At 46.8% G+C, this 144179-nt stretch overlaps 3 protein-coding genes across 23 annotated transcripts in view; 1 reads left to right on the plus strand and 2 right to left on the minus strand.

The window, feature by feature from the left end:
• Nucleotides 1–1204: 1204 nt before the first annotated feature.
• LOC118516267 (carbonic anhydrase-related protein 10) lies at nucleotides 1205–58673 on the minus strand. Of its 12 annotated transcripts, none has more exons than XM_036062121.1 (9): nucleotides 58533–58673; nucleotides 51388–51930; nucleotides 33438–33485; nucleotides 18447–18583; nucleotides 14473–14664; nucleotides 7897–8059; nucleotides 7597–7751; nucleotides 5645–5785; nucleotides 1205–5405 (listed from the first exon to the last, which is right to left on the minus strand). In XM_036062121.1, exons 2-9 carry the CDS (start codon nucleotides 51446–51448, stop codon nucleotides 5277–5279), a joined length of 1026 nt encoding a protein of 341 aa, XP_035918014.1. In that variant the 5' UTR covers nucleotides 51449–51930; nucleotides 58533–58673; the 3' UTR covers nucleotides 1205–5276. The 12 variants fall into 12 exon arrangements, with proteins under 12 accessions (XP_035918014.1, XP_035918016.1, XP_035918009.1 ...); XM_036062123.1 differs by having other exon boundaries at nucleotides 58509–58651; XM_036062116.1 differs by having other exon boundaries at nucleotides 58505–58651.
• Nucleotides 58674–130197: 71524 nt separating this feature from the next.
• The window catches only part of LOC118507915, a 16464-nt gene continuing 2482 nt past the window's right edge, over nucleotides 130198–144179 (minus strand). The window contains exons 1-7 of one of the 8 annotated variants that reach the window (XM_036047346.1): nucleotides 138621–138741; nucleotides 136167–136457; nucleotides 133488–133677; nucleotides 132555–132825; nucleotides 131762–132474; nucleotides 131251–131701; nucleotides 130222–131180 (exon numbers count right to left, since the gene is read on the minus strand). In XM_036047346.1, coding sequence (XP_035903239.1) covers nucleotides 130840–131180; nucleotides 131251–131701; nucleotides 131762–132474; nucleotides 132555–132825; nucleotides 133488–133571 — 1860 coding nt within the window. In that variant the 5' untranslated portion in view covers nucleotides 133572–133677; nucleotides 136167–136457; nucleotides 138621–138741 and the 3' untranslated portion in view covers nucleotides 130222–130839. Of the gene's footprint in view, nucleotides 131181–131250; nucleotides 131702–131761; nucleotides 132475–132554; nucleotides 132826–133487; nucleotides 133678–134174; nucleotides 134283–136045; nucleotides 136458–138335; nucleotides 138356–138609; nucleotides 138742–144179 lie in introns of those variants that run through there. The other 7 variants (XM_036047511.1, XM_036047684.1, XM_036047258.1 and 4 more) reach the window with 7 other exon arrangements.
• LOC118507815 overlaps nucleotides 141436–144179 on the plus strand; it is a 6856-nt gene continuing 4112 nt past the window's right edge. The window contains exons 1-3 of one of the 3 annotated variants that reach the window (XM_036047120.1): nucleotides 141436–141564; nucleotides 142475–142795; nucleotides 142870–144179. The exon at nucleotides 142870–144179 is cut by the window's right edge and continues 164 nt beyond it. In XM_036047120.1, coding sequence (XP_035903013.1) covers nucleotides 142607–142795; nucleotides 142870–144179 — 1499 coding nt within the window. In that variant the 5' untranslated portion in view covers nucleotides 141436–141564; nucleotides 142475–142606. Of the gene's footprint in view, nucleotides 141565–142208; nucleotides 142796–142869 lie in introns of those variants that run through there. The other 2 variants (XM_036047024.1, XM_036046931.1) reach the window with 2 other exon arrangements.

Genomic DNA, 144179 nt, shown 5'->3' on the forward strand with positions numbered 1-144179 from the left:
GGGTAAGAAGCAATAAAGAGCGACACACACCATAGCACACCCAGGCACACTAACAGAGGGCAAACGATGTTCTCGTGGTTGGGGATGGGGGATTTTTTGCTTTTGGTAGAGTAATGATTTATTCGGTATAGTTTTGGATGGGTTTTGCCAGCATAATGATGATCTAGTGTGTCTCGGGAAACATGCTTTTTTAAACGCTGATCATGCGACACAGCATGCGAGATTCAAGTGCTTATACCCCTGGGTTTAAAATCCGGCTCAGTTCACCTCGAGCAAGCAATTGGCAGTTTTAGAATTTTTGTTTGTAGAAATTGGATCAATCAAGGCATTGGCCATTAGTAAAACACCTGAAAGTATGCAATTTTTCTCCTTCTGATAAATGACTCTTCTCGTCTCGTTTTTACCCTAAATCCATGTGGGTACACTTCTCTTTTTTTCTTATTCAAGACACGTGAGGAGTTGAGAAGATCATGGTGACATGGCCATATCTGGACGACAAGCTCTAGGCCTCAAGCCAAAATGTGTTGTTAGTCACTCCCATCAGGATGTCTAGCCCAATAAAGCGCTTAGCTAACTCTAGGTTCATTATGCTTCTCCTCACTTAGCAAGCTCTAAGATTTCAGTTCAGGACGCTTGCGAGGACTACTGGACGTATCAGTGTGCCAGAGTCTTCTAGCATCTCATGAGCTTGTGGAGATGGTATTCGGCACGACCTGACTCAGCTATATATTTTTATTTATTTTCGCTACTTACGTTGTTAGCTAAGCATAGTACCAAGAGGTAGCACAACTCGTTGATCGCTGACCGGTCAACTAATACCCTGCTTCCCGGGGTTTCACCTTATCGTGGTCAGAGCCTTCCGGCAAGGTAGGGACTTCGTCGCATTGACCCTCGATCCAATCCAATCCCGTTGGGTTAAATATCGATCCTTTACACTTGATCGATCGCCGTATGATTGCAAGAATCCTCTGGAAATTTAACAAAAAAAAATTAGCTATAAAGCAGAACGGCCAGCTGTAAAGCATATTAACAAATTCTCACCTATAATTCGAAACGTTCGTCCCTTAAAGCAGCATTGAGGTCTTTTAAGCAGACGGGCCCTCTAAACACTCCTGCTGAAGGCAGGGATTTTTTTGTTAATCCTTTTAGGGTGTTTTTAATTTAAATTTCTTTCCTGTGTTTTTTTTTCTTTGAAACTCAAAGCTTTGTTTTTTGGAGTATTCCGCTGACACCGCAGCGACCGCACGGATACTTGCTTGTATTTTCTCTTGTATCATGCTCGTAACCCGCTTGAAATCATTTGGTGGCGGGTTCACCTCACTTGCTTGCGGCTTTTACAATCATTTTCTTCTATTCTCTCTTACATCAGGCCCCCCCGCTAGGTGATTTCTGTTTCTATGTAGTAAACCTGAATGTTTCTTTTTGCTTGCTTCTGTTTGTTTGTTTGTTTTTGGAGTAGGATGCGTGTTGTGTGTTCGCTATGCGTTCAGTTTTTTAAGGGGTTGTGTTTGTTAAAGTACAATTCGTTTTTTTTGAGGGTGGTTAATACCAGGAGTAAGTGTGTGTTTCGATTACGCATTTGTTACCTGGGGGGGAGTATTAAAGGGGTTTTCCTTTTTTTTGCTTAAGATTTGCCCACTATCGTTACTCTTCGTTCTCTTTCCCAGCAGTTGTGGGCAGGCTATATAAAGCTGTATGTTTGTGTGTGTGTGTTCGATGCAGCAGCCAAAACATGTTCCGTCTCTAGACGGGTCTCTGCTAGACCACTACGCGCGCTCTAGTGTAGATGGCCGGGCTAGTGGTTTGAAACAGAAGCATTTATTTATATTAACGGAGCATTCGTTCTCGTGTTTGCTTCGCTTGTCTCGCGCACATTCTTGGAAGATTTTACCGAACCGATTTGATGCCCCTTTGGTTAGGAAAAGCTCTTCAGTTTGTTTCCCTCTGGAAGCACTCGTGGATACGTAGGTAGGAAACGTATGTCAACATGGAACAATATTAAAATGTGAACAAACCCCTGTTTGAACGGAGACATAGAGCTGTTAGAGGGTCACTTAGAAGAATGTTTCAAATGGATAGTGGAATATTGCAAGCTCGTTATTGCAATTTGCAATCATATAAGAGAATGTTGCAATCATTTTTGCTTTCTTGTGCGCAATTTTCTGTGTGAGTCTTTTATTCAATTCTGTTAAAGAGACATTTTGCTATAAAAATATGCAACCACACTCTTCGAATCTTTTCCTGCGAGCTATTGCAACAAAGAAGTAGTAATCTGTTACTGTTTCAAAATGTTATAAGATACAGTTTTAAAAGAGAAAACTGGAATGGTTGGAAGGCGATTATGAGTAAGAAAATTAAATTCTCCTGCTTTCAATCGATAAGCTTGACAGACGCCTTTTCCAAATATTCACCCCTAGCTGCCTGTACGATTCCCTTTTATGATTGCAAAGGCTTCAAATAAAGGCTTGCAATACAGCCACTTGCCATTCGAAATCATTCCCACCGTGTACGAGTTACCAGTTGTCAATTATATGGATGGAAACCCTCTCACCAAACACAATCCGCCTTATTGTATGCAAATCCGCATTACGTTTCAAATCAATACGACGCACCTGGTCTTTTTAAGCACTTTGCAATTTTTAACAGTAATTCGCGGTGCTGCTTTTCTTCAGGCAAACAAAATTAACAATTAATCTAGAAGACAATGCCTTCAACTCTTTACAAAATTAAATAAAATGATTACTTAAAATATTCTTATCTCGCTTCCCCTTTTTTAAACGAGCCGCCACCCGGCAGCGACAGAGAATTCGTTGGACACGTCGGCAGCCCACCCGAGCTGCTAGACTCTTCAGGGGTAGTAATACTGCTTCATGGTAATGAATATTGATCGCTTCTCTAGTGATCGTTAGCAGCGGCTGCAGTAGCAATTAGTAGGAGTAGTAGTAGTAGTAGTAGTAGTAGCTGTGGTTATTGAATCCTCCCTCACCTCGGGCGCTTTGCTTTTCCCCCCTCTTTTTTTTTATTTGGAGCGCCAGGATACAAATGTGGAGAAACCAGTTGGAACATAGTAAGAGTAATCGGGGAACAGGGTTTTTGCTTTCCTTCTAGAGTATATATACATGCAGAATTGACAGTGGGTAACCCAAGGTAGTATGTGGGGCCTGTATCGAGTAGTATGTCTAGTTGCCGGCCATGCTTGTATTATTGTTCCATTATGTTGGGTCTCTACTGCTGCGTTCGCTCTGGGTGGGAGGGTGGGGGTGGAGGGTTGTTTGTCCCTCCAGTGTTCCCACGTGGTGCGCACCTTGGCATTTATTTATATAATTGCTAATCGTTTTGTGCCTATCGTTCACTTGCCGTTTTTTGTTGCTCTCTTTATATACATACACACACACACGCGGACACAAACAAATTAATTGGAGCGCTTTTCAAACAGCACAATTCAACTAACTCCAACTCAACTAACCGCTCTGCGGTTTGTTTTTTTGACAACTTTGAGCGCATCCGCTTCAATTGACAGTTTGACAGTACGTCAATCGACGGTACGCTGGGCCTTTGAAGGGGGGGAATGGGGGAAAAAGGTCGAAGGAGTTGGTAGTGGATTTTGTTGACTGCTGTTTATGCGGTTGTGTGTGTGTGTGTGCGTTGGAGTAGAAATAGTTAAATACTGATTGCATAGTATAAGTAGTCTCATTTTAAGCGTTGTATTCTTGTGGCTTTCTTGTTGTTGGTTAGTACGTGTTGTGGGAAAAGTACGTAAGGCTTGTTTGTATTGAATCCCGGCCTCGCGTTTGTTAAGAAAGCATAAAAAAACAAACTAAAAATCGGAATCGGCTTGTGCTTTATTTGCTTGGCGAACGAACCCCTTCTAAACGGTTATGCAATCTGCACCACACAGACAGTGCAAGCGATAGTTGTAAGCACACACTCACAGAAAATCTTATTTCTTTATTCCAAACTCTTATTTTTTGGAAGAAAAAAAAAACTGTGCTCTTTCTTCTTCACGCTCGGCCTCGACCCCCCAAACATCTTCCTCTTTTTTCCGTTTTGCTCATAATTATTGTCCACTGCAAAAGAGGCATCATCCCCTTCACTCTTTCCGTTCGCGTTTGTTTTTTGTTTTAAGGTTTGGGGGTTTTCTTCTTTTACCTGCTTGAGTCATCGCCAAGTACTCCTCCTCGAAAAAGGCGTGAAAAACATTTTTCTCCTCCATCTTTATCGAGCTGTTTCCCCCTCTTTCTCTCTTTCTATTGCTCTCTGCGGCATCAGCTTCGATCTGTTAGTAGAACTCGGATAGGATGTTTGGTTTTCTTTTCCGCCAATCTTCATGCTAGTGTTCGCTATCGTTTTATATATATCCTTCCAATATCCAATCGAGACATGTGTGGATGTTTTGTAATGCTTAGTTTTGTTGTTTGCTATAACAGTACATTAATGATTGAGTTCCTAGTGAGTGTTAATTACTGGTGTGTATGTGCGTGTGTGTGTGTGTGCGGGTGCGCTTCTCTTCACATTCGCCATGGATTCGCTATGGATTATGGTTTTGGCATCCCCATCGCCGTAGACACGCTCATAAGAATTAATTTATTAGTTTACAATAACGGCTGCTTTCGAAGCAATTAGCAAGACCATGTGGGAATACCATGTGCGTTAGTTTTTTTTTTCATAACTTATGCGCGCACACACACACACATCAACGCACACCGCTGTATGTTTCGCCTCTGTGGAAGATACACTTACTAGCTGCTGTTTATGATGAGTCAAATTATGTTATTCTAATTTGTTTTCTTGTCGCGCTATTCAAGTAGGCATTTACTATACTCATATGCATTTTGTATGTGTGTATATATATAGTTATAAGTATATGCGTTTGTTTTGGTTGGTTGGTTTGTTGTATATATAGGCAATGGTTCAAATTTTGTCTTTTGCAAATCCGTTTGCCGAATTAATAAGTCCGCTTAATGCTCCGTTTGTCCCCCCGGCCCATGTTCGCCCTAGCTGTTTGGAAGTGTAGGTGAAGAGGAGCAGTAGTACAAACAAGTGGAATGATGGGAAGGGAGTAGTAGGATTACCTATACGTACGTACGTGTTTGGAGCGGAAGAAAAGCCCGGAGCCCATCACGACCGCCGGCACTTCAGTCTACCGCAACCATCATCCCGACGATGCCGGGACCCACCGTGACGACGGACTGCTGCTGTCGCTGGTGCTGATGGTGTGGTCGGGATGGTACGGTGGCTGCTAGTGTTGATGCACGTAACGGCGCACCCTGGTGCCACTATGGAAGCGAATGAAACACGCTCTCGATGTCGGGAAGCCCTCGTTCGCGGCCACGGGCCGATATCTCGGACGTCCATCGGTTCGCCTTGTAGTACATGTCTTTGTACATCGTTGGGCAGCTTTGCGTCTGCAATCATTTACCGAGAGGAAAGCAAGCCAAAAAAAAAACAGAAATGGAGAGAAAAGTGTGTGAGTGAGTGAGGGAAAAAACTTGTTCGGGATGTGAGTGATGGATAATCTGGCTAAGGATTAATCTCCACCGGGGGGGTTTTTTTTATGTTGTTGCTGCTGCTAGAAATCTAGAAAATGATTAAATGAGGGGGGGGAAAGGTGGGAGGGGAGGGAGACGAGTGTCTTCGCGCTCACCTTGCTTACGCCCGTGTTGGCAAAGTCGATGTTGGTCCGCACGGTACGGTGATGCAATGCCTGGAGCGGCCGAGCATTATTGCCCAGCGGTGCTTTGGGCGTTTGTTCCGAGCCCTGCATCAACTTTCGCAGCGCGTACAGCTGTAAGGTGTCGGGATATATGAGAGAGAGAGAGAGAGAGAATGAGTGTGAGAGTGAGCGAAGGCGAAAGGCAAAGGTATACAGTTGGTGAAATTATTATAAGCGTATTGATTGATTTCTATTTTTATGTCTGCACTTGTTTGGCCCTACACAGAATTGGTTGAGTAATAACAGCCGAATGTCAGCTCTCGACAATATACGTTGGTGAGCGCTTGAGAGTGTCAGTATGGGTCGTCAGGGACCTCTGTGCAAGAAGTAAGGAGGTTCTGGAATATCTGTGCAAAGTCCGTAATAAAACCGTAGAATAGATGATAAGACAACGAAGTTGTATAAACTGCTGCCGCTGTTGCTGTTGATGATGATGATGTTGATGATGATGATGTTGATGATGATGATGTTGATGATGATGATGATGATGATCGTGCCGTTATGGAACGTTTAGGAAGAGGATGCTAACACACTCACTTTGGAGTTGGTGAACATCTCCTCCACCCTTCTTGTTCCATCAAAATCTAACAGTTTCACAATCCATAGATTTGTTTTCTTGTGGATTGAAATCCGATAACTCTTCAGGGACACAGCCCAGAAGCAGCAGGGACACTGGCAAGCACAGTTGGTGAAATTATTATAAGCGTATTGATTGCTTTTTATTGGCTAATCCCCTCAATTTTAATATCTGCACTTGCTTGGCCCTTCACAGGATTGGTTGAGTAATAACAGCCGAATGTCAGCTCTCGGCAATATACTTTGGTGAGCGCTTGAGAGTGGGTCGTCAGGGACCTCTGTGCAAGAAGAAGGGAGGTTCTGGAATATCTGTGCAAAGTCCGTAATAAAACCGTAGAATAGATGATAAGACAACGAAGTTGTATAAACTGCTGCTGCTGTTGCTGTTGCTGTTGATGATGATGATGATGATGATGATGATGTTGATGATGATTGTGCCGTTATGGAACGTTAAGGAAGAGGATGCTAACACACTCACTTTGGAGTTGGTGAACATCTCCTCCACCCTTCTTGTTCCATCAAAATCTAACAGTTTCACAATCCATAGATTTGTTTTCTTGTGGGTTGAAATCCGATAACTCTTCAGGGACACAGCCCAGAAGCCGTTGCAGGAGGTTCGGGAATATCTGAATCAAATTCTGGTCTAGTCTTCTGAAGGACCCAACAACTCTTGCTGTTGATTGCGTTACTGTTGTTGTTCTTGTTGTCTCCACGCTTGTGGCTGCTTAGTCTTGGGGCGTGGGAACTCCTCAGAACCTTTGAGCGTGCTTTGTTTGCTGCATTCAGATTTCATATTGTATGATTGAAGTCCCTATCGAGAACAAGCCATAAGCTGTTTCGTTCGGATTTAAATAAGCTATCTTCTTAAGGACCCTGCCCTGAAGTTGGGTGGTTCGGGAATATCTGAACCACGTCCTGCTGCTAGTCTAATCTTCTAATAAGTTCTCGGGCCGTTAGGCCAGAGTTGAAACTGCCTCAAATCTCTTCACTCTTTTATTGTATTCGTTTGCGTTTAAACGCCGTTAGTAGATTTCACAGTCTGAGAGTTTGTGATGCTCTGATTCAAATCCGTCTTATAGTCTTCGTACTTCTCAATGTCTTTAAGCTGGTTAAAGTTTGATACAAACGTTGGAACGTTAAGATATCCCCATTCGTGCTGGGCACCTCAACGAAAGTCCACACCACGGTAGAGAAAGTATTTTGTGGGTGCGATACGCTTATACAAATTTCACTCACTGTACTCCCCGACAGTAAAGGCAACCTGTTTGGCGCCCTTTTGTTACCGGGAGCGCGCGCACATCACTTACCTCCTGCTTGGTGATGTAGATGGGCTTATTGAGGATAATCCAAACCGTGCTTTCCCAGCAGCCGGGATGTGTGGTCGAACCCTCGTACGTCATGTACTGTTCCGTGTTCGGCAGCAGCGAACGCAACGAGATATGCCGGATGGGCGTGGAAGATCCTGTGTTGCCGAGAAGCAGCAAAACCGTCCCGTGTGACCCCCAAGACAAAAGACGCCATATTATAGTAGCCGGAAGTAGCCGTTTTCGTTGGGGGGAGGGTTCGAATGGTTTGGTGGTATTAAAGCCTCCCACCGGCGCGCTTACCTTTGTACAGGACTTTATTGAAGGCGCTGGTAATTATCCGCAGCTCCGGATTAGGCGTATCGCCAATCTGCAGCATTAGCGAAATGCCGACGATGCCCTGGGCCTTGTGCTGTGCCTCGGACATGTTGTGGTACAGCTCCTTGTTGAAACCGTACAGCTGAATCTATGGACGGGGACGGACCAGGTGTGGTGTGTGTGTGTCCGTACCGAACCGTCGCCACACAATCAATTTCGCCGACGGCCGAGCATGATGAAGAGAGGAAGATAAGAAAAATGTAAAATGAAAACAGCTGCATCGGCAGAGTTTCGGAAGTTGGTTGTATATACACACACACACACACACGCATACGTGGTCTTTTGTGTGTTACGCCCGTTGGCAGAAACATAGAGCGAAACTGAGATGTTGGGGTTGGGGAGAAAAAAGCCGTGTACAATTTTTCGAAATCTTTAATCGCTGGAATATTGTTGGAAGTTACAGTTTCAGATAGCAAGAAATAGTTCAATGCTTTGGGTCTTCCGTTACAACCCTTTAGTTCGTACGCTCTCCCAGTCGCTTCACGCTTATTTTTTGGGTCTTTATGGCAAGAAACTTTTCTCCCTGTTTTTCCACTATTATTTTGTCGCCCCATGTGCCGAGTTCGCGCGCGCCCTTAATAACCCCCGTATCGCTCGGGCTTATCCTTCGTCTTCGTCCCTTTTATTTCGGAATCTTCTTTGTTCGTCTCGTAACTGACAGGCAGTCGCAAACCTTGCTACATTTGGCAACGTTGTCCTCTAACCTTTAAAGGGTGTCGTAACCCTTTTTATTTGCGTGTTGTCTGTTTGTCGACGTAATGACGCGGCATGTAGTCCGTACAGCAACTTCTTGAAAGACTGCTTTGCCCATTTCGGGCAACCTAACTGACCCGATCCCGGGTTATGCCTTCTGGATCGCCAACTTAACCCGATCGATGTTTCTATAGGGAATTGTATCAATCAGTGCCGTATCAACCTTCTTCCGAGAAGACCTATTTCGTCAGGATTGTAAGTTTCATAGCTGAGGTATGAATCTTCCTGATCGTCTGCCCTTTCTATAGGAAATTGTATCATACAGTGCCGTATCAACCTTCTTCCGAGAAGACCTATTTCGTCAGGATTGTATGTTTCATAGCTGAGGTATGAATGTTCCTGATCGTCTGCCCTTTCTATAGGAAATTGTATCATACAGTGCCGTATCAACCTTCTTCCGAGAAGACCTATTTCGTCAGGATTGTAAGTTTCATAGCTGAGGTATGAATCTTCCTGATCGTCTGCCCTTTCTATAGGGAATTGTATCATACAGTGCCGTATCAACCTTCTTCCGAGAAGAACTATTTCATCTGGATTGTAAGTTTCATAGCTGAGGTATGAATCTTCCTGATCGTCTGCCCTTTCTATAGGGAATTGTATCATACAGTGCCGTATCAACCTTCTTCCGAGAAGACCTATTTCGTCAGGATTGTAAGTTTCATAGCTGAGGTATGAATCTTCCTGATCGTCTGCCCTTTCTATAGGAAATTGTATCATACAGTGCCGTATCAACCTTCTTCCGAGAAGACCTATTTCGTCTGGATTGTAAGTTTCATAGCTGAGGTATGAATCTTCCTGATCGTCTGCCCTTTCTATAGGGAATTGTATCATACAGTGCCGTATCAACATTCTTCCGAGACGACCTATTTCATCTGGATTGTAAGTTTCATAGCTGAGGTATGAATCTTCCTGATCGTCTGCCCTTTCTATAGGGAATTGTATCATACAGTGCCGTATCAACCTTCTTCCGAGAAGAACTATTTCATCTGGATTGTAAGTTTCATAGCTGAGGTATGAATCTTCCTGATCGTCTGCCCTTTCTATAGGGAATTGTATCATACAGTGCCGTATCAACATTCTTCCGAGACGACCTATTTCATCTGGATTGTAAGTTTCATAGCTGAGGTATGAATCTTCCTGATCGTCTGCCCTTTCTATAGGGAATTGTATCATACAGTGCCGTATCAACCTTCTTCCGAGAAGAACTATTTCATCTGGATTGTAAGTTTCATAGCTGAGGTATGAATCTTCCTGATCGTCTGCCCTTTCTATAGGGAATTGTATCAATCAGTGCCGTATCAACCTTCTTCCGAGAAGAACTATTTCATCTGGATTGTAAGTTTCATAGCTGAGGTATGAATCTTCCTGATCGTCTGCCCTTTCTCTCTTGCTTTGGGCCTTGAATCCTTGGCCAGGTTAACGCTTGACTTGAAGTTGACTTCACCTCGCCTTGTGTCTTGTGATATTGTTTACTTGATTCACTCTAGGAAGGGATCACGAATGGTTGTTTCGATTTAGAGAGACAATAAGTCTTCCGAGTTAACATTCGTTTCAGGGGCAATAATGAGAGCCCACTTTCGATATCTGCTCGGTACCTGGTTCCTGGTGTACCCTCTCTACGTATCGTGGCAGTATGCATTAGCTTCGAGGATCGCTCTGCTATTACCCGAAATTGACTTGTAACGCTCAAAATTAGTGTTTTGGCTGATTCTCTTGCCTTGCCTACAGTATCTGTAGGAACTGTGCTACACTATTTACACTAGTTTGGTAGAAAATATTCACCCAAACGCCCTTCCGCTCCAATGTCGGAGACCTTCTCCCTGGTGGCTTGGATTTTATTCAGAGCCTTCTCAACTCTCCTTCTCAAACTTCTCATCAGTCGGCTGTAAGGTTGGAAGGAGAGATTGCATAAGTGTGGGGAGGTCTTGAGCGGAAAAAAATCAACGTTAGCGAACGATAAAAAGCCACCGATAAGCGGGAAGTCATAATCGTTAAAACTGTTTCAGCCCCCAATCCCACCCCCCCCTTGCTTTCTCCACCACATACTCTTAGCTTCCCCATCTTTTTTATCGCCAACACACGGAAGTTGAAAATGGGCAAAATGGCGGTTTGAACGGTTCCGCGTGAACGTGTCCGAACGACATACCAAACCTTTCTGTGGGGGAAGGGTGGGGTAGGTTACCGTTGTTATTGCGGGGGGAAAATGGCCGTTTTAGAAAAGAAAAAAATCCCGTTCGCTGCAACATTTGTAGGGTTCTTCGGCTCTAAAAAATTCTTTTTCGAATATCCCGAACAACGCTAACTGCTGATTGATTATCTGATGGTCTCCATTGGCCGTCTGAGTTTTTTTTTATTTGCTGCGTCTCACCCCAGAGCCTGATATAACCATTCCAACTTCCTGTTGCCCACCTTTTTCTGCACCCCATTGCGACCCCCGGTTTACTCATCACTTCTTCCGCCATTTTGTAATCACTATCGACATCAGAGTGGATGACTAGCTTTGCGCTAAATTACACACTATTAACACAAGACCTCAGACGTCGAGCTGGTCTAGAGGCCTCTCACTATGCTTGTCCTTTTCTGGCAACCGAGTACCGAGAGTCAGACGTCATCGTGGCTGTTGTTTTTTTTTTTTTGCGCGACTTCCGGTCATTCTGGTCGTCGTAAAAAGAGCCTCATTTTTGAACGATTTCTGTCCCGACGGCTTATTTAAATCAGAAAAAAACTTAAAAACGGAGACCTACACCACCTCATTGCCTTTGTTAACAAGCGCTCCTTTCTCTCTCTCTCTCTCTTTAGAGCATGGGAAATTTTAAACGGTTTTTTCCTCCTGTTCTGGAGTTGTTGTTCGATTTTTCTTAACCACCGGGTCGGGAAGCGATGCGAGAATCGTAAAGCGAGCGTTCGCGAATGGTTTTATGCAAAGGCAGCTGCTGTGCTGCTGTGTACGGGAAGAGGCATTTTTATGGCAGCCAGGTAGCTCCTAAGTAAGACCTTTTGGTTGCTTGGCTGGATGGTCACATGGATGACATGGCGCAAGGCGTCGCTTCTGTAATAGACCATTTTGTGCGAGACATTCGGGTGTGTTGGGGAGTTAATAGTTGGCAGACATATGGTGTGTGGGGTAACAATTTGAGCTCTCACACTTAGGCAGGTCCCGCCATCCCGCCGGTATTATGGGGGTGAGCAAATGGAAGCATCAGCCCGATGTGTTGTGCCACGTGTGTGTGTGAAAGTAAAATAAAAACAGCTAGAGCAAAAACAAATATCACGATATGTGAATAACGTGTGTGTGTGAGAGAGAGAGCGGGTTGTTAGATGCAACACGCGACACTCACTATCCTCGGCTTCACACACATACACCGGAAGTGGCAACCGGAAACGTGCGAACGTGAAACTTATTTACATAACGAGTTTACGAGGGCCCTGCCCGGAACCCAGACAAGATCAAATTGGGTGAGATTGGACTCCCCTAGAAGCGGTGGTGTTCTCCCTCTTCTGTTTTTGAAAAGAGGGTAGAGGACGGTTTGCGGGGTGGAAAACGAGCAGAAGGAAAACCTTTCCTACCGGTTACGTGTTCATACTAGGTAAGCTAGGTGGGGGGGGGGGGGGAAGGAAGACAAGAAATCTCTGGCTTTTAAAGTTGGTGCTTAAATTCTATTTGTTTCTGCTGCTTTGCAGTCGTGTACTTGTAAATGTGTGTGTGTGTGTGCACGTGAGGTTTTTTTTTGTTTCATCCTCGTCGCGAAAAATGTGTGCCACGAGCGTAAAACTGCATCCATGTGCTGCTAACACACACACTTCAACCTTACGAACGCCATTCCGGAGGGCATGTCCTCGGGCAACGCGAACGTCTACAAAGGGCCGTAGATGACACAGGCAGATAATGAAGCTGAAGGGACGGTACGGGGGATGTAGGGCGAGGAGGCGGACACACATGCAGGGTACATACACCTTCAAGATGAAAAGGGAGCTCGTGCGTTACGAGAGATGTGCATGTTCGGTAGAGTTTCTTGGAGCTCTTCCCGTTGCGATCTCGAAGTCACTTTCGTCCTCCTGATGGAGAATGCTGGGAGCATTGCTAATTATGAGAAAAGGGCCGTTTGTTGTGCAGCAGTTCTTCTATCACTCCGGAAGACCCGATGAGTGAAAGTCTTCAAGGTAGTTGAAAGAATTGCGGTGAGGCTCGTTCGAGAGCCTTGTACATTTACGATAACATTATTCCCCTATATGCGAGCGTTTATTGTAGGCACCTGGGTAGATCCACATGTCAGCAATTAAATGCACTCTGACCAATGAGCTCCACTGATGAGCTCAATCCGTACCGGATCATCCTGTTTAATTCAGCGCCGTTCTAATCGTCAACTCGTCGGCTACTCACATCAAATTCTGGTTGATGATGTGTGGCACCTGAGACCTGCCGATCTCTTGCCAGATTCTTAGGTCTCAGATTTTGTATGAAGCCGTAGTCGTGTACGTCACGCGTTCTTCGTGATTTTATCATTGCAAGTAGCGATGTTCTAAGTGGAGACATCCTCCGTTACTTTGGGCGTTTAAAAGTGTTACTTTGACACTCGGTAGCCAGATGATTCATTCTGAAGTCTAAAGTCGAGACTTCTTCCGCTTATATTGGCGCGTACTGAGTGGCGTTCCAAGATAGCTTCACGTACAGCACACTGTTGTACATCTCCATGCACTTCAAAGTGGGTAAAAAAGTGGCCTCAATTCGCCCCTTGGGCCAACAATTCCGCCGATGGTTGTTTCCTGCTACCACGGCTAAATCTCCTACACTGATCGGCCGCACTGGTGGCGAACCACGACAACTACCGTTTCATGTTGTACCGTGGATGAACCTTTCGTGATACTTCCGAATTATGAGATCGGTTTCGTAATCTCGTCGAGAAAGGATGATCGCCCCATTCTCAGTATCCCGCGTGGTTTTCCAAGGTCTTCGAAGGTCGAATTCTTTAGAGATCGATGTGTTTATTCGGCTTTAAAAAATTAGTCCAATTTCTAACTGACTTAGGACTTTTCTTCCGGTGCTGGCACATCCCCTGCCCAAGCACTAACGTTCCAAATTATCTGCCCCAATTAACGTTTAAAAATTTCAATTAAAAAAGGGTTTTTTTTCGGGCATTTGCTAAGGCTAAGTAGCGATGTTCTAAGTTGAGACATTTACCGCTACTTTTAGTAGCGAAGTTCTGAGTCGAGACATTTTTCGCTACTTTATTCAACCCCAGGTTTAGGATCGATTGGATTGATGGTACCATATCCTCCATGCGCGCACAAATTTTGTAGCTGACTTCACACCTTAGAAAGATATGGAGAAGCAGACGTTACACAACAAGGTTATGAAGTATATTCCTTACAATGTAGCTGTTCGATAGCGTCTCATTATGCGCGCGCGCGCTACCCGGGGGAACGCGGTCCGGCTCCGGATGGGATTCGATACCCCACATTACACTCTCTTATGAGAGCGCCGTATATGTAAACGACCGTTGCGCCGCTACAGTCTCGGCTACCGGACCGCGTCAGAAGGTTCGATGTTAAAGTGCCAAGTTAAATGCGGAACCGCCAGGTGGTAGCAGCAGCAAACCGGTTTCTCGGTTCGCTATTACTTGCCAAGTGATTTAAACTTATAATACTTTTTAAAACTCCTAATATTAATGGCATCATATTACAGACGTCGTGTTTTATCACCTTAAATCACCTTAAGACACAGCACCTGCAAACCGTTTGACCACTTACCTCACCGGGAAAACTGTACCCGTGGATGTGATGCTCCGAGCCCTGATTGTTGTCCGTACCGTAGTGGAAGTAGATTTCCTCAAACTGGTACCGGTAGGCGAGCGGACCGCTGGAAATATTTACATGCTGTTTGGTGTCCTTCTCCACCCGGAAGACCAACGATTGGCCGGTGTTGTGCAACGTGCCCGATATCTAGAAGTGAGAGAACAGGGTTCTTGTGGTGATTAAGTGCAACAAAAAAGGGAAAAAGGAAAAACAAACGATGATAAACTAAATCTCTGCGGGAAAATCGTGGGAACCATAATCGGTTTATACCGTCGATTGTGAAGCGAGAGAGAGAGAGAGGTCTACCGCCGGGTAAGCGCTTCAGCCTCAATCTCGGAACCGGAGTTTTGTGGGACATAAAATAATAAACGCGACACAAACACGTGAAGAGGTGTGTGTGTGTGTGTCGAAACACCTTCAGACACCGTGTCAGAAAGGGAGACAACTCTCCGGCCAGATGCCAGATGGTTTCATCAAGCTAAAAGTTTTCAATCCGCTCGATCCCCCTGACATAGCCGCCACAACCGATACAGATGCGAACGGTGCATGCAAAAAGAGTGGCGGTGTGACGTGAAGGAGTGGGGGGGGGGGGGGGGGGTTTGAAAGCAAATGGTGTCGAAGAGGGGAGGACCCTTTTTATGGCGGTTGCTTTTATCCGAATGACTGCTCATTTTCAGGTTGTTATGAATTTCATTTCATTGCTGAAATTTTATTATCATTGAATGCTGTTTTCATTCACCGGCATTTACACCCTTACCGCATCCCTTTTAACGCGCCCCCCCTCTCCCTGGTTTTCGTTTTTGCCTCTGCTTATTGTCACCGGCGTCGCTTTAGACATCCTGCTTCAAGCTGTACCCGAGTTTCAACCGAAGACGCTGACGGAGCGAACGAGCAACCGAACCGAATGATGACGACTTTTACACTTTTTTTCCCCTGCTTTGCTGTTGGGCTTTTCCCTTGCAAAGGAGGAGAGCCGTAATGGTGCGGAACACAGATTTCGTGCCAATTTTGCGTTCCTGGCACGCGATGATGTGTGCCTTTGCTCTTTACTGCAGACACCAATGATATATTCCTGCTGCTGCTGCTGCTGTATCGAAAGGCGTATTAATGCAGTTTACTACTGGTGCCATTTTTCTTGTCTCCACTTCAGCTGGGTGTATTGTGGCACGGTCACGCATGAAGGGTGGGAAGAAGGGTACGACATGAACTAGAAACACACCCAAGTAGACAGTATTCAAAACGGTTGGTGTAAGTACAGCAGGAAAAAAAATCCCCGCCTTACCTTGACGGTGTCCTTGACAGAATTTAGACCGACGAGAGCTGCTAGTCAATCTCGTCGTGCTGCCCTTAAGGGAAATAGTCGGTTGATTCAGTTTTTTTTTGTGAGGAAGGTTTGTTTTGGCGTTTTTTTGTCGCCTCTTCTCTACAACTTAATCTTCAAATCTATTTCCTTTTGGACAAAAAAAATGAAAAGGAGTTTTCAATCCAACGCTACACTGCGTCCAGCTTCTATGGAGCAGGTTGAAGGTCGGCGAAGATTTTGTTCTCCTACCCATCGGGTTGATGTGTTATCGTGATTAAAATTTAATGTTCTAAGATGCATCTTTATTTCGTTTTCTCACAATAAATTATGTTTTGCACTCGCAGAAATGGTTACTGGTCTGGTGGGATATACGGTAGCGGTACAGGGTCTTCCCACGGAAGGACCCAAGTTCGAAGCTTGTTTCGAAACCTTTTTTTTCCCTATCTCCCTTTCCCTAACTAACCATAAACTAAGAAATTTTTGGTATAAATAAAGCTGTCTTCCCCAACCAACGAGAGAGTTGGTTCTGGGCTGAGACTCTCAAGAGCTTTGAGAGTCCCCCTACACAAGGTAAGGCCTCAAAGGCTCCAACGAGCCAGTAAGGGATGTTCCTTCTGAATATCTAGAGTCGCCTGGCCGACTCAACGCCGATGAGCTTCGAGTGTCCCCCTACCAAAGGTAAGGCCTCGATGTCTCCAACAATCCAGTAAGGAAGATTCTCCTCTAGAATCTTCACGATTGCCTGGACAATCGATAAAGGGAAGAAATGGTTCGCTCAGCAAGTTGCTGTTCGTCACTCTTGTCGAAACCCAAATGAACCACGTAAGTACGGCGCGACTCAAATCGAATATGCGCAAAGCCCCGTCGAAAAAGACCGACCAACCCCGCGTATTACAGACTTATTTGCTTACCGAGTGATGATAATCTAACCAATGCTCTGAGTTCATCCCCGAGGCATTGTCTGATGTAGCTGAGTTTTACTCTAAGATTGAGTGATCCTCTTACTCGCGATGACGCGATAACTAAGGAGGCAGTATATAATACGGGTATGGAGGGCTCGATTGGGCAAAAGCTCCCTGATGGCCACCTGTCTAAGTTTGCGAAACAATAGGAGTTAAATACATCCGAAGAATTGGAAAAAACATGTCGATGACACCATGTCCGACATAAGGTCCTAAGTTAGAGTCCACAACACTCTCGAACGTGTTTGACAGGAAGGATATTTACAGGGACTTGTTACTCCACAATTCGCAAGTTCTTTAAGATATTATAAGTGGCTCTATAGCGTTCGGACGCAGTGTATTCCAACTACGTCCTTTTCTCTACACCCAGTCTTCAGAACACTTCAATGTGACGGGTGAAGACAACCAAAAACACAACTCCTAACCAAAAAAAAAAAAAAATAGGAGCAGAAACGCGCGCGTCTCACAAAATACATAATCAAATTTACGCGACTCCCCTAACAACCCTAACGCGCCCTTAGCCCAACACACAGTGGTGCGTTCTGGAAGTTTTTTACCCTACCTTCGCAGTGCTCCTCTTCCTGTCAGCAGTTGAACTTGCACAAAGGTACGCAAACGATGCCAATGCGTTCCCAAATCTGGTGGTTGCTTCCTTTAATCTGGGAGTGGGAAATTGGGGTCGCTCGCTTCATGGTTTCTGTGCAACTTCCCATCAAGGGGTAAGAATATGTGTTGCGTAGAGCGGGTGAACCTTAACGATGGAAGAGAGATTTGAAGGTGTGTGGCGGCGACACAGACAAAAAAAAATTCCACATCCGGAGGAGGATGTGATTCTACGCGCTCGCTGGGGTGTGTGATTCAATATTCCTCAATCGATTTTAAGGAACTTGGGCGAACAGTGAAGCAACGGCGCTTGACAGAAGGGCTCAAGCAGGTAAACGAGATAACTGGCTGTGTGTACTGGGTTCGCTTCCAATGCCGAAAGTGCCCATGATAAGAGACAGCTGGTCCCTTCCATCCTCCCGGAGGGGGTAGTGTGGTAGCAGTCTATCTTGACTTCCACTTTCGTCACCAATATCCTCTCCCGAACAGCTAGCCGGGACCTGTGTAAGCCTTACCGGGACATGTGTGCGACGAGTTTTTTTGCTGGTTTTTTTTTCCATTGCTGCGTGGGAAAGTTCGTCAATGAGCCGCACCGGGTGCGTTATCCTAGTGCTGGTAAGTCCTTTAACCACAAACGCCAGCGATGGCGATAAACGATGGAAATGGGATTTTCGGTACAGGGTATCATCGGTGTTGTTGGTGTATCTTACCCAATCTCTTCTAGGAGGGGGCACAAAGAAAAAGTGGAAGACAGCAAGGATATCCTTTCCGCAAAGGTGAAGTCCACAGACAGAGGCCTACGCCACACACACACACACAACTTCCTTTTGTGCGTAGTCACCCCTAGCTTGGAGTATCTTGCTGCATCGTCATCCGTCCTTACCACCGGTTGGGGTGTTTGGGATGCCATTTATCGCTGGGGAGTCTTTTTATTTTTGTAGTTGTCTCCCGCTGTTCTTTCTCTCCATCCAACAGGTGGGTTTTGTGGCGGGGGCCTTGCCTTTAACGCTTTACAAATTTTACCCATTTCTCTCTCACTCTCTTTCTCTTTGCCCACTTACCTTGTGCTTGTCGATGTGTAGTGATCGAAGGTATGGATCAAATAGTAGCTTCTCCGGTTCCACGTTAATCGGTGACTGGCGACGCCCTTTGTTGCACATGTTCCACTGCGGGTTGATTAGTCCCCAAAAGGCGGGTCCTGCGAAGAAGAAGGAGATTGGACGTAGAACGTTAAAAAATGCCGTGGGATGTTTGAAGATAAGTTTTAAGGGGGGGATCGTCGCTTATGGCCTGCTCTTTTCTTTTTTCTTCTTTCTTCTTTATCCGATGCTTCCGCCTTGGCACTACAACTTCAAGAACTCTTTGCAAAAAAAAAAAACGCTTTTAATTTCCTCGGTCTACGTTCGAGGAGACCGAGGACTTGGCCAGTCATAAGTTGCAGCTATGTTTTTGCTTGATGATAAATTCTGCCATGTATCCAACAGAGTCGTATGCATCCAACAGATCCACCATATTCGGTCTGTTCCGGCTCTCAGGTCCTGGGGGCCGAGGCGATAGCGTTTCAACTACCTGCCAGTCAGAAGGTCTGCCCAAAAACCAACTTACACGATCTCTACCGGTTGATACAGCCCTGTATGATATAATTTCATATAGGAATAGTGCCGTCGTCGATCGGGAAGGCAGTGACGGGAAACTCGGGCACTTTCCAGTACCAGTATTGTACCGATTCACGTACTGACTTCACTACAATACTGGTACTAGCTCGAGATGGGGAAAGCAGTCTTTCGAGGAGTTGTTGAACGCTTCTTTGTCTTTTCTTCAAGATGCGTCGTCCATTTTTACAAGAAATGTTCGTATCATTCAACAGATCTACCTTTCGATCTGTTCCGGCCCTCTGGTCCTGGGGGTCGAGGCAATTGTGTTGGCAAATGATGCAAGGTTTTCATTACCTGCCAATCAGGAAGTTTGCCCAAAATCACTTCTTCGATCCCCACCGGTTGATACAGCCCTATATGATACAATTTCATATAGGAATAGGCCCTCATCTCGGGCACCTTCCACACTGACTGCACTACTATACTGGTACGGGCTCGAAATGAGGAAAGTAGTCTTTCGAGGAGTAGTTGTACGCCTACGATGCTTTCAGATAGAATCCAGCTTCCTGGGCTTGAGCAATGCCGTCTAAATTCCTGTACCGAGTACAGCGGCTCGAGATGGGGAAAGCAGTCTTTCGAGGAGTTGTTGAACGCTTCTTTGTCTTTTCTTCAAGATGCGTCGTCCATTTTTACAAGAAATGTCCGTATCATCCAACAGATCCACCATTTGATCTGTTCCGGCCCTCTGGTCCTGGGGGTCGAGGCAATTGTGTTGGCAAATGATGCAAGGTTTTCATTACCTGCCAATCAGAAAGTCTGCCCAAAACTACTTACACGATCTCTACCGGTTGATACAGCCCTGTATGATACAATTTCATATAGGAATAGTATCGTCGTCGATCGGGAAGGCAGTGACGGGAAACTCGGACACTTTCCAGTACCAGTATTGTACCGATTCACGTACTGACTTCACTACAATACTGGTACACTATCTCGAGATGGGGAAAGCAGTCTTTCGAGGAGTTGTTGAACGCTTCGTTGTCTATTCTAAAAGATGCGTCGGCCATTTTTACAAGAAATGTCCGTATCATCCAACAGATCCACCATTTGATCTGTTCCGGCCCTCTGGTCCTGGGGGTCGAGGCAATTGTGTTGGCAAATGATGCAAGGTTTTCATTACCTGCCAATCAGAAAGTCTGCCCAAAACTACTTACACGATCTCTACCGGTTGATACAGCCCTGTATGATACAATTTCATATAGGAATAGTGCCGTCGTCGATCGGGAAGGCAGTGACGGGAAACTCGGGCACTTTCCAGTACCAGTATTGTACCGATTCACGTACTGACTTCACTACAATACTGGTACTAGCTCGAGATGGGGAAAGCAGTCTTTCGAGGAGTTGTTGAACGCTTCTTTGTCGTCGTCCATTTTTACAAGAAATGTCCGCATCATTCAACAGATCTACCTTTCGATCTGTTCCGGCCCTCTGGTCCTGGGGGTCGAGGCAATTGTGTTGGCAAATGATGCAAGGTTTTCAACTATCTGACAGTCAGGAAGGCTGCCCAAAATCACTTCTTCGATCCCCGCCGGTTGATACAGCCCTATATGATACAATTTCATATAGGAATAGGCCGTCATCTCGGGCACCTTCCACACTGACTGCACTACTATACTGGTACGGGCACGAAATGCGGAAAGCAGTCTTTCGAGGAGTTGTTGAACGCTTCTTTGTCTTTTCTTCAAGATGCGTCGTCCATTTTTACAAGAAATGTTCGTATCATTCAACAGATCTACCTTTCGATCTGTTCCGGCCCTCTGGTCCTGGGGGTCGAGGCAATTGTGTTGGCAAATGATGCAAGGTTTTCATTACCTGCCAATCAGGAAGTTTGCCCAAAATCACTTCTTCGATCCCCACCGGTTGATACAGCCCTATATGATACAATTTCATATAGGAATAGGCCCTCATCTCGGGCACCTTCCACACTGACTGCACTACTATACTGGTACGGGCTCGAAATGAGGAAAGTAGTCTTTCGAGGAGTAGTTGTACGCCTACGATGCTTTCAGATAGAATCCAGCTTCCTGGGCTTGAGCAATGCCGTCTAAATTCCTGTACCGAGTACAGCGGCTCGAGATGGGGAAAGCAGTCTTTCGAGGAGTTGTTGAACGCTTCTTTGTCTTTTCTTCAAGATGCGTCGTCCATTTTTACAAGAAATGTCCGTATCATCCAACAGATCCACCATTTGATCTGTTCCGGCCCTCTGGTCCTGGGGGTCGAGGCAATTGTGTTGGCAAATGATGCAAGGTTTTCATTACCTGCCAATCAGAAAGTCTGCCCAAAACTACTTACACGATCTCTACCGGTTGATACAGCCCTGTATGATACAATTTCATATAGGATTAGGCCGTCATCGATAGGGAAGGCAGTGACGGGGAACTCGGGCACTTTCCAGTACCAGTATTGTACCGATTCACGTACTGACTTCACTACAATACTGGTACTAGCTCGAGATGGGGAAAGCAGTCTTTCGAGGAGTTGTTGAACGCTTCTTTGTCTTTTCTTCAAGATGCGTCGTCCATTTTTACAAGAAATGTCCGCATCATTCAACAGATCTACCTTTCGATCTGTTCAGGCCCTCAGGTCCTGGGGGTCGAGGCAATTGCGTTGGCAAATGATGCAAGGTTTTCATTACCTGCCAATCAGAAAGTCTGCCCAAAACTACTTACACGATCTCTACCGGTTGATACAGCCCTGTATGATACAATTTCATATAGGAATAGTGTCGTCGTTGATCGGGAAGGCAGTGACGGGAAACTCGGGCACTTTCCAGTACCAGTATTGTACCGATTCACGTACTGACTTCACTACAATACTGGTACTAGCTCGAGATGGGGAAAGCAGTCTTTCGAGGAGTTGTTGAACGCTTCTTTGTCTTTTCTTCAAGATGCGTCGTCCATTTTTACAAGAAATGTCCGTATCATCCAACAGATCCACCATTTGATCTGTTCCGGCCCTCTGGTCCTGGGGGTCGAGGCAATTGTGTTGGCAAATGATGCAAGGTTTTCATTACCTGCCAATCAGGAAGTTTGCCCAAAATCACTTCTTCGATCCCCACCGGTTGATACAGCCCTATATGATACAATTTCATATAGGAATAGGCCCTCATCTCGGGCACCTTCCACACTGACTGCACTACTATACTGGTACGGGCTCGAAATGAGGAAAGTAGTCTTTCGAGGAGTAGTTGTACGCCTACGATGCTTTCAGATAGAATCCAGCTTCCTGGGCTTGAGCAATGCCGTCTAAATTCCTGTACCGAGTACAGCGGCTCGTGATGGGGAAAGCAGTCTTTCGAGGAGTTGTTGAACGCTTCTTTGTCTTTTCTTCAAGATGCGTCGTCCATTTTTACAAGAAATGTCCGCATCATTCAACAGATCTACCTTTCGATCTGTGCCGACCCTCTGGTCCTGGGGGTCGAGGCAATTGTGTTGGCAAATGATGCAAGGTTTTCATTACCTGCCAATCAGGAAGTTTGCCCAAAATCACTTCTTCGATCCCCACCGGTTGATACAGCCCTATATGATACAATTTCATATAGGAATAGGCCCTCATCTCGGGCACCTTCCACACTGACTGCACTACTATACTGGTACGGGCTCGAAATGAGGAAAGTAGTCTTTCGAGGAGTAGTTGTACGCCTACGATGCTTTCAGATAGAATCCAGCTTCCTGGGCTTGAGCAATGCCGTCTAAATTCCTGTACCGAGTACAGCGGCTCGAGATGGGGAAAGCAGTCTTTCGAGGAGTTGTTGAACGCTTCTTTGTCTTTTCTTCAAGATGCGTCGTCCATTTTTACAAGAAATGTCCGTATCATCCAACAGATCCACCATTTGATCTGTTCCGGCCCTCTGGTCCTGGGGGTCGAGGCAATTGTGTTGGCAAATGATGCAAGGTTTTCATTACCTGCCAATCAGAAAGTCTGCCCAAAACTACTTACACGATCTCTACCGGTTGATACAGCCCTGTATGATACAATTTCATATAGGAATAGTGTCGTCGTCGATCGGGAAGGCAGTGACGGGAAACTCGGACACTTTCCAGTACCAGTATTGTACCGATTCACGTACTGACTTCACTACAATACTGGTACTAGCTCGAGATGGGGAAAGCAGTCTTTCGAGGAGTTGTTGAACGCTTCTTTGTCTTTTCTTCAAGATGCGTCGTCCATTTTTACAAGAAATGTTCGTATCATTCAACAGATCTACCTTTCGATCTGTTCCGGCCCTCTGGTCCTGGGGGTCGAGGCAATTGTGTTGGCAAATGATGCAAGGTTTTCATTACCTGCCAATCAGGAAGTTTGCCCAAAATCACTTCTTCGATCCCCACCGGTTGATACAGCCCTATATGATACAATTTCATATAGGAATAGGCCCTCATCTCGGGCACCTTCCACACTGACTGCACTACTATACTGGTACGGGCTCGAAATGAGGAAAGTAGTCTTTCGAGGAGTAGTTGTACGCCTACGATGCTTTCAGATAGAATCCAGCTTCCTGGGCTTGAGCAATGCCGTCTAAATTCCTGTACCGAGTACAGCGGCTCGAGATGGGGAAAGCAGTCTTTCGAGGAGTTGTTGAACGCTTCTTTGTCTTTTCTTCAAGATGCGTCGTCCATTTTTACATGAAATGTCCGCATCATTCAACAGATCTACCTTTCGATCTGTTCCGGCCCTCAGGTCCTGGGGGTCGAGGCAATTGCGTTGGCAACTGATGCAAGGTTTTCAACTATCTGACAGTCAGGAAGGCTGCCCAAAATCACTTCTTCGATCCCCGCCGGTTGATACAGCCCTATATGATACAATTTCATATAGGAATAGGCCCTCATCTCGGGCACCTTCCACACTGACTGCACTACTATACTGGTACGGGCTCGAAATGAGGAAAGTAGTCTTTCGAGGAGTAGTTGTACGCCTACGATGCTTTCAGATAGAATCCAGCTTCCTGGGCTTGAGCAATGCCGTCTAAATTCCTGTACCGAGTACAGCGGCTCGAGATGGGGAAAGCAGTCTTTCGAGGAGTTGTTGAACGCTTCTTTGTCTTTTCTTCAAGATGCGTCGTCCATTTTTACAAGAAATGTCCGTATCATCCAACAGATCCACCATTTGATCTGTTCCGGCCCTCTGGTCCTGGGGGTCGAGGCAATTGTGTTGGCAAATGATGCAAGGTTTTCATTACCTGCCAATCAGAAAGTCTGCCCAAAACTACTTACACGATCTCTACCGGTTGATACAGCCCTGTATGATACAATTTCATATAGGAATAGTGTCGTCGTCGATCGGGAAGGCAGTGACGGGAAACTCGGACACTTTCCAGTACCAGTATTGTACCGATTCACGTACTGACTTCACTACAATACTGGTACACTATCTCGAGATGGGGAAAGCAGTCTTTCGAGGAGTTGTTGAACGCTTCGTTGTCTATTCTAAAAGATGCGTCGGCCATTTTTACATGAAATGTCCGTATCATCCAACAGATCCACCATTTGATCTGTTCCGGCCCTCTGGTCCTGGGGGTCGAGGCAATTGTGTTGGCAAATGATGCAAGGTTTTCATTACCTGCCAATCAGAAAGTCTGCCCAAAACTACTTACACGATCTCTACCGGTTGATACAGCCCTGTATGATACAATTTCATATAGGAATAGTGCCGTCGTCGATCGGGAAGGCAGTGACGGGAAACTCGGACACTTTCCAGTACCAGTATTGTACCGATTCACGTACTGACTTCACTACAATACTGGTACTAGCTCGAGATGGGGAAAGCAGTCTTTCGAGGAGTTGTTGAACGCTTCTTTGTCGTCGTCCATTTTTACAAGAAATGTCCGCATCATTCAACAGATCTACCTTTCGATCTGTTCCGGCCCTCTGGTCCTGGGGGTCGAGGCAATTGTGTTGGCAAATGATGCAAGGTTTTCAACTATCTGACAGTCAGGAAGGCTGCCCAAAACTACTTCCACGATCTCTACCGGTTGATACAGCCCTGTATGATATAATTTCATATAGGAATAGTGCCGTCGTCGATCGGGAAGGCAGTGACGGGAAACTCGGGCACTTTCCAGTACCAGTATTGTACCGATTCACGTACTGACTTCACTACAATACTGGTACTAGCTCGAGATGGGGAAAGCAGTCTTTCGAGGAGTTGTTGAACGCTTCTTTGTCTTTTCTTCAAGATGCGTCGTCCATTTTTACAAGAAATGTTCGTATCATTCAACAGATCTACCTTTCGATCTGTTCCGGCCCTCTGGTCCTGGGGGTCGAGGCAATTGTGTTGGCAAATGATGCAAGGTTTTCATTACCTGCCAATCAGGAAGTTTGCCCAAAATCACTTCTTCGATCCCCACCGGTTGATACAGCCCTATATGATACAATTTCATATAGGAATAGGCCCTCATCTCGGGCACCTTCCACACTGACTGCACTACTATACTGGTACGGGCTCGAAATGAGGAAAGTAGTCTTTCGAGGAGTAGTTGTACGCCTACGATGCTTTCAGATAGAATCCAGCTTCCTGGGCTTGAGCAATGCCGTCTAAATTCCTGTACCGAGTACAGCGGCTCGAGATGGGGAAAGCAGTCTTTCGAGGAGTTGTTGAACGCTTCTTTGTCTTTTCTTCAAGATGCGTCGTCCATTTTTACAAGAAATGTCCGTATCATCCAACAGATCCACCATTTGATCTGTTCCGGCCCTCTGGTCCTGGGGGTCGAGGCAATTGTGTTGGCAAATGATGCAAGGTTTTCATTACCTGCCAATCAGAAAGTCTGCCCAAAACTACTTACACGATCTCTACCGGTTGATACAGCCCTGTATGATACAATTTCATATAGGAATAGTGTCGTCGTCGATCGGGAAGGCAGTGACGGGAAACTCGGACACTTTCCAGTACCAGTATTGTACCGATTCACGTACTGACTTCACTACAATACTGGTACACTATCTCGAGATGGGGAAAGCAGTCTTTCGAGGAGTTGTTGAACGCTTCGTTGTCTATTCTAAAAGATGCGTCGGCCATTTTTACAAGAAATGTCCGTATCATCCAACAGATCCACCATTTGATCTGTTCCGGCCCTCTGGTCCTGGGGGTCGAGGCAATTGTGTTGGCAAATGATGCAAGGTTTTCATTACCTGCCAATCAGAAAGTCTGCCCAAAACTACTTACACGATCTCTACCGGTTGATACAGCCCTGTATGATACAATTTCATATAGGAATAGTGCCGTCGTCGATCGGGAAGGCAGTGACGGGAAACTCGGGCACTTTCCAGTACCAGTATTGTACCGATTCACGTACTGACTTCACTACAATACTGGTACTAGCTCGAGATGGGGAAAGCAGTCTTTCGAGGAGTTGTTGAACGCTTCTTTGTCGTCGTCCATTTTTACAAGAAATGTCCGCATCATTCAACAGATCTACCTTTCGATCTGTTCCGGCCCTCTGGTCCTGGGGGTCGAGGCAATTGTGTTGGCAAATGATGCAAGGTTTTCAACTATCTGACAGTCAGGAAGGCTGCCCAAAATCACTTCTTCGATCCCCGCCGGTTGATACAGCCCTGTATGATACAATTTCATATAGGAATAGGCCGTCATCTCGGGCACCTTCCACACTGACTGCACTACTATACTGGTACGGGCACGAAATACGGAAAGCAGTCTTTCGAGGAGTTGTTGAACGCTTCTTTGTCTTTTCTTCAAGATGCGTCGTCCATTTTTACAAGAAATGTCCGCATCATTCAACAGATTTACCTTTCGATCTGTTCCGGCTCTCAGGTCATGGGGCCGAGGCGATAGCGTTTCAACTACCTGCCAGTCAGAAGGTCTGCCCAAAAACCAACTTACACGATCTCTACCGGTTGATACAGCCCTGTATGATACAATTTCATATAGGATTAGGCCGTCATCGATAGGGAAGGCAGTGACGGGGAACTCGGGCACTTTCCAGTACCAGTATTGTACCGATTCACGTACTGACTTCACTACAATACTGGTACACTATCTCGAGATGGGGAAAGCAGTTTTTCGAGGAGTTGTTGAACGCTTCGTTGTCTATTCTAAAAGATGCGTCGGCCATTTTTACATGAAATGTCCGTATCATCCAACAGATCCACCATTTGATCTGTTCCGGCCCTCTGGTCCTGGGGGTCGAGGCAATTGTGTTGGCAAATGATGCAAGGTTTTCATTACCTGCCAATCAGAAAGTCTGCCCAAAACTACTTCCACGATCTCCACCGGTTGATACAGCCCTGTATGATACAATTTCATATAGGATTAGGCCGTCATTGATCGGGAAGGCAGTGACGGGAAAAAGAAACTCGGGCACTTATGTAGGTCTTTTCGACAAGATTCGTCGATCAGACAGGTTCTTCACTGGTGGCCACTGATTTTGGACGATGTCTGGAAGCCTTTTTGTCTTGTTGAGGTTCTTTATGACAATGGCAAAAGAATCTATCTTCCTGGGCTTTTCTGCACTGCTTCATGAGTTTGCACATTACTTGAATGGATAAAAAACGTCCTTCATTTGCAATGTTGTCCATTTGCCGTTAATAATTTCCACTGATCGTCGTTGATTCGGGGAAACCACTTTGGTTGCACGAAATTGGTACAGCTTCATGGGTTTTTCTGCACTGCTTCATGGCTTTGCACGTTAGTCGAAGGTCTCTAGAATTTGTGGACCGGCAACTTCGGTCATATCTTCCTGACTGACGAATGCGTTTCATACGAACTATCAAAAGGGAGGCTGTTACGAGATCTGCCTTTGTGGTTTGTGATCACCCTTAACCAGAGCAGGCGAGGGTGAAGCTACACATGTACACATATACACAGATTCATCTTCACAGAATTCATCGGAGGGAAAAGTTTACACGAGCAGAATAATTTGCCGCGTAGAAATACGCTCAGAGGTGCCCTTCAAGCGCGCTTAGTACCTTCCAATCCAATCGATAAACATTTAACGAGATCATCACCTCGTAACCTGTGGCCTGCCGCCTTCTGGAGCCTCGAACTTCCGGTCCCTCTCTCTCAGCCCGTCAATCGATTCGCAAACAAATCCATTTTCCTTCCTAATAGCTCTCTCCCACAAAGAAAACGGATGATAGAGGAAACGCGCCAGTTCCCAAGAATCCTTACACACTTAGAGTTGTGCTACGAACTTTAACTTTAACTTTCCCGGGCTACGGGTAAATAAAGTGCAACCGGTTAGCAGTAGTGGTGGTAGCAGCTTGTAGCAGCGCGTACCTCCCGCCACCAAAAACCCCATTCCAAGATGCCTGACAAAAAAAAAAGAATAAAACAAAATTACACAACACACCACCACAGCACCGGGCAACTTCTCGACCTGGGCTTCCGGCGAAGAAGCCTGGCGCGAATCGAAGAATAATGCCAAAGTTTTCGAATACCAAATTAAATTCCTTTCCACTTGTGTGCTGCGCGGGCGTTCCAGGACCCGTTGTGTGCATCGCTTACTGTGTGCCCTCCCCCTGGAATAGCCGAAAGACTTGCTGTACGGAATTGAATTCCATAGCGTCTTGCCAAGGAAATAGCCGTCCTCACAACCCACCCGATGGAATCACATCAACGTAATGGTACTCCGGTACCTGGGTTTGGCTTGAATTCTTCCTTGTCGGCGGGTAGGCTAAACGTATTTACCGTCTTGTGTTTGGGGGTGTAGGTTTGTGTGTTTGCTCCATGCAGAAATAATCGTTCAACAAATAATGATCCTAATGCTGCCATCTCTCATCCCATCGAGACAGCATCAAGTTTCCGAATCTTGATCCTGTGGCCTTGGAAAAGCCAGCCTCCCCCCCACAAAACACTTCTTCTGTCGAAGCTAGGGCACCAGGAAAAATGTCTCCATTTCCACTTTACATCGAGCAAAACCACACTTGGCACACGCGAGAAACGCGAGCATTCTATTATTTCATCTGTCGAATAGGTCAGGTGCGCTGTAAAATAGCACAAAACGCGCGCACCGGTTCGGCAACGAAGAATTCAGCGGGAATGTTTGCTGGAGAGCCTGGTTTGACCAATTTTAGCAACGCCGGTCCCTGCTCACCGGCCGAAGGCAATTATTGCTTTGCGTTTTACGAAAGGATGCTAGTCCGAAAGCATCCGCTTGTCCGCCGCCTTCCAGCAAGCCCCAAACCAAGGATTTGCGTTTGTAAAATTCCAACGTGTACGTTCCGGAAAAAACCCCCTCTTTGAAATGAAAACGCGAAGCCGCCAGCCCGGACCCTTTTTTGGTGGGGTTGCAGCTGGAAAAGAGAACTAGAAATTTATCAATTTCATTTGTTCGGGTAGCGTCGTTCGGCTGCTGGCGAGATGAGGAAGAAATTATATTCCTGTCGATTTGTCGGGGGTCTCAGTGCTTCGCTTCATTTTTAAGGATTCATTCAATTACGACGAATGCAACCATCCTCCCCCGGAGGGTAGGTTATCCGGAATGGGGGAAATTGGCGGTGGGCCAGACAAACCGGGAAGGGAAGGAAAACCACTGTGTAGTAAGAGCATTGTTTCTGCGAGCTATATCCGGCCCAAGGTACCGTGATTCTTGTGGGAAAACTTTGCATTTGCCAACAGTCTGTGTCTGTGTGCGGAGGTGGTGGCGTGACCGCGCGCCTCTGGTCTACCAGATCGGAATGCAGCTATTTTTTCCCCTTAAGTCGTCTCTCCCTGCTCGTCGGACGCCTTATGTGAAGCTAGCAGGAATGCCTTGTTCGCAAAATTAATTCGTTTTCATCATCGTTTCATCACGAGCAGTCTGAATGTGCGGGTGAGGTGCTTCTTGGAATTGAATGGGAATCGTGTTGGCGAACATCACAGTAAGGCAGCATGAGAATGCATTTCTCACCTTCAGGGCAAGAATGGAATCTAGTATGCGTGATGTTACAGATTTTTTTTTTCTTCTCCTGACAGAAGGTGGGCTCATCTGCTTGTTTGCTAATTGCTTTATGAGATATTTAATAGGTTAATGGATGGAATAATTTGTGGATGATCTCTGGATGGAGGCGGCTGGTGTTTTGTGATTTTTGAACGGTCGCTTCACGAATATAGATTTTTTTTATGTATGTTGTGAAGTATGTTTGGAAAATCTGATGCTAAATGAATATTTGTGCAATATTCCAAAGGATCAATATTTGAAATATTTCGAAATACTAGGTTTAATAGCTTAATCCAAGGAGGCGCCTGGTGTTTCATAAGTTTTAATCTATTTTATTGCTCCAGTTATGCAACGGAAACATGTTGAACCAGTTAAGAGGATGGAAAATCTACAGTTTCAAGAGTTTTATTTTATTAGCTTTATAAGTAGATTAAAAAAATGTTATTCCTACACACTGTGCGGTTTGGTTGCAATGTGATTGATTTGAAGAAGAAAAGCGCGTTGGCAAAATTATTTGTTTCCGAAACGCTACCTTCTGCTCGACTATCTAATCGTTTTCCCTCACGTTTGAGCTTGGTACTCAACCCTCAAAGAACCCCCATCCTTCAGACGGGAACGCTTAAGCAGTACAACAACAACTTATGCTAAGTGAAAACAAACATGTGTAGCCAAATCAGTACCGTAGAGGAGGGCTCTGCTGCTTGGCTGAAGATTTAATGCACCCCCAAAAGGTGTGTGACGACTGTTGTGGTGCAAAACCCCTGCCACAACGAAGATTTGGGGGGGGGGGGGTGGGGAAGCGTGTAAGAAAATTGGAATACAAGCGCACCAGAAAGAGGCGCACACCACTGTGGAAAAGAAAGACAGAACAAGAAATTGAGAAACGAGACGCGTCCCTCGGTACGTTGCAAATCCTCCACTTCTCAGCGAGCGCGTTTTTGTTGATAAAGATGCCACCGGTACGATAATTTCATCGCAACCACTCCTCGACAAAGTAAACACACACACACCCTCCCGACATGAGCTTTGAAAGGCAACCTTCTCTTTCGCGGCACGCTTTATTACGAATGGGGCTGGGGAAGAATACACTCCAACCAGAAGGCAAAAGATGGGACCCCGATAAGCGGATGGTGAGAGTGTGTGTTGAGAGAGGCGTCTGGATAAAACGCTAGTGCTTAAAAGGATTATGTTAAAGTAAGTGTGGGCGTGTGTGTTTCTGTGCTTATCCCTTTACTCGTTTTTGTTTCTTTCGTTGCCTTCGTCCGCTTCAAGTTCGCACTTAATGCAGCAGAGTCCATTGCATGGACTGGGGGGGGGGGGGGGGGGCTCAAGAGCAGCCTTCTCTCGCACAAGCTTGCACACTAAAGGTCACCGCACAAACACACGCGGTGCGGTACGAGCAAGAAAGCGCACGGTTCCTATCCCTTTAACTTGTAATTCATTCCAATGGAGGCGCCCGGTACCCCACGATGCATTTGCGAAAAACTGGCCCCGCGCGTACCCCACACACACATATCGAGCGGTAAGACATATTTGTGCTAGACATGCAAAATCCGTTTCCGATTCACTCGCTTAAAACCAGAGTGCCGTGCCGTGGACGATATCGAGGGTCATCGCTTACCGGGCGGGGCGGGAGGGAAGGAAAAAGAAAATGGAGCCGGGTGCGCGTGCACATTCAGCACAAAACTGAAACCACGGACCGGACTCGCTAAAGTAAACGGAGCGATCAAGATTGTGGCGCCCCATTGCATCCGTCGACCGGAACGAAATGAATGAGCGGCACGTGTCCGCGTGTATGGGGGGAACATTTTTGGAGCAGAACAGAGATGGGCAGGGGAGAAAAAAAAACGCCATTGCCATTACCGTACCGAACCCACCGATGAAAGGGTCTCGATGGGACGACTCTATTCCGAGTGTGGGAGAGAGGCGCACTTGAATTGAAATGCAACGATGTTACAAGCAGTGCAGGGTGCATCATCGTCCGCGTGTGTCCTGTGTTCTGGTAAGCAGCGCTGGTTCGGTATTGGGCTCAGAGGCTCCCATTAGTATACAGAAGACTCACGGGGAAAGTTCAGAATCACCAGGCTCTGTTCGATCGTTCGCCTTGCTGAAGGAAACCAAGTATTTTGATTTACTATTAAACTCCATCATGATTTTTATTGGGGAAAACCCCAAGCAAACGATTTTATAAAATCTTTTTTATTCCAATTTTATATTACTTGAAGGTTTTTCTTGGGAGTTTCGTGGGGATTTTTCAATGCTCACTAAAATGTGTGGGCTGGCATGTTACAAATGGAAAATCCGCTTGAAGCTAGCGATTGTCCCAAATCGGTCCGAATCGCTCCGACGCACTTTTTAACAGCCATTTTGTCCATTTTGCCATTCAACAAGAAGAAAACAGCTTACAAAACGCTTCTGCTATCATTATCAACTCCATGGGAAGGTTGTTAAGGAAGTGCAACACCTCAATCACTCACCCTTCCATCTCACTTAGTTTGTATTCGTAAAGAGATATATCGAAGATAGAAAGAGAGAGCAACACAGCATACTTACAGACACACGCAACCTTGGGAATGTGTAATTGACGATGTCAGGGCTGCCAGCTGCCTGGTGTCCGGTTCGCACTCGCCCGTGTCACCCAGCGATATCGGTGCCCGATCCACATCGACACAACCGGCCAAACAATCAATGGAGTCTTTTGTCGGTGTCGGATGTTTACGTCCCGCAAAATTGAAGCGAAACACACAATCAACACACATCTTCGGGTGTGTACGAGTGCCGCGTTCCTTGCGTTTTGACGGTGGTTTGGTCATCCCGTTCCTAACTCCGATCGAACCGATGTGCGGACATCAGTCGTTTTTGAGAGGAGGGTGGTGGGCTTCTGGGTGGTGCTGCCGGGAGACACACTCGAACCAGTCATCCAAGTCAGCGGCAGACGGTAACGGAACTGTTTATTTGCCACGAGGTTTCGTCCGGAACGGTGCCACACGGACACCGATGCCGGGGTTTTGTCGGGACGATGGAGTTGTGCCCGGGAGTTCACGTGACAGTTGTGTGTGTTGGGTGTGAATACCGAAAGTGGTGTGTACAGCGGGTGGAACGACCGGCAAGGAATGTGAGTGCGCCTGATTGTTAGGCATGGCCACTTCTCCCTACCACCCCGCAACACGTACAGGCTAGAACAGCGACGACAGGCGAGTGACGTGAAGTGCTGGCTATTATTTGCAGGTTTTTGATGAGCATTGCATCGTTTGTTCGAGGCGCATTTCACCATGTAATGTGTGTTTGTGTGTGCTTGGAGCACGCGCCCCGGTTAGCGTACAAGTGGCCGATGCCACCGATGATGGTGATGTATATTTTCGATCGACGCCCGTCACTGGCAGCGAGAGCGAATGCGAGTGCCGGGCCCGTGGAAATTTGAATAGTTCGAGGCGCTGTTGGCTATCTAATGCCAGTTTGGTATCGAGTGGCCCATAACGAGGCCAGCCATAAAGGATAACATTCGTAAAATAGGCAACAAATCTTACCTGAAATTCCATCGTATGTCCACCATTCTTCCCAGCTGGCTTCGATTTCTGGAAATGGGGAGAAGAAAAAATATTTTTTAAGTAAATAAAAATACAAGTACCCGAGGAAGCTGTTTTTGACCTGCTGGAAAACATCTTTCAAAGCTTTTTCCGTTTCTCTGTGTGCGATATTGGCAGAGGACTGGTGGATGAGAAACGGAACGCCGAAACAATAACCCATCCGGCGAAGAGATTCACCTTGAATTACATGAATAAAATATTTTAATTCAATCAAGATTTTTGTGCCGCACGGTGCCGCAAACACAACGACGGCAAAGGATAGAAAGGAGGGGCGGGACCACTTACCGACCGTCGGACAAAAAGAACAGCGAACGGATAAAACAAATCACGTTGTGTGCGCTGTTTGTGCCTACTGCAGTGAGCAGCTGGAATTGGGGGCCCCCTGGCAGCAGCTGTACCGAACGGCACCACATGTGGCCTTGGCAGACAGACGCGCAGCATCTTCGCCAAGGACACACAGACACACTCTGGTGGTGGTGGTGGTGGTGCTTGACTGTGGGACCGTCCTGTATTGTGTTCTCGCGCGTATGCTTTCATCTGTGTTTTGTTGAGTTTGCCAGCAATTTCGCTAGACGAATTTTAAGCAACTAGTAATTGTTTAGCTCACCCGTGCGGACTGCAAATCGCTTATTCTGGGCACGAGAAAGCTTTGCAGCTTATTCGTTTCATCTGTTCGAGCAGTGAATTTCGTTTTTACTCGATGAGGGTGATAGAGAGCGAGAGAGAGAGAGCAATCGGTTCAGTTAACAAAGAATGGACCGTTTTAGTTTGAAGAGCTTGGGAAACTACTTTATGCTCAATGATAAAGGAACATTTGGTTTTGCCAAACGTTAGGCAAATGTACTTGCTTGGAATGGGGCCGCTATTGACGGCTCTTTTAACTTCTGTTCTTCAAATTAAGTAGCTGACAAGAAGCTGCAGTTTTTGGTGGAATGTTGCCTTGCAAGTTCCAAATCGGTCAAGCTGCTTCAAAGGAACTACCACTTGGGTATACTTTTGAGATAAGGACTCACTATTTCGCTCCATTGCGTAAACAAAAACGAGCTTCTACATAGCTGCAGTTTACTTTATTATAATTGTCGCGTTAGTGGTGACTTCGGTCTTCTGATACGAACTTTGAAGGCGGTTGGCTCAATCGGCCCGACTTTAAGAATATCAACTCAACCAGCATCGGACATTACATTATGATAGGTAATACATTGCAAGGAAGACTGCTCTTATTGGGGTCTCCAGAATAGCCGTTACGCTTGATTCTGCTCTCTGACAGCGAATTGTCGGTCTCAGAATTTCATAGTCGCCCTCTTGAGGGAATCACGTCACAGGCAGAATCCTTATGGCGTAGGCCCTATTGGAATTACAAAAAAAAGACCTTAGATATTGTTGGTATATACCAATTGTGACAGCTGAAGTTAAAAACATTTGCCTAACTCGCCTTCATTTCGACCTGCGTGTCCATTGTTTCTGAGTCGCAACCTTGGAGAATCTCTCAAGGATAATCGCTCCTTATGGGGCGGGCCCCGTGGTAGAAGAATCGCTCCTGTAAATTTGGAACACTCTTATTGGAGTCTCAAGAACGAGCCTGAGCTAGAGTATCTATCAGATTATACTTGGAAATCCAAATTTGACAGCTGTCATCACGGACGTTCCTGAACTTGGCTTCATTCACCAGTTCTTATAAGCCAGTTTGCTGTGTAAGTAATTGTGACGGACTTTTCCTATTTAGCGATACACTCTTAAGCGAGTCCTCATTCCATATTTAGTTATTTTCCCGGCATCTGATATTCTACTGTCAGCACACTGGGTTTGCAAAGAATTCACAACCGAAGGTCGAGGAACCCAGATAACCATTTCACGGTGGGGTTTGCTGTCTAATGTTTCTTGAAATCTTTTATCGATGGTAGCCCCACGCTCTCGCTCTCTCTCCCACTAGCTCACATCGAGGGGAGTAGATAAGCGCATAGTTCCAAATCGAGTCAAGCTAGCCAGAAGTAGCCGATACGGATGGCAGGAGACAGAAGGAAGACTCTGCTTCCCCCACCCCACCCCTTCTTCATCTCACCCACCGAGTAATTCTGGTCGGGAAATTTAGATAATGTGACAACTAGCAGCAAAGAATAGTGACGCTTCATATTCCTTATTGACGGTTCATGTTCGCCGGTGGACAATAATCGGAAGCACCAACACAAGCAGCAAGCGATAATAGGGCGAGAGGATAAAGCGATAAGCGACGAACCCCCTCCAACCGTGAGTCACGTCACGGTGCGTGTTTCAATGATTTTTCCCAATGTCCAGCAGCATTGTGATTTGCGTTTTGACGCTGCTTTTCTTAACCGTCCCTTTCCTGCCACGTCGGTCCGCTCTCCATCTCTCCTCGTCTCTAGAGTAACTTGTTCGCGTGCCTAGAAGTTTTCCACGCTATTCCATCCCCGCAGCACCGAATGCTCCGAACTGTATCTTTGTTTCATCTGCGTAAAAGTTTCCCCACTCTACTACGCGGCCAAAGATCGGGAAAATCGGGAGCGTAAGTGGGTCGACGGTTCGCGTTTCACTGGGCGTTCTTGGACCAAAAAGACCGGGCGCCAGCCTGACGGAACGTTGCCAGAAAAGACCCATCGACTGTCATTGCAGTGCTTTGAATGAAGTTTGGCATCTTTTTCTCTTAAGCCAAGCAAAAACGGTTGGTTTATCTGTTTTCCCTACATTTTTATCGCGACGCGCGATTGGAGCGAAACTGCTTCACAAATCGCCCGAGCACGCTATAGAAGCAGAACGAACAAGAAAAAAAAAATCAACAATTCTTGTTCAAACCATCCTGCCAGCAAACAACAAATACCGCCACATTTCCACCCCTCCACAGAAAAATGGTGCGGAAAAATCTTGCCGCGCCAAAAAGAAGAGCAAAAAAAAAACGCAGCAGCGATCGGGAGAAGGGAAGAAATATTTCGGCGTCAAAATGTCTGGCGCCATGATTATTTTATTACGCTCCGTTCGCGCGACCGTCTCGAGAAAGTCGTATCCGTCTTTCCCCCCCCCCCCCATCCCCTTGCCTCCTTCGAGTTTCCTCCGTTCTTAGTCTCCCGGTTGGAGTAGTGTAGCTATTTTTCCTGGCTGGCGGCTGGTGTGTATCATGACGCAGTGGTAGTATGTAAGCGCATCCCAACTCCTCAAGAACTGGCGCGGATGGTCGTGTGTGTTGGAATGGAAAAGGGGTGTCTATGTGTGTGTGTGTGTCGCTGCCGCCAGTTGTCGGACACACTCATCTTTTTCTCTTTTGTTTCTTCTTCCCCTCCGCATGTCCCATCCGCTCGCTCTCTCTCTCCTCCCCCCTCCCCGTTTTTTGCCATCCATTAGCGGGCCTCGGGGGTTGGCTACGCGTTCAACAATTTTCGGTTTTTGGCAAAGTGATTTTTGCTTTTCCGTGCTCGCCTTCCACAACATCCAAAGGCTCCCTTCAATCAGCAAAAGGATATCTCTTCCGCTCTTCTCTCGCCCCGTTACCTTGTTCTTCCTTCGCTAAGGACTCTGTTTTCTGTGCTGCCATAACACAGTAGCCAAGCGTTTTCCGTCATCGCACAGTGGGTCCATTTCGGGATAATATTTTGGGGAAAAATTAACGTTTGGCTTTATACACCATTAAATGATTGGATAGTTTATTGGTCCGTCCCGGGATAAGGCAAATAATAAGAGTAGAAAATGCTTTGTCATTTTTTTTAGAATATTTAATTCGTCAGCACATGCGGTGTTGAAAATACGTCGTCAAGCTATGAAAAGAGTCCGTTCGATTAAAAATACGTTATGTTTTATACATATCAGGAATATTTGTGCGAGTCGAGAAGCATATTAAAAAAATATATGATGGATGAAAATTACATTAAAGTAAGCAATAATGTAAGTTTAATGTAAGACAGATGACAGATACGAGAAGTAAAGGTGCAAAAATAGAGGGCTTATCAATGAGAAGCAAGAAAAGATTATTGTCAAGCGAATATTGAACTACACATAGAAAGAAAGTAAACGAAAGACTGGGTTCTGTTCGTCGTTCACAGCAACGACCATGGTTCTACCTCGAAAACTTGATAGGAGAAATAGATCAAACAGCAAATTCATTACGTTGAGATTTCATTAAATGATTCTTTTTGTCCTTTTTTAAGCAACATTAAACAAAGTATTTCAGTAAATTTTGGGAAGATATTGAGAAAATTACGGCTATGGTGCTGTGTCGTAGACATCGAAAGTGGTTTCTGGACGGTAAGTTAACTAGAATTAACAAAAAAAAAATTATTTGTATTTCCTTTTTTTTCTTTTTATTTGCTCATTAAATTCTTGGTATCTTTTCATAAAATTTATCTGAATGACATGAATTTTATATAACTAACAGCTTTGGGATTAGAACGATATAAATAAATTATTTATTTTTAAAAATTATGTTTCTTTAATCACACATATATTTTTTAGGATTTTTTATTTTATATTGATATATTTTTATATTTTTTGAAATTGATAAAAAAAGATTTTTTTCTTATTTTCTATCTCTATGTTCAGTAAACTGTTTAATTTCGTCTTATTTTAATTTTTATTTTGTAGCAATTTCATCCCACCAAATTGCCCATAGTGCTTCGCGGGTGGGAAGATAATTTTTGTTGTTGTTGTATCTATCGCTCGCCAAACCATTATAGATCTTCTACCATCCCGAACAAGATACTGCCCCGCGTGTGTGCCTGATTGAAGGTGGGGCGAGACCATTTTTCTGTGAGTGTGTGCGTGTTTCGTTGCTTTGTTTTTCTTCTACTGGCAGGGGCGCAGCGAGAATGTGGAAAATCGGATGAAGTCGTTCAAAATGAGTCAAACGCTCGAAGGATATTTCATTTCAACTACTTTGTGTGAGCTACTCTGCTTTCCACCCCCACACCCCGTTTTGTTTCCCCCTTTCTCTTCCACTGAGAAGGAAGCGATACTTCTTTCCGCACACTAGCGCGGCGCAGCAGCACACAGAGGGATTGGAATGTTTCGGCTGTGTGCGCCACCGGGCAAATCAATGCCGAAATGTTCCGCCGATTGATTCGTGCCATGGAACCAAACTTACCCGCCAGGGATGATTACGGTGGAAGGAAGCGAAGGTGGGTAGGGATGAGAAGGGAGAGCTGTGTTAGATAATTTTTTTTGCTACCCCTCCCCCCTTTCACCCCTGTTTTCCTTCCAACCCTTAAAACTTTTCATCGTCCCGGCAAGATGTCGTTGCTTCCTTGGAAACGGCTGCGAAATCGTAAGAGAAATGGTGGAAGAGCAAGCCACCGCACGAGTTTTTCCCGGTTGGCGCCGGCGGAACCATCTTCTCACAGGCAGGCAAATAACAACAAAAAAAATCCCCAACTAAACTAAGAGTGAGCGACCAAGGGAAAATGCGCTCGTTGCCATGGATCATTGAAGAGGCGCTCGGGAAAAATAGTTTGAGTCATAAATTGGCATCAAAACAGCAAGCAAGCAATCAAAGGGGGGAGGGGAAAGAGAACAGAAATCTATAGGAAACCTGAACTGTTTGCAGACAAAGTGTCCGCCCTCAAAATAAGGTGGGTGGTGGGTTGGCGAATGGTTTTGTGAAAATTGTGAACGGAGAAAAAGAAACTCTCCCGGCCGGGGAACTCAAGGTGGCAAATTGAGTAAATCAACTGTGCAAGGAAGAAAAAAACAGCTCAACCTCAAATCAGTCGCAGTGAAGTGTGGGATTTGCTTCTTTTTTCGCGTACTCAACTGGACGAAAAATTATTGCCAATTTGTGCGACCGACCACCAGAAGAATGTTTTAAAATTCATCTTTTTCGTCAGGGATTGTTCGTTCGCCTTGCTCGGCCCCGTGCCTTGGTGTATGAATAATTAACAGTTTGGTCGCTCGTTTACCGCTTTTTGTTGTGCGTCTCTAAGGTGGTAAGGAGTCGGGTGACGAGGAAGGGACGGTTTTGGTAAGCAGACAATAAAATCGTTCCAACTGGGCAACACTTGCAAACACTGCGCCCGGGAGCAACAGCAACAATTCACCCAAGTGGTGCACCATTAACGACCGACTGGACGCTGGCTGTTGTGTGACTCGGGAGCTCAAAACGCGCCCGTTTGGCAATTGGCCAACTCAATCCCCCTCACTATGAGTGGAAAATTCTGCCGGAAAACCTCCTTCCTCCCAGCCCACCGTGTCCCTTGTGTGAAGGGGCCCTTTTTTATGTTCTGGATCGAAACTTGCTGGCGCCAGAACTTCGCCCTTTCCATACAATGTGTCTGTGTGTGTGTGTGTCGATAAGTTTTCCCGCGGGTAAAAGGGAATGTGTGTGGTGCTCAAGAAAAATATCCCACCCCTTGGGGAGGGGTAGAGCCCGGCCTCCTTTATCTAGATCGTTACAGCGATTGATTCGCAGACTCACTGGTGCCACTATCGTGAAGGGGGATGGAAAAAATAAGGGTTGAGAGCGTGCACTATTGGGTGAGATGATGGTCAAAAAACGACTTCGTTAGCTTCCAGCGCTTAGTAACCCGCCCCACGGGAACGATCGAGATGGATTGAATTATCCCCATTTGACTGTTAGCAAAATTGAACGAAGTGTAAGTTTGAATTGAAATTGGACCTTTTTGTAAATTTACTCATCAGCTGTTGTAAGGAGTTGAGGTTTTTCTGAGCGATGAAATTCATCCTCCAGCAGCATCTAGTAGGCCTGAAAGTTGTGTTCTAGACACGGTTCTAGAGTGAAATATGAGCGACGGTAATCCCGGTGTGAAGCTATGCAATCATATAATGGAATCTTGCATAAAGTTTGGGGATAGATGCTATGCGAGTGTGCTTCAGCATTTTTTATGCTTTCAGCCTGCTCGCTAATATTTTTATTTCTTTTTATCGCGTTCTAATTGTTTCTCAATTTTCTCTGTGCGATATTTGTTGATGGAGGCGCCCAGTACTTTATGCGTAAAAATTTAATTAAAATAGTGAAACACTCCACAGCTGATTGAAGTTCTCTCCTTACTGTTTGCAAGATTTAATTTTATGATTGCACAGCTCTCCAACGAGTTGGATTCGAAAGATCCACCCTTATGGATTGTATCTTTTTGGATTCTACAGTGCCGGTGAAAATATATTCGCACCCCCTTTTTTTTCATAAAGAACGGCCTGGCCATATTGCTCGCACCCACTTCCCATAGTCATGATTTTGTAGTGGAACGGATAAAACTAAATGGAAGAAGAGCAGTAAATCAGATATCCTACCGCTAGCGATTTTATCCGGGCATTGGTTGCATCATGCAAGCAAGACATACTCTTCGTTCCTCGTGATTTGTCATAGCTGGCACAGACTCGCTAGCAACACAGCACGGGCAGACGCTGCATCAACCGAAAATCAATCGTGGGATATAAGCAATTTATCTGCCGCTATTTCTCACTTTTCGCATCGAACAATTGCCTTGATTCTACATTTTAAGTAGAAGTGAAGTTGAAAAATTCACTCACCGTACAATGGATTGCAACAGGGTGCATAATGTTGCTTGTGTATAAATTGGTAGTAAGCGTGAGTTGGAGACTGCGTAGGAATGTTTTGCTGATGTGTAAAAATCCTTTGTCTCTAACACTTCCCTCTCAATACACTGACTCCTATGGGCGTAATATGGGGTTTTTGTAATAAATATTCACACCTACACACCTACACACACAAACAACCTTATTCCAAAAGAAAAGGAAAACAAACGGTCTATTGAAATGATGGAGAAAATCGACTACTAGCTAAAAACAACTTTTCCCCTTAACGATACCGATAAGAACGACCAGGCGTCTCCACCAACGATGCGCTGGGGATGATGAGCGAGCGCAAACCATCCCCCCACTGCCACTGGGATAATATGGGTAGTTGGTGAGTTGCATAAAAAAAAGTAGCGGGCCATCATTATACCAATATTCATGGCAAAACAGGGCAACGATCATCATCGGTACAAGAACCCACTCGAAAGAATTGGATCATACGATAGCAAAAAACGAATCCCCGCATCCTTGAAAGCAAATAGGAGGCCACTCCATCAGTTCAAATGCTGTTTATGTAACCTAGCATCACCACTGCCCACCCGGCACTGTACGCCCCCTATTCTCTTCTGTTCACTTAGCAAAAGTGACACACGCGGTTCAAGATTGAAATTAAGGATAAAGAAAACAGGGCACAAGAAGTCGCTTCTTTTGCTTTTTTTTTTTTACTTCGCTTTCCCATTCCACTAGCTGCATACGTAACAAGGGTTTTAGTGGGAAGAAATTATGGAACAAATCCAAACGAGGACAGCACACTCACAACCTCCCATGGTCCCAACACTAATCCAACCAATAAATAGCAGTCGAAAAAATTACCAAACTCCTCCTTAGGTCTCCCGAGAGCTGGTCGGCTGGTCTTCCCCCTGATGGTGGGACGATGCTAGTTTCGCTAGATGATATATTCTTTTATCCAAATGGGCGTACGCGACACACACACACAAAACGACACATCGACACACAGGCGAAGAAGTTCGTGACAGCCATGTACGAGACCACAGCGCACAGTGTTGTCGGCGCCGTGATTCGATGTTGGTTGGGTTGGCGACAGCCCAGGAGGACGACACAAGGACACAAGCTTGTGTGCTGGAGTGCGCCCGAGCACATTAGCTCGCTCTGCATGGAATATGATAATGAAACACAACATTATCATGCAGCAATTTTCTCTCCCCTTACTTTTAGCTTCAACAACAGCACCCTTTCACGCGCTGCGTTTGGCACCCTTTCCTAAGGCACGCGGAGAAGAAGAAGTATTTATTTTGGCTCGACAAAAAAAAAAACAACCCGGTGGTGAGAGATTCCCACCGAGGCAGAGCAGCGTGTGTGTAGTTGGCTGAAGCTTAATACAATCTGTGGGTGACTGTACGTGTGATGAGGATAACCTTATAGATTCTTGTGAAGTTCACCAAAAAACAAGACGGGGGCCTACAAACCTACCTACCCACCGAGACCTATTTGGATGGGCAATTTTGAACTTCCAAGATGCACCAAATTGCGATTGAGCGGCGCTCTGAAGCAAAATTCCATCATACCAAACGCGCAGAAAGTTAGCGAACTTACGGCCGAAACACATGCCGGTAGGAGTTTGGAAGGACAAAATAGCACTCCCGTTCGCTGGAACTGTCGGTCCGAAAAGTTCGTCTTGCTCGTACGGCACTGTCTAGAAATTACAAGCCCCGGGAGTGGTTTATTTCCATCTCAGCCCAAAACGCCTAACGATTCACACCTTTCTAGCTGGAAAGACACGCGGCGGAAGGGTGTGTAAAGTATTTAACGGCAAAGAGCAAGATCGTCGTCCGCAAACCTTCCGTGAGGAAGATGTATGCTGTATGCAATAAAGGTAAGCACAAACCAGCTAAATGTGCACATAATCGCATTCGGTGGCGCGTAACGGCTCCGTCGTTCACAGTGCATGTCCACATGAAGAACGGAGCGTATCGGGCTCTCTGCGCCGTAGGATGAGTGTTCAACGATCAACGCAACCCGCAGCTACATCGTTCGTGAGAGAGCGTTGTGCTTAAGCGCTGACTACTGTCTTCAATAGCTCAACAAAGTTCGTCTTATTAGTGATGGGCATTATTGATAGGGGTAGGGTAGAGGAGCTAACGATCTGTCCAGAACCGCGTCGGTATCGTAGGAAATATTGGATTTGTTGGAATTTCTGGAATCGTCAGAATCGTTGAAACCGTCGGATGGAATCGATGGAACCGTTTGGAATCGTCCGGTACCGTCCGGATCCTTGGAAAATCGGTGGAACCGTCTAGAACCGTCAGAACCATTCAGAATCATAGCCAATAATTATGAGTGATACAGTCCTGAATCTGAACTCATAGTCGGCCAGTAGAAGTGAGTAAAAAGCCAACGATTTTCAAAGCTTCTATGATTCCGTTTTACGACTCCGAACGGTTCCGGCGAGACATACGGTCCTGACAGCTCCACAAGGTTCCGGCAATTCCGACGGTTTCCATGATACCGAACGATTCCGGCGATTTCTGACGGTTCCAGACGGTTTCAACGGTCTCACAGATTCAGGCGGTTCCGACGATTCTAGACGGTTCCGACGGTTCCGGATGGTTCCGATGGTTCCGGATGGTTCCGATGGTTCTTAACGGTTCCATCGGTCTCGCTGATTCCGACGGTCTCGATGATTCTGTCGTTTTCTCGACGACTCCGAACGATTCCGAGCGGAACCGACGATTCCATTGCTTCGGAATTGGAGCTGGAGTTAAACCGATCGGATCCCAGAAAAAAAAAACCCATCACCAGTTCGCCTCCGTTTATCTTGATGGAGCAATTTTCGGCACCGACTGTTACAGGCGGAGTTCTTCTACTCCACTCCTCACTCTCCTTCACACCGTGGCGCGATGGGGCGCTCATCCCAACTATTAATCTATCACAATATGAGATGAAGTATGTACGTATCCTCGCCATACCAGAGCCTCAGACCTCTCTCCAGCAAGCAGCAGCAACAGCATTACGCGGCGCATTGAAAAGGGGTTTTTTGTTCCGGAAAAAAGACGCGGAAATGTGTGAGACACTGTATGTGGCGGGGGGAGAGTTAAGGAAGAATCTGGCAAGGAGGATAAAAGCGAGACTTCTTCCGCTCGTTTTGCTGCCCTTCCTTCTTCAACCGGGTTTGTTCTTCCCCAAGCCATCATCATCTCGCCAAGGCGCGGCGTGCAAAGTGGAGTAATAAATTGATATCGTTTCGAGCGTTTCTCGCCCAACGCTTATTCATGTGTCCTTTACGCCCTCGGCAAATAGGAAGAATGCGACACGGGCTCCACCGTGTGTGTGTGTGTGTGTGCTCTGTTTCTGTGCGATGGTTCTGCACTGGAATGTTGAATGCCAATAACGGAGAAAATTGAACACTAGTTCCCAAACAAAAACAACAAAGAAAAGCCAACGCTCGCAAGACGCAAGCGATGCTCCCTAGCGATATCGGTTGGAGGAAAGATTTTCCCCGCACGCCCGACACAATTCACGGACCATCATCCGTTGTTGGACCATCGTTCGCGTCGGAGGGAGAGTAGCTCGTACTTCTCGGGCGCGCCTGTAAGAGACTCCACGATGTCATCACCTTTTGTGTGGCCGGTGAATCGAGCGGGAAATTTTCGAAGGTGGGTCCCCACGCGGCGTTGGGGTGGAAAATCACGACCCCTGCTTACGTTACGCAGCGACACACACACACACAGGCACTCACACAAAATATTAATAATGTCTCCGCCGGGGGTTCCGGGGAAAGAAAACCGATGCAAAGCAATTATTGTCCTTGCTATATTTTCCCTTTTGTTGTTCCTTTGGTCCACACGGGGGGTGGGGCTTTTTATGTTGCTGGACCGGGCTCTTCTTTTGTCTTTCGCACGCTGGGTAGCAAAGGGGAGAGCGTTGAGGGCAGTGGACCAAATTGAATTACCTTTTGTTGAATGGAGTTTTTGTGTGTGGGGAGATGACGACGACGGCGGCGAACCCTCTAAGCCCCAGCCATCGATCATCGGCCGAAAACGATTACCCGTGGGCTAAGTAATGGAGTTAATCCATCACCATTGAGTCGTCAATGTCACACAACTATTCGCTGCTCGCGCAACACCGCCCCTCCCCGAACTGGCACAACAAAACTGTCCGCGATGGCGATTTACGTCGATGCGCAGCGGTGATGCTGCTGCTGCTGGGAGGAAAAGAATAAAGCTCAATATAGGGGTAGCGGTGAAGGGGGTGTTGTGATTAAGGAGGAAACGGGCCAGGGGAGGTGGGATTACATTTTCGAATTGTAAAACACAGTGTGAAAGGAGAAATCAGTCAACCGAGTGTGTCAGGAAGCTAAAGAACTCTTTCTTTAAGAAATTTAATGGCATCTTCATAAAGACTTCTTCTGCTTCTTTACCATTTTCACGTAGTCAAGCCGTCTTTGTCTTCCAAATTATCAGGCATTACATCCCTTGTTGAAAAAAGGCTTCCCTGGACGTTCCCCGAGTTGGGATTCGATACCCAGGATTGGGACCGATACCACTCGGCCACCAGATCATCCTACAGCTTCCAACGCTTCCAACCGCTTAAAAGTAAGCGAGCAACGGTTCTGATACGCAAGATAAAATTGTTTTAATTGTATCCGATACCGTCCGACACTTTCGGCGGTATCAAACATCGCACCATCGATTGACATTAAGAATGGAGATGCTTTACTTGCGTCTGACACTCGGCTGCTTTCCAGTTGCTATCGTTGTTGGTCCAATTTCATCATTCGAACCCTTAGCAAACATCGTCACGCACACGAGACCGAAACCTCCTAACGTAACAAAATCGAGATGGAGAGGATAAGAGAGAGAGTGTGTGTGTTTGTTTTTGGGGGGATTTTTTTGTGTGTGTTTCGTTTTGTTTGTTTGATGCCAATTTCTCATCAGCTTTGCGTAGGGTCTAGGTGGGGTAGGGTTTGCAAATCAAAACTCATACCACCCCCCACCCTCTCTCTTGCCCACTCATCTACACACTCGCATCCCCCTTCCCCCACGCCACTGGACGTGGCTGGCTTGTCGTGTGGCCGTCGGCTCTCAATTCCATTTCAACTGTGTGCGTTGGCCCTGGTGCGGTAGTGTGTTGTTACGCGCGTCAATCAGGTCTCGTTTGCGGATGAATTCTAATCAACTTTGTCCGTCATCGAGCATCCGATCGCCGGTGGTTTGAACGGTGTACGGCCGGACCTGTCCTTGTTCCTTGGTGGGTTTGGTTTACGGAACAAGACAGACATCGATACAGCGATGTTTGTAGGCGTGTAGTGTGCGTGTGATTGTGTGATGAAGATAAATAAAATATCTATCCTGTCTGCGGGCACCCACACACACAAACACACACACAGCCGGATATGTGCGTGAGCAGGGAAAAAGGGGTTGGATACGTGTGTGTCCATCCGTTCCGTAGTGAGGTCGCGTGGGCGGAAGTGGGCTGTCATCGCGTTAGCGTTAGCGATCGGACCGAAACGACCTCAACATCCGGCAGCAGGCGCACACAAAAGTCAGCCGGTTTGCACGCCAGATGAACGCTTCAATGCTAGGATTGGGAGGAGGTGCTGGCGTGGGCACCAACGCCGGAAACGGCGACTCACAAGTTTCCTCGAGGTTCCGGTCCGGTTCGGAATCTCCATATTTAATGAATTTAGTGCGCAAAGCAGAGCGAGCGAGCGAGCGTGGCGAGACGTGTGCTCGGTTCCTTTTTATTCTGTCCCGCACGCAACGTTTTTCCAAGCCGAGCGGCACGCAAGGACACATTTTCTCTCCGTGACGAGGGCGAGTAGCGAGAGGGCGAAAACAAAACACACAGTTGGGGAAGGCCTATTAGTTTGGGCTATTTCATCCGTCAAATATCCACACGCCGGTTAACGAGCTGTTGACTGCGTGTAGATCACGTTCCGCCACTTGCCATACGATTGCCATCCGCCGGAGTAGGGCGATTTTTCACTGGAACGGTGGAAAAGCGACGACGAAAGCGTTAGAAGATGTTTAACTAGTACACGAACCCGGGTACGAAAAGAGCGAAACCCTGCAATCGACCGAACCTGTGATGTCGCTTCTTTCGGCCACTGGAGAGCGTGAGCGAGCGTGTGCGTCCAGGCACGTACGACGAGACCGGTGAAGTTCCTGTGATAGGACGAAGCAAAGCGACGAGGGGGGTGGGATTGAAGTTGCGAGGGCCCCCCGGCGTACAACTTTGGTTGAGGACATCCGGAAGCTTATGAAATTAAATCACCGCTAGTGCAGAGCAACCCCGGACAGCACCTGAGGGAACGACCACCACGGGTGGAAAGGTGGTGACTAGTGACTCAGGTCCACTATCTACCAGACGATTTTTGCCCGACGCAACCGGAGAGAGCGAGAGAGAGAGAGGGGGGGAAAAAACACTGCCTTCACCCACCAGAATATCCCAACTTCCCCCGTCACTCATGTGCTGCGAAAGTTTTTGCATACTTTTGCTAGGTGTTTTGACCGACGGAATGTTTCGCAGTTGTTTAAAGGGTTTATTTCGGAGGTGTTGGACTGCTTTAAGAGTGGCGTGTGTGCTGCTGGGAGCTCGCAAACTGTTTTCGCAACAATTTAGCCTGCGTGGAATATTTGTACACATGTGGGCATCTGCTTAGTTGCATCAGTCGAGTGGGAGCGTTCTCGTGACAAGAGGGCTTTAGAGTTGCTTAGTATACTGGTCAACAAGCATATGTGTGTGGGGCATAATTGGAAAATCGTTGTCCGACACCTAAGTTGACCCTCCCGATGCATTGTACTAGAGCCCTAAATTAGGAGCAATAAGTTTTCGACGATTCCCAAATGATTGAAAGGAATCCATTAATGTAGTTACTGAAGACATTATAGCAAGAATATTATGTCTGAGAATTTCTAGAAATTAGACTTCGCAATATCACGATTAGTATCAGTATCCGATAGAATTAGACCCAAAACTAATCTTAATTAGAACTAGAAATCAGGAGAGACATCCCTCTAACTATAAGGTGCTTAGGAATTATGGCAAGAATATTATATCTGTGCATCCTAATGATAAGAAGTAAGTCTTCACAGATGCATATTCGAGTTAGTATAAGTAAAAGAAAACTACGGAAGCCACTGATTGGAGTCAACATATGGTAAGTTACTGATGCAGCTGCATAACTGCTTTGCTTAGGAATTATAGCAAGAATATTACGTCTGAGAATTTAGCATAACTAGATGATCTCCACCGACAATCAAAGGCCTGTTTTTCATCAATCCCAGAAATAAAAGGCTTAATATTCTTGCTGAGCAATACGGTCAAACCGTTCTTTACGTATAAAAATAATAGATATACATTTAAAGAAGATAGGAATATTCTAGCAATAATTTTAGGAATTAAGTTAAGGAATTCGGCAGCTTTGCAGCTGCCGATAGATATGTATTTAATTCCTAAAGAAGGCTTAAAGATGTAGCATTAAGCTTAGGAATTATAGCAAGAATATTATGTCTGAGAATTTAGCATAAGTAGATGAGCAATACGGTCAAACCGTTCTTTACGTATAAAAATAATAGATATACATTGAAATAGAATATTCTAGCAATTATTTTAGGAATTAAGTCAAGATGTTCATAGATGCGTTTCTCCGACAACAGAGGTTTATGAAGGCTAGAAGAAGAAGCAAAGAAGGAATTCGGCAGCTCTGCAGCTGCCGATAGATATGTATTTAATTCATAAAGAAGGCTTAAAGATGTAGCATTAAGCTTAGGAATTATAGCAAGAATATTGTGTCTGAGAATTTACCATAAGTAATTTTTACGGAGTAGGTCCATGCCTTCACAGATGTACTCAGATGTGTATCTCACTGTCTTACTATCAAAATCTCAGACAACGTTGCTCTTAGCCTTTTCTCATAGCAAGAGTGTTTTTTCTGAAGGTTGAGCAGAAATAAGACATTGAGAGTACATCCATGTGTTCTCATATACATAGACTTGGCCTTACTGCAAGAGTACATTATAACTGACAGCTGACAGCAAGTCGTTGAAGACAAAGAGCATATGAGTCACTCCACTTAGGTCTAACACATTAAGCCATCCAATCAAAACGATGTGTAGAGATAATCTTGGAATCATCTTAGGTTAATAGTTTTATTAGTAGTAGTGAATCTGTACAATTTATGGACATCAGAAAACAGTGCGGGAATGAAGAAACAAATTTGATGCTAACTGAAGCTCCCTTGCACAGATCGAGAACGAGATATCAATAATATCATTTGGAGGACATTCAAAACTGAGGTCCCATTATTATAGCTAATAGAGTTGAAAGTAACGAGAACTCTGCGATGAAAGGAACCTCTTCTGTCTGATACGCGGATTCTAACATTTAGAGCAGCTAGCAAAGACTGATCACTACCCACGACCGAACAGGATGTTGGCGAGTATCTCTCTTATCAGTCTGCCGCCGGATTTACTGCCGGTTCTGTCGGTATCGCCCACTAGACGAACTAGAATCTCGGCATGGAAACGTGTTACATCCGTATCAACGCCTGCTTCCAATGGTCGCCCAACTACACCTCGCGGGGGTGTGAAAAATGCCGGCAATTTTCCGATTTAATCTGTAGGTTCCCGAATTATGAGGTTTTTATGAAAATTCATACTAATTAGTGGGTTGGTTTGGTAAGCGATGTACGGTTGGTGGTGGTCTATTTATTTTTGTAACCGGAAAACACACACACACACACACAGTCGACAAGAGTGGACAGGATGATTTTAATGTCGATTTAGTGTGTGTGTGTGTGTTTTCGACAAAAAATAAGCGTGGATCTCTCCGTTGGTGGGAGGTTTCCGCTTATGATGAGGTTGTAGTACACACGTATATACACAGACACACCGGTTGGCTTTTAGTGGTTTGATACTACACTCGCCATTGATACACACCCGTTTGCATGTGCGTGTGTGTGTGTGTGCGGTAAGGTTGGAACAAAGGGCAATGGCAATGCAAATTATGTTTCTGTGGTCAGTGAAATTTGTTCGACGTTTCACCACCAGGGTTTTTGGGGTTCCTCCTGCAATATTGGGAAGGTAGAGCGGGAATGCTGTGTTCGCTCGCACACAGACAAACCATCGGGACACAATTTATCTGTGTTTTGGAAAGCGGGGGGGGGGGGGAACGCACAGCACGTGGGAGATATTCGTCCGAGGTGAGGCCTTTGAGCGAATTTCGATGAAATAGGAAATGAATCTGGCTTTTCGGTAGCAGCAGCGCATGTGATTGCTAGGTTTCGATGTTGAATGGTCCCCTGGTGTTGATGGTGGTAGCAGCCATCTACCCCACACTCGGCGTTCTAGCTCACAGATCTCGGAGAGAGAGAAAAAAAAGACTCCAGAGTGGCACATCGCGCGCGCTCCAAACAATAGATTTCCACCGTCGCTCTCTGTCCAAGCTGTGGAAGCTGGAAGCGGAAGGGACCGGGCATGATGTCGGTGTATTGGAAGTTGCACAACCTAGCACATCCGGATGTGTGGTGCTGGAGCGTTTTTCCAGCTCCAGCCGAGGCATCAGACTCTATCGGTCGATCGGTAAAGGTACGCTCGTCTATGGCTCATTCATTAGCATCCAACCATCAGCATAATCATCATCACCATCATCGGGTAGAGGTAGATAGTCCAATCGTGTGTTCTAATGGTTTTTTTTCTTCTGCCCTCTCTTACTTCTTCTACTGATTATTTCTCTGTAGCGCACATTACGGGTGACGAGAGTGCCGTGCCGACTCTTCGGTAGGCATCAACACGCTGACGCCCTCACCCATCCATCCGCAACCACCAGGGCGCCGAAAGAAAGCAGGCCGGATATTGGAAAATAAGCCCGCCGGGTATTGGGTGAGGATTTCTTGACTCCCCCTAACCTTCCCCATGCGTTTAGCTTACACCTGTCCCATCAAGCTGTGCACCCTTGAAGAATCCGCAAATGAAATGACTCTTCAAGGGCTTTGCTCTCCACCGTTGAAGACTTTAGGGATCCGGTTTTGTTTGACGCGGCGGCTTATGACTTTTGGGATGCGAGAAGAGTCATCTTCAAAGCTCTACGACGCCCTTCGCTTTAAGCAAATCGATCCTAGTTTGCATACATTTATAACTACGACTTGCATCTCAGTACAGCGACGCACATCCCGACTGTTGAGCAAATGGTCGGATGCAGCATGCTAGTGTTAAACACTGTTTACCGTAACGCTTTAAATTCCGACCGAAAAGGTAAAATCCGCCCAAAATGAATCCATACCCCACACCCTACCGGGTTCGAATTTACAATCCCGGCAGCCTGAATAGCTGCAAGATAAAAGGTAAAAACCCCGCACTTGCGCACCCACGCAAACACTTACCATAGCCAAGCACTAGCAGGAAGCAAACGTTTAGAAAGACTCTCCGATGCATGACTGACATGACGCCTTTACACCTTTACTGGCTGGACTGCTGCTGCTGCTGCTGCTGCTGCTGGTGCGTCGTCCGTCTACAACGTCTGGACTGCTGCCGAGGGCTTACCGCGCTTACACACAACACCACGGGCTTCGAAACGAGCAAATGCGTCGCCCAACAACGATCACACCGCGGCCACACATTTGTGTGTGCTTGTGTGTTTGTGTGCAGTATCCGAGAGCACGAGCGACCCAACACCTCTTTCACCACTATCGCCACTGAACACCCTCCAACCGTGTTACAAATCAGCACCAACGGGCCCGGCTTTCACACATCTAGACGTAGTGTTTCAATTTTCTGCCCACCAAGGATTAGGTTTTCGGAACGGCGTTAGTCATGTACAGTTGCACCTACACAACGCACACACGCACATACACACTGCTTATTCTGGATGGAGCTGGGTGCAAATATCTATATATTAGTCACGAGGCACTTAGCACGTTTGTTTTCTATTTTTAGGAGTGAATCGTTAGAAATATGGCTTGGTAAATGGACACAACATTGAAGTTCATTAACGTTAAAATAAGCACAAAGCCGAATGCACTTGCTGGGAAGGGATAGAAACCAAACCGATGCTACTAACTCCTGGAAGTATGCAAGTCTACTCTCATTTTATCACTTAACGAAAAAAATAGAGAAAAATTGATGATATTGTCCTCGTCTCTGAAGCTTTGTATCCATTTATTAATAAAATCAATTCAAGGGAGCTGGTATGATGACATCAAGACTTTTAGAGGTTTTAAGACCAATAAGGAAAACTCCTGTCTCAAGAATATCTTCCACCTCCATGTTGTGTTGGTTCACTATTTATCAAATTTGTGTGTTAGATTGCCTTAATCCAGGAATCTTTGCGTGAGAATAAAATATATTTTGAGAAGGAAAACTTTATCATAAACGTCTCGTAAAATGGCCAAAGTTTTCTAATAACCAAGCTGTCTGGCTTTAAAGTTGAGGAAATGTTAAGCAGGAGGATACCTTAAAAAATCCTAAGAAAGTAAAATTATTGAAAATAATAAAAAATCAGATAAGCGGAATTTTTTTTGAATAACAACTTCGTTATGGAATTCTATTAAAAAAGAGTAATCATACAGCAGACTTAGACAAACCAGATAATTTTCAGGATAAAATTCTGTATTTGACTACAGAAACACTTTTACAGATCAAGATCACATCAACTTTGGAAGGTTTTAGATGACTCAAAATAACTTTATTTATATTTCTAACCGCACAAAAAATATTTTTTATCAATTTTTTATGAGCATCTATTTATTTTTCGCTCTATTTTTTATTTCGGTGCATTTTTGTTTTATTTTTCCCCAAAAACTATTTTTATACTAATGGCTGTGGCCAGTTATTCGTGTCAAATTTTCATGAACAGCTTGCAGCATTTCATTCCTGAAACGTCAAAACACATACAGCAACAAAAAAAATCACAGGACATTATCGATACGAATAATCGAACTCTTGGTTGATTGATTGACATTTGATTAGAAAAATCTTCAAAAAAAAGCATTAAAAAACAAATATTGCACCCTAACACCACTAACGCACTTCAAACTAATCAAGTGATTTTATTCCAGCTGTCCTGCACTGTATGGAGATTAACGATTGCATACTTTCCGGCGTCGCGCATCCCACACGGGCGCACACTCTTAAGGGTAACGTGCAATGCACTTTAACGACAAATAATTTCCATCCCCGTCGAGAACACTTACGAAATTTTCCCCCTTTTATTTAAATAAAACCAAAATTTAGCTTACTCGTGGGGCAAAAAAAATGCTAAATTTATAGCGCCCCATTGCATAACCTTCAGGCGCATTCGAAGCTTGAACAAGTTTCGCACAATATAAAACGCTTGACTTGCGAGCGCGAACCTTCCATTGCATTGCCCTTCAAATCATGCCACTTTTAATGCTTTTTGTAACTCATCCCTCTGCCCGTTTGCCTCCCTCACAAACCCCCATATTTTTCAGTTTCGCCGTCCCCAGCCTGCTAAAGGGTAGCGTCGAAAAATGTAAAAAACAACCCCACGAAACACATCATCTCTCCTGCTACCGCTCAGCAGCAGTGCAATGCAATCAACTTCAGCTCCCAGCAGTCGGCGGTAGGAAAATAAATCCATCCGTGGTGCGCGTACAAGCAGCGAACCGGAGAAGAAAAAAAACACACACATAACGACCATATAAACAGGAGGACCTTACGGCTGCCCAGTGTACAGCGGGGGACTTCAGTCTGTGTGACTCTGTGTGTGGAGTATTATACTTTTTGATTGCTTCATCCAGCAGCAGCATGTTCTCACCGTTGACCGTTAAGCTACCGGTCTTAATTAATCATCTCAAATGTCACAATTCACTCGCCGTGACACACACACCGGTTCGTGAGGAACCGAATGAGAGAGCGCCGGGCAAGGGAACCTGCCCGTTCATTCTGGACTGCCTTTTTCACCGTGGGTCGGAATTAGTCACGCACGCCGCCGTTGCGAGAAAAAAAAATGGCAGCAGAAAAATAAACAAATCATCTCTCCGTCCTGTATCCGGGGTTGAAGTCAAGCAGACAAACAACAACAAAAAAATTGCCCCGCTTCAACCCACTCGTGGTGATCGTGCCTGGTTGTGTTAACCCACCTGATATTCTTGTTTTGTTTTGCTTCTTAATTTACCGGGGGGAAAAAACCAGGGTTGGAGAAAAATTTTTGATTTAATTCTCTCGTTTTTCTGCTTGCACTTTTGCATTCCCCCTCTCTGAAAGATGGAGAACATTCAACAAATTCTTCGTTGCACAAAGAATGCTGCTGTACGAAGGACTGTGGAGGCAAACAGCAAGAATGAAACGTTTAACCTCTTCATCATAATTATCGCTCAAACATGCTGCTGCTGCTGCTGCTGCCGGTTTTGCCGTTCTCTCATCCGTCTCCAACTGCTGGGAAAAGCTGGACACACACACAGTTCATTATCACCTTTCGACCGTATCCCGAGTCCTGGGCGCGAGCTTTCGAACAAAAGTGAACGAGTTGGGAAAAAAATTGTCCGCTCTATCTCACTCATCTGCAGGTTGGGGGGGGGGGGGGGGATTGGCTGTTCATTATTTATTCTACTTCCGGGCAGACTCACTTTGCCTACAGCATCTCACCCCAACCGGCAGCGGAAGCTTGCATCGCCACAACTACTGATGCCAACAATCTTTGGTTGCTGCTGCTGCTGCTGCTGTTTACCAAGCCAAACCGCATCCCTAATAATGGGTGAAGACACGTTCCGGCTGGAAACTGGAAACGAAAAAAAAAACTGTCGCGCAAAAGCACTTGCCGCACGGGAAAATAACAAACAAGTAACGAAAATCAACAGAAAAATCTAAATCAGAAGACACGTTAGTTTGTGCCTCTCTTTGTGCTTTGCATGTTGTGCTATGCGAGAGAGACACACAAATAGCTCGTGAAATAGCTCAAATATTGACTCAAAACCTCTGGTGGATTTTTCTTTTTCTGCGACGAGATTTCCCAAAACTAGTTTCCCCGGTGGAGTACTCCCTCAGAAATCAGCCTCAGTACTTTGCTGCACGCGGGACCAAAACACCTATCCAAGCGTGCAGCAAACACACGGGACCGACGAGTGGAAGTGAATAAAATAAACTGTTTAATACCTTTCCCAACACCTCCGGGCGCGTCCCGTGGTGGTGCTGGTGATGCAAAAAGGAAGTGGAAGAGAATTATGAAGTTCAGCGAAAAAAGTGAGCATCAAAACTCGTCCTCCAAATGGTGCACAACAGCAGTAGCAAAAACCAGGCAAAGCAAGGTCCGCTTTAGCGTCTGATCGTCTTCTGGCTGTCGCCACTCTGTCTCGCAGCGTCTAGCCCGCATTGTTGGTGGTGGGCAGCCTAGCCGTTTCAGGTGTTTCAGGAGCACTTGTTGGGGTAAAGTCCCCACTGTTTTGTTCGGAGCTGTGAAACCCCGTAGTGTACATTTAACACCTTAACCGGTGGTCTTATCCGGCAGAATGGAGGGGATCGCTCCACACGAGGAAAAACCCCAAGGAAGGAGTGGATGAACCTCGATTTCTTTTTCAGGATTTTAGAATTGTGAGGACTCTAGCCCATTCCTGTTGACTCGCACGCATAATCTACTCAAGTGATGCTTGAAGGTGCGGTGATGTCCTCTGCTTGTGCTCAGTTACGTGTGAGAAAAATTTTGGTCCAACAGAGTCCAATACTTTTGAGGACTCCTGAGTTTTTATGTACTTCAAATCCACACATGATCGAGAAGAGAAAATGGCACATCCGGAAGTGAGTGCTGGTTCCTGTTTTTTTTGTTTTTTTGTTGCACGTGCAGGAGTTTGTTCGCGCCCTCAAACAACGCGGAAGTCAGCCACCGGGACCGGGGGCTCGGTAGCCTCGAAAACCTCTCGGTAATTCGTTAATGCAAAAATATGCGGAACAATGGAGAAATTTAATTAAGCATAGGGACCGTGGGACACGCGGCCACCACCGCAGCAGCGTACCACGCTCTGTGTGTGTGTGGGCCCTTATTGTCAACCCCTTTTTTCTGTTGCTTTGGTCCAGCTCGGTCCTGGCCTGTGGAACAGCACGAGTTGTGTGCAATTTCGCTGGGGTTTTTTTGTGTGTGTGTTATTTTCGCTGACGTTCCCAATTCTGGTTGGATGTGGAACACAATGTTCGCTACCGTCAGACTGTGAGGGGTGGGCCGGTTTTTTTTATTTGGTTTTGTTTTAGCTTTCAAAAATTCGTTCATTTGCGGTGCATTTTTTATTATTGCTCACCACAAACCGACCGGACCCTGGAAAGCATCCATCTTCCGGTCGGGACAAGGGGTCGTCCTGGGGTTTTTTTTTGTTTTGTTTCGTTAGCTGTTGTCCTGTATTTTCCTTCCATCGTTTAGCTCTCGCTTTTCTTAACAACGCACCAACGGGCGAGTCCCGCTTGCATCGGGACGGTTGGTTGCAGCATGACGTCGTTGACGTTGATGCCGCAGCAATTATGTGGTGGGCTCAGTTTTCTAAGGGCCCTGGATTACTGCCTGCCTGCATGCCTGCACTTGCATCAATTAAATGAAATGCATTACAGTTTTCCGTTCCTTCCCGTTCTTCCCCTCCAGCCGGGGAGCGTGCTAATAGTTTCGTTAATTTTAGAGAGCACAAAATGGCGACACCTCGCGTCACACGGCAAGGCACGAAAAGAAACAACAGCAGCAACCAAAAAACAAAAAACTATCGCCCCATCAAACCAGACAGGCAGGCTCGCCACCCCGAAAGGTGAGGCGCGATAAGAGAAATGGCACACGGTACATATCCGCCTGTCGGAATTAATTTCCATCATGTTGAAGCCTGTTATTTGCGAACGGAAATTAAGTGCCATTGTATAGTGGTGGGTGGTGTTAGTTGAGCTGGTTAAAGGAGGAAGGGAGGAAATAAAAACAACGGAAGTTGCTTTCAGTTTTCCGCTCGCGACGCTTGAAAAGGAAAGTGACGCTTGCAAACGGGCACGTATTATGAATTTACTCCCGTACGAAAATGTGACGACCCTGTGCCGCTTTTTTTTTCTCATCGTAGGAGTAATAGAAACGATCGCATTTACTTTTGAGGTGCGTGTTTTAAGTGCGAGTACGAGTATGATCACTGCACACCGCACAATAAAAGCATATATTATTACTAGACACTCACGATCGGTTCGATAGCGCCATGGGTAAGTACACGCGTCAGCATACAACACCTGATCGTGAGTTCAATTCTCAATCAAATTCGAAGCTTTATTCGACTGAGAAGCATCGGCAGGAAAAGCTCACAGGAAGCTTTTCTCAAATAGATAGCCACTATCACATACTGTGATCTCACTCAGGACGATATTCACCTCTGATATTAGAGAAACTTTTGTACTTCTTCTCACTAGTGGTAGGAATTATAAGACTTCCTTCGTTCCCTCATAGTGAGGGCTGACTATCCAACTATGCGGTAACAGTGAGTATAGTAAAACCATACATGGCAGGCATGACCTTTTAAGAGGTCGTCAGACCAAGAAAGAAGAAGATACTGCTTCACTAGCTAAATCACTCCTCCAAAATCAGCTTGCAAATATTAAAACGATCTTAACTGATCACGACCGTTCCTTCTCCTATTGTCAACAAGAGCTGCCATGTCCATGTGGAAACTTTATACTTAATTAAATATTTAAACTGACAACAATAACGCCGATAGTGGTTCTAGTATCCACACAGCAGGTCCAGGTTTTGAATCTCATCCGTGCAATTCCTCCATCGTGAGGACTAGCTATCCAACTACGTTGTATTAAGAAATCTAGTAAGCCATTAAATAGCTGGTCAACTGGAGGTTAACGAGGGCATAATGTACCCAGATATTTAAATCTCCTGAAGACGTCAAGTATTGGTTCGTAACGGTCACATACGGCCTTCAATTGAAGACACGCATCAAAAAAACGAATTTTTGATATCCAGCGATGCTTATGCAATAATCCAAGTTCTTAAATTATTTTTCTTTGGAAAATCTTCAAAGTTTTATCACACTATTTTTTTGATAAATTTAATGTATCCTTTCTCAAAACTTCACTCTCCACTCAAAATTGTGCTCCAAAGAAGGGGGTTCTACCTTGTGATCTTTTCTTAGATTTAAAGATTAACCAAAGTAATCAGCCTTAATGATCACACGCCCTGTCAGGTCCTTAGCGATCGGTTTGGTTTTTAAGCGAAACTGGCGACAAAATAGAATACACTAACACTAACACTCGGCCCAGTACGTAACGATCGTCTTTGTGAATGTTTTGATTGCTGATTGAACGTTTCTCACATCAAGCGACGGCAGACGGTTGGTTGATCGAAGCAAATTCATTACGCACACCACTCACAGCTTCTCACATTCTGTCATCATTTTATAACGTCCTGGGGATGTGATTCTTCCCACCAACACATACACCAGCCATCAGACGCGATCATCTCATCGATCGTCGTTCTCCATTGTTTGTGCAGCTGCTATTATTTATACAATAAACAAATCTCACACACACACACGATTATAGTGGACGTGTCACGTACACACTGCCACCCTTCCACCAGCCCTGTTTGCCCCCTTCGCGGGTACGTAACACACTCCGAATGCCTAGCAGTTGCACAAGTCGCGTCCGGTGCGGTTAACGGCAATTTGCCAACTGACTGACAACGCGTTCCCTCGCAGCTGGTGCTAACAGTCACTAGTGCCACTGTAGCATTGTACACCGCGTGCGTGTGTGTGTGTGCATGCACGGTAAGGACTTCTGCCTTGAAGCACAGTGCGACGAGAGCGAGAACACACGCTACGTACGATTCGAGCAGCTGATCTACCCGGGTTCGAGCAGCTCGGACGGAGAAGCTACTGCTCGATTGCCGAGTGAACGAAGCCTTCGTTCGGAGTGTCCGCGTCTGCGCTGTCCTCAATGTTTACCAGAACACGGCAAGGATGTTCGGGATATTGGTTTCCCCTTCAAGAAAGCTTGGGTCGTGTTCGGGACTCCGCTTTGTTTTGGTTTTTTTTTTTTGGGAACATCAAGTCGTACTACACCAAGTTCGGCTGTTATCAATTGTGCGCTCTCCCTCCTTAGATTCGGAACGCACTCCACGTGGGCTTTTGGGAAGTGCAACACCCGAACACTTGATGCGATAATTCCGTATCTGCCGGTTTATAGCACCTCGATTGCATTAGCTTTGTGTGCAGCAAAAAAAGAGCATGCTTTTGTACATCTCCAACAGAAAAAAAAAAGTTTGTACCGATCGCGTTCGAACGGAGTTCCGGTCTTAATGATTGACAAGGTCCAAAGTTCGCCATCTTACCCGTCGTACGTCGTCCATTGGATTGTTGTACCGAGTGAAATGAGAAATCGATGGAGTGCTGTTTTTTTTCTCCTCCCCTTCAAGATGACACACCGGTGTGTCGGTCCTGATGGCTGGTGATGTTGCAAAACCCAGGACAATCTCGGGTCAGTAATTGGAAGTTAATTGGGTTGACCGACGGGCATCATTATCCTCATTTGCGGCTTGCATCACCTGCACCACACCGTCGGGAACATCCCCGCCGTACTTACGGGTGTGGTGAACTCCGGGGTCACGATGTTGATTGATCGACCATTCCTATCCGTTCAGGCGGTACAGCAAGTCTAGTTATCCAACGGCCCCGGTCGATCGTCGTCAGTTCGCCTGCAATGTGTACCATCCGCGGTTGGTGTAAGTTGGTGCTACCATTACTCTACCTGCAGTATCTTCGAGACTCTGTCGTCGCGTTGGCGAACGACAACAGCGGACTGCCAATGCACCTTACAGCAGCACCCTGCTACATGCGCTACCAACCTGCCCGGCTGCTGAACAAATCGATCGACTTCGAGAACCCGTCCGTGTTTGAGCTGCTCGCCAGCAACTACTCCCGCGAACGCTCGCCGTTCTTTGAGCTGCTCCATCAGCGCCGCGACTGTATCGCCCTCTCCTACTGGATCAACAACGAACCGAACACGAAAGACTTCAAGGGCTATCTGAAGTTTGCCTGCGGCGTACACGAACTCCTCCACATCAGCCTAATGCACTGGAGCATCGCGCCGAACGATTTCTGTCTGTCGATGTTGCACGGTGATCGGCCACTGCATCAGTTCGGGTGTGCGTCGCTCGCAATGTCCCAGCTCGTGCCGATCACGCTGCAGGCCCACGTCGGCTCAATGGTGGTACTGTCACAGCAGACCGCGACCAGCTTCGATTATCTGCTGTTTCAGCGCGTCACGCGCTACACGGACATGCTCGACACGCTGCGCTACTTTGAGCATCGGTACAACATCTCGAAGGGTGTACTGCAGTCCCGGAACTACTTTACCAGCGTTCACTGGTTGCGCTGCAACTGCGAGTCGCTGGTGGAAAGTCTCGGCAAACTGTACCAGTGTCTTGGCATTAACCGGAAGCGTTCGGTACCTGCGGGCTATGGTGCGCGCAGTGTGACGGATGATATGCTCGTGATGGCTGCGATCGGGATCGGTGGTGGTGTCACCTTCTTTCTGCTGCTAAAGATCCGCTTGATCTGCTAGACATGCACGCTACTGCTCAATAAAAACCTACAACATCCTGAAAGATGAATGTACTTCAAATCGTATGGACACCCAGCTATATCTCAAAGACGGGAAGTATCCTGTCCCCAACCATCAATGTATCTTCTCCGGATGGTTAACAGCTTCAATCAAACAAGCTACAAACAAGCCCCCTCCATTTACGCCACCTAATAGCCGCTACCAAGACGATAAGCATTACCAAGGATTACTCTCTGGCAAGCCTCCGGAACATTAATTTTCAGTGACTTTCCGCTGTAAGCCGGATGCATGCCGCCTGTATGTATGTGTGTGTCTGAGGCCTCTGTTGGACGCAACCCAGACTAATAGGCGCATTCTCGCACGGTGTTGGGCAGGAGCTGCAACTACAGCTTCCCGGTTGCGATTTTTTCTTCTGCACGAGCTCGAGCTCGTTTGTGAAAAATTTGAAAATTTATCATCTACTTTTCGCATCCTGCAGGGCTTATATCCACATTATACGGATTCTCCGTTCCGTCCGCCGCAAACGCTTCAATCGCACCCCGCCGATTCGTGCGACAAAATATCCTCGGTACAGTCAGAAGCGCCCAGAGAATCTCGTCTCTTGTGCTCCAATAATGATAGACGTTGGGCGGTTCGGTCTCTCTCCCTCTCTTTCTCGCTACGAGCTGAGGTAGTAGAGTTTATGGATTTTCGTTATTGTAGCCAACGGGCGTTTCACTTCCACTCTTGCGAATGGCGATCAGGAAAATATAAACCTTCCCGACCAAACTTCTCCAAGGACCGCTCGCGTCGCCCACGGGCTCCAAGGTCCCAAGTGGCAGTCACAATGGTGATGTTGTGCACCGCAGCACATCACAACAACAGCACAAAGACTGGCGCCTTCTTCACCAACGTTGCACGTTCGTTGGCGGCAGTTTGGCTGTAGATTTTCCTGCCAACTTTTACAACAACAACAAAAAAAGTGGCTCCCCAGCAAAAGGATGTAACAGTATCTCTGCTGCACGGGAGATGCACGTTTCGGACGCGTTTTTTCTTTTCCCGACCATTGTCATCCGTGGGCGGGCGAGCGTGTAGAAGGGAATCATCTTCGTCATTGCTATCATTATATGCCTGTTCCCGTGTGTCTTTACTCGCTGTGGGTGGCTGGAGCCCTGGTGGGAGGCTCAAACTCAAAGCGCCAAAGCGACGGAAAGAAGATGCCTTGGATTGCGTTGCATTCTCGACAGTGAAATTCTACGCCCATTTCCCGGTGTCCCTGGCTGACGGGCTGAGCGGTAAGTGCATTGTGCTGTGTGTGTGTCGTAAGCCAATTTCATGAATAACAATTTTCCTTTCCGTTATGCAATCTTATCCACACTATCCCGCTTGTGCTTCTTGACCCCGGTAGCGAGACAGAAATTCGTTTCTGGCAAACTTGCTGCTAAAAGGATGCATCGGTGAGCCCGCTACTTCCTTGCCTTCCAGTCATCGTCTTGGTTGTTTGGCCATTTTGTTTTCTTTTTTTCTTCGTTCCTTGACGTTCTTCAGCATCCTCCGCAGGGAAGAAGCGAACGATAAGACATGGTTATTTACCGCACCGAGGGAGCAATGCGATGACCATCGGAGAAAAGAACAAGCGAGCGTTTGCTTGCGGTGACGTGACCAGGATTGCATTCGTTTACGCGTAATTTCCTCACAATTAAAGAACCCATTTTATGGCAGGTTGGGCGATTAATGTTGCAATGGTTGCGGCCGTTGGCTTGTTGCACGGACACACGGAAACGTCAGTGAGAAGATGTATCGCCGGTTCGTTGGTAATTTTAAGTAGACGTTAAGAGAGTACATAATTGGCTTTTTGTTGGATGGAATATAAAGGGTATATTGATCCATTGCATCTGGCTAACGTTGGTGTTGTTGAATATGTTTATTATGTAAAAATGATTACTTCACTTCAAATTACTCCAGAATATTGGCGAGTCTAACTGGTACAATGATACGATGAAGATTGTCTGGCTCTGGGTTTGCCTATACCTTAAGAATCGTTGATGAGTCCCTAAGAACATTCGAAGATTGTCCTCAAAAACATCAAATCGAATCACAGTTTTCTTGTGATATCCCAATTCTTCAGAATAACGGCGAGTCCACCTACTTACATTACGATGAAGATTGGTTTGCCTATAACTTAAGAATCCTTGATTAATCTCAAAGAATATCCGAAGACTGTCTTCTATATGTGTTCCAGAATATCGGTGAACCGCCTCTACTTTGCTTTTTGCTTTAGACTTCAGAATCCAGGATAAGTCCCAAAGAATATCCCCAAACCGTCCTCTTAATCTCTAAAGCTAACAACTTCATATCAACTTCTTCAGAATATCGGTGAGTCCACATGTTTATGATAAGTTGAAGATTGTGTCTGCGATCAGATTTTTTTTAGACTTTAGAATCTAGGATAACTAACGAAGAATATTCCAAAAATAACATCTAAATTTATATATCTAATTGCTTCATGTCAAATTTTTTCAGAATATTGGTGACTTCACCTGGTCATGATACGATGAAGATTATCTGCGTCCAGGATTTACTTAAGACTTAAGAGTCCAGCACAAGTCGCCAAGAATATCCGAAAGATTTCCTCCAGAACGAAAGTACTTAAATGACGCAAAATCATAGTTCCTTAGGAGGTGTTGAGTTTTGTGGAGGCATCCGCATTTATGTCTACCACTCTAAGTAAACTGGCGTATTGTCTAGACTTGACAACAATAAGGGCTGGGTCACTAGTGATATCAACGTGGTTCAGCAACTGAGCGCTGGACCTCTCGCTTCCTTCTTCATTTGCTAGAAATCGTTCGGATATTGATAATCGTTTACATCCGGACTCTGAATCCGCACCTGGAGAGAAGCTCTTCACAAAAAAAAAACATTCACAAAACTTCAGGCAATTCTCCCAATTACTGACACCTTAGTACCTCCCAATATCCCATACTCCGGCCCCAAAATAGCTCCAGCAAACGTATCAAGCACGGATATACGTAATTAACCAATAACCGCTGTAAAAACTATCATAAACGGATAGCATTACGAGAGAACAAAAACTACCTTCCCATCATGGAGACGTTCCTGCAATGACTGACAGGTACGCATAATGAAAGCGAGATATTATCCGTACCGTACCCCAAAAAATGTTCGCCCGCCCGGACATCTTCCCTGCACACACCGCTCATAAATATTCTTTTAATCGATCCGAATTGACAGCCGCGACATCGACCACGCCACATGTGGTACCGGCGACCAAGCGCTCCAAACATGGGTAGAATAATTCCAATTAATTACACCGGAGATGGAGATGGACGAATGGAGAGAGAGAGAGAGAGAGAGAGGTCGAGTCGTCCCCGTACCTGCAGCTTACATTGTATTAAATGCCACTCGGGTTCATTTCTGTCCCTGAAAGGTAAGTAATCTACCCTCGCCCCCTCCATGCATTCTCCGGGTCTCCTCAACCTCGCTTCCTACCACCCAGAATCAGAATGAATTGATCCGATAGGGGGAGGCAAAAGTAGCACAGTTCAATCGGCCAGTCATCACTGTCACACCGTCAATCTCTCGGGGTCAAAGCGAGAGAGAGAGAGCGTGTGTGTGTGTATGTTGCCCAACCGTTTATCGCAGATTTGGCTAAATAATTCAACTCACCGAGAGCTCCCAGGTTCGACCAAACAACGCTGTGCGACTCCTCTATGGGTTTTGAGGATTCCGATGGGTTTTTTTTTGCTGCCTGTTTTTGTGTGTTGTTTTTACTAATTTCCAACCGTCGGACAGACAGGACCCACCACACTACATAGCCGCAAGCATCACTACACTTTTCGATGGCGTTTTCAATTTCTTGTCAGAGTTGGAGTTTTTTGCTGGGGCGGGCGATTTGGTTGCCGCTGCACTAACACCCTTTCCCATGGTTTTAACGAGCCATCGTTCGACTCTGTAGATGGCTGCGGGCGGTTGTTTTTTGAACGCAGCACCGAATTCAGATGGACCTGTGGAGGACGCTTTAAAGAGGGCAAAGCGCTTAGCCAAGGTTGAAGGGTTTTCGGTGAGTTTTCATTTTGCATTTTGGGGTTGTTTTTCCTTCCTTTGGTTTCAGTGTCCCCAAATATCGTGTACGATTTTTATCACTTTCCAGCTTTCCGCCAGCCGGTCAAGGGTGAGAGAGCATGGGTTGATCATTGGATGATTGGGTTTGCTGGAGGCAAATCGAACCCGACACTGTGTGTGTGTGTGTCCGTACTTTACACCAATGTCGGTTAGCGTCCGTGAGTTGGGCATTCACACCTACCCTAACGCGTCACAGGATCCTTTCCCGGTTCGAACCCAGCGGACATTTCTTGAATAAGTGTGGCCACACTGTGTGGTTCAACATGCTGCTGCGCTCCGTTTTAGGTTAGTGTCCCCGGTGCCTCTTTTTTTGTTTTGCTTGTTTTTCTTCCCTCCGCACATTGGTCGAACATTTTTGGCTATGATTGCTCGACGTCCGCCTGGTACTTCCCAACCAAAAAAAGCGAAAAAGTTGGAATTGTTTGGCGCCCGGCGGGTAAATGTTTGGTGATTCAATCACCATTACGGCTTACGGTCATCGTTTTTCAAAACGACTTTCAACGACGGTTTTGCGGTAGATGGGCAAGTATTTAAAACAGCGAGGAAAAGCAATAAGTAGAGCATAAAAAAAAAACACTGCAAGTCCTCATTCCAGACAGTTTAACGGGTGGGATGGGGAAGGATGGTGAACATGCCACATGAAGGCAGTAGGCGGGTTTTTGCATCATGATGTGTGACATGCGAGATGAGACAGAATCAGATGGGGATGGGGAACCAACGCCACACACACAAACAAAAACACACACGCACCAAACCCATGGCAGCCTCTGGACGTCCGGTCAGATGCATTGTCACGTGGTATAAATTGCATCAGGATCGTTCGGAGCAACGACGACGTTGCGGGCTCATCGATTGCTCGGTAGCGTGTAGCCACTGCTCGTCCCGCGGAGTCAAACTGTCAAAATGTTTACCCTGCAGTGTGACCTCAACGTCAACTCGGTTTCAGTTTCGGTCTTCCGGTCGTGCCGTGTTCAAATTTTTACGTCGGCCAATGCATATAACAACCGGTAGTGGTCGTTCGATAGACTGCCCTGAAATATTCACGATCTGGAACCTGGAGGCGACACAAAAAAAAAACAAACAATCCATATTACTTGTACCAGCCCGTAGAAATGAGACGAAGATTTTTTTGCAGGGCTAAAAAAGCCTAATGAATTTAAACGAATCGATTTACACACTTACACTTGCGCTGCCTTGGATGGAGTTTTGATCGTGAAGAAATGAGCAAACAGTTTCGTCCGGCAAAAAGAAAATAAAGGTGCTCTCCGCGGGAAGGAACTGTTGGGGTTGTCCATAAACTACGTAACGCTTTGGGTTACATTGTATTATATGCACAAACTGATCGGGTAAAGCTATTTCGTCTCTCCATCAGAATGAGAGTGACTCTAGAGATGGAGAAATGAGAAAAAATGGAGAGAAAAATACGAGAGAACCGAGAGAGAAATGGGACAAAATTGAAAGGGAATCTTAAGAAATGAGAGAGTAAATGAGAATTAAATTAGAGAGAATCAATAGAGACTCAAGGGAGAAGAAAGAGAGAATCTAGAGATGAATGATTGAGAAATGAGAGAGAATCTAGGGAGGAGGAAAAAAGGAGATAAAGGGGAAATGATCGAGTTAAATGAGAAAAATAGGCTACGTACAACAATTTGAATAATCGATCAATTTTTGTCTATATTCACTAAGGACGGCCCGCCCGAATTGCTACAATCGATCAGTTACTTACCTGCTTTTGGAATGTACGACGCATCCATATGATGGAAATTCAATCAAAAAAGTTTGTAGATTTAACAAACTTCTGAAGAGTTAACAGGCGCCGCTCTGATTTTGCTCTGCTTAGGAGCAAATTTAGAGAAATATCAGAAAGAATTGAGAAACATATGAGAGAGAAATGACAGCAGGTTGAGGGAGAAATGGAAGCGAAAGGAATGAAAAAATCCAGAGAGAAATGAGAGCAGATTGAGAGAAAAATCAGCGAGAATCGAGAAAGACTGAGAGTACTATGAGAGAAGAATGGGAGAGAAATGAGCAAGAATCAAGAGAGAAATGTGAGAGAATGGAGATCGAATCTAGAAAGCATCGGAAGGTAATAGCGAAAGCAGAAGAAATGCTCTCTCGATTCTCGCCCAATTTCTTTCTAAATTTTCTCTCCCATTACTCTATCGATTTTCGCTATCGTAATGGGCTTACGATCGATTCTCGCTCTATCAATGCTATCTCAATTCCCTTTCTCTCTCTCTTCCGTCAAGCTCATTTATCGCTCCATCCTTTCTTATTTCTCCTCATTTCTCTCCTATTTCTCTCACGATTCTTTCTCGTTTCTCGTTTCGTTTTCTGCTTAATATTGTCTCATTTCACTCTTAATTTTAACTCGATTCTCTCGTGGCTTTCTTTCATCGGCAAAACAGACCAGAGGCGCTTTACAATGACTGATTGGTGTGAGCTCTGTACCACCCATAAGACATTGGATACTGAGAAAACTAAGTAAAGAATTAGATCTATGTTTTAATGCATTAATCGGGAATTCAAGCTGAAGGTACTTAACCTTACTTAAAGCTTCCACTTCACCAGATCCTTACCCCCCCCCCCCCCCCCCCATCACACCAGGCGTGTTACGTATCTTATGGACGACCCCATTTTCGTCTGTATCGCCCGCTTGCACTTACAAACGCTGCATCAAAACCCCCATGAGTGAGCATGATGGGCATAATTCTTTCTTCCCTTCCAACTCCTTCCGTAACTTTAACTTACGAACAAAGCGTTTCGTTCCGTCACGATTCCAGGAAGAAGCCAGCCCGTCAGCAAGCGATTAAGAAAAAAGCATAAAACCCACGCACCCACGGTTCCGGATGGCCGGAAGGCACTTAAGGATCCGCGCAACCGTTTCCGTTTTTGAGGTTGTTTTTTTTCTTTCTTACACACACACACACACACACTGACACTGATTCGGTATCGATGGTAGCTGCAAGCTTCAATGCGCGAAATGATAGATAAAAAAAAATTCTCCACATCCATTCTCTCTAAAAACCACACACCGGAACTCGGTGATGTCCAAGCGTCGAACGGGGCCCAAACGCGTATGGTTGCGGGGGTGCAGCACAGGGAGAGATCGATAAATGTTTAATCTGTTTAATGGAATTTGTGTTTCTGCGGGAGGGTTGTTTTCTCGGTGGTGGCTTGCGCTTTTTTACAGCCCCTTTTAGTGGCTCAGTTTTGATACGCGTCGGATCGGCAGTTGATTTTTATCGGTAAAGAACAGGAAGCAATCCTCGTGACTCTTACCCACCCATATATGTCCCGCTCCAAGAACCCGGATGCAGTGGCACGGGATGTGGTTCAGAGGGGGGTTTGTTTTTCGTCCTCCTGCCGTCGTCCCTGTCAACGAACCCCTTTCAAAAGCTGAGGCCCTCTCCGTAAAAGACGGATCCGGGTGAATTGATTTGCTGCCGCCGCCGTGTGTAACCTCAAAAGGAAAGTCAAAAGGCACATCCTTACCCTGACCATCACACTGTGGATGGGTGGCCCCATCATTACGGTCACGTGCGTGGCTCGCTTCTCATGCCAATCCTCCCCGGTTATCCTTTCGCCCACCGAGAAGCGAGCCGGTGATTGATGTCCGATACCGATTCACCTTTCTTCCCGTCGTGTGTGTGGGAGCCGCCCAAAGGGCCGGACCCTCAAATCGGTTTTCGGTTGAGAGCACGCGATGGACTCTACTTAATTGAGTATCCTTTCAACAGCTCCTCCATCGACGAGAACGCAAATAACATCAGGAAGGAAGACGAAAAAACCACAACCATGGATGCGATCTGGTCGTGTGCGATTGACGACCCCTGACTGAGCGCTTACCCGCGGTTGCCCGTCCCACGGTGGAAGGTCAAGAAGAGGCAGAAGCAAAATGGAAGCCATCGATAGTGGATAAGAAATAAAACGCCTTCACCACAACAGCAAATAAAAATAGGCCTGGTAATAATCAACCGACGGGAAGCTATCGCGCCACTGCTGACTGCAGGCTTGACCATACTCGCGCCCCGATCGGTAGTTGGCCATCGATATCCGAAAGTCTCGAAAACGTGTGTGGGTGTGTGTGTGTGGTACAATTTCATTATAAAATTATCACCTGCACCACTTGCCAAATTAACAAGGACCACGTCACCCTCCACACCCGGTGAGGTTCGTCCCGTTGTCGCGTGCTAATTGAATGAAACTATCTGCGAACCACCATACCGACTCACACAACTTATCGGCCGTTGGTGACGTTCCTATCGACAGTAGCGAAGGAGACTTTTTGCTACCGGTAAAGCCCCCGGTTCCCGGTCGACGACGTGGTCGACCGGGCAATAATCAAAAACACAACCTGCCAGAGAAGCCCCACAGTAGCGGGTGATTCCAAACCGGGTGTTGTCGGGTGTGAGCGTTGTGCGCTGATTTATGTGTGGTGCACAGGTACGCGCCATGAAATTACCGCAGGTAAGATGATGATGATGATGATTCTGGCGGTGGTGGAAGGTGCGGCTGGCATGCACAAATGCACAAATTAAACTAATATAAATCTTCACAATGAACCAGCCGCCGACAACCGGGGGTTGACAACCGGGTGGCTGGCAACAATTGCGCCACGCCCGTGTACTACAACGAACGATTGCAATCAGGAACAGTGGTGTGGAACAAAAGTGTGTGTGTGTGTGCCGTGCACTGTTGGGTGATTGCCTCCTTAGCGATTCTAGCCCGGCAACTGCCACGGTCGATTTGCGCCGATAGGAAAGACTGTATACGGGACCTTGGTTCGGTCTTGCTGATGAAGGTGTCTAACAAGTGCCCAGGACTCGAAGGTTTTCGATCGATCAAAGAGAAGGAGGAAGGTACCGGGGAGGTGTGTGTGTGTGTCGAGTGGCCTCTTTCGCCCAACAAAACTCGCGCTCGGTTGATGAGCAAGGTGTGGCAAAAGAACTCATTTCGGGTTGGCCCAACTACTAATGCCAACAAAAACGGCACACGACGCGTTTGAGACAATTCGCGCCGAGACACTCACACCACACGCTGTACCTTTGGTTGCAGATGCAGCTGTCAGCCACACATATGGACTCCACTCGGCGTGTGTGTGTGTCCCCAATAGCAAAATGGAAACGGTTTCGAAGCTCTGCGTCCAAGTGCAGCCCACTTCAGTACACTGCTCAAGGGTCACCCGGCTGGAGATGGTGCTTGAGATCCGGTGGAAAACGGTATATTTTCTCAATGTTGCCCCGGTGGGTGCAGGGAGGGCTTAGGAAGGAATGGGGACCGTGTGTTTCGCCGGTTGGCCCTTTCGCTGCCATTGTCACCACGACACCACTTCGCACACTCGCAAGCAGTTTGCAGCCGTTCTGCCGGAGCCAGTGTGACAAATCACTGGTGTCTTCCCGCACCCGGGGTTTTGGCAGAAGTTGGCAAACCGGTGACAAATAATTGTAACTTCTTCACCCGGGGACAGTTGCGTCAAACTGGTGGGCGGTGGTGAGGGAGCAAGCGTGAGGGGAGGGTAGCTGCAGAAGCGGCTGCTTAAGATTCTCTTGGCCCCATTGCCGCAAATGTAGTGGCCACTTGAGTAAACGGACCTGGAACTCGCTCGAACCCACCACAGTTCCTGAGGAGGTGAGTTTCCATCCGCCAACCGGACCGAACTTCTGAACGATGGATGCATGCTCTGGAGAGAGCATCCTCGACTTTCTTGCCGGGGTATGTCTCCCTCGTACCTAGCGCAGGTCGCCAACCCGATCCAATCGATCATCCTTTTGGGGGGGAGGTTTGTGTTCTTGCGGACCAACTCGCCGAAGGCCGGAAGGCGAAATGTCACCGGGACTCCAGTGCCACAGGAGGCCCCCCAGACCAACATCCGGCCGGAAGAATCGATTTTTAATCACAATCTTCTGCCCCGGCCGGCCGGTTAGCTGGCGTGCATCGATCTTCAAGCACCCGGGCCCAACCGTTCCCAGGCTGTGTGTGTGTGTGCGCTCGCCCATTATTATTATCATCCGTCGTGCAGGCCACATCGGCAGCATCCTCGAGGGACGCTAAAAACCTTCTCCTCCGCCTCCCAAATACCCAAGCTGCAAGCTCAATGAGTGTAGCCATCCATCAATTGATTTCCGTTCGCTTGGTCGCCCCGGAACGGGGCACGCAAACCATCTTCAACAACGATCCTAGAGTTTGCCCTCCCACGAGAGTGTGTGAGAGAGAGAGAGAGCGAATGGCAGGCTTTCGGTAGTTTACGGACGCCATACCGGTGCTGGGGGTTTTGTCGTAAGTCAGCACTTTTTAATATGCATAACCAGAAGAAAGTGACGCTAATAAATTATTCATCAGAAATCCCCGTGCTCGCTCCGGAAACGCATACCCGCGTGTTCGCATCCGATTCGCCTTAACGTTCTTCTAACGTCGCCTCTTTCTTTTTTTGGTTAAGATTGCAGGCATTCTACGGTGGCGGTGAGGGCTGTCGGTGGTTTCGGCATGCTTACACACCACCACGGGCAAGGGAGCCGGGAACGAAGGAAATACCCTCGAGAACGGGGGAGAACCGATGCCCCCGAGAACCGACGTGCAAATCGTGCGGTTTACTTGCCTCCAACTTTTAGCCGCAAGGCTAAGTTAGTGCCTTTGTCGTCGAGATTGAGAACTTCATCAACATCCTCATCATCATCATCATCGCAGCCGGTCGACGACGGGTCGTCCTGAGCTGGATGGCAGCAGTCGAGTACGACACCTTGCTGCGCACCGAAACCAAAGAACACATCTCCCACTGCAGGCCGCAACTAGTAGCGTTTGCGTTTGGGATGATGACAAAAATTTGCATGATGGAGAGCAGGCCAAACGCCCGAACGCTTCGCCGCACGCCCCGACCTCGACAATGTGTTCTGCGCCGGGGCGATAGTGAGCAGCCGGTGGCTGAACATTCGACAACCGGTGCGGCATTTGGGTCAGTAGCAAAATTAGTGCCAGTGCACGGTGGAGTCCTCACGCGCGTGTCCGTCCGTCAGTAGTTACTGGTAAAGTTTCATCCATACGGGGCTGGGAAAAAATGACTACCGTCCAGTAAACGAGCCACTTGCCCATTACGGGTTTATCCAGTCTATGGAGGGCGCTCAAAGATAAATGGTTTCCGTATACATATTATACGCCTGCCGGACTACTGCCACTTCGAGACCGGGACATGGGGCGACGCATGTTTTAATCTGCAATGAACATTTACACAATGGCCCCCGTAAAATATTCTTCGCCAAAAGTCCTTCTCTTAACCTGATCTGGTGACGTCGTTCCACCAGAATAGCCGGTGAAGGTTCATCACACACACACACACACAACACCTCGTCTTCTGTATTTTTTTTTTTTGCTTCTTCTTCGCAGCCAAAATCCAATCAAAATAGACGCGTTATGACGAGGACCGCAGTAGACTGCAGCGCGAGAACACTCCAAAGGATCATAGTTTTGGGAGGCGCTTCGAGCATGGGATGAGGATAAATATTTATTATACTGCCACCGGTGTGATAAAGACTAGTTGCAGCACCAGGCACAGAAACGTACACCGAATTTGCTAATGAAAGCAACTCCCGGCAGAACGTTGAGAGAGCGGGCTCTAGTCTACTTATATGGAGCTAGTAGCCACACGGGCCAACTTTACCCATCTAGCTAAAACTAACATCCATTCAAAGCTTGTGCTTCAAGCAGGCGAAGAAACTCGTGGCAAATAAACGCTACTCGCTCGCTCTTCTCCGCCAAACTTTCTGCAGAACTAGTAGCTCCCCAAAAATGTACAGCGACAACAGCCAAAGGCATTAGCTGCATATGAGGCGCGCTAGCAGTGTGGTGTACGTTAATCAAAACGAATCCCCCCTCACCGAGTGGCGTTCCATCATACACGCGGCAATTAGACACAATTTGTCGAACGGTGAGTGCGCGCGCGCGTTTGTGTTAAGTGTAATGCATACCGTACAGGCGCTGCAAAGAGTTCCGTACGAAATATCGTGGTAAAAGTTAGCTTGTTCTTTGAAATGTTTAGACTCGTCGCTGCCGCTGCAGTGTACGGGAGAGGCAACAGGCAAAGCGATTCCGATAAAGTGCCAGCAATTATTACACCGATACGTTGAAGTGTTTCGGATCTGCTCCGAAACCCCTTTGTGCGGGGCCTAGCTATTCAGGGGCAAGCTCAGGCGCTCACACACGTAACGTGCGTGTAATTGCCTCATGCTCTGGGGCCAGATTGCGCTTCCATCCAGCACCCCCCCCCCCCCCCCCCCCCCCAGCCTAGCCGCGCCACCAGCAGGAAGGCACACCCACACTCGACGTGCTCTAATTTTAAGCGTAATTGAATAATGACAGCTACTAATACCGTGTTATTGTATTTAATTTACATGTTTGCACAGGTCCTTTGACGCTCTTTTCGTGGTGCGGTGATGCTTTCGGGGATATTCAGGAAACCCCCGTGCGCCGGTGTACCCCACCCGAGGGACACACAGCCTCTCTCCCATGTACGGCTCTTTCCACAAAACACACTCACACAAGAGAACCCTCCTCTGCTGTACTTCATCCTGTACAGTAGGCTACCAAACGTATCTCGGTGGGGTAGAAACTATTCCCCGAAGCAAGCGAGCGAGCGAGAGAGAGAGAGAGAGAGCGACAGAGCCCACCGGGTCGAGATAAGTACTGCTGTACTGCTGCTAGCCGTTCGAGCTGGCTTCAACTCCGGGGCAGGTCACTATCGAGGGAGTTTTCGGTATCATGAATATCAATTAACAAACATTTTACGGTACGTTATCTGGGGTTTTCCCTCGCATCCTCTTCCTGGCTGACCACCGCCAGCTCCTTTTAGTCCCGCGTATCGTAGAGTTGGGGAGTTGCTTTGTCCTACGGAGCATAATCCAGACAATTGCTCCTGCCCCTTGTTGGAGCCTCCCTCTGTGTGTGTGTGTGTGTGTGGGTGTACATCCTGTACTCCTCGAGGTAAGGCAAAACACTATCACAACCCGGTTTTAATCGCTCACACACGTTGCTTACATTTCTTTCACCCTCGACCTCCTGCCTCCATTGGGATGGTGAAGTCCACGCCCTCAGTGAGTACGGACCCGGCAAAAACATCCCTCCGAAACGGATCTCGGTGCGCGGAGTCCAACGAAATGAGGGTAAAAGTTGAAACTTTAATAAATTCTCCTCCTCCCCCTTCCCCAACTTCCTCCGGACGGATCAGACCAGTTTCCGGCTGTATTTTTGTCGGAGGTGTCCCACCGATATGACTCCCACCGTCCGATGTGTCCCGCTGAGATTTTACGAGGTGCGACATGCTCAACCCCGGAGTTTCACGAACGGCTGCACACATTGCAGCAGCGCCTCGTGGTGCATCCACGGTTCCTCACCGGCGGCGTCCTGAAATCCATCCATCGCTTCTGCCAGCCAGCTCTCGAAGCACTCGTTTGTGTTGATTTTCGGGGCTTTTTTACATCCCTCTTCGGTGGTACGGTGTCTGTCTTCGAAACCCGGCACAGCACAACAAAAAGCTTTAATTATTCATAAATTTATCTAAAGTAATTAATCTACATTTGCACGGCGCCCAACCGAACCGAGCGGACACACCGGAAACGCTTAGGAGCGCCTTGTGGAGTATTGTTGCTTTTTTGCGGAGGGGAGGAGAGGTTCTCCCTGTGTGTCTGTGTTTTTTGTGCCGGGATGCTTCGAATGCATTAAATTGAGTGTTGCCGGAATAAAACAGGTTGGACCGGTTTTGGGAGCAAAAATACTTTCTCCATTCAGCACCAGACGGGCGGGGTAGTACAGCGGGAACTCATCCATTTTTCGGCACGACAACCGGGCCACCATTAGGATGTGTGTGTCTGTGTGTGTGTTTTTGTTTGTTGCTATAGACACCTTCAACCTGTACCGTGTTTTTTGTCATCACCTTCAAAGGGCCACCTAAAGCCGCACGGCGATCGTCCCTGTGCACGCTGCGCCCGAAAGGTAGACTTACCGCACCACACCATTCTGCAACAAAAGCAACAAACAAACAAACAAAAAACGAAGGTGATCATTTGTGTGGTGACGGAAAGTTTCTCATGCTAACATTTTGTACCTCGCTCTCTCTCTCTTCTCTTTCCCACAGATCGGCATGTGTCGGTGGGCAACAATAGCAAAACCAAACAGCAAAAAAAACATCATGGAGGGTTGCAAAATGGTGGGCTGAAGTTTTAAGCGAGCAGCAGTAAACAAAAAACACACACACAAGCAACCTCTCCCCCTCTCACTCTCTCTCTCTCTCTTTCGATCTGCGTTAGAAAAACATGGAATAGCCCGGATCCTTCAGAAACCAGCCATCCCTCCTGCCCATTTCCAACACTAAAGTCCCCGAGTCACCTCTCTCCCCCCCTCCCCCCTCAAGGACACGGGGCAATGTTCACTTGCTTCCTTTGCGTTTCGGCCCATTACCGGTCGCTCGGCAAACAAAAATGGGCGGTTCACCGCATTTGCTTCCCACCGCCACGCGACGGGGTTGGGCGACCGTCTTCCGAATGTCGTTTGTCGGACGGTTGGACTCTTATCTGCCACCGTTCCGAGCTGTTCCGGTTTCCTCCACCGATACTGTGTACACCGTGGCCCATACCCATCCCGGTGCCCCACGGTCGCCCGACCGGGTTTTCAATTGTGTATGTGTGCGCACCATGTCGAAGAAGTACTTGACTTGACGGATTGTTAGCCGCACAAACTGTGCAATGACAACGTTTAATAACATCCTGGAATTCTGTTTTCGCTGTTCGAGCGTTCCACCCTCATCCTGCCTGTCACCCTGCTCGTCTCCCCCACTCGCGTGCATGTTTGTAACGCAGAGTGCGCCACCAATGGTGCGCTGGCGCCCGAATGGTAGGCAACGTGCCAGACCGCGCGCGCGATAATGGGTCCGTTTTTGTTGTAATGCTCACCCACACCGCGACCGGTTGTTGTCAACGTACCCCCCACATGCCTCCCATCCCCGTTGCACCCCCGAGGACAAAGTGAACAACGAGGAAGACACACACACACGTAGAGAGGGGGGAAAACCCTCCCACATATCCTTAAAGAGCTCTCCGGGTTGTTGGTGGCCTGGGTACATGTCTTCCGTTCTGTGTTCTTCATTCGCATCTCTTACATCTCTGGGAGTTTTTTTTTCGCTACTTGCTAGCTTGCTTGGTAAGTCTCTTTTGCAGTTCTCAGTGCAGCAAAACCTCTCCTTGTCCTCATCTCTCTCGCTCTGCTCCATTCGTCAGATCGTCCGGTATTCAACGCTGAAATGGGTGTTGGACCGGTCGGTTAAGGGCGTCGATTACCATCCGTATGCCTCCCCCGCCCGGGGTAGCACACCACCGCCAACACAATCGTTATCAGGCACAATTGACTGTAAAGAAATGGTGGTTCGGAGAACACTTCCCGGGCCAAAAAGGGGCCCCCATCCATTGTGTGACAGCGGTTGTGTGCGCCAGTGTTGTAAGCAGGCTGCCGGTACCGTAGGTACGGTGTTAAATGTCTACTCATTCTCAGCTTTTTCCCTTTCGTTTTTCTTTTGCACGTTTTTCCCACATGCTTGCGATTCAATAAGCTGAAGATGAACGGGAGCAGGCAGCAAGCAGGCAAAAAAACCCTTTGTCAAAGAGATGTTGTCGGAAGACGGAGGGAGGGTGGGATGGCACGGGATAAGTGAAGACACATTTAAAGATGTGTATCGCTTACGGGGGAAACAACCGTCCGTTGGTGACAGCAAACGGGATTAGAGCCAAACTGCGACTTCTTTTGTTTCATTACCACGATTTGCCACTTTTCTCACCCGGCTCAGATTACTCGCACACGAGGACAATTTTAAACGCAATTGAAACACTCGACACGCCCGGCAAAATGCGATGCATGGTGCATGTCCCTCTTTCCACCCTCTGATGAGCCTGAAGAACCCTTCAGCTTGAAGCAACTTGAGCGGTTAAGACAATTCCCGTGTTGCGTTAGCTTTTTGTTTAACTTTGAAGAACCTTCATGATCCAGGATTACTGGACTCTCAAAGAGAGAGAGAGAGAGAGAAAAAGAATTTACAAAAAGTGAAAAAATGCCGCAAAGTCTCTGGAGATACCTTGACATCTTCAAAAGGGGGGGGGAAAAACTTCAAATATGCTACTTCAAAAGCGAAGCTAATCAAAGATGGGAAAAGTTTGTCAAACAGAGGATCTCCGTTGTGTTGACAGCTCCACTAAACATTGGGTGACTTCTTTTTTGTTTCCCTTCTTCCTGTTCCGGGAGTCTGAGGAAGTCCACAAAACACCCCCGCAAAGAAACAAACATTTCGCCAACTAAATCAAAGCAACGAACGAAGGCGATGAAAGTTATACAAAAAAAGCGGGGAGGAAGGACCACAACAGCTCAAGAAACATCACCAGCGAGTCAGGACCGGCAAGTGGTAGATTCCGGACACCACCGATTCGTCATTCAACCTGTCCACCCTCCACCGCCACCGCCGAGAGGGGACTGGTGGAGTATCCCGACGGCTCGCCGTGTGATTAATTACCATCCAAAGTTTTTCCTGCCCCTTTTCTTCGGTTGCCTTGGTGAGTTTTGCAATTTGTGCGGGAAGACACGCGGGATGCCGATGACATTGCTTTGCCGATTGCGTGAAAATGGGTCTGCCGCCTTGCGCGCCTGCTTGTCTAGATAACAACCTGGTGAGGTAATCAGTCATTTGTCATCAAAACCGACACCAGCGTGACGTCGGATCATGGGGGCGCTCTCCTGACAGGGTGTTTCTTCATCATGCGCTCACAAGCATGGAGCGGGGGAAAAAAGCAATCCCGAGCATTTGACCCTGCCAGTCTTGCGAGCCGAGGAGCCAAGAGGCTTCGCAAGTAAACGAGAAAGAAGGCCCCAAGTGACAGACGCTTGTTAGAGATGGGTAGCGCAATACGTTAGTGTGTCTTAATAAGGTCATTATGTCAGGGGCCGGATCGGATACTAAGCTGCTGGATGTGGAGGACTCTCGTGATGAAAACAAATGGTAAGTTGTTGTGCCTAAATCTGAGTTGTTGTTTTTTTTTAGGTTATCTCCCCACCCTAGAACTCTGGTGAGACCTTGGTCACCTGGGCAGCAGAACCAGTCCGGTAAGCTAGAAGCCGCTTGCAAAGCATCTGGATCGAAGCGGGTCGTAGGTTGGCAGCTCAGAAAACTCCCCAACATAATCCCAACCTTCTCCTGGCACGACAACAAGAACTCGAACCCCTCGGCGAAAGAAGACAACGGGGCGACAAATTGAAATGACTTTAATAGACTTCCGGACACTCGGTAGCGAACCGGTGGATATAGACCCCGGTGTTGTCATTCGGTACAGCCACCGAAAGCGCCACAATTTATTCCCGCAAGGTGTACCGTATGCGTCCTGCGGTTTTCCCCCCGCCCAAAAAGGGATGGAGACAAACGATGGCAAGTGTAGCGTGGGGTGATTACATGCCCCGGAACCTTCCTGGGCCTGGGCGTCACAGTGTTACGGTACGGTGAGCAAGACATTGACCACGGCTAAAACGATGGTCCACCTTTAGATTAAATGGAGTGTACGTTGATGCGGGGGGTGGGGGGTTTTCCTTCTTGGGTTCTTCCTTTTGTTTCGTCAGTACGTCCTGGCACTTGGTAGTAGTGGCAGAAGAGAGAAAAAAAAGGTGAGACAATGTCGTAACAATAAAAGTAATACTCTTCGCCCATTTTGTTCGCAAAACGCTGCAATGGCCTTTGCCGACCTAAACGGTTTTGCTCGACAATCGCTTCCGCATTCACTTCTCTTTCGCAGCCTATCTCTCTCGGTCCTGCTAATACCCTTTATCGATTGTAGAGCTGCAGCGGGAGAAGCTCCCGGATAGCGAACACGGAAGGTGAACGTGCGATTATTGCTGTAGGTTTAGGGTTTCCTGTAGCATTCGCCAATGCACGGTGCTTGCAAGACACACGCGCGGACTTGGACCTGCAGAATGAAGGTGAGATGCTTTAATAGCTGCATCTTGTTACACTTTGTGTCACACTACCGGAGGACAGCGCAGCAGATCGTCGTAAGCTGCTTATCCAGCCGAACACCATCATTAAACGGTAGCAGCAGCGGTTCAGACGTGCGGACGGGTTTGGTTGCAATTCTGCCAGGGTTGCCTCCAATTTTGTGGTCATCGCTTTGTCGTTCTTCACTGCACCAAGGTTTTTCGGCCCGAACCACCATCTAGCTAGGTTTTGTTTGTCTTTTTTTCTCCCCCAATTCTGTTTACTTTTCCTTCCTTGAAGTCTTGGATAACTTTTTTGGGAAGGGAGAACCCTTAAACCTGCCAGCCAGCTGGAGTGTACACCATCATGCCCAATGTCCAGCAATATTGTGCGGGTTTGCTTCGGACATTCCTTAACGTCCGGTGGAAGCATATTGAACAGTAGTCGGCAGGACATCTTCAAGCTGTCCGGAGGCGGTCTCTCTCTCTCTCACCTCGCCCAACTCTTTCGACTGTCTGGTTCGCATCTTCCGGATATGGAGGCTTACCCGATTACCTCCCCAAGACCAGAAAAAAACTCTCTCTCTCTCTCCCTCCCCGCTATCGTTAACAACACCGATCAAGGAGTATTAATTTAAAAAGCAGGAAATTGACTTTGAATAAACAAAACCGACCAGAATCCTGGAACCTCCGGATATTCTGGGATGATTTTTTCTAAGGGGAAGAGTAGAACTTCCCTCGAACGCTTTCTATCTCTGCTGGCAGGCAAACCGTAGTCCTGACCCAAGTTGAAGTAACCGGGATGTGGGTTTGGGAACATTCCTTTTCTCCCGGGCGGGACTTGACTCGGGGGACGCACCACTACAGCCCGTTTTGGTGCTAATGCATTATTCCCGATGGCAGGGTTTTGCTGAAATGTCGTCCCGGTTGTCTGCCTCCGAGGGAGTAAATGAAGTGTATCGGTGACACACACACACACACACACACAGCTCAGTGGACGATGAAGTCCAGGTCGCACCGAAATATCACATCACACAACCTTTTTGCAGCTGTGCAGCAGGCCGGTGGAGTCGGCCAGACCGTTTTGCCAGAACAATCGCATTATACCTTGGTGAGGAGGGTGGGGGGGGGGGGGTTGGGGAGGTGGTCCCGTCACCACACACAGGCACGGGCCAACTGCAGCAATAGAAAAATGGCTTGATTTACGGCGATACACTACACCAGTGACGTGTAGCGGGCATACAGCCGGCTTCGGACATTCGCCAGGCACACTCGTCCAGACTCGAGACCGGATCGGGGGGAAAATATTCGTCCTCAACTCCATTCCTTTTTTTTTTCTTCCAAGTATTTGCGCCTTATACACACACACACAGACGAGCTTCAGTCCAACGTCAGCAAAAATGGGGGTCAAGGGCAAATATGGTGGACGGCAATGGCGGCCCCAAGTGTGTCCCGTGTGCGGTTCGCTGGTGCAGCTGACGGTCGACGGTTTGCTGATGAAATTTATTTACTCGAAATAAATTTCATTTCTCGATCTCGTCGACCCCCACCCGACGCGACGCTGTTTCTGGATGCCATTCGCTGGCATCCCTATGAATCATCGGGGAACTTCCGCTTTCGGGAGCACTCCAATCCTCGGTGCGCTGTGCGAGTGTCCATGGTGTTCGAAACCGTGCGCCGGGACTTACCGTAAGTTGGGAAGGATGTGTACGAGCGATTTAGGATTTTTTGTGTTTGTGTGTGTTGCTGTTGTTACTCAAGGCTTCTCTCACTCTCTCTCTCCCTCCATCTCTCTTTGTTTAAACGACTTACAATGCAGCGCTGGTGTGTGTGTGTGTGTGTGTGATGCAACAAATGGAAACCGATGATACGGTGTGTTACACACCCAACGGGCAAAAGAGCACCCCGGTAAAGGAACAACCGATCTTGTGCAGTGCGGGTTGCATGCATTTAGGCGGAGCGATGACATTCAGCAGGATGCCTCCAACCGAATCACCCCATGCTCTACCACCACCCTTTTAAAAAGGCACACAACGTTTTCTCATTTCCGGCTATGTTCACCTCCAACACCCTTCCCCTCCGGTTACCCGTCCCGCTCCTTCAATCCCTTCGCGCGATTAGACGTACCTGCCGGGGGGGCACCAGGCAAGCGAAGGAAGCGAAACGGACTCCTTCCCCTTTTGGAAATATCCAAATACGGGCGAATGTATCATTTTCTGCACAATGTTCCGAGAATGTGTACGCCTCGCATCGTCGTATCGATTCCCGGCAACCGCAGCCTTCGGGTGAACCGAAAAGTAACGCTTCCAATGTCCAAAGTTCGGTGCCCACAAAAACGCAATATGAGGTGACAGGTCTTGGTGATGTTTTGATTTTGAAAAGCAGCCAATGGTTGGGCTGGCGCGGCCCGACCTGCTCAATGGCTCCAAGGGAGCGAGAGTGCTCCGGGTGCTTTCTTCTCCAGCGAGGGGTGCGGGCGAGAGTGAATATTTTTGACGATTTGTGGTTCAAAATCAATTTCCTTGCGGCCTGCGGTTAGCTACTCTCTGCCCGGCAGCAACCCTCATACTGGTCCTCGAATATCGTCGGCGATGCCTGGTTTTAGTAGCAGCAGCACCGGGCGCACTGTTTCTAACCAGCTTGCTGCAGCGAACCAAACCCTCTTCTCTTACCGTTTGCAACCGAGTGATAGTGAAATCCAATCCACTGGAAAACTCGATTTTGACCCCCCCTTTTTTCGGTCCTTCAACACTACCCAGTTATTGGTTTTGGGGCATCCGAGAGCCGCCCGGTTTTCTCGTACGGAGCGGGTTTTGTGGCAGAAGACGTTAAGTGCTAACGTTTTATTTTATTCGTGCTTCCCACACACACAGGGCAGCCGGTCTCGCCCCGTTTCTATCGATGATCAATGGAGTTTGATCCTCGTTTGGGGTTTTTTGTTTTGCTCGTCCGAACGAGCCAGGAAACGAGATTATCGACCAATACATATCAGAGCACCCGGCCCCAAAAAAAAAAAAAGGGTTCAAGGGATAGCTCCATTTTCGGTATCGGAATGCCGAGCGTCGGTTCCGAGACAACTCAACCCACACTGTTTATCGTTGTTGTAAAATTTGTTTTCATTTGTGAGGAAGGGGGGGAGGGTGCCTTTTGGCCCTTTTTTCTTGGGTAAAAGGGTAAAAGTAAAAGATTAACTCCTCTTAACCCCAACGCCGCCGGGATTGATAGTCTTGAGGGTGGAGCATGGGAATAGCTGCCACAGACAACGTTACAATAAGCTAATGTTGACCTGCCCGGTTGCATACATGCAGGCGCGTTTCTCCGAACCCACCGAAGCCTAAAGTTATGCAACGGTACAGTTAGCGCTATTATCTCGCGGTTTCGCGTCCCCCTGTCACGGGTTGAAATATTTATGGTGCAAGGTTCATCGTTCATCATTAATCGTCGTCCCGGGAGCAGACGTCTTGGCCGAGACTTACATCATAAAATAGTCGGGGAGTCGGGGGGCACACTTAAAGCAGAGACACTCACAGACTAGATTCTAACGCTCGCTAGAGTTGGAGATTAGAGATTGAGTTGTACAGTCGTCCTTGGTGGGACTCCTTTAATGTACTAAGGTCAGCCAACGTGTGGTTAGGAGCGTGCTGTTGGAATCGATTCTCGTATCTTTTTGCTCTCCTTTCGGTAGTGAGGATACGAACATAAATACTCAGTCAAATCGATCATCCATCCATGCTCGCTCCATTTCCTTCTGGTCGGGGATTTTGAAATGTCGTTCATTTCGTTTCCTCTGCTTGTCTTCCCCTTTTTGCCTGATGCGTTCGTTCGATTAAGACGCTACCCCCACGACGACCGTGCCCGTCCCGACATTGCAGCCACAGGACGTGTACCAGCAAAACGGATTCACTTTGATGCTGTACGGAGGTATCGAGTACGGTAGGCCACACTCACAGCGGCACACACATACACACACATAGAAAAAAAATTCGCCCCAGCATTGGAAAAAGGGAAACTTAAAGTTTTGGGAGTTTGGATGGTGGGGCGAACGGGAGCAGGATATCGTGCCAAATGCTAGAAATAATATCGCTATCTCGAAGCCCCGGGCGTAGCTTCCATGGCGTAACATGGAGAATATTAAATTTCCTTTCCGAAACACACCCTCACACACACACACATAAACGTGAAGAGGGTGGTATCCCTTTCCCACGTTGTATGTCCCCCCGTCAAAGCCTCCCTCCCCTAGACGTCTCGGGCGCTCGACCGGCCCGAGTTGCCGTTTTGGCTGGAAAATTGAAATCCTCTAAGCCCCGGGTAAGTACTGGTGAATGCTGCGAATCCTTCGATATTTGATACGTATATAATATGCATGTAGCATTCTGCACGTGCACTCCTCGCTATCTCACTCTCACTCTACCAGGGCTTTTTTTCTGTTGGTTATGACTGGGCGCGATTGCAAGCTTCTTCGGACAGCTCGGATTGAAATGAAACCGTTCGACTGCTGCTGCTGCTGCTGCTCTCCGGCGGTCGCATTATGAATTTTGCAACTTGCAACTTGGGCGCCAACTAGCAACCAGATCTGCCCAAAAAAAAAAAAAATAAGCACCCAAAAAAACCGAAACTTTATATCGATCTCTGTGAGCTGCGAGCTCGGCATTGAAGGTGTTCAGTAGGGGAAAAGTGAGAGAAAACAATTAATAATCTTCCACCAAGGCTTACTGTGGCTGCTGTGGGGCCAGGGAGAGCGGTTTTTGTAATTAAATAGAAAGATAAGAACTATCGGTCCGCTACTACTTCCCTGCCAGAGTGTTCCTGGTTGCTCGTCAGAAGAGTTAAACCTCCTGGTGGAATTACTATTACTACTTTTTTGTGCTTTGCTAGATATGACGTGATTGTGAGCTTCAGGGTGAGTGGGAATCAACTATAAACTTTTTTTTTTAGGAACTCGTTTTTTTGTGGTCACATTTGGGATATCCTTGGGAACTTGGGACCTTCCATTTATTTGAAGATGCTCTTCGGAAAGACGTCTTAGCTACACGATACACGCTCTTAAAGCATCACCAACCACTAATCTGTCGTAGGTCCCGGCTATCAGGACCCAAAACTTCAAGGACTTCTGGACTTCTCAGAATGCTTCAAGTTGTGGTTATAAAAGTGTTGAGCATAAATCCTTGATGATAAGTTACTGCATAGTAGCAGGCTTCCTGAAGATATTGCAAGATATCCTGGAGATGGAGATATGGAGGAGAGTTCCTGGAGATATAGACAGAGTCAGATCTTCCCAAAAATAGGTGGTCCCAGAAGTCGCAATAATCCTGGACGATGAGTTACTTCCTGGTAGCAGGCTCCCGAACTTCTTCCTATAAATAGGTAGTCTAAGAAGACTCCAAAATTTATAAACGGGGCCTCGTTGAGAGGCTTCATCGGACTCCAGGACTTCAAAGAAAACTCCAAGTTGCGCTTGTAAAAGAGTTGACCATTAATCCTGGACGATTAGTTACTGTATAGTAGCAGACTTTCTGGAGATATTATATGATATCCTGGAGATGGAGACATGGAGGAGAGTTCCTGGAGATAAAGAAAGAGCCAGAACTCCCCACAAAAACGTGGTTTGAGAAGTCCCTATAATCCTGGACGATTAGTTACTTCATGGTAACTGGCTCTCGAGTTTTCAGAGTTCTCGATTGCCCAAAACAATGTGGTCTTAGAAGACTTCAGATTCTATAAACGGGGCCTCGTATAAGAGCCATTATGAGCACTCGTCAGCTATCATCTGGTGAGGATTGGCCTCGATTACGGGCCGAAAATCAAATATTACGATGCTGATACAATGTCCGACCTCTCTAGGTTCAGCGATATCGATGTATTTAGAGTTTCCATCATTCATTCGGCTTCGCAATGCTTAATCTGCAACTGCATTATAGGAGTGTACTCTTCTCGGACACCATGTCACAGATTTTTGACAGCTAATAGGTCAGGACAGCTGATTTCAGGTGTAAGACGTTTGGAGTCCTCTTTGGAATATTAAAACAAGGACTGTAGGAGTCCTTAAAAGACTTCAAGTAATGCTTCGGTGATCAAGTTTTCCAGGTTCCTTACTTAAAGATTTTTCTTCCAACGCTCTTCCTCAAACCTTGATCGGTGATCAAGTTTTCCAGGTTCCTTACTTAAAGATTTTTCTTCCAACGCTCTTCCTCAAAAAGGGCTCTCAACCTCTCCAAGAAGTCAGTAAGCTAAATTTACCTCAACCGCTTTAATCAAATATTCGCCTACAGTTATGCAAACAGTTGTGCAAAACTATCTTATTTAGATTTTTTACGGCAGAATGGGATCGAATTCTACCTCTTTTCAGGAATATCTCCACAGCTCACAGCAAGCAGCTGCGTTGTGGCTTTGGAAGCAAGCAGCAATAGGTACCACATGCATTTGACAGTTAGCTGCAGCAAGGGCAAGGCGACTCATCTCTTGACGCGCTAACCAAAGTTTTTCCTCTTTCTTGGCGACGATTTCCATTTCTATCGTTCCCCACTGTCAGCAGCAGCTGCTTGCTGAACCGTGTCGTATCATTTACGCATTTAAAAAAAACAAAGCCTTCACAGCACAATAATTAATTGCAAAAATAAAGGCTAGACGAAATAGGCAACTTCATCGAAAAGCCACAGCGTGTTGGTCACGTGAAACAGGAGCATCAGTTCAACCTAATCCACCGACACCCACAAACAGACTGTAACGAGAGCGTGTCGTGTGCGAGGTCGTCCTGCACGGCACAACGCCACAACGGGAGAGTTCATTTCCGGGCTAGCCCTAGCAAAGCGACCATCTTCCTCACCCGGGTTTCCAGGTTCCCTCGGCTGGTTGTTTTCTAATTTATCGCATTCTTTAATCATTTGTAGGTGAAAGAATAGATACAAAACGGCAACAACGAGCTGCAGCGCACAAGAGCAAGCACGGAGCGAAAGCGAAAACAGCAAGATTAATCCGTCCCTGATCCTTTCGCCCGGTGCACGGTGGACGAGAACCGTCCAATGGCCAGCCGTACCCGACCTGACAGGGGCCGTAGCTAAGGTGCGAAAACTTTTTAATCGAAAAGTATTCCATCCGTGGACAAAAAAGGAAGGTCGAACCAAATCTCGAATTTACCTTTTACCCTCGCCGCTTGGTGATGGTGGTGATGTTGAAGTTTCTGTCGATCGGACCCAATTCCCAGGCACCTTGGGGCTTGGGGTATCGATCCGTGTGAATCCCCGTGGTCCTCGCTCTCTGTGTGTGCCGGGGGTGGTTGAGCTAATCCGGTTGTTTTGTCCGGCACTGATATCGACACACCGGGGCCCCATCGTCGATCGTTGCCAGAGCAAGTTCGTAATCCCCTGTCGAAAGGAGGAAGTACGGGACTCATCTTCATCAGGTTCCCACCATCGAGCACCTACCGGTTTGACCAGCGTCCGAGGTCCGTACGATGGCGATGGATTACGGACGCTAAGTACAAACCCCGGAACACGAGCACCGAGAAACCAATTCGTTTCGTTCGTGCCCCCAAAACGCTGGACGACATAAATGACATCGGTCCGTTTAAAGCGGAAAGTGTGAGGAGGAAGGTGGCGGAGGAGGAGGGCGATAAATTTCTTCAGCCCTCCCGACAACTCGTCCCCAGCAAAACAAGCACCGGACTACGGAACTGCTGATAGTTTTTGCCTTCCCGTGGCAAAACTCGCACTTCTTCGCACCGCCAGCACCTCACCAAACAACCAAGACAACCCGGGCACTGATTATACCAAGTTCCGGTCCGTAGCCGGTGTACTCGGCGTGAAGTTCTCGGACGAGAAAGCTCCCTATACGAATGTCTGATATTCATACCAAAGCTCTCCCTCTCTCTCTCTGTCTAGCAGTAGTAGTGGCGCGCTAAATTTGCTTTACCAGGATTTCTGGACACACCCGTGTCCAATGATCTTTGTGGTTCGGATGTCCTCCGGACATCTCGCTTTTCCAGGAAAAGCGCCTTTCCAAAAAAGGAAGGAAAAAAAAGGCAACAGAATCCGGTTTTATATCTCGCTTCCCCTAACCTTCCGAGCACCTACCACAGGGGTATCACTCTCCCTAGCGAAACCACCGTCCGTCCGTCCGTTGTGCAATGAAGAGGCAAATAAATGTCGACCGTGGAACTGTGGACAATCTACAAACACATTCGTTACGTCGTTCAACATCACGTGTGTGTGTGTTGGTGTGTAGTATTTTTATTATTACGCCAACTATCGGGGAAGATGTGCGAAAAAGTATCCGACGAGACATGGCCTCTGCTTTGAACAGTGTGAGGACACACGGTGGATAGGGATAATCTCTAACAGCCTCTCTCTCTCTCGCTCTCACTCTCACTCCATGTCCCCTTGCTTCGGGTCTCGTCTTGATGAGTCGTTTTCGTTTAACTAAATATCCTCCCGTCAGTGTTCCGTCTGCATCTAAGTAAGCTACTCCTTACGACGCGTTACGCCACACTGACACGGATCTTAGTTTGCAGCTTCGGCAAAGTACAAAACAACTTCAACAGCTCCGGAGCTGTGAAGTTGTCATGGTACAGGGAGCAAGCAAGCCGTATGGTTGTAAATTATTCCACCGAATTATATCATCTCTCCCGGCGAGCGTCTTCCTTCGCTCCACGATCAGCCAACACCATTAGTCGCAGCTGGAATGATGCGAACGACTTTAAACTGACTGATGACAGTGTTAAACAGGGCACTGCTTAATTACATTCACACTTTTTCTTCTGCGCTCCGGGGTGGGGTGTGGATTTATTTAACCTTCTTTGAAGTTGCGCTGGTGCTGTCAAAAATGTGTTCGGTGAATAGGCAATCTCGTCCACCCCCCCAAGGACCGCGACGGAATGAATAACATTAAGCGGCCGTGGGATGTAGTAATAAATCCAATAAGATAATATTTTACTTTCGAGATTGTTTGCAGATGTCGCTACCGATGTCATTCGCACGCTGTTTGGAGAAGCGAGATGGTTTCGTTCCGGAGACTTGGAGCTTCATCCCTATTTATGTGATGTGGGTCTCTTTAATAAGAAGTCGAACCGAAGAGCGCTTATTGCATCCTTGCAGCCTTGGAGTGTGCTCCGAGTGCTCGTTATCGTATTCCACACTTTCCACAGGTGTGTTTTCGATGCAATTTGGGATGACGCTTCTACCAACAGTGAACCTAAAATCGATTCTTCCATATCTTCCACGGTATGAAGTAAAGTCAGTCACACAGTTGACACACACAGCGTCTGAAGACTGCTGGACGACCACATCGATCAATTGGTTGCCGAGATGAACAGAAAAGCAAATACTCGTGGACGGCCAATCTCGGACAGCACTCATGGATATTGGACTGGTGACCACCGCCGCTCTGGTCCCGCTCCCGTCAGGAACTTCGGCAACTTCATCACCGGCACCAGGTGAAGTTCGTCGTACGCTTAAAAACAAAAAAACCGGCACGAAATCACAAAACTTGGTAGTTGGTTTTAAAGCTATTGAAGAGCGGACGCATCTTGAAGCTTTGATGCTCTGGATATGTACAATCATAATAATAATAAGAAAAGAAACACACGAACTTCTTCCTCGCCACTCCACTGCCCTCGGTCGGGATGGCGTGTGGATCCCGACACTGCCACAGCCAAACCCTCAAACAAACACTTCGCTACGCCTGAGCGCGTTGATGAACCTCGGCTGCGAAGAAGGTACAACCGAAAAATACATACACCGGCAAGGCAAAGCCAGCCAGAGCGCCAGGGCCAGGCAAATATTTAATGTTCAAACATTTTTCTTCGGCAAATTTTTGCCCTATCCCTCCCCCGTTAAATGTATATCCAGCCGTCGCTCCGGGTTTGATACACCGAATGGAGGGAGGGGGAGGGGGGGGAGGAGGACGTCCACATTCCCTGGGTTTGTTGCGATAAGCGCGCGCGTGTATCCTTTGCCGTGGTATGGAATGCCGCCAGGAATGCAGCCACGCCAGCCGTCTTCTGGTGCTCGTGCCGCCCGAAGTTGGTTGCGTTGGAAGGCACATCATCTCCGGAGCTGTTTAGCACGACCGTGTGATGGCCGGGGATGCCCGATATCGAGATGATGCTGCGGCACACCATCCCTGATGACTTCCCCCAGCTCTGGCATCCTGCCCAGAGAGACCGAAAGAAAAAAAAACCGCCCCACAAGTGTGCCATCCTTGACGACTCTGTGCACACGACAGAGAGAGAGAGAGAAGGAGTCCTCCACGAAGGTTCGAAGCAGCAGTAGCAGTAAAACACACATAATCAGGATCATTAAGATCGGCAAAATCTGTAATAAAAACATCGCACCGGAATCGATGCGGAACCACCACCACCAACGCTCTCTCTCTCTCTCTATCCCCTGCGCATTTGGGGCGTGAGCGAGACGGAGCACACTCACGGATGCTGCAGCAGGACGATGAAGTTTGTCGCCTGAGAGCACGCTCGCCCGCTTCTCTACCTTCGGGGATTGATGGAACAGTCAGCGTGACGGGGTGGGCATTAGGGAGCGGCTGGGAATGCTGGGAACTTTTCGTTAAAGAAATAATCGAGACATGAACCGTGCGCCCGGCTCTGTCACCATTGTGTGAAGGCAGGGCGACCGAAGGGTAACATTCCATTCTGGTTGTTCGCCATCGTCCTCTTCTCTCTCGCCCTTTTTCCTTTGTTGACTTTAAAAAAAAAACGGCTGCCTTAAAGTTGGCCTGCTGCGAGAAAGAGAAGGAAAAAACCCGGAAATATATTCCCTGGCTTCAATGTTTAATGTTGCTTTTACAGTTGATGAAGTAGTAATATACTTCACGATAATGGGATGAGATTTGAGCGCCAGGAAGGTATGCAATTCGGGTCGGGTTTTTGAAGCAAAAGAAATAGAGCCGATCTGCTTTAAAAGTTGCCACTTAGATCAAAGAGCGATCCGGCAGGGAAAATAGTGCGGGTTGCATAACTTTTGGGCGCTTGAAAATAATCAAATCCAGCCTAAAGCTATGCAATCCGTGTATCAAAACTGTTCTTTTTAAGCGGATTCTTCACAGTTTGATTGTTCCGTTTGCGTTACAGTGTTGAGTGTCCTCTAGTTCTGTAAAAAATCAATCGAACAAGCGATTGTAACGAGACTGGCAATCTCTCGTGCTGAGAACAATCTGCACGGAGGAGTGCATTGGATTCAGTTCCAATCAGCAACTACCCCGAAAAACAGAAGCCCAAAATCTTCCGTACACGAGCAAGGACGAATCGACAATGCCCCCCCCCCCCTCCCGCACACAATCACATATGCTCTTCTTCTCTCCTTTCCCTTCCCTGCCCATCCTTACCGGAAAGAGAGAGAGAGAGAAAGAGGGAGAGTGTGTAGAGTAATATTTCACCGACGTCATTTGCCTCCACCGTACGGCAAGAAGTAGCTGTATCGTCCTTTTACCACTCTTTCCTCCATCCCCCTTTCTGCCCCTCCCCCACTTCCACGTCCTTGAAAGAAGACTCTCCTCTATCTAGCTCTACATGGTGTTTATGTGTGTGTGTGTGTGATTTAGTTGCGTTTATTTTTCCTTTCGGACGCTTCAACTCCATCTCCAAGGACCTCGGTCCGTCGGCCCGATCCGATCGTCAGCATTCCCGAGGCGCTATTTTATTTCATATTTTCTCCTGCCCGCACACGCCGGAATCATTTCCTGCCCCTCCTTGAACCGTTTCTTGAAGTGAAACGCTTTTTACTTCTACTTCTAGGTCTTCAACTTTTTTTCACTTTAAACGACGACTTACAAGCATGAAGAAAAGAAGCAACAACAAAAAAAACATGGCGCACTTTTCTCTTCGTATTTCATTTACTGTAACGGAACACACGGTCCTTTCATTCGTTTCTTTCTTACATCCTTTTCGCCATCTTGCTTGCCGGGGGTTCGGTACTTCCGGCACCAATCGTCTTCGGCGGTGCTGCCCTCTGGTGTTAGAATTGTTCGCTTCTGCCGCTCGCTCGCTCGCTCTGCCTCCCGTGGTGGATGTGAAACATTTAACTATTTATGATAAAGGATAATGGTCATAAGCCGGGTTGTTCGGCGAGATGTAAGCGATGGTTTCGAGAGCGGCAGCAGGCATGGTGGTAACAATATGCTAAAGGAATGTGGTGTTGTACCGCCCGTTGCGAGATGGATCATTTTCCGTCCATCCGGGGCACCGTTACTGTGTGCCGAAACCATTTACAATTTTCGGGTCGTCTGCCCTTTTTTTTTCTTTGGATGCCCCAAACCCGCGAGATGCTGAAGCGATGTTGGGGAGAGGGTTCGTGGAGACAAGGGCCGGCCGAACCCAATTTACAATTTTGGCTGTTCATTTTTATTTCCTTTCATTATTCTTTGCACCCGCTCTCGACCGCAACCGGAAGGAGAAGCTAGAAGGAACAGAAAAAAAACCAACACACCAGCAGTGTGTGTGTCCTTATTTTGTGCTTAGAATTTCTTGCTCAGTAGAAGAAAGTATCTTCTCTAGGTTTTTGTTGTTGCTTCATCCTTGAAGAAATTGGAATCTCTTGCCTCCCTCTCCCGCATGACCCTATTTTCGTCCCTCGGGAGATGACCCGTCGATTGTGGTTCTGTGGCCACATGCACCAAGAAAAGGACTCTCGTGTGGCCAGTCTCAGACAAACCTTCTGGCAACTTCAGTTTATTTATGCACTTTATTTTCACTCAATTTCATCACCGGCATAAACCTGATGACAAGCGGGAAGGCGTTCGACCGGTCAGCCACAATCACGCCTTAAAGCTACCTTCCGGTAGATAGAAGCACTGACATGCAACTTCAAGTGATGCATTTTTATTGAACTTTAAAAGATATTCTTACCAAGTTCCGGTGGCGAAGAGCGGTGTTTAAAGTCCTGATACCCCCCCGAGCGAGGTACCTACGAACGTCTAGACATAGACGATCCTCGGAGTAGTGCATCGGTTCCACCCGCGTCCCAGTATGATTGATACGGTTCAGTGGAAGAAAAAAAAAAATGATGGAGATAAACTGTCATCCATGCATGCCTCTGAGAGTACTGTAGTCACGTACCAAGAAAAACAAGATCATTCCAATTTCTAATACCGTTCAACAACACGGCTCGATGCTGCTGGAACGGGGTGCAAAATTGAAATCGTTCCTCGAACTCGTCCGAATCCCATCCGGGCCGCGGTCCAATCCGCGGACAAAATCTTGGCCTCCGTTTGCTAGATTTTGCTCATCGGAGCAATTATTACCGGCCTGCAATCCCGACAGGAGCCGGGTTTCGAGAACCGTTGCGGGAGTGGTGTGATGTTTGTAGTAAACAAGTGTGACGAGTGCGCACATGTGTTTGTAGCGCAAACAACACACAACCAGTTCGTGACATTTGCCACGATGCATGATGGCCTACCGGTCGGCAGGATTACGTACTCTCCGGGACAGCGAGTGTTTGACCGGTTTGATTGAATGTGGAATGAACCTAGGGCAGCAAACTACATTCGGTGTATGATGTATTTATGTGTTTGTGCTCGTGCAAAGATCCAGTGAAAGCTCCCGTGAGGATAAGCGTTATTATCGGGTTACCGACGCGTGAACGATTATGTGATAATATTTCAGCCGCTTTCAACGTTCTCGGAGTGCTTATCACCCTCGTCGTGATGTAAATATACGTGGGAGCTTAATTGGCTGGTTGATAATCTTATAAGATAGCGCGGATTGCATACAATTAGGCGTTTTCTTTTAATTTGCTCAACATGACGCCTAGAGTTATGCAATGAGCGGTACAAAAATTACTCTTTGAGCTATTTTCTTCACTTTTAAGGCAATTTGAGTTTCGACTAAGCTCCAGAGATTGCTTGATGATTATAACACAGTTGTACTTGTCAATAACTCACATTGGTTAAATTAGTCCGTCTGCTCTCACTCCCTTAAAAAGATAACCCACAGACTAACCTCAAATACATTAATGAGCTCAAAGTGTAGGAGCGATGGATCTCTTGCCCCACAAATGAAACGCATCGTTGAAGTTGAAAGGACATCCTCATCCTCCAGATCCAGCTTCGAGCAAAACAACAACCTCCAGTAAATCCTTAAAAGAAATCCCTTCCGCTTATTATTAGCCGGTAGAATGGACGGGTTGATGAGCAAAAGGCTAACAACAACAACAAAAATGGAGGACGAGCAAAAAAACAAAACCTCTGTAACGATACCGTAAACGGGTTGAATCATGATGGTCCCTTGTATCTCTCTCGCCTCGGTGTGTGGAAATTGAGAGCTAGAGGAGGTAATTGAAACATTAGAAAAAACAACCCCCGGGGTAGATAGCGGACAAAAAAAAAATCATCCACCATCATCCTGTCAAGGTTGGCGGAAAGGTGAAGTGGAGAGCAATTAATAATCTCGGACCGGACGCACGGGTTTGGTGGTGGTGTGCACTGGTCTGAGCGGACCTGAATCAACAGTGGAGCTGATATGCCAGTGTGGCCGGAAGTGGACCCAACAGTTGATGCTTGATTATTACCTTCCCCAGCACCGGAGGAGTTCACAGAGTTCACACAGGATGATGTTTTTTGTGTGGGAGGTCTTTTTTTGTTACTGTCTCCCTCTACTGTTCTTGCTCGAGGCAAGAAGGAACCTATGGTCCTCAGCATGACGGGGCCGGTACAATTATCACTTCATCATGCGGATGTTTATGCAGACAAGTTTGGGTGATTGTTTTTTCTTTGATTAGAGGAATTTATTTTCCCAGCTTCCGGTAAGGTGTTTTTAATGGCGCTCTTTTAGCTGTCCATTGAGCTTCAAAGTGGATCTTACACAGCTGTTCGTTGTGGAGACCGATATGAGCGCCTAAATGTATGCAATGTTCTTCAGAATCTGTGTGACAACTCAACGAGATGCTGTTCCAGAGTATGGAGACTACAGATCCAGAGTCCTGGTAGGAAAATATATCAAGGACTCCATAAAAGTTTTTTTTTTTGGTCTGTAGTCTCCTTACACAGTGCTCGATGTTCAGACCTGATTAGAAGTAATCCATATGACAATCACTTAAAATGAGCAAATGAAGTTGCTGAGTGAAGAGTATCGTTAGGGTCCGTGAGAAACCCTAATGCCATCAGCACTACCGTCTATCCGAGGACCTTATCTGGTAATTCAGTCTCCAAGAGATATTAGGAACTGAACGCATTGAAACACAGACAATAATTCTAATGTTATGTATAAGGACAACTATCTTCAAGGTATTAAGTTCTTGATATCATAAGTCTGACCACTCATCTATACTTATCCGAAGGAGTAAGAGGAGTTACATTGGGTGAGGATCCTTTAGTCCACTGATCTATCGCTGTATCTTCAACTATCGACACAAGATCCTTCTGTCCTGGATTCTCAACCACGTCGGACCATCTAATTCTTCTAGTAATAGCCAGGAGATATTCTTTGAGCATCCTTACTGCTTCAAACTGGTCCTGAAGCATGCTCGAGGATGCTGCTTAGTTCCTGCTGAGTTGGCTTCTTCTCCCTTCTTCCTTGGCACTACAACCTCGAGAGGTCTCCGTAGTTCTGGATACATATCTGGATATCCGTTGGAAAAAAGTTCTACAACTGCATCTGCATCAACTTACTGCAATTTTACATACTCTTCTGTTTGATACTCAGATTCCTCAAAATTCTCGTCTATAACACAAAAATCTGACCTCATCATGAAACTGCTACACCTACTTGTACTTCTGTCTGCGAGTCAACCTCAAACTGCACTTGAGTCCTGCTAACCAGAACCTTCATCCCAATCTCTACCCAACCCCGAAATCTTCGATCCCAAAACCTTAGCTTCTGTATCAATAATGAGGTAAGAAGCCACTACGAAGGGAACACTCCATTCCGAAACCAATCGAATATGTTAATCCTTAACTTCAAACGCTCACCGCACGAATCGAGCTAGCCGAACGAATTCCTCAAAAGCGGAATGCCAATTTCAAGTGTACAAACGAAACAAACTGCTTGAAATAAATTTACAAATTTATCTTCAGCAACGCGGAACCCTCACCCGTGAAACAGCTCGCGTGCCTAGTACAAGTGTCCACTACTACCTGCTCCATGAGCCGTTCCTTGAAGAGGTCAGGTTTGGGCGAATGTGCGCGGGACCCGGGGATGAGCGTAATTAGCATTTTATTTTCTGCGTCCGCTTTTTCGCCATTTAATTTGAAATCGAGCGCAAACAATGTTCCACTCTCCAGGTGAAAAGCGTTGGCTCGATTGGTCGATGGGTCTGTCGTTTAAGGAAATCTATTCTCTGATGGTTTTTCGCCACTTACCATCGCTGTCGACGGAACAGATTAAATTTGAACCCGCGCGAAAAGGAAAAACACCGCGTTCGACAGTTCGTTGAAAGGTTATTTCTCACCGCTCACACTACGCTCGTCACTCACTGCAGCAGATCGACGGGTCGGTGCCAGCAGTCACAGCTTGGCTTTGCTGGTGGTGATTACATTTTCATAAATCAAACCCAAGTCACACAACCCTGTGTCTCAAGAACTCCTTGTGCAGGGCTGCAGTCGTTCCTGGGTCGTTAGTTTTCGTTTCCCAGTGCAAACAAGTGAGCTGTCATGGCTCTCGGCGCCTTTCACTCTACTCCGGCTTGCATTCCCCCATTTATTGACACTAGCCTTATGGATGGATTTTTTTTCCTGAAGTTAGAAAAGGAAATTCCTTTGCGCCAGTTTTTAACTGGAAGGGCGAAAAACGAAAAAAAAAACCCCGGAGAAAGTTTAAAGCAAACACTAACCCGCAATTGATGCAGCACATCGAAAAGTGGAAACAGAACCACAGAACTACATGTAAATGAGATTACCGAACCTTCGCCTTGCCGTCCACCATCAGCTTCCGACGAACGGACCTTTTACCCTGGGTACGCTCGGCTATACAAATCTTACTCATTACCCGCGCGCGTAACGCATAATCCGCTTCTGCTGTAACGGGGGGGACGCGTTGGGTGAACGGGCGTACTTTAATTAAGCAACAACGTTTGCTTAATCTATCCCTCCCCCTTATTCCCTAACTCTCGGGCGCTGTAGCTCCTAGTGGTCTTCCGTAGTCCTAACGAGAAGCGTAGCGGTGAGTGAAAGTAAGCGAAACACGTTAAACTATTTACACTTTTGCACATCAGCACCCGTGTAAGGCGCCTGCTGCTGCTGCTGGCTACTAATTTCCAGTGGTAAGCGATTGCTACACGTTTTGTAAGCGGCGCTGCGTGCACTGTGGGCATTTCGAGGGTTAAAATTCACTACACAAAAAAAAAGTTGAGACTCGAATTATTTTTGACACTAGAGGATGTAACTTCGATGAAAAGAAATTTCAAAGATATTAGAAGTCCTCAGTTGTAACATTGGGTATCCACGGTCCACCTCAGGATCTCTGTAACTTTAGAAGCTCTTTACCGGTTTTGATGTTAAGTCAATTCAAGGCGGTATTTGTTATAGATAATTCCGAAATCGCGGATTATCGCATTATGGTAAATTTTCGAGAAGATAGCAGCTATGAACCTGCGATCGCTTCATTGATTTTAAAGTCGCATATGACCGCATTGGTAGAGGTATAAAACTATACTATCTTCCTGTCAGGTATTACGAGCCTGAATCATTTCGGTGGTCCCGAATGCCATAAGGGGCTTAACATAATATCTCCACTTGGTCTCTAACTCTGAGCTCAGTCAACAGAACCTTCAGTTTTCATTCTGCCTAGGAGGGCCTCTGCTTATAAGCCTCACTCAGACATGGACTTTGACCAAAACCGATGAATTTCACACAGTTGCGTTCAAGAGAAGGATACGTAGAAGAATTTTTTTGTCTTTTGTGTAAGAATATTCTTATGGTACACAGAATTGGACTTGGCGCACTCCTCAGCTGGGCTAGTCCTGCCAAAAGAACGCCTCTGGACGATTCAGCCCCGTAAAACCTGTTTTGGCCATCCACATGAACAGAGGAGACGTGATTCAGGGTTCTAAACTTGAGATTTTTGAGTGTGAGTAGAAGAGACAATTCCATTTCCAATTTATTTATTTTTTACGAAGCTAATTTCATAATAATAATTTGTCTCATCGTGTAACATTAAAGAAAATAAAAATGTAAAATATATTTGTCCCGACTTTCGTTCGAACATTCCCACTGTGCAACTGTCAGAACGGCTGTGCTTTTTTTGAATGTTATTTTGATTCGAAGAATTTAAAAATTAAATTCAAATAATCATAATTTGACTTTAAATCATCGAGTCAAACCAATTTTCTCAACTTTTCAACTTAATAGACCGCTAGAAAGGGCACCGAACAGTGATATAATTTTGACATTTTATTAGTATTTAATTAAACGACACCGTTCGTGCGATGGCTAAATGACTCGACAAATATACTTCATTACCCGTTGTCGCTTTTTTTTTTGTTTTTCGTCCTTAAACCCGTTCGCCGTTCACAGTTTATCGTTAACCTAAATCCACCCTTCTCCCCCCTTCTCTACCCTTCCTTAGCTACCTTATTGACAGCTTTTTTTGTGCCCCTGGTCCGCATGGTCATCATCCCACAAGCAGCAACGACATGATTGAATAAAATTAAACGTCAGCCGGGTGTTGAAGCTGAAGCCCCCCTTTTTCTCCCCTCCTCTCACGCCCTCTCGCCCTCCTAGCTGCTTAACAGCAAGCGCAAGAACAAGATGACGAGGACAATTTTCCCCGGTTGGACACCCCTTTCCCTCGTCGTGTGGCCGGTGTCTTGTGGCCGTAGCTTGCTTTTTTCACCCCACCTCAAACTCTAAGAAGGGTTTTTACTATACCCCCTCCCCTCCCCTCCACAACACACCTCGATTGAGGGAGGGAGGGTTCCAATAAAAACGACCGTCATTGCGCGCCCTCCCTCGCTTTTATCATTCGGTCATTTTCTTGTGCCACCGTGGTTTACTTCCGTGACCCACGGCGGCGGGCATGCACACGGGGCAATCGTCGTCAGTGTTTAATGTTATTTTAATGATTTCAAATATACGCTGTTGATGTGTTTTTAAGTGACTATAAATTTTGATTACGGTTACACGCTCGCGTCACACACACACACACACACACTGCCGCCTACGAATGTTTCAAACGGTTTCGAGGCCCAATGTTGCACGTTGGGATCCTTTTTTTGGTTCTGCTTCGGCTGCTTGTGTTTGACTACTGTAACGCAAGGTTGCGCCTGAATGTATGCACGCAATCAAACGTCGGGCTGTTGAAGGTGCGCGTTGGGACAGCCGATGGATTTCACCGAGAGACTGTTTTTTGTGGAGGGAAAGGAGCCTAATACTAATGAAGACCTTTTCCAGGCGTCACTTGTAAATTTCTAGCTCTAATAGTTGGATCTCTGACGAAGTCTTAAATTTGATGAATGTCCCAAGATATCTGAATATGATGTTTTGAGAGCTGCTTTAAGATTTGAAGAAACATAGTCTGTTCAATATTTTCTACTTCAAGGAAATATGTATTAACCATCCCTTAACTTAGTAACTCTTATAGACAAATATCCCAGGAAAAGGAGAAATAATAATAAAGACCTCTTTCAAACGTCACTAGCTAATTTCTAGCTCCAATAGTTGGATCTCAAACGTAGTCTAGAGCATGAGAATGTCCCAAGATATTTTAATTTAATGCTTCCAGAAGAAAAACAGTCTGTTCACTATTTTCAACGTCAACTTTAAACTCCATCACAGAAATGTTGCATACCTTTAGGCGCTGCACATCGAATTCTTCGCAGGGCTGTCATTTTAACAAGCATTACTTTTCATCTCATTCTCTCTCCCTCTGTCACCAAAATCTTCAAACTACGTCATTATTTGAACATCCCAACCAACTTTCAGCTCCGGATATTGAAACTTACTGATACGCCCTGCTCACGATTGCGTGCTAAAAGTGAATTATACTGTCAACTCGGGCCCTGTGTAAAACGAACCTGTGTGTAAGCGCCGCACTGTCACGCATCAACGAGGTGACAACGAGCAGCCGCGTGCAAACGGACCGATTAGTGCAACAGTTAACGCAGCATACCTAATGAGCAACGTGTGCCCGTCCAGCCTCGCTTCGGGACATTCCAACCAACGACGGTGCTACACGCGGCGCAAGATGCAAATTAGTGCACCCTCGTGCACAGCTCGCCCGGGGTCAGGAAAGGCGGGGGAAAAGCCGCAAAGTGTTAAGGTGACAGTTTAATTTTTCCTACACTTTCTTGCTACCGGGAGAAGCAGCAGAAACAGCCGACGACGGTCTCTGCTACCCGAAAAAGGGGCAAGACGAGAGAGGGGGGAAAAAAAGTCCTCGAAACTAAGCGGTGAACCCTGGCACACAATCCTTTCGACACCCTAGGCTCGCTCGTTCACCGTGGCACGTACCAGCTGTGGTGGAAAGCTTGTGCGAGAGTGTGTGTGTGAGAGAGAGAGAGAGAATGAGAGAGAGAGACAGAGAAAAAACTTGCCCAACAGCCCGAAATAGGGAAACTTAAAACATTTCGCCCGGATGCAAAAACGCCGGCAATAAGGGCCACAATTATTGTGGCGAATAACTGATTCAAATGTTAATGAGTGGGCGTTCGGTTGGCTCTCTAAGGGTGAAGGGAGGGGCGAATTTGTGGAAGGAGTCGAGTCCAACCAGACTGCGTGAAAATGTTCCTCTTTTTATTCGCCGGACCAAGCAAACGCGTTCTTGGAAAAGTTTTACCAATGAAATTCTTGGTACAGAAATGAAAGTTTAAGTATCGGAGCGCTGAGAGAGAGAGAGAGAGAGAGAGAGAGAGAAAAGAAACTACCAAACGCCCCAATTTTGGGAAGGGCAGCGCCATACTTAGAGGTCAGCAGGAAGCAGGTACTGCCTGCAGGCACACAGGGGAGAAGTTTCGTCCGTTGGTCCCGTTCCACGGTAATGGATTAGAAATCTTTAATTCTGTATAGTTATTTCTGTTGAAATAATGTGTGTGTGAGTGTGTATTGCGGAGTCGAGTACAACTTCAACTTCAACTTAGATCTTTAAAATTTTCCACCAAATTGAAGTCTCTCTAGCGCTCGCATTCGGGATCAGTAGATCCACTTTATGGAGCACAATACAGCTAGGCCACCTTTGACTTTTTGGCTCCTGCCCATTGTTTGAGGTAACTCCTCGTAAACGACATTTCTCGGGACTAATAAAGCAAATTTTGTTACGTAAGTTGCATAACTTTAGGCGCAGTATGATAGAGATTTTTAGAAATTACATACCTCGGTGGTCCGCTCAAGAGCTACCAGGAGTCCTCAAAAGACTTGGACATCTCACATTCTGGTAAAAGACTCGAGAATAATATATAGATTTAATAATATACTCTGATGTAATCGTATAACTTCTGCTATTAATATTAATAGGTTAAGGTTCCTTGAAAAATCAAAGTCTACTTAAGTGAGGTCTGAGGACTTAGGTGTTAGAAACACCATCGTCATGATCATCACCAGCATCTCCGCTTTGGCTATAAAGATCGCCTACAATGTTATGTCCTTCCTCATGATCTACATCGTCTTGAAGACGGCTAACTCGGCCAACCGCATGAAGAAATCCTCCATGACTTCAACATCAACTCGCTTTTTGACTTCAACATCCTTTCGCTGTTGAAACCGAATTTGTAGCTCAAATTCCACCCTACATCATCAGTTCTTACGTAAGGCTGAAGTTGTCTTCGAAATTGCGTTCGTACAACTACGTCTAGTTGTAGAGATCTACTACGTCTCACTGACTGAAAGTATGGAAGGTTATTAGTTGGACAGCATGGGCTGCCAGGTCATTCAGCTAACAGGAAAAAGACCTCACAAAGTAGCCTCACTATGACGCTTTACACTCACAACTCAACCCATATGAAGTAGCTCTGTCTTCCCTTAAAAGGCAGCTCTACTCTCAAAAAGCAGCTTTGAGCTCATTATGCAGCTCTGTCCTTGCTTTGATCATCACTGGGTAGCTTGGTGGCCTTGCTTGACGCTACTCCCAATAGATAGCCATCAATCAATATGGCGCTCATATATATATATATATCAATATGACGCTCTTTTCGCCCTATCATGCTCTGACGTCACTGGGTCCTTATAAACTATCTCGGCCATCACTAGGAAGCTCTTCGATGAGTAGGTTGCTTATCTCTCAAAATTGAGTTCTATACTCACCATGAATTTAGTCCTTCAGAAGCTCTGTTCTCTCTCACCTCACAACGGCAAGGTCTTCTTACGGCAGGACCGGGGTTCAAATCCGATTCGGACCCTTCCCCCGTAGTGAAGAATGAACCTACGTGGTATCATTAAGTCTAATAAGCAAGAAATGGCAGACATGACCTAAGAGGTCGTTAGGACAAAACAAGAACCTAACGAAGTCTTGTCTCTGTCCTCACAATGAAGCCTTACCCTTTGCAGGTAACTGTACCAGGACTATGAGAGTCTTTCGGCACTGTAAAGCTCTGGTATTACAGTGAAGATTCATTCTCTCCAAACATCGCGACCTCACAAAGTGAGCTACGCGGAGACCCCACCTAGCTCTCATCGCCTTAATAAGAGCTATCTGACACACCGCCTAAAGTTATGCATTCAGCACTACCAGGCTAGGAAGAGCTCAACTTTTTTTGTTTTTTGTACTGAAAGCAGTGGCCTCCTTTATCCACCTCACAATACTTCAACTTTCAAATATAGATATCACTTCGATGAAGGACATTTTCCATTTTTCTCTCTCTCTTTCTCTCTGTCTCTCTCTCTCTCTCTTTCGTTTTCACCATTTGATTTTCATTAGCCCAATTCTCGATTCGACCTTCCTTTTTACGGTGTCGTTACATGTCGTTCTGTTTCCACCCCTTCCACCCTTCCTCACCCTTTCAGTCCCCTTTCACATCCTAATAACATCTAAACTACGAAGAGAAGAAATATGCACTAACCAATAGCCCTACAGGTAGGCCGTTTTGCACGTGCGTGGAAGGAAAAAAAACCAACTCCCTTCAAAAGATCCATCGACCTTTCCTCACACTTTCCGCACACCCCGGAACCCTGAAAAGGGCCAATATTTGGTGAGGGGAAAGGTGAATGAACAAAAAAAACTGCACCGAATTGAAATTCCAATCACATTCCGAGTGAAAATGAAATTTTCCTCCCCCTCTCGCTCACGGTCCAGGTTTTTAGCATGCCTTCGAAAGAGTGGCACACACACACGCACGCACTCACACGCACAAGAAATAAACCGATTGAGAAAACAGCGAAACTTAAACAAAACTCAGGTAAGCGGCCGCCGCCGGGTAGGCAGCTTGCTTGCCCCGTGGAATTCTGTGTCTGCGGGCTTTTCTTCTAGCAGGCAGACAAGCAAGGGAGATTTTTCGCATTGTTTAAGCGGGGACTGCCACGATTCAGCGAAGGGCAAGGGATAATCAAACGGTAGCCCGATGCTGGCAGCTCACCGAAAGGCGGCCCTCCCGTCAGCCGACGTGGTTGCCTGCCGTGTTTGCTTTGTTTTGAGGGCGGATTTTGTTTTTCTTTGTCGTTCTTGACTGTGCTGAAGTTACGCGAACCGGGAGTTGGCGGAAAACTTTTGCTCCGGATTTGGTTTTCTCCCTTCCCCAGCAAGCCATGTTTATTTTGGCCCCCAATCTTGCTGCCCCCAGTTATCGCCATCTTGTTCGCGTAAGGGTGGATTTGATCACATAACCGCGATTTTGCACGATTAGCTAATCGGATTGCGCGACCGGTTTTGTTTTCTTTCCTTGCTTAATTGTTTTGTTTTATCTCCTGTTCGGGTTGCGGTTGAGTGATTAGTCTGGGGGGGGAGGGGGTGGTTCGTCGTCTCAGCTGCTTTGAATCGCCCTCGATGGAGACGCCTGGTGCTTCTCAGAATTTTCTTCCAAATTTATTTCGAAAAAAACACAATTTAAAGCGCTCTTTCTTATCGTGATTTTAGGCTCTCAATTTGTGTGTCTTGCTGGCCAAAATCCTTAACCTTAACCGAACAACCGAGGCAAACGTTGCTGCCAATAAGCCCTGGAACGTGTTGTGCTCGGTGAGGCGTGAAAGCATTTCGCTCAACAAAAAAAACAAAAACCAAATGGCGCAATTGAATAGAAACACCGCTTCCCATCCGTTCTACCCACGGTGTAAGACTACAATGAAAAAAAAAATCCCGGTTGGATAATCACCGGGACCACCATTTGATGTCTGCGTTCGCTCAAAAATCCTGTCAAAAAATCCGTCCGAACGTTGACGTAAAGCAGGGGGGCACGCGCATTTTGGAATGTCTGTCATTTGCTGGCGGCAAACAATAATGGTTAGAATTTGTCGAATTTTGCGCCTGGTAGAAGCATTCCGGCTCTCCCCCCCCCCCCCCCCCCCTTCCCCAGTGACAAATCGCGACAGGAATGTTGGCAAGATGACACATTCCAACGCCCACCCGGCCGACGTGACCACGTGATTTGACTTGGTGTGCTCTTTTTTCCTTTCTTTCCGTCGTCGAGGTGTTGTGGAATCGTGGGGTGGGAGGAAGAGGGTCAAATTGACAAATGTACCGTTGGCAATGATGTGTCCCTCAGGAAAGTGAACTATTCCGTGGATTTCGTGGGACGATGCAGCAATAGAGGAAAAATCAGCTCCAAAACTCCTCACATAATCGACGCGTGGTGGCTACGTGCCCTGTGAAGCGGGCGATGTAAATTTTCAACTAACCAGACACACACACACACGCTCTTTGGGAAAGCGGTTCGTGCTCGTACCCCGATTGCAATCATCCGCCGTTTGTGCGAGGAGATAGTAAGACATTTGTACCTTGGTCTCGGTGTCTCGGTCGTCGTTTTTTGTGCCAGTTACATTTTGCTGAAGCTTTCTCTTACTTTCCTGTGTCCTAGAAGAAGAAAAAAATTCGAATCGCACTGGAAATCAAATTGGCATACGGAAATGAGATGAACACCATTCAAACCGACCCATCCAAAAAAAAAGGGTGGGATACCGATGGATGTAAGTACCAGCTACCAGCTAAAAAGAAGTCAAGTATATGCTAACCCCCTTCATCTCAACTCGAGAGTTGATTGCCAAGTCAAACATATTTCCTGAGCAGTGCCTGAACCCCGGTGTATGTGTGTGTAACTTACTGGAATCTTTTGATTATTTTAAGCAATTTATTTTAACCCAACCTCTGCCCTTACGCTCGCAAAACTTGTTGTTGACAGTGTTTTACATATTAAATCAAGTCGAGTTGGAGCTTCATTTCTTTTAAGGATAGAAGGAGAAAGGGGTGGAAGGAGAAAAGGGAAGGGGGAAGAGTTTGATTACTTGTGAGAGCAAAAACATGATCTCTGGTAGATGAAACCGGCTTCACTTACGATTAATTTGATTACACAAAGCTTATTTAACTAATTTTGTTATACGGGTTGCATACCTTTAGGCGTATTTTCGTAATTTTGAACGAGTGTCATTTTTGAGGGGCCTTTTTTCTTGTGATTCAAAATTCAAAAAGCGAAAAGCCGATTGTCCTACTTACGTTTTCTAATGTAGTCCACCAACAAGATAAGTTTAGCATCAACAAAAACCTATCTAGCTGTGAAGCTTAATATTGTAGTACGATTCGATTCGACGCAACAAAACCCGGGAGTAGCCGGGCTTCATATGGAACATGAGCTAAGCAACGGAATTGATTTATGCCTACCATCCCATTTTATGACATTCCGCAGCAAGATAAGGCCCGGCCCGAATGGCCCGAATTTTGGCCGAGGGCCTTTCGGATTAGTTTCGCACACACACACACACACAGCCACCTAGCCACAAACAACTAGTTTACAACAAACACAAACACAGACGCTTGCTCGTTCTTTTTCCCACCAATTGTCAAAACCCCGGGGCGATGAGACCCGCCGAGCACTCCTCCGATAAATCATCTCCGTCTCTCTGTGTGTCTGTCCGAGCATTTTCCTCTGTGTGTGTGTGTGTGTGGGTTTTTTTTTCGAAGCAACAACATTCGAAGCACAAACTCCCCAAGGGTAAGTTATTTTTCACTTTTAGTATTTTCAATCTCGCCTTTCACTACGATTTCGTCCGGCGAAAAAAAGGGGGCTAAAAGCGAACAGTGCAAAAATTCGATCCCAATCTACGGTGGCGAGGATCCATCCCCCTCCCCTACAGGGTGGATTGTCCTGGGATGCATCCTTAGGGAATTTCACACGCAGATTTGATGAGCATCGTGATAGGGGGTGGGAGAGATGCTAGAAAGCGTAGCGTAGTCGACTGCGCTTTCCTTTTTTGTTCCAGCACAGTAGGGAATCGGGTTAGTAGTAGCCGGCGGTGGGTTTGCTCCTGCTGGCGGCTGCTACATTCCCCCGATTGTCGTTTGTTGGTGTTGGAATAATTAGTGACCACCGTCGGGAGTATTGGGCGAAAGACAAGGGTTTAACAGAAGGGAAAACTAACCACTAAGCGCTTGAGCAGTACATGTCGTAATGTGAATTGCATAGCTGTAGGCGTTTTGTTTTGCTGTTTTGCATACCTTTAGGCGCCATTCGTGTGTGTTGTCTGACAAAGGGCTTTATGATGACTTAAGTCATACTAAATGGGTCTTGAGCCAGTGTTAAAAGTCTCGAAAATTTATTCAAGCAAAGTTGTGAAGCAAATTAGTAAAAAAATAAAATTTGAGAGATTATTTTGAAAATTTTCTAATTAACTTAACTTAGTTCAAGAAGTTCTCCAAAATACAAATTCGTTACAGTTGATTGTATGCCACAAATAGTTTAAGATTTGTCACGTTTATGCGTTATGTGGAGTTGGGCCAATCTGTCAAAATTGTATCTCAGTTGTCAATTGTTTTGAAGATGAGTTGACCTGCTTTTTTCAACTTCTTCATGGAAACTAAAGGGTTATGAAAAACTCAACCGTACCCCTACGTAGATGCGAGGATAACTGAGTGGAAGATAACTGAAAGTAAGGATCTCCCAAAGCAATTTCGGGATATTTGATTTCTTTCAGAGCTTAGACGTTTTCTCTGTAAATAATTCACTAAATAAATCAAATTCTTCATTGCTATTTAATATTTTGATGACCTTTGGTGTTTTCATGTGAGATTTTCAATATTTTTAATTGTTGATATTTTCCCAAGAGCCTCCAGGGATTACTGAGCTTAAGTACTAATAGCTTCGTATTATTTCCACCACCAAATGTCACTCTGTCGTCCACAAATGATTAGATATGTTAAGTATGTAGATTTATGTAGACTGGTAATGGAATATGGGCCCAAGACATTAAAACTGGCTTATATCTGGTTTTAATCATATTTCGTCATCAGAGCCCTGACAGAGGTGCGGTCTGGTGGCCGAGACGATAACGGCGCCGGTATTCACACGACAGGACCGGGGTTCAAATCCCATCCAGACCGCCTCCCCGTTAGCAGGGCTGACTACTTTGCTACCATAAAATCAAGCCACAGAAAGCCAAAAATGGCAGGCCGAGACCTCTCAAAGTGTCAGAATCTCAGGGACCCATGTCCGGAGGAGGTCCTGAGAAGGTACCTGAGTATGTCAACTTGAATTGGCGTGAGGCGTTTTGACGATCAATTTTATACTAACGTGTGATTTAGAATATTAAGATTAACAACCAAATTTTCTTTAAGATCTTCAAAGTCTCATTTCAGAAACAGACTGCCTAGTTTAAGACTCATTGAATACCACTCAGTGCTTATCTAGTTGCCTAGGAAGTCTAGAAGCTTTTGTCAACAAAATGAGTGTTATCTCTTTCTTTCTTGGCTTAACGACCAGGTCATGCCTGCCATTTCTGGCTTAATAGACTTAATGATACCGCATAGTTGGATATTAGTCCGGACTATGGTGGGAACGGCCCAGATGAGACTGGAACTGGAACCCCGGTAGAACCACCGCTGTCGCATCTACCACCGGGCCGCCCCAAAAATGAGTGTCCGGATTCTAAATAAGTAGCTCGTATGGATAAACGACCTATTTAAAACTATAACACGCCTAAAATCATGCAATTCGCGAAACAATAAAAGCACTTTTCCGTTTGTACATGTAAAAATGAGCGTTTTTCCTTTGTAAAAGTCACAATGGTCTAGAATTAATACAAACCCAGCAAACAAAGCTTCATATTAGAAACTGCTTGTTGCCTTGAAGGCCTCTTCCTACGCGCATCGGTAGATGATAAATGCGTACCGATTAACAGGAATAATCCAATACAAGTTGGGAAAGGTGACTCACTGCAAGCTCGTCGTTCTTCAGTCCCGCAAAAAAAAGGGGCCCATGCTTGTGCCAGCTCCCAATCACGAAGAGACATTCAATTTCGGGCATAATTGATTAGGTATCGTTTGCGTACGAACCATCCAGCTCACTATCCTCTATCGAAGCGCTTCAGTGTTTCCTTGTGTGTGTGTGTTTGTGAGTGTTTTGTGAGATAAATACCGCCGAAAGCATGCTTTCTTCACACTCGCTCCTACAGACGAAATGGCCGTTGTGCGATGGTTTGTTTTCTTTTTTTATTTCAAACGGCCGTAAATCATCGTACCGGACACGGGATGGTTTTGCCGCATCTCGCCAACGGTTCGCTTTTATCACGGGCCAAGAAGAGAGCCCACAGGGCGCATAGCACGCTGACAGAGAGTGTATTGCTGAAGTAGTTCGTTCTTTTTTTTTGCTAACCGTTTTTTGAAATCAAACCAGTCAAAAGACCTACTCACCTTACCAAGAAATAGACAGCTGTTGCTGGTACGATTGGAAAGATTTTGCCGGGGTCTTCTTTCTTTTGGGTCGATGTCGTGCCGATTCTCGGTGTTAAATGGTGCTCCTTGCCGAGTATCATTCCCGTGGTGCCAATGTTCGATGTATCTGATGACCGACCGGCCCAGATGCACAATTGGGGATGATGTAGCCCTCCCTTTCCGGGGCGGGGGGGGTTGTCACTGAATGGTTGCCCCTCCGAAAGACCGAAACGATAAATCACCCCCTTTTCAGGGGGACGGCATTTGCAGGTCGAGGGCCATGGTGGGGGCCAACCGGAGGTATATACTAAATAAATGTACGATTTCTCAAAGGCACTTACGCCGGTTGAAAAGATTCGTCAGCGGGAAAAAAAAATTCCGATACAGCAATTTGAACCATATTTTCGGTGTCTGTGTGTATGTGCTTTGCCAAAAAATGTTTCCATTTTCTTAGAACTCTAGCTTGCAGGACCTTTAAGTCTTTAGGATTCGCACCAGGTACCGCTAGAAGTAAGCTGCCCCATTATAAAGACTGCTCCGCGTTCGACGTCTCGTTTGATCGTTTAGCACATGGGAAGAACGACACACAACCACACCATCTGCCGTCAACGATGGGTTTCGCGACACTTGGAGCAACAATATTACACCACCGCGCGCTAATGAGCACCCTCCGTAGCTCCTGGTCTCCGTTCAAACCCTGGGAACTAAACGATAAGAGGTTGCAAGCGAACGGAATTAAAACACTCCATCAGGGGTTGGCTGTGAGTGTGCTGTTGCCAACTGTTGCCAACGACGCTCTGATCAAGACATAATTTGTCCTTGAATTTATTAATTTTTGCCCAAGCCTTTTTTTTTTTGCTGTGCTGTTCTAGGTTCTTGGACTCGCTGCGGTGGTTTGCTGGTGATAAAGATGGAGGAAAAGAGAGTCAAGATATTGCACTATTCGCGACTGAAGTGGACTACTGCTCGTGTGGCGCCTGCAAGGTAGACTAAGCGCATCACAGCACGTATATTAGTAGCAGCCTCAGCTTGCGAGTTCAATGGTGGTACGATCAAAAATCTTGTCCCCGCTCGACCGATGTACAGTGTGTCAACCCCATGATAATAGCGCCTAACCGCCTGCGGCTTTAGTGCTGCCGTACGTACGGTAACGGCAAACCAAGACACTGTGAAACCAGTGAGATATTGAAGGTTTTTCGCATTTTTTTTTTCGACCATCTTTTGCTACACTCTTACACTCTTCTCTGTCGCATTATTTAAGCTGAAGACGGGGTTTTTTTTTTCACCAGAACATGCTAACCCGAGCGACTTTAATCGAACCACCATCAGCAAGGATGGTAAAAAAGCAGTAAATTTTGCCTGTATCTATAGTTCTCACTCTATCGTGCATCTCCCGCTTTATCGTTCACTTTCTTCTATCGCTCACACGCTTCAACAAAAAAGAAGCAGCACTATACTATCACTCTACTGACACTAACCCGCTTTGGTTGGGATTATACCTCGCACGCCGCGATTCTAAAGTGGGGGGCGAATGTCCTTAGAGCGTGGGCGACCGCGCGCGCGCGCACGCTCCCCTGTTTGTAGCAAGCGTATTAAAATGCTTACACATTCACAAAACGTTTTATTACAATTTTAATAATGTTGTTAGGACGCCAGGACATCCGTCGGGGGACAGCCACGTATCGCTTACGATACGGTGAACGAACCAAACGAAAAAAACACCTCATGGCAAAGGACCAAAGGACCACAGCGTACGGCAGCAGCAGCAGCAGCAGCAGGCACACCCGGAAGGAGTGAGTGTCCTTTGAAAATAGATTTTCTGCTTTTTCTTGGCTGCTGCTCCTGCGCTTCTTCCCATTGTCCGTGCTGTGTGTAAAATTTGACTACGGCCACGCTTATCTGGTTGACTTTGTTTATCTTGTATTATGTGCGTTCCTTCCCTGCTGGTCTGGGCTGATCGTCTTCTCGTCTTGGTGGCTTTATCTGGATGGCCACCGTGAATGTTTTGGGGGGCCAAAGAAAATAGCCGTGACGTGACAGTGTGTGCTGGCTGTTTTATTGGGCAGAAACAGCATTTTGTTGCACGGATTGCATAGTTTTGGGGGGCGTGCAGTTAGAAAAGCCCTAAATGTGGGCAATGTGCTGCAGATTGTTGTTTGTAATTATTAATTTATTGCTTTTTTATTCTTTTGTTTTTTTATATTTTTCCCTGCAAGAAATAGGGAAAAGATATCCCAAACTTGAAACTGGGCCAATAACTAACGAAAATAATGTTGAAACGCTGACAGGAAGAGCTGAGCTCAGAAGAAATTTCTTGTGATCATGCGTTTTGTATCATTGATTTCTTAGTTTGAGGGTAGAAACGCCTGAATGCAGGCAATTTTTGGCAAATAATATTGATGATATACGATTGATTGTTTGGTAAAGGACTCGAGAAGGATTCTAGGGGGGAGGCTTTCTCGAGTCTTTTACCGCAAGCAAAAACGCTTTAATGCAGGCAATGCGATGCATAATTTTTTTTAATTATTTTTATAAGCGCTATTTTCCTTAAAATACTCAAATTTTCTTCTTCTTCTTCTTCTTCTTCGGTGGCACTACAACCTCGAGAGGTCTCGGAATGACATGGCTTTCTGTGACTTAATTGCGGACTATTTTACATGACAACATACTTAACCCGACCACCAAAGCACAGATTGCATACTTTCAGGAAAATTTCTTAAAGCCTAAATGCAGGCAATACTCTCTAAAATGTATTGCTTTAATTATAGTTTTTTTTAACAATTAATGGACGCTGAAAAAGTATATACCAAGCGAAATTTCAAGCTAAAATATTTTCCAAATACTGATGTCTGACTGTGACAACATTTATTTAAGATTAATCAGATTTCAGACTAGTTACAGACAACAATCAGAATTCCATATTAGTCACACGACCAGCTGCTTTATGCAAAGACGATTTTTTGTGACCAGCGATTGCATACTTTAAAGGCGCATTACGCATAAAGGCGCCTAGAGGTTTGCATGATGTAATACATTCATTAATTTGCTGCTCTCTTTCTAGTTTATTTTTACAAATTTATATTCATTGCTAGAAAAAGGGTGAAAATAGTACAAAAGTGATTTCATTTCTTTTCCATTTCTCATTAAGTACAGATCAAACGCAATTTTCAAAACAGGGGAATACATTAAAACTATTAGCCAAAGGGAAACCATTATCAGTTAGCAAGAGAACATAAAACTAAAGCCGCGAATGGGGGGTAAAAATAGCTTGTTTAAAAGATGCAAACCGCACACACACACACACAACCAACCAACACTAAATGAAGCGACACTTGTGCCAGGGTGCTGTTCTTTTTTCCTCGACGAAAGTGTGCTACGAGTGCTTCTTACAGGTAACAGCTGGCGCTGGGCTTTTTCCCACAGCCCGGCAGCGTCAAGCGAGTGGTCATGTCTCATAATTTTAGTCCCTGCTTTTCACCCACTCCAACCTACGGGCGGTTACTTTTGAATAAATCATCATCAATCCCACACCCCTGGGTGGCGGTGGTGACTAAGCCCGCTCATCTGTAAGGATGAGCCCACGGTCACCCGAGCTGGAGGACGGCCGATGCAGGAATCCCCGGCTATGACATGGGTTATGACAGGGCAAGGTCAGTCACCCGGCCCCTGACCGGGGTAAGATTTATTTCCTATTCAATTCCTACCCTTCTTCCCAACCCCCTCTAACACCCCCATCCCACCCTTCACTCGAACTCGTTCCCTAGTTTTGGTGTGTGTGTGTGTTTTTGTACGTGTTGTATGATGTGCCTCAAGAATTTTGACGGAAACCTTAAGAAAACAGTGTCGGGAAAAAGTGAAAAACTAAAGGCCGAGTTTTTCCGCCTCGCTGCTACTCCTGCACCCTGCGGGAGCTCCCCTGTGTAAAGGGTGGGCAGGTGGTAGATAATTCAATTCCGATTTGCATGATGGTTGTATCAACAATAGCTCGTCATCCCCCCACAATTTTCCCCCTCTCCCCCTCTTTTTCCGTAATACGTTTTGCAGTTTGCCGTGAATTAATTTTCTTTCTGCCGTGAAATGTGAGGGATGAGAATTCGACGAGCGAGCGTGAGAGAGAGAGAGAAAACAATTGGAGCGGCTACGTCCTTGGTTGGCGACGACGGGTTTGGACGGGATGGTCGGCAGGATATTATACTCCAAAGCGTGAAAAGACCTCCCCCTCACCTCTTCTTCTGTCCACCTCCCTCCTCCTCCTCCTTCCCTGAGCCGAGTGGACCGAAATCTGTCACAATTTGCCATCACCTTCTGTCAACTCGAGCCGGTTACGAGGATATGCGCCTCGTGAAAATGAAATTAGCCAACCCTTACTGACACTTTTTGTGGTGGAAGTGGGAGGATTTGGGTTGAGAGGAGGGATAGGAATGGATCCTTACCCTCGTTCCTTTGCTTCGTAATGCGTGTCAATATGGTGCAACATATTGTACTGGTTCAAATAATTACTCACGAGAAAACAGACGAGCTGCTTCTTGCTCTTTTTTTAATATTATTTTTTTCGTTGTGTTTATTTTTTCTTTTTCCTCCTCTCTCCAGCCTCCTGTCAAAAAACAGTCGACGAAGGGACAGAAGTGTGATAAGCCCCACATCACGCCAGAAACACCTTCCTTCTGTGTTATGCTATTTTTTCCCTTTCTTTCTGACGGTAATATTTCAAGGTGTGCTTCTTTTGCAGGGTTCAACAGTTTATTTTAAATTGTCCACACACAAAACATTCTATGAAATATTTCGATTAACGAAGATTTAATCAGTCAAACAAAATAAGTTGTTTGTCCTGTTCGTTTTGGTTTGATAGTTTTAACTGTCAAATTGGCTCCTCGCTGGTAGATCAATATGAGAGTTAGATTTTTTTAATCGTGTTTATGTAAGTCGATAGCAATAAGAACCGAGAGAGGACTTAAAAAAGAATCCAGATTGCAATAAGAGCATAGTAGAAAAATCGAGAGAAAAAAAAAGAAAAAAAAATCTCGTAAAACGTAAGAGAGAATCGAGAGAGAAATTAAAGGAGATCGAGAGAAATGAGAGAGAATCAGAAGAGAAATGCGAGAGAATCAAGAGAGAATTCAGCGAGAATCAAGAGGGAAATGATAAAGAAACGAGAAAGAAACGAGCGAGAAACGGAAGAGAAATGAAAGATACAGATAAATGAAGCAAAAATGGGAGAGAATTGAGAGAGAAATGAAAAATAATCGAGGGAGGTATGGGAGAGAAAAGAGAGCGAAAGTAGAGAGAATCGAGAAAGAAATTAGAAAAAAATCAAACGAGAAATGAAAAAGGATCGAGAGAGAAATCTGCAAGAAGTGAGAGAGAATCGAGAGAAAAAGAAATTCTTATTTTTTCGCGATTCTCTTCCGATTATTTTTCATTTCCCTCTCCTTTCTCTTGTTTTCCTCTCTCCAATATTCTACATCTCAAAAACCAGGACGTTTTGGAGATCTTATAGCTTAACCTAACATAGTAAAATCATAAATAACCTAGTAAATTAATCACTAAATCACTATAAAAAAGTTATTTATTTTCTTAAGTTGCATCGAAAACTTATTTTCAAAATACACAACAAAAATATTATTTTCACATAATCCTCCTTTGTCTTGCTTGAGAAATACTTAACAATATGAAATTTTATATCCAGTTCGAAAAAGTTGAAAAGTCCTTTACCGAACGGAAAACGGTGCCGTGCTGTACGTTGGCAAAAAACCAGAACCGTGAAACCCCTGCACCGGGACGATGAAGCAGAAAGAGGGAAAACAATCCGTCAGCCCCCCCCGTTACCCTTCCAACTCCCAACTCAGCCTCCTCCTTCCGTTGTCTTATATCCTTATGTTTTGTTTCCTTCGTGAGAAAATTAGCGCTTTTCCTGCATTTCCGCCTATTTCCTCTTTCTCGCTCGCTCTCTCTCTCTCTCTCTCTCTCTCTGTCAAGGAACACGTTTCCCACGTTCTCAACCACAAGCTGGTCAAAGCCGTCCCCCCTTTCCCCCTCCCCTTCCATCCCCTTCCTCCCATTGAAAGAATGCAAAACAGCGAAGGTATACCTTCGGGGGGTTTGTTCCCGCGCTGCGGCGTACGATGTGATAATGATGTTACTTTTAATTTTGTTTATTTAATTCGTATTCAAGATACGCGCGCGCACCGTACCCGGTCGAAGGATGAGCGCGCGCCAACCCAATTTCTCGTTACCACACACACACACACAGAGCGCCACGCATATACATCAGCAACAACAACGGCGAGCAGACAAAAAAAGGGTAGCGCCTGTGCGAGCTGCGAAGGGTGAAATGATTTTCCATTTTCATTACCACCAACCCTGACTCTTCTTTACCCCCGCCCCCCTCCCCCCCTTCTATCTTTCCCACCCCACTGCCCAGCTGTTTCAGCTCGCTTACTCGTCTGCTACGGTATGATTGTTAGCTTTTCATCTTTCCCCGGCAATACAATCCTTCCCTTCTGGTCCGAAACGATGGTAAAGGTAGGTTGAAGAAGAGGGGTGGGGGGAGGAGGTAAAAAAGGGCTGGAGGATGGTTGTGAGAAGCATAATAAAGCCGAAGAAAGGAGGCAGCGGGTTCCTGGAGGAGGAAAAATAAAACGTGCTCCGAGCGCAACACGATGGTCGTTCGCGTTTCGTTGAAGCGTCACCGGATTTACGGCTATATTCCCCCGCCCCCCCCCCCTCCCCATCTCCACCTCCCCTGCTAACCCCAACTTCCATCTACCACCACCCAAACCAAACCACGGGTTCCTCTTATGGTAGGAAAATTGGCCCCAAAAGTCACAACGCATCGGCTGGGCCTTCTTCCAAGCTTGCGCTTGGCTGGGCCGCTGGATGGCGAAGTCAAGTCTCAAAAATTAAACCCTTCTTCCTTCCCCCTACCACCCCCCCCCCCCTCTCATCCACCACCATTCCCTCCCACCACTCCTACAGGATGATAACGTACCGTGCATCGAAATAGGATTAATTCTCATCGCGCACCCTCTCCCAAACTCGGCCGAGGCCTGCGAACAAACGCGTGTCCGCCCACGCTCACCCATTTGGCAGGATGGGCAACAAAAAGCGCGGCGAAATAAGAGCGAAACGCGCGCGCCACAACTGCGTCTCGTGACACTGATTTCCATTTTACCGACATTTGTTTTGCCACCGTGTCCGCTGGTTGGGGTTTCTGGGCCGGAACTGGGGCGAATGATTCTTTGGCAAATGACTTATTTTGGCAAGGCCCGGGTCGCCTCGAAAGCGAGCGAATGATTGCGGTCACGGTGCTCGACAAACGCGACGCTGGTGTGTATGTCAATAATTAAAGCAGAGAACACACATATCCTGCCAAATAGAAGTGCATAAGGCTTAAGATCATTCCTGTTGTGCTTTCATTTAAGCTGCATTACAATGTGAAAATTGAGCTGCTTGCATAACTTTAGGCGTGAAGTACCTACCGGGGGTAGGAGAGGTCTGAAGATGGTGTCTACCATAACTCCTCCGTCTATATGGAAGGCCTTAAAAGAATTTGCGAACTGAGAGGCCTGGTCGCATGATTCTCTGAAGACCCGGACCTCCGAGATCCGGAGGACCCTAGCGACCCAGAGCTTATTCCAAAAATACCTTGAACAGAATCCATGTCTCAGTGGTGTATGTGAATGCTGGGTCCAAAGATGTGCTAATGAGAATTGAGTTCAGACTAACGAGTTCAGTATTCTGACAATATCTTAGGGCACTGCTGAGATCTAAAAGCTCTATAGATGAGGTCCATGTTTGAGACTCTTATAAGATAAGTATTGGTTTGTGCTTTTAGATTTTTTGTGAGAGGTCCAGGTAATCCCTACTAGCTTCTGGACTCTAGATATTCTTGGTCGAATCGAAGCTGATATCTCCAGTTGGCAGCAAGTAGTCTTCCGCGTATCTCAACCTCTTTGCTGCGGTCGGGTTCTAGCTTATGATCCATGGTAGGTGGAGTTTTGGATGACTATAAAGATACGATCACCTATCTGATGTACAGATAGTTCCCTGCGTCCATCAGAGTTAGAAACATAGCCTGGTTTTCACCTGATTTCGCCGAAGTTTTGAGCCTTCTTCTACAAAGGCGAGCATCTAACCATAGGTATCCAGGTCATCAGGATATTCCACGATATGAATTCAAATATAGAAAATGGTCCCGGTAGTTAGTGGAGGAAGTCGAAGGCTTGAATATCTCTCTCCTGGAAGTAAACATTCACGTGAATTATAGGATCGGCTCCCACGAGGTCCTTACCTGCAGTTTCTGGTCTTCTAGACTTTGGTGTACTGAATACTTAGTTCTGTGTAAGGAGAGATGGTTCAGAAATCGAATTCGATAATTCTGCCACCAACCAGACCAAAAACGCTCAACTCATTCCTCAACATAATCTTTTTTCTATTAAAAGTGCATACATTAGTTTAAAAAATCTGTTTTTGCTCTACATTTTGCATAACTTTAGGCGTCACTTTAGTGCTAAATGCGTAGGTTTGTTTTTCTTTTCACACCAACGCCCTTAAGCATGGCAATTCGTGTGGTAAAAGCCATCCGGTGGTGAAGGCCCGTTGCTGTGAACCATTTCGAAAAACCAAGCTGTCGCCCGGCCAGATGCGGCGGAATGCGGTCGCGGGCACAGAAAGTTCGCGTGGAAAGTGGCGAGTCAAGTTGAGGTTATGACTGCCGTTTTTGTTTGTTTTATTTATCCCATGCACATTCGCGCGCACGCTCTCTCTCTCTCTCTCTCAGTCTCACAGTCGCTTCTTTCAACTGAAAATAAATATTTCGCTACACCATCAAAAGACGGTAAGAGGAAATGACCTAAGGAAAACCGGAAGTGCAATGAAAACTGAGCGGTGACGGCGAGGATTGGGGAGGGAAAGGAAAGGCCCGAGGAGGAGGTGGTAAATTGGGAAAGAATTCTGAACCGAAAAGCACAAACAAACTACTCTACACGCGGGACATGGTAAGAGTTTACTAGGAAGAGGACCTCCCCGATTACCCGCTACGCTTTTCATCTTCTCCAAGAAAATGGTCCCGCTCGCTGTGGATATGATTCGCTTTTCTTGATGAAATTGGAATCTCCCTCAAAGCAAAACTTACACAGAAAAATATCTCACCACCGCGCAACGCCTCCCCCCCCCCCCCCCCCTGGTTTTGCTAACCGTACCGAATACATTTTTACACAATAAAGGATGCTTATCTCATCGCAAACGTGAGCAGAATACGGTGCAAGTGCCCAAAAACTCGCCACGGCGCGCATTTTGTTTTGGTCGTCTGCCGTGCGCTTCCCCGCTGTTGTTTTTTTGTTGTTGTCTTTCGCTGTCAGAAGAGGGATAACAACAACAACAACGTTCAGTTCTTCACATACAAACACATACAGATTTGCTTTTGACTTGCTTCTGCACAGTTATCCCAACCCGACCGGCGAAACTCTTACGGCCGAGAAGTTTGTTTGCGTGCCGGCAACCGTTTTCCTGAGGAGTGCGGAACTTGCTAAACTAGCAAAGGAACTCACAAACCCTAGACCAGGGTGGGGGGTGGGGAGGGTGGAGCAAAAATAACATACGCCAGCAGTTCACTTACACCATGTAAAACCGGATGCAATCTACTCATACGGAATTCTTCGCTACCTGTTGGGAATGTGTAATAGCGACAACAACAACAAAAAATCCCCCCACTGGACAAAGTAAGATTTATTGGGGTTATTCTTTTAGTTAACTTTGAAGAAAATTATGGAAAGCTGCAAACTAGGTAACGATTTCACCTCTATTTGTAGCTGTACTTGTAACCGGTCACTGTAGAAAGTTTTGATCGACGAAATCGGGGACTCTTCAGTGGTTTGGCGTGTCCTTGTACTTACAATTCGTGCGTGACTTCAATTCTAGTACCTGGCGATTGTATCTGAAGAAGGTACATCTTGATCTATGGAGATAGCTACTATGTTGTAGGAGTTCCGATAATCCGTACGATGTCTAGTGTACTGGACATGTGCGTGACCTCAATTCTAGTACCTAGCGATTGTATCTCAGGAAGATACATCTTTATCTACGGCGATAGCTACTATAAGATAGGAGTTCCGATAATCCGTACGATGTCTAGTGTACTTTACATATGCGAGACTTCAAGTCTAGTACCTAGCGATTGTATCCGAAGAAGATACTTCTTGATCTAGGGAGATAGCCACTACAAAAGAAGGACTTCCGATAATCTGTACCATGTCTAGTGTACTGGACACGTGGGTGACCTCAATTCTAGTACCTAGCGATTGTATCTCAGGAAGATACATTTTGATCTACGGCGATAGCTACTATAAGATAGGAGTTCCGATAATCCGTACGATGTCTAGTGTACTGGACATGTGCGTGACCTCAATTCTAGTACCTAGCGATTGTATCTGAAGAAGATACAACTTGATTTATGGAGATAGCTACTATGAGGTAGGAGTTCCGATAATCCGTACGATGTCCAGTGTACTGGGCGTGTGGGCGACTTCAATTCTAGTGCATAACGATTGCATCTGAAGAAGATATTTCTTGATGTAGGGAGATAGCAACTATAAGGAAGGAATTCCGATTATCCGTACGATGTCTAGTGTACTGGACATGTGCGTGACCTCAATTCTAGTACCTAGCGATTGTATCTGAAGAAGATACAACTTGATTTATGGAGATAGCTACTATGAGGTAGGAGTTCCGATAATCCGTACGATGTCCAGTGTACTGGGCGTGTGGGCGACTTCAATTCTAGTGCATAACGATTGCATCTGAAGAAGATATTTCTTGATGTAGGGAGATAGCAACTATAAGGAAGGAATTCCGATTATCCGTACGATGTCTAGTGTACTGGACATGTGCGTGACCTCAATTCTAGTGCCTAGAGAAAGTATCTGAAGCAATTACACTTGATCTAGGAAGATAGCCACTATCAGGTACATAGGCCACTGGATGTACTGGATGTACGTGACTTCAATTCTAGAGCCTAGCGATATCTGAAGAAGCCAAGATTTTGGCAAAAATCCACAATAAAATAACTTTAGATAATCTGTAAGATGTCTAGGCTATTAGCGAAAATCAGTAGCAGTAGTTGTCGAGTTTTGACCTTCTAAACTATTGAACTTCTTCTTTTTGTAACCTACTTGTAGCTGGTGTCGTAGAAACTTCGTCGACATTGCGTACTGCTCACTAGATTGGATGGTCCTTGAAATAGTTCATTCAACTTATGCGTGACTTCAATTCTAGTTTTATAGCGATTGTCTCTGGAGAAGGTTTGTTCTGACATTGAGACAAATCTTCATCAAATCTATCCTCAATAAGGTAGGACCTGCGATAATTTGTAGGATGTCTGGTGTACTCGGAAGTCTAAAATCGCATGTAGTCTTATTTTTGTCTTCATTTAAGCCCCAGCCTCTGCTACTTTGCCCAAGGTCTATCAGGATACGCTTCCCAGCTCCTTACTATTGAACTTCTATTCTATATTAAATGCCGTCTAATTAAGGAGTACACGATAAACTATTATCTTTCAACAATGCGGTAAACGGGTGAAATGATTCCAAAGAAAACACCCCACCAAAAAAAAAAGCAGCCCACCCTTCAACCGTCACTCACTCAATCACCGTTGCTCACTCGGATTGAATTCGACCCTTCCCTAACTGCCAATCGCAGTTCTTTTTTTGGGGGGGGAGAAGGCGAACTTGGTCAAAAAAAAGGGATAAAACGAAATCGCTTCACCCCGGCCGCCCTTACTTCGCCCTAATGGAATCTCTTGCGTTGGCTCCCCGGACGCTGGTGAATGCTTTTAGTGAATTGAGTCCAATTAAGCCTTCGCCGGCGAGCTTACCACACCCAGCAGCCGAGTGGCAGCTGGGAAACGATTGCTGATAAAGCCTACGGCCGGAACGCGGGTGAAGATTGATTACACTCCCGGCAACGAGCCGGCCCGTTGAAGCGTGGCGGACTTTTCACCGCCAACCGAAGCAAAACTCTGGGGACAGCTTGAAACCGGATCAAAGTGAACCAGAACCAGTATGGAGGGAGGATGCGAAGTACGATAACAACCAACAACAAGGGCGTGAAGAAAAAACAAGGGTGCCCTCTGTCGGAATGTCTTAGAAGAGAGCTCGACGAAATCTTCTCGAACGAATTAACTTCTCCCGTGCCTGTCGCGATCCGATTTCCCCTCGACCCGCAGCGTCTGCAATCACATACACTTAAAAAAGGATCAATTTAAAACCGGACCCGGCGTGTTGTTATGGCACGCGCGGAGTCAAGTCTTCAAGTGCCGGGTGGTCGAAGCGAAATCTGGCCAGCTCAAGCCGCGCACTCGCAGCCACTGTGATGAAGTAAAAACAATCACTTAGCCCGGATAATCGGTACTCATCTGTTAAATTGGCGCGGCAGAGCCTTACTGTGTCCTTACAACCCCAAGGCTCGGATCTCTCACCACGTCACACCGATTTGTTATGCTTCTAACTTCAACTGACGGTGTGTGTGTGTGTGTCCGACCACGACTCGACGTTTGTTTTTCGTTCCCACGGTTTTCCCGCTTCTTCTTGATGGGGTGTGTGTCCCTCGAAGTTTTTCCCTTGCGAGTTGCGAACCTGGCATGGAGATAGAGAACAATAACTACCGAACCACTTAAACGCGACTCCGGGAGTCGTGCTGGCTGCCGGTGGCATCTCTGTGCGAAGTAATGGAAAGGTAATGACAAGTGAGGATTCGGGCTTGGAATTTTGGACTCGCAGCTGCCAAACTCCAACCTCATCCACCCGTCAGCAAGCGGGAAGTCGCAAAGCTTTGGAAGCAATTCTCCGTAGCCGGGATTAAGGTTCCCCGTCGCAGTGTGGACTTGAGTCCACCGAGCGATTGTCCCGAACCGATGTCAAACATGGGGCTTTGGAGTTTGCAGGTGATTCCAGCACGCTTCCGTACCACCCACATAACACCAGGTAACTCCGTAAAATTTCGATAGCGCTTTGATCGGTTGTGACATTATTGCATTATCCCAGGCTAACTTTTATTCGGCGACTCTCCGGATATTAAAGTTTGGAAGTTGGACTGCTCTCCTCTATCGCACGTTCGCGGCGGAGAATCTTCCACCATCAAGTATTGAAAGTAAAAAAAAAAATACGTCCAAAGATTCTCATAGCTAAAATGGTCGGCACAGCAGCGCTACTACTTACCAAAGTCGGCGAACCTCGCGGTACACACGAGAAGACCCGGACGAAGCTGGGCAATAATCCAGCAGCGTCGGCGGTACTTCAAAAGCACCGCCAGTCGGAAGGATGTAAAAATTAATTGCATTAATATTTCATGACGGCGTGCCTTCAAATAAACACTCCGCCACGGATGCCCGGACTCGTAACTATCGGTCTAGTCTACACTGGGCAGGAATTGCGCGCCAGATTAGATGGCGAATGTTTCCTTGGGAAGGTGGCTCTCGGATTTTTGTTTTACCTTCCCGCTCGCTATCATTTCCAGCAAATGGCACCACTTTACACGGGGCAAAAGAAGCTGGATTTTAATTCAGTGAATATTTGCCCCTTGCTTCCGAGCCCCCACACCCTCCATCCTAGTACCTTCCCAATCGACATTCTGAGGAGGGGGTGTAAGATTTGATTGAGGATTACTGATGTAATTTCGCCGTACTCTTTCTTATCTTTGGTGGTTTGTGCTTCACAATCATCAAAACTAATGAACCGTATCCGGGTGTAATGTCTTTATCCTTGGGATGGATCGACGTCATCAGCAAGACCTCTCTCGACCTCATCGACCACCGTGTCCATGAAATTCCAATAATATGTCCGGAAGTATTTGACGTGCGGTTCTTGCTGTCAACAAGTTGAGATCTTAATCTCCGGGGAAGCTCTCCCTCTCTCGTGACAAAACAGAGGCAAATTAGAGAGCAACTTTCCTTGGAAACCTGCTAACTCCATTAACAAAACAAACCCTACACACAGGCCCGACGTTATCCATCCCCAGAGGCTTAAAGGTCAGCTTGCCTCCCGAGCCGACCGAGCCTCGCGCCATTTTTTTCCGCATGAACTATGGCGAAAATAATTAGCTAGAACACTTCCTTCCTTGTTGGGAAGTTCTCATTCGACGAAGAAGATCACAGTTCGATGGTTGTACTGTTTGCTCCCCTTTTTTCCCGTCCCACACACACACACTGATTAACTGAGATTAAAAGTTTTGCTGCTGGCAGGACTTCTCGGCCACAAACTGTGGAGTGAGTGGATGTTTCCCTGGAGAAACTAACTTCAAAGGGCTAGATCGGTGAATCCGCCGTGCCGCTATGCTTGGATGCTTAATTACATCACTTCATCTTTCCAGCGCCTTGGATAATCGAGACAACTATCTTATTTATTTCCAAACCAACCTTCTCCCGCCCCATTCCCGACATTCGCCCCCCCCCCGTCCTCCAGGGAGCAGCATGATGAGAGGAAAAAGTCATTCCAGCTTTTCCAGGTGCAAACTGCAGTTTACCGATTCCGCGTGAGGATACCTTTGGCTGACTGATAGCGGTGCGGCACAACATACCGTAACCGCGTGTGCATGGAATCTCTCCATGTGTGTGTGTGCGTTTGATGCCGGAACGTCAAAATACCGTACAGAAGTGCGGCGGCGGAAAACCACAAGGAAGCGCTATGCAGAAGCGCTAAATTTTCCCGTTGAGCACGCCGGGATTGGTGGGTAAAGTTCAAAAGTTCACCTCCACCCCATCCCTGGCGGGCATGTCTACCACCTGGCTATAACTGCAACCTGATTTTGTGACGCGCGTACGAATCATATTTACACGCCTTCGCCACCTTCGGGGGTTTGAGGAACGCGGCATCCAAGCGAGTGAGACACGGAGGTCCTTCTCCTCTCCCGCCCGTCACGAGAAGTCATTCGTCAGGAAAAGTTCTTCCACCTGGCTGGTGGAAACAATCTTCAAACGCGCCACATCCCACAGTCCCACGCGATGCCCGGACGGGACGCGGCTGCTGGATGTCTATTCCTCGGATGTTTGGACAAAGTTGGCAAACACGGTTGCGAGCTGCGTTCGGGGGGGGGGGGGGGGGGGTGTCGTGCTGGCTACAGAGCAGCCTTTGAAATGAATTTTGAATTGAAATTTAATTTGTTGCCATAGCGAGAATGCCGAACGGAACGGCCAGGATGCGAGGATTTTGTGTGCATAGTGTGGAAGCCCATCCGGAAAGATCTTCCCTTTATTAGCTGCACCCCAAAAAGCTACTGCCAAGGAGGAGGCTCAAACGCACACAGACATTTCCTTTCTCGTGGGGAGGTTTTGTGTGTGTGTCTTTGTTGGTTCACGTTCTCCATGTTCTAAAATTAAAGTCGACAGAGTCTGCGGAGAGCCCACCGGAGTCGTCTGTCTAGAGCCATGCGATATCAGCTCCACGGTACCGGAGCAAAACTTCAATCATCTCCTAGACTGCTAGACTTCCGAAGATTCCGTCTGTCAGTGTGCGTACAGTGATGATGACAGCATCTCTGGGTGTGTGTGTGTGCCGGTGTGGTGAAAGATAATCTGATCATCAGCGCAGCATTCCGTCCTGTAGGTGCCGTCACACACCGACACATAGCGCTGCGTACCGTGCGTAGCCCGAGCAGGAGGCTGAAGGACGAAAAGTTTCGTCCCCCAAAAGCCAGCAACGAAAGACGCGAAATTTATATCAACTCTAATTACAGTTTGATTGCCGGTGGTGAGAACACCCACAGGTCCTTCTCCCGGTCGCATCCCGGGGAATACCGACGCACGGCAACCTGTTGATCCTTGATCAATATCGGACGCGCGCGTTTGAGCACTGGAAATCGATTAACCCCGCTCGCTCGATTAGCGTAATTAAAGGGGTTGAACAGCGATTGCCAGGCGGCGGTGTCACCGGGCAAAACAACCTTCCCAACTTCCATTATCGCATCTGCAGCTTGCAGACGCGGTTCCAACGCCTATCACTGTCACCATCTAGCAGCTGTCAGAATGGCAAAAAAAAACCAGCCACCATAACCTCACATCTGGCGTGTCGTTAGCCAAACACAACCACCGGGCGGACGACCGGTTGTGGTCGTTACAGGTCGCAGAGGCCCCGCTTGACATTAATGAAGCCGTCCGTCTGTTGTGTGGCAACTTTTTTCGGGACTCCCCCTTTCCTTACCCGGTTGAGAACAAAACCCTGAAGCGTCTGAAGCGTGCCGGAGTGATTTGTCATCTCACCGTGTGCTCACCGGTAGCCCGAGCGTGCAACAATTCCCTGAGAAATGAAGCTCGCCGAACTGGAAAGTAGTGTGTGCGACGCGGAATCACGGAAGCTCCTTCGCCAGTGAATACCGGGCGCGGGCAACCTGTCACTTTGCTAAGCACTTAAAATAATAGCGAAAAATGAAAATAAATTGCACCTTTTCAGCCATGCCACCGGCCAGCCGCGGGATGCGGGCAAATGTAGCTAACGTTCGCTTCCGAGCGCTTCAACGTTGGCTGCCCGGGAGCAGAAGCAAGTAGTGAAGTGAAGTCAATTCAGGTAGGGATTTTGCCCAATGATTTTTCCCTCCTCCCGTATTTCTCTTTCCTTCGTTTTTGTAACTATATTTTTCTGGAAGCTTTTACCCGGGGAAAAAGATTCGGTAAGAGCAAGTTTTTCAGTTTTCCACCCGGTGCGAACAGACTTTGTGGCGTTTTTTTGGCGGATCTATTGTTTGTTTCCACACTTCGGGAAATCGTCAAACCGTTTTTTTTTTTCGCAGGACTGGGACTTTTGTGGAATATTGATCGGAAGATTTTTTGTTGAGAAACTTTGTTTTTGTTTAAGTATCAGTATCTTTAGTTATTCAATTATTCAAAACACAGTTGAATACGGAGATCAGGCTCCAACTCCGGCGGACCTTCAGAACACGTGTCGAATCTTGAATACATTAGTCGATGTCATCAGGATTCTCAAGGCTGCCTCTTTAGAGACTCGAGGGAAGCTTTTCACAGCTACTAGAATCGAGATATTCACCAAACATAGTCGAGATTAGCTACAAGAGTATGACATCGGGGATGGGGGGATCGTCTCAACTTCACGATCAAGTGCTAATGAGACTCTCTCAGCTTTCAACGGGATTCCTCTTTCAGAAACCTCATAGTCTGCGGCAAGAACTAGACAGGATCTGCGTTTAATGTTCAGGACTCTAGATCATTATCTTGCTGAGCACCTGGGCCAGTGTCTTGGACGCTTCTGCAGGCTGACGGGGATCACCAGGATAGTCTCTACGATAGAACCTCCAGCTGTTTTTCTGTTGGAGTCAACAAGAATGATGATGTTCGGAACGGTCCTTGAGTTGTTCTCCGTCCTGGATGTTTTCCCGGAAGCTAAGGCAATTGTGATCTCTGAACTTCTGATACTCAGTGTGACTCCTGGAGAAGGTTCACGTGCTCAGAAGCTTGGAAGAAGCTGTTTCCTGTCATCAACCGTGTGAAGTGAAGAACTCGGGGTGGCTAGGATGACACAGTAGGAATTATGAGATGTCATACAACTGCAGGCTTGTTGGACATCTGAAGTAGGTTGTGATGAAAGTCGGGCTACACAGTGCGGAAGACACAGACCAGCCGTTGACAGCTGTCAATGAAGACGCGAATCGACTTCTTTTCCGAACAATTTCCTTCCTAAGTTTAGAGTGAACAATTTCCAAAATTCTTACCTAGTGTCTTGATTGCTAGATCCTGAAGGTCCGCCAATTCTGCAGAATTCTACCTCCACGTACAGAGATCTACTAATCGACGAGCTGCAAATGTAGTTTCAACGGGGCAAAAAATGGAGTAGATATTGACACTACCTGAGATCATCAGATCAGGCAGGTTGGTAACTCCCACAAATTCTTCATAAATATCCTGTCCCTGACAACTAAGTATCTTCTTTAGAGTGTCAGAATTGTTTAGGCGTACCTTAGAATCATGGAGTACTCTTGTCGATAAGACACAGTGCTCTAATTTTTTCTTGGAGAAGAGTTGTCAATCTATTGCTCATATCATTCTTCCTACCCATATCAAAATGGTCCAGAGATTCCAGGATAAACAGACCAGATATTCTAGCGCTATCAAACGTCAGTAATTTAATTCGTGCTGGAAACCAACTCTCATCCTTGATAGTGATTTGGCTCTAATGGCGCCAACTCTTTTACCAGTAAACAATGGTCAGAGCATTCAACCATTGGGACAAAACTTCAACCGAAGCTGCTGTATACCACTATTTTCTCTCTCCCCTTCAGAAAAAAGGCCACAAGACAGTCACAGGCATTCGTCCTGACGCGCCGTCATCGCGTCGTTCGATTCGCACACCATTATTATCATTTAACAGCTGTGCGAGGTTGAAGTGGATGGTGGTGGTGTCCGTCAACTACTGATGGCACTTCCGAAAACTTCGGCCCGGTGTGCATTCCGGATGGTGCCGAGTTTGATTCACTTTCGCTTCCGATGCTCCGTCGTGTTGTCTGGGGCAAGCCGAAGAAAAAAAAAGTGCATCAAAATCTAATAAAACTTTGGCAGTTTTGTTTTCCGTTCTTCTGCCCGTTCTCTCTTTTCTCGAGCGCTCGATCTTTCATCTGTCCCCTTCGACCTCCGGGCTTTCTTCTGGCTTCTCATTCTTCCCCGGAAGTGTGGCAGTTGAAAAATGGAAAAGGGATTTCACCACGTGACGTACCTAGCGGGAGCATTCGGTTGAACGTGTTTGTTGTCGCTTCCGGTCGGTGGAAAGATTGTCTATAGAGCGAGCAGACCGGAACTCATCAATAGTAAGACATTTCTCGAAGAACCTCAGCAAGCACCTGCTGCAGCGGACTTCATCAAAACCACCCGTGGCCCGTAGCTCTTTCCTGCGCGAGAGATCTTTGGCGTGGCGTACAAAACCCCGAACAATAATAAAACATTACTCATCGCACGTCAATTAATTATAAGTCAGGTAGTATGTCAGAACCTCTGCCTGACCGGTAACATACCGTCGGACGAATGGTTGTTTGCGTCCGCTTTTTTAAAACACTCTCACTCACACACAGACACGCCTAAAAGTACCTACATTATGCATACGCAAACATAGAGGACACACACAAAGGAGGGTCCTTCTTCCTGCCGGGGAACATAAGATGTCATCCGTCAGCGTGGTCGGGTTTTGCCAGCCGGCAACTCGGCGTCCGACCGAACGACCGAGCACCCGGAACACCCGGATTGACATCGAACCAATTGACTTGATTAAATTCCTGCACGCAAAACCACCCCGCCACGAGTGTGTAGCTATTGTGTGAAGAGGTTATGGGTTTCGCCCTCCTCTTTTTTGTGCTTTTTTGTTGTTTTGCCCTCACTCAAACACACACACCGCTCCCCTTTCCGCTTCTTCTTCTTTCTTTTTTCTATTTGAGTTGAGCCCAGCATTAAAGCTCATCATCCCACCCATCCAGTGTGTTCCTTTTGTTGTTTCGGAATTGTTGAAATGCCAAAGCAGCCTGGGGGTAGGGTGGGAGGAGTGGCGAGCGCGCCAGATTGATTGAGATTGAATAATTGGTTCGATTTGCATCGAAATTCCGGCACGATTGGCACGATGGGAAGGTATGTAAGCGCGTACAAAGTCGTTGTGTAGCGTATGAAACACTGCCGGCTGGCTGTTGAGCCTATGAAGTGCCATGATATGCCGGTTAGGCCGAAGAACCATTCACAATAAGGGATGGTTTTAGAATTACAGTGCTGGAGCTGGAGGAAGTGTTTAGACACCTACCATCACTTCTGGACAGGATTAGACTCTACACTGCAACAGCCCGTTCCGAATCTAGGCGAAGCTTAATAAGGACCCACATCACTTGTCAGGTGACGGTGACATCGCTGGATTTGAAGTTGAGGTACACTCTATGCGGCAGGACCTCATCAAAGCTGCTCAAAACCTTGGTAAGAATCGCTGGTAATATATCCTCATTTAAACAGAGTTGACATACAGATGACAGATGACTAACTATCCAGCTACCGGTTAAGTCAAAGAAGCCAACCAATGGTAGATCAAGACCTCCGAAGAGGTCAACTGATTCAGAAGCAGACTTGAGAGTAATAAGGAACCACATCACATCTGAGATGAAGGTGACATCGCTGGATTTGAAGTTGAGGTTCACTCTATGCGGCAGGACCTCATCAAAGCTGCTCAAAACCTTGGTAAGAAACTCCTCATTTAAACAGAGTTGACATACAGATGACAGATGACTTACTATTTAGCTACCGGTTAAGTCAAAGAAGCCAGCAGTGGCAGACCAAGACCTCAGAAGAAGTCAAGAGATTCAGAAGCAGACTTGAGACTAATAAGGACCCACATCACATCTGAGATGAAGGTGACATCGCTGGATTTGAAGTTGAGGTTCACTCATAGTACTAGAACCTCATCAAAGCTGCTCTAAACCTTGGTAAGATATTCTGATAATATATCCTTATTTAAACAGAGTTGACGTACAGATGACAGATGACTAACTATCCAGCTACCAGTTTAGTCAAAGAAGCCAGCAGTGGCAGACGAAGGCATCAGAAGAGATTAATAGATTCAGAAAAAGACTTGAGACTAAGCATATTAAGGATCCACATCACATGTCAGGTGACGATGACATCGCTGGATTTGCAGTTGAGGTTCACCCTATGTGGCAGGACCTCATCAAAACTGCTTGATCCAGCTTGGTGAGAAACTCTGGTAATATATCCTCATTTAAACAGGGTTGACGTACAGATGACAGATGATAGATGGCTAACTATCCAGCTTAAGTCAAAGAAGCCAGCAGTGGCAGATCAAGAGCTCAGAAGAGGTCAAGAGATTGAGAAGATGACTTGACACTAATAAGGACCCACATCACATGTGAGATGAAGGTTACATCGTTGGATTTGAAGTTGAGATTCACCCTATGCGGCAGGACCTCATCAAAGCTGCTCAAAACCTTGGTAAGAATCTCTGGTAATATATCCTCATTTAAACAGAGTTGACATACAGATGACAGGTGACTAACTATCCAGCTACCAGTTTAGTCAAAGAAGCCAGCAGTGGCAGACCAAGAGCTCAGAAGAGGTCAAGAGATTCAGAAGACTCGTGACTTCAGATAGGTAATCGCAACTTCATTCAACCGTGGGTAAGTAACCAGGATCGCCAACAACATAGATTTAGGGATCCTGATTGAAGGTCCTGATTGACAACTAGTAGTGAATTTTCGGCACTACAAGTTCGAGACTCCTCGGCCTTACATTTCTGGCAACCTTGACTCTGTTTTTCCCGTAACTGTATCAGTAGTTCTGAGATAGATTTTCAGGCCGGGATTCAACTCATACAACAACCTGAGAGGAAAGTGCTCTCCACTCAAAACACTTGTCACGGGAATGATGACGCTGCGACTGTATAGAACACATACGCCTCTGAGATGAGCAGTTTTAGTACCAGATAGGCTATGAATGTCCCAGTATGTGACGCTAGTCTCAAGCTTACTAGTATTAATATAAATTTAATCAAACAAACATTTCGCCAATATCAATATATTAAATTGAAGTCCCATAGCAGAATGGTTGACAATGATTCATAATCCTAGTAAAATCAAGATCTCCCGTTTTACCTTCCAAGGTACTTCTTCAAGGTACTAGCAGCGGACGAGTCCCATAAAAGCAAAGCAAGATAGCACAGCCATTGCACAATCATAAAATAGAAATGAAGCTCATCAATCCACCGTGCGAGAGAGCCCGTGCGCTTGTGATTTTACAGTGCTACCTGCCAACAACCGGTGATGACAACCGAATCCGAATGGGAAAGGTATGGCACGGCAATCTAAACCCGCCGTGCTGCTCGACAATTGTATTTCCCTTTACCAACCAACAACGTAAAACCGGGTGACAATATTTTTACTACACACACACGCACGCCACGGACACACGCGCCTCTAACATGTTCATCTGCATATGAGCTCAATTTTTCATGTGTTACCCCAATCAAATCTCTCTCCCTCTCTATCTCCGTCCTAGATTTGTCTATCTCGACGATGGGTGTCAATTTGTCAACCTCTTGCTTTAATATCGCCGAAAACACGCGTGGTCGTCTTGCTGCTGGAGGACATCCCCATACAGCTTCACACGCATCCAGCCGGCAAGCGTGTCGTGGCGTGACTGAACACGAAAATCGTTTCTCCACCACCGAAGTACCGAAGCGGTGAAACTGCTCGAATTGTAGAGGATGCTATAAAAAATCTTTTGCTATAATTCTAGCTTTCCCCCCCACCCTACCAACGACAACACGACCATCGTCGGCACCGTTAGGGGAAGTGCAATATCCCGTCCCCCACCGGCCAATCAGAACCGTACAGAAGGGAGACAGCATGCGTGGGTTGGGAATGCTGGCCGTCCCGGTTCCGGACGCCCGGACCGGAATATATTGGTGGAGTCGCCCACCGAAAAAAAAAAAAAAAGGAAAACGGCCCATCTTTAAGGAGCCCTCGAATGATCCCATCGAGATCGGTAGCGGGCGGGGCGGACGCTACGGCTGCTCGGCGAATGGGCGATGATGTAGGTCACGAAACGAAGTGGCCCCGAACAGTGGTGGTGTGCTTTAAATTATTTGTTCCATTAATTAAAAAGGCAAGAAACCTGAACGAACGGTGTTGGTGTTTTTGGGACTCCCTTTTTTTTGGGGAGGGGGGGTCGCATTTATGACCTAACGACCTGTTAGGTCATGGCTACCATTTCAGGCTTACTAGACTTATTGAAATCGGATAGTTCGATAGTCAGTCCTCACTATGGTGGGAACGGCACAAATGGGACTTGAACCCTAGACCTGCCGTGTGAAGCTGTCTACTCCTTGCTAGGTTATATTTGTTGAATTCATGTATTTATTCCTAAGTTTCCGACCGATATTCTCACGAGTCGCGGATGTGACTCACATTACTGCGACCTACTTATCCTTGCACATCCGCCATGTTGTTTGCGGCCGTCACACTCTGCCTTTAAAAACGCCCTTTTTACGTACCAGACATTGATCGCTCGTCTATCTATAGGATCTGCGTTTTTCCCCTAAAACAAAACTACTCTCTGCGTCTAATACTGTAGGTTGGACGCTTGCTGTCGTTTAAAACACCTTCTCCTCAACCGTCGTTAAGTACTCGGGTGTCCAGAAGTACTCGAACCTTTTTGTTGCTTGCTACAGTGTCTTGATCGCATGTTCCGCTTCGTTTTCCCTTTTCATGTGGAATGCGGTAGCCTTCCGCTTCGTGCTAAAAATTTGTCTGATCTTGATTTCATTTTGCTAAACATTAGTTGCCCTACTAGCTACATACTTCTAACGCGTACCCCTATTATCGCAGTCTTCGGAATTAAGATACGATCCGAATGCACACACACACTCACACACTCACACGCGCAAACATTCCGGCACATTCAGAGTAGAACACTCGCACACTGACAGACAGGAAAACAGAATCGGGAAATTTAAACGGTGGGATTTGCTTCGACGATTTTTTTCGTGCGGCATCGCTTCACCAGCAGCTCGATCGACCAGGCGGTCACACAGAGCAGTATGCAGAACGATTGCGAATGGATGCAGATTGCGTAGCTGTCGGTCCAGTCGCGGATCGCACCGATCAGTGGACCGAACGCGATCACAAACACCGCCTTGCCGACCATATGCCAACCGAAGGCGGCCGGAAGCTTCTCCAGCGAGGAGTACTCGGACACGCACAGGGTAAAGTTGGCAAGCGCCACGCCACGGAAGAACCCGGTCACCGACAGCCATATCATCACGTCGGCATATGTACGCTGGTGGGCAACAACTGGAAAAGGGAATATTGCTCGTTAATGCGTACTACAGATGGCGGCGTAAGATAGCCGAGCGAGACTTACTTGATCGTGTGATAGCGACAAAGATCAGTGACACCATGAAGATGTAACGCTTGCGTATCTTGAGCCGATCACCGATCGGTGGTACGATGATGCGGGCCGCTATATCGGTCAGCGCCGACACGGACAGCACGAACGCGGTGTCACTCTTGTCGAACCCGAGGCTGGCCATAAAGAACGGTGTCACCATCTTGAAGTTCATCTCCGCCACGTAGAAGATCGATAGGCCGAACAGGATGTTGAGGTAGATACCGTCACGCAGCAAACCAACGTCCATCAGGGCGGTGAACCGCTGCAGGAACGACACTTTCGGCTTTACCATCTCCAACCCCAGCTCCGATTTGACCGTTTCCATGCGCTTCGTCCGGGACGGGACGCGCGCGAACGATCCGACGTGCGTATTGACGCGCCGTATAATCTGATAGTCGACATCTTCCGCATCGACGTCACCTGTCTGAAGTGTAGTTACCCATTAGCGCTACTCATTGCTCCTCACAAGCCACACATCACTTACATCCACGTGGATATGCATACAACTGCCGCTGCCGGTAAAGTCCATCGTTGACAGCTGCGAGACGACCGATTCGCGACGCCGGCGTAACGCCAAGCTCATGCTGGCGGTCGATGCGATCCGCGGAAAGGACGGCCTGGTGCGCATACCCACACCACCCTGATTCTGCACACTAACGGACGATGTAATCCGTGGAAAGGTGGGTCTTTTCGGTAAACCTCCTGCAGCAACTGCTGTCGCCGCCGCCGCCGCCGCCGCCGTGCCATTTCCGGTCGCTGCCGAACCTCCGCCCGTGGCCGGTGATGCTGCTGCACCCGTAGCATCCGACTGCTTCCGTTCACTGCCGACGCGTCGGGGGAAGAGCAGCGATTTAATCTCCGGCAGCGAATCATTATCGTCATCCTCCTGCTCGAGTATGATACCCATCGGGGGTGTCGCCTCTACCAGCTCGATGTCGACCTCCTCCTCGATCAGATGCCACTTGATCGGTTGCAGCAGCATCGCACCGACCGTGGCGTGCAGGGCAAGCCCGCTGAGCACCAGTACCGCACCGCGAAACCCGTACAGCTCCAGCAGTATACGGACGAGCTGGGGCATTATCAGCATACCGAGGGCGGTACCGGCCATCGACAGACCTACCGCTTGGCCACGCTTCTTCGCAAAGTAGTGATTGAGCGCTACGAACGCGGCTGATGTTGCAAGTCCAACGCCCACACCTGCGGAAAAAAACCCCCCGATTCAATATGGGTTAGCTGTGGAACATGCCGCCAATCGTAGCTTAGTGAGTGAGCCTTACCATTGATCACACTGTACGTGGCGAGAATGTGCGCCATATTGGAGGCGGGCGATGTGAGCGCCAGTCCGATGCAGCACAGCAGCGAGCCGGCGATCGCCACCTTCCGGTAGGAAAACTCTTTCAGCAGTGGGCCCACGAACAGGCCGGAAAAGTTCATCATGACATCGAGCGTGCTGATAATGATGGCGGCACCGGTCGTACCGACCTGCATATCTTTAAGCAGATCACCGAACAGCAACCCAAACGATGGTTCAATCGACCGGGTAGCCAACTGTGTTGTGTTGGGGGGGGGGGGGTCGGGGGGCGCACAATAAAACGGAAACCGAAAGAAGCGGCAACGGAAGCGTGTGTACGGGCGGAAATGGAAATGAAAGGATAAATAATTTAAAACAAAAAACTAAAAAAACCGCAAATAAAATCACAATTGCTAGCGGTGGAAAAATAAGCGCAAAAGGCAACCGATCAACACCGTCAAAAAATAATCGAAAACGGACTTCGAAGCCAGAACAGAAAGGTGCCAAACCCCGTCCAGAAGAGTTCCTGATTGAGATGTGTTTTGCGACACGCTCGGCAGGGCTAACAAACAGCTGCTGCTAACAAGGCAGGTAAGCACACATGGAGTTAAACCCTGGCTCATCCCTTGTGTATCGAAACAGTTCACACTACCTCCGGCAACAAGATAACGTTCAATCAACAGCTTGTTTGACGGTCAGCTTTACAACCAGAGTACTATACTAAGCGGATGCTTGAGATCCCGAACTTTCAAGCTGCTGACTACGTCCTGGGAGCCTCGATCATTTAGAGAGCTCTCTGGCCTCTGGTTCTGGCCGAGTCAACAGATTCGACACAGTAGCGACCTCCCAAGGGTCAGATAGTTGCGGCTGTGTACCTCTGGACAGAATGTGTGCACAACATCCATACGGCAATACTCACATTCACCATGCTCACACCGAACGTCGCCATCCATCCCCAGCCCCCGTCCGGGGCGACTTTTTTAGCGGCTTTCAATTTCTCCATGCTTTCTGTAGAGTGCGGGAACCGTCTAGTATGTCTCTTAATAGTCCTAATTTCCTTCTGCTACGCTCCAATTCTTGCAACAAATAAGTCTTTCTCACGTTCGTTTCTAAAAAGAAATATAAGAAAAAAAAGTGATTTATGTCAATAGTTTAAGTGAGGACTTCGAGAGACTTTGAGAGTTGTCGCGAGTAGCAGAATGATGAATAAGCACATTTTTCGTGATCTACTGTCGCAAAGGTTGATGAACTCCATCTGCTGTTTAAACCGAATCAGATTTAGCAGCTACCGAACTCTGGACTTGGAGGAGCCAACATGTACGGACCAAGTATCAAATCTCTTCCAGATATCCAGTTGTAGGTCAAATCAGAACAAGAAGTCAGAAATGTCAGGCCTCTTGAAGTTGTAGAGCTAAAAAGATTCCCTGGACTATTCGGCACGTGCCCGGGAACCAAACAATGCTCAGCACAAAACAAACGCCACTTGAGGTGAGAAGAAAGGTGCCGACGTACAACGCGCTTGTCCGACAAACTAGCTTGACAACCTTCGCCAACCTTAACCTTCACTGCTTTGCACGGTCACGGCCCACACAATCGATCCTCTCACCTGGGCGAAAGATCTCCGCGCGCGCAAGAAGAACCAGTATCGCTGCCGACAACTCTCACTCGAAACTGTCGATCAAATGTGTGACTGGAAGGGTTGTGAAGCATATCTTCCAACCGCTCCATCCCATCTCTAGCCGTCTAGTATTTATTTAATGGTTATTTTGTCTTTTGAGAACGTTTTTTTTTTATCACCTCACTGTCCCTCCCGATATTAAATCCGATGACGCACGCACGCACACGGACAACCTACAAAACCACAACCCCCTCCCCGGTGGCTTGTGTTAATAGCCAACCACCGACAATGAGGCCAGAATTGATCTCGATCAGGCTCGATCAGGGGTTGTAGAATAGCGCAGGGACCGAGCAAACCGATCATCACCAATAAAACGCTACGCTCGGTAACAGCGTCCGCCAGCGCCAGATGTGACGATAATTGATCGAGCAAGCAATGCATCATCCCGTGTACGATCAACAAATATCGACAACGACGCGATCGTATTGGTCTCAATATTCGGTTGCCTTGTTGGGGGTTTTGCCGGGATGTCGTCACACTGTCATCGCAAATCAATCAGAGCTAGCTCTCTCTCGCACCCCAATAGCGCAGCACCGAAATTGATATCGATGCTGATAAAACCCGGCTCACTAAATATGCTGGCACGCAGCCAAAAATTGGCTGGTAATTGATTTGTGGCCTTCTATTTACACCCTCTGGAAAACTGAACGTCCACGGCAGATGTTCGGTATCTTTCCAGCTTGTATGGCTGCCCGGAGCGTAGCGATTACTTCGAAACCTCTTCGTCATTATAGGGTGGCCCCCTCCCTCCCCAGTTTCTTGCAATTAGCGTGCCTTTATAAGCAGTTAATTGGGCGTAAACGTATCGTTCTGACACAGTTAGCAGCTTCGATCAGTATCGGTTGCCGCTGGATGATGATCTCCCAGTTGTGGAAGGTTACACGCAATGTGAGCCTCTAATTGCTTACGACGAAGAATTCTGAGAATTTCTTGGTAACGTGCGTTTCAGCATGACCTCACTAGTGGAGCAAGATGTCGAGCCACTAGACGATGCCCGATAATGCTTGCAGGAACAATCGTACCAGATGATAGCCTTGACATCGAAACAGATCCAGCTTCAGCCACGCGCGCTTCCTCGATATGGCGCCACAATCGATATTTGGTGTTGCAGCTGTCAGACGCCAATGTTGTACAGCGTGGCGCCGTATATGGCGAGCTACTATTAACTCATCTTTCGCCCGTATCAGTTGACACGTGACGCGCGGTGACGAATGGCGCCCATCGGAAGGTACTTCAAACACTTCAGAATTCGACATGCCTTACGCTCTCAGAAACCGCTCCCCACCTCAAGATCACTGCATCACGTGAAAACGAACGACCCGGATCTAATCTTCATTGTCTACGGGTAGTGTGCCGAGTGACGGCACCTAATCACGTCTCACTAAACGCACTATCACCAGCACTAGACCTAGCATCGCCGCCAGAGCGCTACCCAATTTCTGTGTCCTACGTTATCCCCCGGAGCGATTCCTCCTTGACCTTGTTTCACACACGCGTGCGTACCGTGATAAGCGTCCAGCTCCGAATTTGTCCCTCGCTTCCAATCTTGCCCTAAAGTCCCCCTGTATTGCACCCTTTCGGCATCGACATCTTATCAAGGTTCATCCAGGGATTTGCGGGGCGAACGGGACAGAACGGAGGAGGCAATAAAAGAGGTACATAGAGGTACATGAATACGTCCCGGTCGATATCGCATGAAGTCTGTACTCGACACTCGACAAGATTATCTGCTTATCATCGTTCTGTTAGCACACTGCTGTGACTCGATCGGTCAAGGTTTCCGATATCTTAGACCCTACCCTTTCTACTCACAGACGATATCGGTTGGTTGTTGGAGAATCGTGTCCTGCAAGACCGTTCGCCGATAATGGTGGTGATGACTCTAAGCTGACCCGGAAGGTCCGAGAACCGCTTACTCACCCGCAGGTCAACGCGCCCAAGCCGTTTAGGATTGTTGGGATGGCTGGTCTATCGCTGTCATAACACCACACAGCGCACGTGGTTTGATGGACGGATGCAGTTAATATGCTGACGGGTTGACGGTTGGTTTTTTGAAGTTGATGTTGGTGCATTGGACAAATGATGGCGGCCGGCGAACAGCGGTGTAGCTAAATCTGCACTGTGCTAAGTATTGGCCTCCGATAGCGTACTCCGATAGCTGCACGTGTTTTTGCATTCGTTTGTTTTGCTCCGCTTTCAAGATGGCGCTGCCTGTAGGAGAAGAGAGAGAGGAACAAAGCGATGGAAGATATTGATTGTTTGCGAAATTTATTTTATTGAAGTTCTGTATAAAAAAAACACCGGAAAAGGCAAACAAAAGGCACAATAATATCGATATAATAAAACCGATGCATTGCTGGACACGGTTTCGTCCGCCATTAGGCACGTGTGGCCGGCCGTGCTCGGTTGATATACCTGGGAGGTTAAAGGAAGCGTTCAGAAACGCAACACAGCGTTGTTTATTTTATGACAGCGAAGCGAAAAATAAAACCAAACACACGTACACATCGACACACTTCGGTTCCGAGCGTTTGGGAGCGGAATCCAAAATCCGTTCATTCGATCCCACCAGTTGTGTAATTATGCGGTATATTGAAGGGTCGAGTCTTTTTCCGTGCGCGTTCCAGTAGACCACATTCGACAATTGGGAGGACGTCCATGATGGAGAACGCGAAACCAAACGACCAATGCGCTTTGCCTCGGTTGGAACGCCGCATGGCGACAAAAATAGCTGATGTGAGTGGGTCCTCGAACCACAGCCAAGCCCGGTCCCCCGATGGAACCGAGGACGCAGTTAAATACCGTCACCAGATTTAACTCTCCAGTTTACCAATAATTCTAGAAATATCTTCAGTCCGTTGCATCAGCGGTCCTTGGTAGTGGAGGTGAAGTACAGCAGCATAGAAACCTTCCTCTCTCTCTCTCTGTCTCACTCCGGACATTGAAGTTAGAGTTCCAGTTGACGGACGTCCGCCACCAAGGGAAGTAGATAAAAACATCCAACCGTGTGTCCCGGACCCGGAAGAGTGGGCAATAAAAAAATGGAATATAAATTCACTCAACCATACGCCGACGAAGACGTACAGGGAATGCCCAGGGACTGGATATTGTGGAACGAGGTAGATCCTCCTCTTCTTCGCTACCTTTTTTTCCCCCCATCCAATAGCTCAACTGCAAAAACCAGATGTTGCGTTGATGGACTGCGTCGGGACTTTGGTTCCAAACATCCACCGGATGGTTAAGTATGTTTGCTTACTTACTGCTAGAATCGTTGCGACCTAGCACCAACCGTTCGGTTTGTCGGGGACTTCGTATCATGGGATCGCACACCCTGATCCACCTCTCACGCGCGAACACCGCACCAGCTGATGATCATCTTCCGCTTCGTCTAAACATCACTCCATTTCTAGCGCTCCGTGCGTTACTCTCTGCGGCTCTGCTTTTTTTGATATCTAGCCCTCAGTTTTCGATACGCATCCCTCGACGTTTCTAATTTTAAAAGCCACTAACAGTTGTGTTGTCGTGTGTTTGGCACACACGCAAAAAACGATACGTCCTGCCCAACGCTTCTCCTGCTACCCCCGGTGGAGGGTTTGTTGCCAAGGAATGTAGAGGAAGGTTAACGTACCGAAGGTACAGATTGTCGATGACTTCCGCTGAGGTTGGTGTGGTGTTCCACCGTCTTAGCACGTGGCTCATTGTGGCTAAAATACACCGGTACTCAGCTCAGCCGTGCCAATTCACATCCGGTTGACATCAATTTTTTTCGACCAGAGGACAGAGTGAGATAAAGAGCTCCATATGGTGAGGGTAGACTCCGACCGACACTCTAACCGAAAACTAGAATAGTGTGGAAGCGTGCCTAAATTAGGGAATGGGATCAAGAGACCTGATCATCAACGAGAACGAACGAAGATTAGGAGCGCATAGGATCGTGGACGGGAGATGCGGCAATGCTTGGAGAAGCCTTCTAATATAGGTGAGCTACCGAAGCTGATTCTAATACTCGACGTTGCTCGGTCGATACAACTGTACGGAACCGGCTTTCTGATCCTCAGTTTCTCAAGTTACCGTATAACTTCTACCAACCTCAATGAGCACTCAGCTGTTTTGATGCCTCGCTTCACACCCGACTCACTCACTCTCGCTCTCTCTCCCTCCCTCCCTCCCTCCACTATAACATATGCTTGCCTTCGCAACAACGGTCGGTGATAGTTTTGTTGGTACGTCACTAGACTCACACGCGGCTGCGGCACGCTTCACCAGAGCGGAACCGGTAAATCCACGAATCGTGAATCTCCACTCACACACAACCGCACGCACACGCAATTTCGAGCCAAAAAAAGGGACAGATTTTTTTTACCGCGAACGTACCCGGCGTCACAGCAGCGATGATGATGAAGAAGGACCACGGATGGGCGGATACGGTACGTACACCCCCGACCATGTGGACGTTCGCACACTCACTGGCTCGCGCGCCAACGCTGAAAAACGGTTCGCACACGACAGTTGGCACGATCAGCAACGCACCGAACGTGCCAAGCGCAGGGTTGTCAAACACTCTACGGAAGTGCTCACTTTCATTGCTCACCCATATTTTTCAACTGTGTCTCGGGGGTTGTGTTGCATTAAACTATATTTCAACAATATTTTTAACTAAACAAAAATAAATGTTTCATGCGCTAAAAGTTTTCTAGAGTAAAGTTTCAATTTTTTGTTACCTTGAAGCACGAAGCTTGAGCTCCTGAGTAGGTTTTGGAATGAATTTCTCTGTTTTTCTTGTATTTAAAATTTTCAGGCAAGAAATAAATAACACTTGGAAATTTTTATATGCAACCTGTACAAGCTACTCAGTGTTGCTGTATAATCGTATTGCAGCGAACTAGTTTGATGATGTCCAGTTTCATCACTCTCGTGCACCAAACGTTGGTCATTGAAAGTAATAGAAAGGCACAGTCTTTTGGCAGATTTGTTTAAAAACCAAACTATACGTACCGAATGACAGCTGAGCTATAATTATAAAATTATAAATTAAGTAGTTCAACAAGTCATGATCGTAACGAGCCGGTCCGAGCTGTACTGCTCGCTGTCATGACTGATTAAAATTGTTTTCATCAAATATTATTTTTATCAAATTAAATCCATAATTCACTCAACTTGTTTTTCAAGTTTGTTTCTATCATGTGAAATAAACTTGAAATAATTTAAGTGATGTTTGGGATTTGGCAAACATTGGCCGGACCGAGGCGACAGCGGCGCAGGCCTTCACACGGCAGGACTGGGGTTTAAATTCCATCAGAGACCGACTCCTAAGTCAAGTAACAGAAAGCCAGAAATAGTAGGCCGAAACCGTTTGAGTTTGTAGTGCCGAGGAAGAGGAAGAAGAAATTTGGAATTTCTTCCAAATTATATATCCCGGGAGAAGGATATGAGGATGATTTTGTAGCATCGGCCACTGACAGCTGGAACTTTAATTTACTTTAAGAAGAAGAATGAAGATCTACACACACTACAGAATGATGTTTCTTTAGACATGGAACTGCAAGACGGATTTCTTAGCAAACGATCGTGTTCACTACAGCAATTGCAAGCCCAACTAGAATATTTACGTCGTTGGTTTCATATTGGCACTTTACATACCTTCGTGCGTATTTGGTCGGATTTTAATTTCTTCTTCTTAGATTAAAGACCTGCTTGGCCATCTTTTGACTTTTCTTCTATGGCCTAACAACCTCTTAGGTCATGCCTGCCATTTCTGACGTACTAGACTTAATGATACTACGTAGTTGGATAGTCAGTCCTCACTACGGGGGAACGATCTGAATGGGATTTTAACCCCGGTCCTGCCGTATGAAGTCCGGCGCCGTTGTCGCCTCACCACCGGGTCATCTCGATCTTTAGACTTACTAGTCTTATTGATACTACTTAGTTGGATAATAAGACCTCACTATAGATTTTAATTAAAGTATATTTATTTTATGAATATATGTTGCAACAAATCGATTCCATCGCCAAAAAAACGAGATGGTTTGTGAAGGAACTTTAGGTTTGAGTTGGACACGCCTGGCTAAGAGCATTTGGGAGAAACGAAAATAAAGCGTTAAATGAAGCGAGAGAGAGATTGCGAGCGAAGAGAAAGAGAAACCGAGAGTTAATAGCATAACAGCATACGAATGTGGAGTGTAGTCAGCTAGGAAGACTACACCGAAGGGAAGAAACTCTAAGGGCATCCAACGCGCGCGGCACCCCCTACATGTGTGAAGCCCACAATGGTGGTGGTCTGAGTCAGAGACACGCGAACACGCTTGCTAGCTGTCCCGCTTTGCCGGTGCTCTTATTTAACACCGGTCGGTTGCACCGGTTCCCGATCAGCCTAATGGTTCGATTGCATCCGTGGGTGGTGGTATGATGAGTGCATTCGTGTTTTGCAAAACAATCGAACAGAGAGATTACACATTCTGACAGGTCGGAAGTTCGATTCACTTGGATCCGGATTCGGACCTGTGTTGATTCATTGAAGCGGCCACCCTTTACCCAATATGGCGTACATCGTGTGTTGCTTATCTTCCTCTTTTTGGCAGTACAACCTCAGGAGGTCTTGATCCACCCCTTTCTGACATTCGTTGACTGGATTAGCCCGTACAACAAACTGTGGATATCGTCTACTGCGTACGTTATCTCCTTATCGCCCTCTTAATCGAAACTCCTATCAAACAGCTGTTTCGTCGAACGCTGTCGAACGGTTTAGATCCAGAGAGCCCTAGCAAAGCTATCAAAAGTAGGTCGCAAGGAAATAGATTAACAACAACTGCTGATCGGACGTACGCACACCAAAACTATATCAAAACTCCTGAAGATGATACGATGTGACCTGCGCATGGAAAGACGATTTTACACCACAATCAGAAGTGAAAGGCGTTTGTCCCGTACCTAAAGCGCGCCAACAATTTTTGACAACCCTCGATAAGACCCTCCGAACCTACTGACGGATCGATAAATGGAGCTGACCACAATAAAATGCTTCCTTATCTGCATGCAAACCTATATCCCGGTGACAAGAGGAAAACACACACACACGCCTACCCCAGGGAATGGTGCTAATCAAAACAATGCGAAGATGCGATCGGACTACGGTTCAAGGAGTTTGCGATTTTTGGCCCCAATCGACCGGGATACGTCCTCCGGTGGAGATACACCTCAAGAGGCCGCGAAGAAGCCTCCAGTATTTTTGCCACCGGAGAGCAGTGAACAACTAGACTTGGAAAGACTAAGTTACAGAAGTGAGGACTTTGTAGAGGACGGTACATCTTGCGAGCAGGTAGGTTCACAGCAAAAACCGGCTTCTCGACGAGCAAGTAAGGTTGGGCGATGTGCAGAGAACACGAAACTATATACGCGAATGTCACGTTCTAAGCGGCTGATCGGGTGTGGCGCAAGTGATTTCTGCGGCACGTATCAGTTCGCGCCCGCGTTTTGACATTAATAGCCACACACTTGTTGCCTTCATTGTGAGCGAGATGAGCGTTGGGAAGATATCGCGAGGTGCGAGGAATAATGGCGACACTGTATCACATGTGGATGCTTTGAAGTAGTTGCGCACCAGTTGGGTCATGGCTACAAACATGGCCGTATGATAGGGGGATAATCGCTGGACACATGTGCCGTTTAACATCAAGGCCGGCCTGCATCGGTCTGCAAACACTTCAGATCCTAGCTGCCGCAAAGTGGACTAGGAAGTGCTCTTAAAACTCCCTCTACAAGCCTAGCGTACAAATTGATCACCAGCACAGGGTAGACTCCGGGAGAGACATAATCGTCGGTTGGGAGTATCCTACCGTCAACTTGACATACTGTCTGTCGGCATCGGAAAGAAAACTTCCAGCGCGTGCGTGCGGTAAGGTACAATGTCGGTCCTCCTCTCAGCGGGCCGTAAGAATCTTCAAAGTATCGATGATCTTGATAAGCTGATTGCCTGCCAATCGGTAGCGTAAAACAGCCTTAATAGTATACGCTTTTGTTTTTTCCGCTGCATACAGTCTGCAGAGTCGGTGGTCGAAGGTGCACGGGCACGACGTCGCGCCTCTGTGCATTGTGGTCGCGCGTCCAAAGATAAGCATGGTGGGTTCGGTCTGATGACCGAAGCTGTAGAATAATTAAATCGATTGATTACAGTACGTGCCCCATAGCTAAATTGTGTAATTAATCGCGCACCAATCGATACCTCCCAGTGATCTAGGGCAGGAGACGGTACCGCCAGTTACGACATCATCCTGTTTTGGCAGGGTTTATCTTTGGTCGGCAATCGCGGTGCTGGAACATCATCTGATCAGAAGCAACCGATATATGCAGGGCATACAGAAATGAACACTGAAAAGTTGATACAAAACTCTGGTGAAAGTGCCAACGAGATGGAGCAAACTAATAAGACTAAAGCTGCGGATAAAAAGCGGACCAAACTGCCCAAGAATCGATCACAGCTGGGCAGTGACTTCGTTGCACCGGATGGTGGTTGGGGCTGGATGGTGGTATTAGCTGCTGGATGTTCCAATGTAAGTATAACTCTTGTGCCCATATCTAGTATCCTTCAGTTTGCTGAGCCCAAGTTTTGCCTCTCATCGCACAGCTCTGCACATTCCCAGTGTTGCAGCAGTTTGGTCTACTGTTTCGCGACCAGATGACTGAGCTGTCGATCAGTGCGTCCGAGGTGACGACCATCATCAACACTCACTCCGCACTAACTTCGATCGTAGGTTTAGCGAATGGGCCCATGTTCCGGTTGTTCACCTATCGGCAGGTCGCATTCTTCGGTGCCCTGCTGGTAGGAATAGCCGTCTCCCTCACGTCACTCGCAGATAGCTTCTTCGAGTACATGGTCACCTTCGCCGTGCTGTACGGTGCCGGTGTCGGTATCAATGCATCCGCCAACTCGCTCGCACTCAATACGTACTTCAAGCAAAAGCGTCGCATCGCGACCGGATTCGCCTGGACACTGACCGGGCTTGGGCCGATCGTTGCACCGCACCTGGTAACCTTGCTTCACCGGCACTTCAGCGTCAACCATACGGTACTGATCTTCGGCGGGTTCGCAATGAATGCGGTCGCGTTCGCCCTGCTCTACCAGCCCGTACAGTGGCACTCCAAATCTCCACAATCAACCTCCGAACCGGATGAAGCGAATCTACCAACAACACCTCCACCCAGCGAACGCTGTATCTACTGTCAAACCGCACAGGATCCGGATGCCGTCCCGTTCAACACGCTACCGATCGAACGTTCGCAGCAGGATCTGCTCGCGTACGATGCTGCCGTCGATACCGGGACGCCGATGTTATCCCGCGCCAACGATGGATGGTATTCGCGCAGCTCGCTCCGGTCAGTGTACAGCTCACGGCACAGTCTTACCACGCCGCGCATTCTCTCCCACCGTCCGTCCGTGTTGAGCCTTAGCGATACGAGAGCGTTTATCGCGATCCCAGCGAAGGACACGGCCGCATTCAAGATCGAGGAGTGTCAGACGGAGGACTGCCCGGACGTGCAGGCCGAACATAAGCCACTGAGACGTCCGACAGATCCGACCCCTCTACCACACCGGTCATACTACTTCGACCAGAAGGACGCTCCAATAGAATCACCACCTTCAAACGGGTTGGGTACCGTGTTGGGCGAAAAGGATGTACTCAAGCAAGCATCAAAGCGACTCGCCCAGTTGGTAGAAGACACCCGTCCGACCAGTTGTACCTGCTCGCAAGCGTTACAGTCACTGCTTGAGGATGGTCCGGACGAGGAACTTCCGCTCACACTGCTGCAGCGTATCGTCATCTTCTTCGATCTAGATCTGTTACGCGATCGCATCTACATCAACATTATGATCGGCATCACGATCGCGAACTTTGCGGAGCTAAACTTCTCCATCCTGACACCGTTCGTGCTGGC

This window comes from Anopheles stephensi, chromosome X (genome assembly GCF_013141755.1).
Source record: "Anopheles stephensi strain Indian chromosome X, UCI_ANSTEP_V1.0, whole genome shotgun sequence".
Taxonomy (NCBI): Eukaryota; Metazoa; Arthropoda; class Insecta; order Diptera; family Culicidae; genus Anopheles; species Anopheles stephensi.

Bases quoted from the DNA above. Each gene is read 5' to 3' on its own strand.
- LOC118516267 (XM_036062121.1), bottom strand. From the start codon at position 51,448: ATGTCAGTCATGCATCGGAGAGTCTTTCTAAACGTTTGCTTCCTGCTA. The intron at 7,752-7,896 runs GTAAGCGCGCCG...TCGGCAACACAG, and splicing joins CAATAAAGTCCTGTACAAAG to GATCTTCCACGCCCATCCGG. The intron at 5,406-5,644 runs GTGAGCGCGAAG...AAATGATTGCAG, and splicing joins CCAACACGGGCGTAAGCAAG to ACGCAAAGCTGCCCAACGAT.